The sequence below is a fragment of the Macrotis lagotis genome, chromosome 1 (genome assembly GCF_037893015.1).
Source record: "Macrotis lagotis isolate mMagLag1 chromosome 1, bilby.v1.9.chrom.fasta, whole genome shotgun sequence".
Classification (NCBI taxonomy): Eukaryota; Metazoa; Chordata; class Mammalia; order Peramelemorphia; family Peramelidae; genus Macrotis; species Macrotis lagotis.
In genome coordinates, this window is record NC_133658.1 from 245,114,873 (window position 1) to 245,236,768 (window position 121,896).

The 121,896-nt window shown below is 40.6% G+C and overlaps 5 protein-coding genes and 1 pseudogene across 6 annotated transcripts; 3 read left to right on the top strand and 3 right to left on the bottom strand.

Annotated features, from left to right (window-relative positions):
* The first annotated feature begins 1,273 nt into the window (after positions 1-1,273).
* On the top strand, positions 1,274-2,190 carry LOC141515582 (succinate--CoA ligase [ADP-forming] subunit beta, mitochondrial pseudogene; annotated as a pseudogene).
* A 10,994-nt stretch (positions 2,191-13,184) lies between these two features.
* On the top strand, positions 13,185-84,706 carry CNNM4 (cyclin and CBS domain divalent metal cation transport mediator 4). Of its 2 annotated transcripts, XM_074210035.1 has the most exons (8): positions 13,185-14,571; positions 40,629-40,772; positions 41,133-41,267; positions 42,463-42,632; positions 43,036-43,132; positions 55,140-55,235; positions 82,066-82,232; positions 82,517-84,706. In XM_074210035.1, exons 1-8 carry the CDS (start codon positions 13,185-13,187, stop codon positions 82,715-82,717), a joined length of 2,397 nt encoding a protein of 798 aa, XP_074066136.1. In that variant the 3' UTR covers positions 82,718-84,706. The 2 variants fall into 2 exon arrangements, with proteins under 2 accessions (XP_074066136.1, XP_074066137.1); XM_074210036.1 differs by lacking the exon at positions 55,140-55,235.
* Positions 66,311-66,822, bottom strand: LOC141504773 (small ribosomal subunit protein uS11-like). Its single transcript, XM_074210039.1, has one exon. It carries the CDS (start codon positions 66,802-66,804, stop codon positions 66,349-66,351), a length of 456 nt encoding a protein of 151 aa, XP_074066140.1. The 5' UTR covers positions 66,805-66,822; the 3' UTR covers positions 66,311-66,348.
* Positions 84,707-89,804: 5,098 nt separating the features above from the next.
* Positions 89,805-120,866, top strand: CNNM3 (cyclin and CBS domain divalent metal cation transport mediator 3). The gene is made up of 8 exons (XM_074188678.1): positions 89,805-91,173; positions 100,977-101,120; positions 102,191-102,343; positions 102,907-103,076; positions 103,478-103,574; positions 104,535-104,671; positions 105,184-105,322; positions 108,192-120,866. The coding sequence occupies exons 1-8, from the start codon at positions 89,805-89,807 to the stop codon at positions 108,254-108,256; spliced, it is 2,274 nt and encodes a 757-aa protein (XP_074044779.1). The 3' UTR covers positions 108,257-120,866.
* Positions 110,209-117,139, bottom strand: ANKRD23 (ankyrin repeat domain 23). Its single transcript, XM_074210037.1, has 9 exons — positions 115,553-117,139; positions 113,902-114,048; positions 113,587-113,715; positions 113,344-113,469; positions 113,106-113,204; positions 112,878-112,976; positions 112,596-112,694; positions 112,271-112,369; positions 110,209-112,171 (listed from the first exon to the last, which is right to left on the bottom strand). Exons 1-9 carry the CDS (start codon positions 115,577-115,579, stop codon positions 112,076-112,078), a joined length of 921 nt encoding a protein of 306 aa, XP_074066138.1. The 5' UTR covers positions 115,580-117,139; the 3' UTR covers positions 110,209-112,075.
* Positions 117,247-121,350, bottom strand: ANKRD39 (ankyrin repeat domain 39). The gene is made up of 4 exons (XM_074210038.1): positions 121,065-121,350; positions 119,855-119,958; positions 118,534-118,737; positions 117,247-118,061 (listed from the first exon to the last, which is right to left on the bottom strand). Exons 1-4 carry the CDS (start codon positions 121,162-121,164, stop codon positions 117,918-117,920), a joined length of 552 nt encoding a protein of 183 aa, XP_074066139.1. The 5' UTR covers positions 121,165-121,350; the 3' UTR covers positions 117,247-117,917.
* Between the last annotated feature and the right edge of the window lie 546 nt (positions 121,351-121,896).

Below are 121,896 nucleotides of genomic sequence, written 5' to 3' on the forward strand. Positions count from 1 at the left end.
CAGCCAGAAGGACACAATTCATATATTATGGAGCTGTAGTCAGGATCACACAGAACTTAGCAGCAACTACATTAAGGGCTCATAGGGCTTGGAATATAATATTCCAGAAGGCAAAAGAACTTGGATTACAACCAAGAATCAACTACCCAGCAAAACTGAACATACTCTTTCAGGGGAAAGATGGACAGTGAAATAGAAAACTTTCAAAGTTTCCTGATGAAATGACCAGAGTTGACCAGAAAGTTTGGTCTTCAAGTCCAGGTCTCAAGTGAAACATAGAGAAGGTGGACAGGAAGGACAAATTATGAGTGACTTAATGATATTGAAATGCTTGTTTTTCTGCATGGGAAGATAATACTGATAACTTATTTGAACCTTCTCTTTTATTAGGACAGTTAGACAGAGCACATATATATATATATATATATATATATATATATATATATATATATATAAATATATATATAGACCAAGCAGAGGAGGGAGTTGAATTTGAAGGTATAATATATTAAAAAGATGGAGTTAATGAGGGAAAAAGGAATGTACTTGGAGAAGGGGAAAGGAGACGTAGAATGGGCTGAGTTATTTACATAGAAGAGACAAGAAAAAGCTTTTGCAGTGGAGTAGAAGAGGGGGAAAATGAGGGGGAGTAAATGAGCCTTACTCTCATTGGAAGTGGTTCAAAGAGGGAATAACATACACACTCAATTAGGTATAGAAATCTTTCTAATAGGAGAGGAAAGGGATGGGAGGAAGGGGACAGGGAGAGGGAGGGTGTGATAGAAGAGAGGGAAGATGGTAGGAGAGGGTAGTCAGATACAACACACTTTTGATGAGGGACAGAGTGAAAGGAAAGAGAGAATAGAATAAAGGGGCAGGGTAGTGGGAGGGAATAGGATGGAGGAAATACAACTATCAATAGCAACTGTGGGGAAAAATATTGAAGGTATTTCTCTGATGGACTTATGAAAAAAATGCTATCCATCCCAAATAGAGAGCTGATGGTGTCTGAATACAGACTGAAACATACTTTTTTGTTTCTCACTTAAAAAAAAAGATAGTTTTTTCTTTACAATAAGGCTGTCCAACCTTACTTTTAAAAGTTTCTATTGAAACTATAGACAATATATTTTGATGTGCCATTTTAGTGAGAGCTCTGCAGTAGCTTGGCTTCATTTTCTAAAACATTTAATAAACTCGCAGGGGGCTGCATAAAACACAGGCCACATTTTGGACAGCCCTGCTTCAGTAGATGCAAAAGAGTTTCTACCCAATGATTGGGAAGAAGTTATTTAGCAAGCAAACAGAAGAAAAGGACAGGATATGTAGTAATGAGTTGTGAATACGAAAATATCTGGAGAAAATATTACTTTGCAATAACAATCAAAAGGACTTTTCAATGTCCTGTGATGATTAGAAGATCTCAAGGTGGTGTCAACATTGAGGATATTGCAACATAGAATCCTGAAGCAATATTTAAGGAACCTATTGATAATTTGGAAGGCATCAAAAAAGAAGAAGCCAATAGACTCGCATAGGATATGGAATTTCCTTCAAGTCTGGTGGATTTAGCAGTATATAAAATGAACAAGTTATATGAACTATTTTTGAAAAATGATGCAACCATGGCAGAAATAAATCCAATGTGAATGGAAATATAGTATATGGATTTGAAGAACAATTTTAATTCCAACCCATATTATTGTCAAAAAAATCTTTGACCTGCAAGACTAGACTTAGGAAGTTGAGAGAGACAGAAGCAGCTATAAGGCAAATTTCAGCCATATAGGGTTAGATGGAAACATTAGCATATTTAGTAAATGGTGTTGATTTGACTCCAGCCATTTTTCTTGATTTTGGAAGTGGTGCTACAATTAATCAAGTGACACAAGCATTTAAACATAACTTCAGATAAAAAGGGTACTGGCTATTCTAGTTAATATTTTTGGAGGAATCATGCAGTATTGTTCAAGGTATAGTCAAGGTATAGTTGAAATTAAAATACATATCGTGGTATGGTTACAATGTACATGAGTTTTTGATACCAAAGCATTACTAATAGATAGTGAACTTAAGATTGTTTCTTGTGATAACTTGGATAAAGCTGCTAAAATGATGGTAAAGCTCTCAGAAATAGTCACCTTAGCCAAACAATCACAGGTGGATAGAAAGTTTCAGTTGCCAGTTTGATCTGAAAGTGTTCAATGTTCTATATTCCTTGAAATACTGTGTTCTGTGGGGTTTTTTCCTCTTTTGTGCTTTGAAGACTTTGTCTTCTGGGCACACAAAATTTAAAATATCTTATCTATATTAATTTTACCATCCAGAATGGTCAGTTCATGTAAAGAAAGTATAACGTAGCAATCTGGTTTCTTTTGTTGCAGTCTCTTTCAGTTTCTGTTACAAAATATCACTTGCAATATGTCTGTTCCTTATCATACCATACAAAACTTTTCATTTGATAATAGAAGTTTCAACTATATCATACCATACAAAACTCACTGAAACCTGAAGATAAACTTTTATTTCTTCTAGTCTTAGTGATAAGTCCAAAATATAGTCCCCATTGATAGAAAAATGTACTGAAATAATGTTTTATATCAGAGGAATTTTCTTCAATATCTGTCAAAAAACCTATCAAACAATTTAGAAGCAGTGCTTTCAAATATATTTGGACCTTATATTTTAATCATTACAACATACTGTAGCACCAAATGCCTTGTAGTTTTGGATATGAACAAAAGGGAGGGAAGAGACCACTTACAAAGGGTGCCTCCTTTTTCTCTTCTATTGTGCTCTTCTTTTCCTCTTGATTTGGCTTCTGATCCTATTATTCTACTAAAACTGTTCTCCCAAAGTTAAATTCAAAGGCCTTTTTTCAACCCTTATTCTCTAAGACCTTTATGCAATCTTCAGCACTGTTGATTGATCTCTCCTTAATGGTCTCTTCTCTCCTTGTTGTTCTCCTTCCTATTTGAATAAACCTGCTCAGTCTCCTTTACCGGAGCCTTTTCCCAGATAATGCCTATAAACACAAGAGTCCCACAGGGTTCTGTCCTGGGCTCTATTCTCTTCTCCCTCTAAATTATTTCACATGGTGAACTCATCAACTCCCATAGATTTAATCATCAGCTCTATGTTGATAAGTCTCAGAGCCACGTATCTTCCCTTAATATCTCTATTGATTTCCAATCTCATGTATCCAACTACATTTCAGACATCTTGAACTGCATGTCCAGCAGATATTTTTAAACTCAATATTTTCTAAATGGAACTGATGATCTTTCCTCCCACTCCCTTTCCAATTGTTGTTCTGGTCTCTGAGGTTGATGCCATTCATTCTCAGCTTCTCATTATCCCTCACCTCCTATATATCCAAACTATTGCAGGCCTATTGATTTCACCATTGCAATATCCTTTCCTCTGCCACCACTGACCTAGCAATCACAGAACCATAGATCTAGAACTAGAAGGGACCTCAGAGACCATCTAGCTTAAAGTCTTTATTTTATAGGTAAACAGCTGAAACCTTGCAGACAAGTAGTTTTTTTGAAAGTCATAGAGTTTCCTTCACTAAGTCTGGTGCTCTTCCCATTTCACTCAGAAGATATAGCTGAGATGCTTGGTCCTAAGTTCTGGATCCTTGGGTTTGATCTGGGGTTGACTCTTTAAGGGATCAGAACTATGTACTGGACTATGACTATGATAAATATAGGATCGCTTTGAAGTAGAGGGGAAAGCAGGAGGTGAGGGTTTAGAGGCAGGGAGACTCACAAGGAGGTTATTGGAATAGTCTAGGTAAGAAACTGCAAAAATACATTGTCCTTCAGGAAGGATATAAGGAGATAAGCCAAGATCAAAGCAAAGATCTGGAATTTTTGTACCCAGGACAAGGTTCCAATAGATGCCTTGATCAACTATGATAATGAAGGTCCTTTCAGCAGTTCAGAGATCATGGACAACCCTGGGAGACCTGTTATGAATAATGACATCCACATCTAGAGGAAAAAAATATCATGGAATCTGATTGTATACTATGTTCACTTTTTAAAGTTTTTCCTTCTATGTCATAGCTTTCTTTCTTTCCCCTTAGTCCTAATTTCTCTTTTACAAAAATGACTAATATGAAAATATGTTAAACACAAATGTACATGTACAACTTTTACCAGACTGTTCAATACCATGGGGAGGAGGAAAGGGAGAATGAAAGAAGGGTTGTAGAAAAATGTGTAACTTATAAATTTGCAAATGTATGCATGTTGAAAAACTACCATAGTATGTAAATGGAAAAATAAAATATTGAATTGGGGAAAAGTCTGGTATTACCCTGTTGGAGGCTGAGGATAAGGGGGTAGGTAGAGTTCTGTCTCAGGCACAAAGTTATTTGAGAAATTTTGAGTTTATGAACTAGGGCATGACAAAGGAAGAATGCTTCTAGTTTGCTTCCTGGTACCTTATTTTAACTTATTGCTAGTGTTTCTTGGCTGTTGGAAAACTTCAAGTGCTGCCATTGATTTCTTTATTAAACCCACCATACCTCTAGTTCCTGTCAGCTGGCCATTGCTGGAGAGCATGCCATGGAGTAGCCTCAGTCTCCACTGTGGATGCTCAACAGATTGGAGCACAAGACAAAGCTCTAGTGCCAAACCCAGAAAAATCTCAGACACCAGGCCTAGCATAAAGCCATATACATGTCCTACATACACTCCAACAATCAGTGCTCTTCCTCCCCCCCTAAATTGTTGTTGTTTAGTTGATTTTCAGTTGAGTGTGACTCTTCATGATCCCATTAGTAGTTTTCTTGGCAAAGATATCAGAATGGTTTGCCATTTCTTTCTCCAGCTCATTTAACAGATGAGAAAAGTGAGGCAAACAGGGAAGTGATTTGGATTACATAGCTAGTAAATGTCTGAGGTCAGATGTGAGCTCAGGAAGAAAAGTTTTTTTGACTCCAGGTCCAACACTATACTACACTATCTAGCCATACTCTCCCTAAAGTATCTTATATTTATTTTATATTTGTTCTAGTTGTATCTAGATAGATACATGTTTTCTCCCCTAAATGAAAGCTAGTTCCTTGAGGACACTGGACTATTTAATTTTTTTCTTTGTACGCCTAGCACTGGGTACATAATAGACTCTTTTATTTATTTTTTTTTAGGATTTTTTTGCAAGGCAATGGGGTTAAGTGGCTTGCCCAAGGCCACACAACTAGGTAATTATTAAGTGTCTGAGGCTGAATTTGAACTCAGGTACTCCTGACTCCAGGGCTGGTGCTCTATCTGCTGTGCCACCTAGCCACCCCCATAATAGACCCTTAATAAAAACTTGTTACTGATGGGGACTCAGACCTCCATTTCAAGTCCAAGTTGTACCAATCAATTAATTAACAAACATATAATATGGATTTCTAAGACTTGTTTATGAAGTACCTATTATGTGTCAGTCACTAGGAGAATAAATACAAAAAACTCCTCAAGGAGTTTATATTCTACACTGGAGGATCCAACATGATATTCAGGAATTAAAGTGTGTGTGTGTGGAACAGGGGTATGCTTTTGCAAAGGGAATTCCCATTACCAATGCTGCCCTTTGTCTTTACAGGACTCTAAGCAAACAATATCTTCCCAAGACTCATGACTTGAAAACTCATACATCATGTTTTCTTTCTTCCTTTCATCACCAAAATCCTAAAAATAATCATTTACATTCAATACCTCTACCACTTCCTTACAATCTGATTTCTTATCTTACCATTCCATGGAAACTTTTTGCTCTAAGGTCACCAGGGATTTCTTAACTACTATATCCACTGGCCTTTTTGTAACCACTTTCTCCACTTCTCTGTAGTTTTTGATATTAATTCATCTTCTCTCCTCCCTTGTTTTTGTGGCAGCTTACCTGACTGACTATTGCTTCCTTCTTTCCTTTATAGGATAATCCATGTATCTCCCACTCTGTTATTCAGAATGTTCCCTAAGATTCTGAACTCAGTCCTCTTCTTTTTATCTTGGGGATCACATCTGCTGCTGTGGTTTCAGGTCTTAACTCTAAACTGATGATTTCCATATCTATATATCAGGCATCAATACAGCTCTTGTGCTCCAGTTTTACATTTTCAGCTTTACATAGGATATGTCCACATTGGATGTACTATAAATATCTCAAAGTCAACATGTCTGAAACTATTCATGTTCTTAAAGTCCTCCCCTCATCCAAACTTCCTTATCTCTGCTGAAGAGGCATCACCATTCCAATCATCTATGTTTTTCTTCTTAGAGTCAACTTTGCCTCTTGCCTCTTCCCCACCTACACTATGCACCTGAAGATGAATTCTGATTCCTTATTCAGTGTTGTCAGTTCTATCCCTGCTACCTTCTTGGTTTGGACTCTTAGCACCTCTCACCTGGATTATTGTAATATAAGACTCCTAAGTGCTCTCAGTGAATCTCAGCATGGGAAGGGATCTCAGTATCATCCTGTCCCCTCTTCTATCTCCCTGGTAAGTGGTCATTTAGCCAGTATGTGAGGACCTCTGGAGAGGGGAATATATTACTTCCCTAGCCAACCTATTCGATTTTTAAAAAGATCTGTTAGGAAGTCTTTCCTTATATCAACCCTAAATCTACCTCTTTTCAACTTCTGCCTATTGATCCTAGTCATTATGTCTTTTGTGGCCAAGCAGAAGAGGTCCAAATCCCTCTTCTAAATGACAATCTTTTAAAGAACTATTGTGTCTCTACTCTAAGCTAAACATTCCTGTTTCTTTGATAAATAGCATGCTTTCAAGTCTCTTCAACATCCTGATCACCTTCATGGGTTTGTAAACTATAGCCCAAAGGTCCATCCTCTGTTTTTGTATAGCCAGCTACCTTAGATTGGTTTTTTACATTTTAAAATATATCTATTAAAAATATAAAAACTATTCTTGGCTTCAATCTTACAAAAGTTTGCTGAACCTGCTGTATCTTGTACATCACTATCTTTCTTAAAATGCAAAATTGAACTTTATACTTCTGATGATGTCTGATGCTCCTCCTCACCCCCCCCAAATCTTCCTAAAGCAAAAATCTGAAAATGGCATTTGTCTGCTCAGAAATCTTCTTTGACTCTGATCTTACCTCTAAGATAAAATATGAACTCCTCAGTCTGCAATTTAAATTCTCCAGAGACTGTGATAATTCCATGACTCATAGTCATACAACATGCAGTGAAGAATCTTCATGTTGCAAAAAGATGGGTCTTTGTTTCAGTGAGAAGCAAAGCACTATTAAAAAAGCCCCCTACAATTTACCAAATGCAGTCTAGCCTTCTCTCCTGTCCTCCTGGGTCCAATTCTAAATCTAGCTGAGGATCATAGTGGACCGCCTCTCTGCTGATCACCCAAAGGACAATGGAGAGAGTGTGTGTGTGTGGTATGAGTAGACTTTAGGATAAAAAAAAAAACTGCTCAGGAGATGCTGAATAAAAGGATATGGTCAGAGTTACATTAGCATAGAAAGTCATGGATTACCTGAATGTATTGTGAGGAAAGAAATTAGGTGGCACAGGAGTACTGGGTACAGAATCAGGAATCAGAATTCAGCTTCAGATACTTGCCAGGTGAAGTCATTTAACCCTGTTTGCCTTGATTTCTTCACCTGTAAAATGAGCTGGAGAAGGAAATGACATTCTTGTATCTTTGCTAAGAAAACCCCAAATGGGATCATGAAAAGGTGGATGTGACTGAACAACATCAGGAGGATCAGAGGAATTTGTTTTTCATCTTAGAGTCAACCTTGCCTCTTGCCTCTTCCCCACCTGCACTATTCAGTCATTAAGTGTTATCCCTGCTACCTTCTTAGTTTGGGCTCTTAGCACGTCTCACCTGGATTATTGTAAAATTTACTGGAAGACATGAGCAAGAGTCATATAGGATGAAAAAGTGTATTCTGAATCAGGCCTCAATCTATACTGCTGTAGAAAATATCTGTATTATAGAACCATTGAAGATTCTAAAGATCCTTAGTCTGGCATTTAAAGCCCTCCACAAAGCAATATCTACGTGTTGTTTCTAGCCTTATTTCATTCTATTCCCCTTCATGAATTAAACATTTTAGTCATTTTGGACTGCTAGTTCTCCAAATTAGACATTCGCATTTCCCATTTTAGTGCATTTCCTCCTCACCTTTGCCTATCGAGATCCCTTTCTTTCTTTAAAAGATTGTTATCCCTATTATGTTAAAAAGAAAATTTAAAAGAAATTGTAGACCTTATGTGTTACATCCTTAACAATCCTCATAGGAGAAGGGAAGTTTTTGTAGGCAGGAATTATTGTAGTCTTTATTTTTGTATTCCTGGTGCCTGGAATGGCTTGCACATAATAAGTACTTAATAAACTTGTTAAGTAGAATGGAAACAATGTCTTTCTGTATTACTGACAGTCAGATGGAAAGTACCAAAAGTATACCAGGCCCTGTGATCTTTTTCTCTGAGACTCTTACAATGCTTATTATCTTTGATACCCTATTTGGTAATTACTCTATTCTAATGCTATTTATCTCTTTCAATTTATAGTTTCTCTTCAAACTGTATTATAAATACATAGAGGGAATGAAAGTCTTTACCCCAACAGTGCTTAGTGTAGTGCCTATCACATAGTATTGCTGAGTCCTTTTAGTCATGGCTGACTCTTTGTGACTTTATGTTGGAGTTTTCTTGGCAAAGATATTGGAATAGTTTGCCATGTCTTTCTCCAGCTCATTTAAGAGATGAGAAAACTGAGGCAAACAGGATTAAGTGACTTGCCCAGGCTCACATGGCTAAGTGTCTGAAGCCAGATATAATGAGTCTTCCTGTTTCCAAGCTCAGAGCTCTATCCACTGCACTGCCTAATTGTTGTACCTGCCTACTCTAGCTATTTCCATCTTATTTCTTCCGCCAGCAGGGTCTGCTCTGTGAGCATTCCTCAAGTTAGATATCAGCTTCTTGCTCAACAGAACAAGAACTGGGGCAAGTGCTGTCAGACCAACTTACTCAGGTCAGGCCCTCCCATTAAAGACAAACACATCTGTCAACCTATTTTCTGGGCCATCCAATAATACCCTACCAGATGCAGAGATGGGCATGGAACCTGAAGAGCTCCCAGTCCATCCATTGTTTTCTTCTTCTCTTCCTCCTTCCTAATCCAAGGACAATTATGAGAATGATGAGTAATTGCTCCTTCCTTATCAAAGATTGGTTTTAATGTCTAATTGAATAAGCAAAATAAACAGAAATGTTAGCATTTTGAGGGTGGGAGAGATAGAATAGATTTTGTGCCAATAGAGGCTGAAAAATACCTTTGGTATGGGGAGCCTTAAAACAAAGTCTGAGTGACTTCCTGAAATTAGTGCATTTATATGTTTTGGAGCTCTTCTGGACTGATTTTGTCAGGGTGGATTGGATTGGAATTCACATTTAAAGTACCTAGTGCTCAATAAATAATTGTACACTGACTGTGAGGGCAAAGGTTTAGACTGGGCAAGTTAGGGAAGTGACTTTCTGATCTAAACCACCACCTCTCATCCTTCATTCTGCCTGCCCACTCACTGTAAGGTGTCATAACTCTTGGAATTTGGGGGGGGGGAGAGAGAGAGAGAGAGAGAGAGAGAGAGAGAGAGAGAGAGAGAGAGAGAGAGAGAGAGAGAGAGAGAGAGGAGGAGGAAAAGGAGTAAGGGTATTAGGAAGGGGAAGAGGAAAGAGAAAAAAGAAGAATGAAGGTTAGGGTGCAGGCAATGACAGCCTACACTCCTTTCTTCTAAGCATTAGGAATAATATGAATAAATTCTATTGATGAAACATTTTGCAAATTACAAAATACCTTACAGTCAAAGTAATCTAGGAATAAAAGCCCCATTGCCCAGATGAATTGAACTGACTGCTTCTGGGCAGGAAACCTTTCTATGTAATCCCCACCTTAGCACTGTACATAATACCTAGTAAATTCTTTTATGAATGCTTGTTGACTGAGTTCACTAGGAGGCTTTGCCACAAATCACCTTGATACCTTTGTGACCTTGGTCAAATCAAACTCTAAATCTAAGTTTCCTCACTCTGTAGAATGGGGGTAGGGAGCAGTTTGGTCAAGATGGCTCTTTTGTCTCTTGATCTTTGATACCATGATCCTAATAGTAATAGAACATACCCATGTGGGAAACTAGTCTTGACTCTGGATTTACCTAGTGAAATGGACTTGGTTTTCCTAATTCTGATACTACTTGAGGTAAATCACTTCAGCTTTGCTATTCCAAAGACTCTCTGGTCTCAGTGTTGTGGCTAATCCCTCCGCTGAAGCAGGTGACCAACTTATCCATGCTTCTTGATTCTAAGAGAATTATCTTTGTTCTCCCATAAACTTGACACAGTGGGACCTTCCTGGAGTTTTCTTGACATAGGGAGGAAAAAAAAAAAAGTGGAAAATGGAAGCTTTTTGTAATTATTCCTCAAATATATGTATATTTTGATGGACATAAGCAACACAAATGTGAGCTATTAATCTTTTTTGTTTCTTTTTTCAATTTTTAAAAATTTAATGCAGAGGGGTTAAGTGACTTGCCCAAAGTCACACAGCTAGGTAATTATTAAGTGTCTGAGACCATATTTGAACTCAGCTACTCCTGAGGCCAATGCTCTACCTACTGCACCACTGAGCTGCCCCTTGTTTTTTATTCTTTAAAATATTTTTGTTTGTTTTTCCAACATCATGCAACAGTAGTTTTCACCAATCCTTTTTTTTGCAAAGTTTTGAGTTTTACATTTTTCTCCCTCCCTCCGTCTCTTCTCCCTTCCCCTGACAGAAAGCAATTTAATATAGGTTCAACATGTGTAATTACACTAAACATAGACCCATATTCATTATGTTGTAAAAGAAGAATCAAGTCCAAATGGAGGAAAAAAAACATTAGAGAGGAAAAAGGGACATAATTCATAAGACAACTTTTAAAAAATTGAAGAGAGTAAGCTTTGGTCAGCATTGTGTGTGTATGTATGTATGTGTGTGTGTGTGTGTGTGTGTGTGTGTGTGTATGTGTGTGGTTAGTTCTGATTTCAAGTTCTGTGCTCTATCCACTAAACCAACTAGCTGCCAGTGAACTATTAATCTTGAAAGAAAAGGGGATGGGGGTAGGTAAACTTCAACTGTGTGGAAATTTGACTAGTCTTAGAGAAGACTATAAGGGAACCTTTTCTAGAAGGACTTGTTCATATTAATGTCACAAGCATTTATTTTGTTGAAAAGGAAAACAAAATATATTGGAATTTTGGATAAACTGAGGGGAAAAAAGTCTAATCTCTTAAATTACTAAATTTTGTTCCTACCCCAGCTCCTAACATGAGTCTCTGTTCATAGTAGATGTGTAATAGTTGTTTGTTGAATGTAATGAAAAGAATGAGGAAGCTCAAAAGAAAACATTGCAATATCATGGAAAGAATGTTGGACTCTGAATGTCAGGAGAGCTGAATTTTAATCTATCTTTTCTCTTTTTTTAGCTATAAAAGGACTTTATAGGTTCTGTAGTTCATTTCCTCCATCTCTCCTAGAAAGGTAAAATGACTTATCCAAAGTCACTCAGGAGCTAAGTCACAGAACTGGGATTTGAAGCCAGCTGCTTTCCAGGTTCAATATATTTTCCCCTCCATCCAAACATCCACAGGAAGCAAAAGAGCCCTTTAAGATCATAAATCAGGGCAGCTAGGTGGCGTAGTGGATAAAGCACCGGCCTTGGAGTCAGGAGTACCTGGGTTCAAATCCGGTCTCAGGCAGACACTTACTAATTACCTAGCTGTGTGGCCTTGGGCAAGCCACTTAACCCCATTTGCCTTGCAAAAACCTAAAAAAAAATCATAAATCACCTCATTTTACAGATGAGGAAATGGAGGTCTGGCAAAAAGTCTTGTGAGATCATAGATTTAGAGGGGTCCCTTCTGGGATACAGGTAAGGTATTGGTAGTCAGAATCTGATTTCAAATTCTACTGCTTCTTAGGCATACTTGGGTCAAGTCTCTGGGTAGGCCTCACTTTCCTCATCTGTCAGCCAACTAGCATTTATAAAGCACCAAGGAGATAAAGAAAGGCAAAGAAGAGTTCTTGATCTTTTAATCAATAGGGAAATAACATGCAAATGCTGTTGCTATTCAGTCCTGTCTGCCTTTTTGTGACCCAATTTGAGTCACAGATACTGGAGTGATAGTGGAGGGCTTTGCCATTTCCTTCTCCAGCTTATTTCACTGATAAGGACTTGCTCAGGGTCTCACAGTAAGTGTCGGAGTTGAGATCTGAACACGCCAACGACTATCTAGAAACAAGACAGGTCTGGCTACACCGGAGATGGTAAATTTAGGGGGGGCACTGTAATGAAAGAGTATTAGGAAACGCATCCCGGAGGCAGCGAGGAAAAGGGAGAGAATGCGAGGGTCTGCGCGCAGGAGCTCCCAGGACTGGGAGGTCTGGGAGGGTGTGGCGGGTCCCGCAGACTGCACATCCAGGTGGGATCTTGGAGGTGGGGGGCGCTAGTTTTGGGGGAGCTGGTCAGTCTGGTGTTTGCAGAAGCTCCAATGCCATGGAGGGTGGCCGGGGGGGCGCGGCAGGCTGGCCCGGCGGTCCAGGATGGGCTGGGTACCTCCGGGGGGCTCCCCCAGTTCTAGTTCTGCGATCTCGGGAGGATTCTACGGAGCAAATTGGAAGACGGGGGGGGGGGGGTGGGGGGCGCCCGGCTGGCCTCGGTGCAGCGCTTCTCCCCGGGCCGCCCGCCCTTTCCTTGTCCGCCCGAGGAGCAGCCTCGGCCGGTGACCTTCCCCGGCCTGTCCCCTGCCGGCGCCCGGGACCCTGCGCTCCCGCCCCGGGTCCACCTTAAAAGGCCGGACCCCCTTAACCCGGCCCGAGGTGCCGGGGCCCGCCGAGGGAGGGGCGGCGCCGGAGGAAGGAGGAAGGGGGCCGGGGAGGCGGCGCCACGCAAATGAGGGGGCGTGGCCGCCGGCGGAGGGGGCGTGGGGCCGGCTCCGTGCCCGCGGCCCGGGTGACGGGCCGCCGGTGTGACGTCAGGCCCGCGGCCCGGGCAGTTGGCTCGGCGACGGCGGAGCAGCAGGAGCGGCGGCGCCGAGCGGGGCCGCGCGGCGGGGGGCCGGGGGCGCTGGGGCGCGGCGGCGGCGGCGGCGGCGGGAGCAACATGGCGCCGGCCGGCGGGGGCGGGGGCCCGGGCCGGGCGGGAGAGCGGGCCCGAGGGCGCCTCCTCCTGGCGGCGCTGGGGCTGCTGCTCTGGGTCCCGGGCGCCGGGGGCCAGGAGCGGCCCCGGATCCTGGGCATGCGGCTGCTGGGCTGCAACAAGACGTGCGGGACCAACCCGGAGGGCATCCTCTTCGTCTCGGAGGGCAGCCGGGTGAAGCTGAGGCTGTACGGCCTCCACCTGGAGGGCTTCGCCCAGGGCCACATCACCTTCACCGAGCTGGAGACCATGCAGGACGTCCACCAGTCCAACTTCTGCGCCGGCGTCTCCAAGGACCTGGTGGTCCACGAGCTGGCCAACCTGAGCAGCGACGGCTCCCACGCCCTGCTGCTGCTGGAGACCAGGTACCTGCGCAGGAGCGAGAAGTCGAGGCTCTACGCCCTGTGCACCTGGGGCGGGGGCCACTGGCTGCGGAGGCCCGGCAAGGACGCCCTGCTCTTCCTCCTGGAGGAAGAGCAGAACTTCCTGCCCCTCTGGCTGCACATCTTGCTCATCATGGTGCTGCTGGTGCTCTCCGGCATCTTCTCCGGCCTCAACCTGGGCCTCATGGCCCTGGACCCCATGGAGCTGAGGATCATACAGAACTGCGGCAAGGAGAAAGAGAGAAGGTACGCCCGCAAGATCGAGCCCATCCGCAGGAAGGGCAACTACCTCCTCTGCTCCCTGCTGCTGGGCAACGTCCTGGTCAACACCTCCCTCACCATCCTGCTGGACAACCTCCTCGGGTCCGGAGTGGTGGCCGTGGCCTCCTCCACCATCGGCATCGTCATCTTCGGGGAGATCGTCCCCCAGGCGCTGTGCTCCCGCCACGGCCTGGCCGTGGGCGCCAACACCATCAACGTCACCAAGTTGTTCATGCTCATCACCTTCCCCTTAAGTTTTCCCATCAGCAAGATTCTAGACTACGTCCTCGGCCAGGAGATCGGTACAGTCTACAACAGGGAAAAGCTGATGGAGATGCTGAAGGTGACCGAGCCCTACAACGACCTGGTGAAGGAGGAGCTCAATATGATCCAGGGGGCCCTGGAACTAAGGACCAAAACGGTGGAGGATATCATGACCCAGCTCCAAGACTGTTTCATGATCAGAAATGATGCCATCCTGGACTTTAACACCATGTCAGAGATCATGGAAAGCGGATACACCCGCATCCCGGTCTATGAGGAGGAGCAGTCCAATATTGTAGATATCCTCTACGTCAAGGATCTGGCCTTTGTGGACCCAGATGACAGCACTCCTCTGAAGACCATCACCCGCTTCTACAACCATCCCGTTCACTTTGTCTTCCATGACACCAAACTGGATGCCATGCTAGAGGAATTCAAGAAGGGTAAGGACTAGCAATCTATTAAGTCTTTTTTGTGGAATCTTGTCACTTCTAGACTGACAAGTTCTGTTTTTATCTAACTTGTGCTCTCTTCTCCATCACCTCCTTTTACTTTGAGAAAGTGGGTTGAACAAAAGCATATAAGAAAATCTTTCTCTTGTTTCATTACTTCAGGTAGTGGAATGGGGAAAGTTCCAAATAACATTTTGAGAGCTTTAAAAATTCAAATTATCCAATATTTGGAATAGTAGCGTCATAACTTTCCAGGCCACAGACATCAGCTTCTCTTCTTGGTCTTTTAGGCATGTTTAATGGGCCTCCTCCTCTTGCTCGGTACTTTTCCGACTCATCGCTTCTTGGCCACCTCTCAAGAGACTGACTAGAAAGGCAGTAGGAGAGTTTTACTCACCAGTCCCAAACCTAATGCACACACATGCCCTTCCTTCCATCAAAACTCATCCTGGCTCAAGTCACATTGTCAAGAAGTCATTTATAGACTAGACTGTATCTTAGGATTTCAGCAACAAGCAGGCTAAAAGGGAAGGAAATGGGCATTTTTGGAAAAGATGAAAACAATATTTTTGCCTAAACCGGGCAGACTTTTTCTGAGGCTTCCTTTTGCAAACCACAATTATCTCTTGTTCCAGGTCTCATTTCTGATAGTTAAGGACACCTCCTTTTGCACTCATTCCCTTTCTAACCAAGGTAGACATAGACAGATTGAATCGTACCCATTATCCTTGGAATGACTTATGAACCTTAGTTTGGACTGGGAGGGAGGTTGGACCCAGTAAGTTATTTCTGGAACATGGAGTGGAGTCAAGTTGGGGAACTGACTAGATTGCTGGTGCCTGGCAGAAAAGGGGACTAGCTGGAGCTGAAGATGATGAGGAAATACAGTTGGCTATTGGAAGCCTGAGTCAGAGAGATGGGTAGTTTTCAGGGTACATTACTGGAAGGTGAACCTCACCTCCTACCCCACAACTGTGATTTGGCTCTAAACTGATTAAGTGATTTCCTTACCCCCCCCCCCATCTTTCAGTCAACACACTTTTATTAATCAATTACTATTTATCTGTTTATCAAGCTGTCCATAAAGTCTAGGGATTCAAAAGATAGGACAAAACAATCCCTGCCCTTAAGGAACTTACATTCTAAAGGGCATCTCAGGAAAATAATAACTTATTAGCCTTGAGAGTTCATTCCAGTCAAGAAAAAGACATGGAGTGGGGAAGGAATTAGAATGTTTTGATAATTTTTTTTCCCCCAAGAACAGCAAGGAGACTGGTAACACTGGATCTTAGAGGATGTGGAGGAGATGGAAGAATAGGAAGATTAGAAAGGTAGGAAAAAGGCCAGTTTATGAAAGAACTTTAAAACCCAGACTGCATCTTAGGTAGGACTTGTATCCACCTAAGTTTTCCTAATTCTAAGAATGTTCTTTTATGTACTTAGATTAAATCCACATATTGGGTTAGAGGTCATGTACAGTAGAAAAAGCATTGAATTTGGAGTCAAAGGACCTAAGTTCAAATTCTGTCACTCACTATGTGACTTGGCCACTTTATTTTCATAAACTTTTTAAAAAATTTCTAGATTTGGCCCCTAGGCTGAGGTGTGCTGACCCCTGAACTAGATGACCTCTGTGGATCAATTATTTATAGTCTATAATATTATGTTTGGTTTGGCAGTTTAAAAGATGAGGCACTAAGGAAAAACTGGCTAGGCCCCACCTACTATGAAGTGAGACAGTTTATCTGTCTCCTAAGGAGGGGTGCCTAATCTTGATAACTCAGTCTTGCTCAGGTACACAAGCCTATCATAGGATTTAGAATCCATCTAGTACAGATTTATAGAGATGAAACCACCAGAGAGATCAATTAACTTTCCTGGTGTTCCCCAGCAAATTAGTAACAGAATCAGAACTGGAACCTAGGTCTTTTGTAGTCTGGTACTATTGGAGTTTAATCACCAAGCACCAAGTTACTTTTGTGAGAATAATCTCCCCATCCCAGATCCAACCAAATGCCATGTCAGACCAATTGCCTTAAACGTTTTGTGCTGGCATGTGTGAATTTCTTGTCTTTTTTGCTGATTTGACATTTACTTTTTTGACTGGACTTATGATTTCAGTAGTGTACAAACTCTCAATAAGGGAAATCCTTGGGGATACAATTGAGGACTTCATCCCTGAAGTCAAGAGGACCAAATTTGGCCCCAAACACTTACTAGCTCTGTGACCGTGGGCAAGTGACTTAACCCTGATTGTCTCAACCCAGGGCTATCTCCAGTCATCCAGATTCATACCTGGTCACTGGATTCAGATGACTCCAGAGAAAGTGAGGCTAATGACTTAGCACAACATCCCCTCACTCAAATCCAATTCATGTGCTTGTCATGGCATCACCTCCCTAATATCGTGGTCTTCTTTGAAAATGAAGGACAAACATTGAATATCCTGGGACCACCTGAAGTCATTCTCAAAACTTCCTTTTCTCCTCTTTATATTATAGATAATCCAGATAAAGATTAGACTGACTTTTGTCACATTCCCACTGACTGGAACTGGGAATCAGAATCAAAGGGACTGATTTTTGGAGTTAAACTCAAACCCTGCTTTTTTTTTTATGAGAAAAATAACAAATGACTTTAAGTTCTAATTTCCTAAGGAGAATCCAGTAACTCTTTCAGCCAGTGTTGTCCCTTTCCTCTCCCCCCAACCTGAGAAATAATCTCAGTAGCAATAAAACCAAAAATAAACCAGAATTGGGCTCTTCAGAGCACTGTCTTTCCCTATTCAAGATTCCTAATCCCTTCTTCCCTACAGTGATCCAGGCACAGCCTTGAAGGGTAGCATAGAACTGAAGTACGAAGAATGACAGGATCATACATAGCTCTGGAGCAAAAGCCTCTTTCTTGGAGGTGGTCCAGTTGAACCCATCCAGCCTTATCTCCAGTATAACCTGAGGCTGTCATGGAAACTGGGAAGGCAGGCACACCATCATGTTAGAAACTCTTCTAGCCCTTTGAAATTCTTTCAACCTAGGGAGGATATTGAGAGAGCTAAAACACCCAGGTTTTTCAGCAGCAGCCACAATAAGGAATGGGGGGAATTCTATGTATAACAAAGTGGCCCCAAATTAGAAAGATTCAAGAGAGCAGGGAAGGTAGGGAGAATGTGGCCCAAGGGAAAGGCTTGGGAGGTTACTCCCAAGTATTCTGGAAATTTATTGTCCTGAAGAAACTAATGGCACATTTTTATGTAACTGCCAGAGGTTAAAAATACCTAGCCAGGCTATAAAAGATCTATTAGGAAGAAATATATTGAGATATTTAGGACCAGGAATGGTCCTTGAATTTGTCCTCTTTATGCCTTAGTTTCTCTTAGTTGGAGTAAAAGAAGCCTCAGCGAGTAGAAGTTTTAAAAGGCTTTAGCAATGAGTAATGAAGGGGCTGAGATGTGGCTTGGGAGAGTAGTGTGAATTTTGAATACAGTGTCCTGGAAACTGTTTAGATTAGGCCGAAAGAGCCTCCATTCTCCTCAGTCATTTAGCCATCATTTATGTTTCCAGTACTGTACTAGATGATAGATACTATAAATATGTGAAATAAATGGAAAGCCAATTTCTGGTTGAGGCCCACAAAGCTGGGAGAAATAGAAGAAGACTTTAGGTAGGAGATGGCGCTTGGACTGTTTTGGAGGAAACTAGGGCTTGAATAAGAGACATGAGTGAGGAAGCCCATTCCAGGCAGTCTGGGCTAGAAGGGGTCCTCGGCAACAAACATCTATTAAGCACAAGACTGTTGGTTTCACCTTTGCAGCATCTCTCCAATATGTCCCCTTTTGTCCTGTGACATTCTCATCAGTCTAGTGCAGGCTCTCATCTCCTCACCCCTGGATTATTGGAACAGCATGCTGGTGGGTCTGCCTCCCTCAGATCTCTATCTACTCCAACCTGAGGCAGCTAGGTGGAGCAGTGGATAGAGCACTGGCCTTGGAGTCTGGAGGATGGTTGTTCAAATCCAGTCTCAGGCACTCGATATTTACTAGCTGTGTAACCTTGGGCCAGTCACCTGATAACCTAACTGATTTATATCTGGCCACTGGATCCATATGACTCTGAAGGAGCAGGTGAGGCTGGTGATTTAGCATAGCATCCCCTCTACTCAAATCCAATCATGTGCTTGTCATGGCATCACCTCACTAATGTGGTCTTCTTTGAAAATAAAGTACAGACATTAACACGCTTGCCTGATTGTCTGACCAACACTTAAAGGGCAAGATGTTGTTTCCAAGCAGCTTAATATACCCAAAAAAAGAGGACATATCTCTAGAACTTAGCTGAATTTGCAGGCACCAGTTTCTAGGGTTAGAAGTTGGGTTTGCCTGCAATGTTATAGATTAGGAAGATTAACCAACAGAGGCCAAATGTGTTTTTCTTTTTTTTTCCTGCTCTAGATAATACCTGTTTCAAGGGGGTCCCCAGTGGAATGAACCTCTCAGTTCTGCATAGATAAAGGTCTAAAGCCCTAGATTCTCTTTAAAATCCACATTCCAGCTTTTATCCAAACCTACTCTTCCTCTTCCAATTTACTCCTGCCCTTCTTTGACAATCTTATCGGCCTGGCCCTTCACCCACCCAGCAGCTGGTGCTGGTATAAACTTTGTGTCCCCTGCCCCGCTGAGCCACTTGACTCACAATGTGACCTTGGACTTGTCTTTGCTTCTCTAGCTCAGCCTCTCCTTCTATAAAAAAGTCAGACTAAGTCAGATGGAAAGAAATGCCTATAAATAATAGGATTACATACTCTTCAAAAAGCCATTTCACCTTGGTTTTCCCATTTACTTTGGACCTTGTCCCCAGACTTTTCTTATATTAGCTAGCTTTTTCTATAGAGGTATTTTGTCCAGACCTATACCAGAGCTGCCTGTAACATTTTTCCGTGGGCTGTGATTTAGTCTCTATGAGACATTGCTTTGAAGCAGATTTATCTCTTGGAACATAGGGCAGAGACTGTAGCTCTGATCGGCCAACATGTGTCCAGCAAATGTCCTCATTTTTAGGATAGTAGTGCCAGACAGGTATTTTGAAGTATGAAAGGGATATAGCAGCTTCACTTGATCACTAGGAATTAGAGGCAGAGTTAGTTTAACAGCATGTCCAGGGCAAGGAAAAACAGTTAGCAGATGTGTGTGTCTTTTATTTACATTTCTGACCCAAGCCATTATTTAAGTAAAAGATTTTGTCCTAGATTATGCACCTTTAGTACATATAGCACATAGTAAGTATAGAAATGCTGCCATTATTAATTTAATGACTGATTTATTTATATTTTGCAAGGATATTTGAATTTTATCAGAAAGCTAAGTTAAGCTATTTTTCAACTAAGAAATAATACTTCTGATTAAAATTAAATACCTTATATAATTATCTTTGAAATGATAAATTAAGATGCAATGGAAAGAATGCTGAATTTGAAGTCAGAAACCTGGAATCTAATCTCAGCTCTGCCGCTTATTACCTGTAAGATCTTGGTCTTGTTACTTCATCTCTGGGCTTCAGTTTCCTCAAGGAAGTAGTTGGAGATTCTTAAGGTTCTTTCCATACAAAATAACAATTTTGCTAATCATTCTTTTCTAGGAATATTAGCTCTGTGTGTGTGTTTGTGTGTGTGTGTGTGTGTGTGAATGATTCACACAGAATGGGTTTTGAACTCAGCTTTTTTAATTCTATGTCTAACTCCTTCCCAGGTGCCATAGTGCCTTTCATATTTGAAGATGATACTGTTTATTATAACTGACATCAGTATGTGAAGCTGTGAGAGACAGCCAAAGAGGCAGTGAGACCTGGCTAGTTCAGGCACCCCCCCCCAACCCATTCTAGTTAAGGGATTGTGGTACTCGGGCAACTTTTGAATACTAGCTAGAAACTACAGAATTGTTGTTATATTGGTGAAAGGAGTTTCTGCATGGTGATGGTGGTGGTGATGGTGTTAGTGATGCTGGTGCAGTAGCAGCGGTGCAGTAGCAGCAATCCAGTAATAATCTTAACTGTGGCACTACTGCTTAGAAAGAGGTAGCTTAGTTGGGTGCAGTGGATAGAGTGCTGAGTCAGGAAGACCCGAGCTCAGTCCAACCTCAATCATTTACTAGCTGAGTGACCTTGGGCGATTCATTTTACTTCTATCTGCCTCAGTTTTCTCAAATGTCAAATGGGAACAATAATAGCACCTCCTTTATTGAGGATCAAGTGAAACCCTATTTGTGAAGTACTTAGTGTAAGCACATAGTAAGTAGAGAAATGCTGCTATTATTAATTAACACATAAAATTTACTTTGGAACTCCTAAGGGCAGAAACTGTAGAAAATCTCCTATACTATATGTTTGCTATACTAGAACTTTATTGGGTTTAAGATTGGAAACTTCTATCTGAGGCCCACTCAGAGGCTCACCCATAGAATCATCTTGGTACCCTGGACTTGGGAGTATCCTAGTTTAAATTCTGCCTCTGATCCTTAACTTATCTATCTAACTTTGGACAAATCACCTCATTTCCCTGGATCTCAGTTTCTTCATTTGTAAAAAGAGAGGGTTGGGCTAGATGACTTCCAATAATGTCCCTTCTAGCTTTCTGTATGACCCTGAAAATTCATTTTTTCCATTATGAAATTGAATACATAAGGTTCTTTAGCAAATTCAAAATAAGAAATAAACCTGATACTTGCCTTGTAAAGAGCAGAATCCTTCCTATCCAGTTCCTCTTGGAGTCATGGGAAAAGCACTGTGCTTTTTTAAAGACCGATGCTTTGACATAGTAGTTCTTCAAGCATCCTAAAAATGATGGTGGTCCCAGAGACCCTTGTAGAGGTCTTATCAGGTGGAAACTGTTTTCCTAATATTACAAATGTGTTTTAATTTCTAATAAGTACAAAAAGAGGCAATTGATAATCTCTCCCCCAAGGAGCTTAATAATCTCATGAGCAAGATAACATGCAAAGAAATACAGGCAAATCAAGCTTTATGCAAAATGAATGGGAAATAATATACAGAAGGGAGCCACTAGAATTAAGGGAAGTTGGAAAAGGCTTCTTGTAGAAAATGGGTTGGTAGTGGTTGTTTTGTTGCTGTTCAGTGGTTTCTAACTCTTCATGATCCCATTTGGGGTTTTCAAGATAATTGATGTGGTTTGCCAGTTCTTTCTTCAGCTTATTTTGCACATGAGGAAACTGAGGCAAACAGGGTTAAGTGACTTGCTCAGGGCTACATAGCTTGTAAGCCTCTGAGGCCAAATTTGAACTCAGGAAAATGAATCTTTCTGATTCTAGATCTTGGCATTCTTAACTGTTATGTCACCCACTTGGGACTTAAGGAAGCCAGGGAAGTCAGTAAGTGGCATTGAGGGAGAACATTCTAGGCTTGAGGGACAGCTAGAGAAAGTGACTGAAGCTAGGAGATGGAGGGTCTTTTTCATGGAATCAGCCAGGAGTCCATTATGTCTCTGTATAGAAGAATATGTGTTGGAGAGTAAGGTGTAAAAAGACTGGAAAGGTAGGAAGGGAGTAGGTTATGAAAAACTTTAAATGTTCAATAAAGCATTTTTTATTTGATCCTGGAAGTGATAGGGAGTTACTAGAGTTTACTGAGTAAGGGAATGACATAGCTACAAATGACCTAAAAGAAAGTCATTATGATGACTGAATGTCTGATAGATTGGAGATAAAACCTCTTACTTATAGTAGGGTTATTGCTTCCTCAGGTACTTCTGTGTGTAAGGGTGGAGGTAAGAGAAAATTGCTGTATATTGATGTTTAAAGCCTCTCTTTCCTTTTCCCTCCATCATGCACACATTTGACATTTTCTCCTGACTAAGCCAGATTATATGAATATCAAGAAGATAAATCAAGAGAGAGATAAATAGCCTTCAGCACATGTCTATAAATGAAGAATGATAGTACAAACAAACCGGAGAAATGGGAGATTTCAATAGCAATAAGACATTAAGTGCCTATGTGGCAATAGTGAATAAGAGAATTCACTTCAAAGGGCTCCTGGCTCTGTGTCTTTGAGCCAGTCCCTTAGCCTCTCAGAGCTCTAGGGAACTCTCCTAAGACTAGGTGGAGGGAATTTCTTATTCTGAGAGGGACTTAACTTTTATGAAATTGCAGGTCTAGTCCCTGCTCTTATGTGTGAGGCATTGCACTAAGCACTGGAAATACAAAGAAAAAAAATCCTACCTGTCCTAGTGGAACTTAGATTATGCTGAGACTACTTGTATGGAGAGAATCCTAACAGCTGTGGAAAAGGTTACAGAAACCCTGAAGGCAGAGGATGATTCAGAGAATTCCTAATTGAATATGGAGAGTTCCTTCTGGCTATGGGGAGTTGGTTATGCAGATAGTCAGAGGGAGGAGGTAGAATCTCAAATTCTGGAGTTCGCCTGGTAGTCCAGCTGAATTTGAATGAGTAATGTTAACTAAGACTAGAAGAGGTGGTCAGAACCATTTTTGACTGGTCTTCAAAGCCAGACTCAGGACCTTGTCCTTGCTCTAGAGGTGATGGGATGCTCCTGGGTTTTGCTTAGAGGAGTTACAGATTTCTGTTTTAGCCATGTGCCTTTGGCACCCTTAAGATGGATTAAAGGGGAGAGCCCATGAAGAGGCTATTGTAAGAGTCTCAACTAGAGCTAATGAAGGGTGGTGGCTGTGTGAGTAGGAAACTGATATGAGATTTTGTGGAGCCAAGGATTTGGCAGTTGGTTGGTTTTAGGGGGGGAAATAAGAGAGAGGGAAGGATCTGCAGGAAGATTTATGGGCCAGTTGAATCTCAGGATTTGTTTGCTTTGGGAGGAAGGTGGTTTTTTTGAGTTGTCATAGTGCCAGTTGGCAGTCACTCCTACTAGGTTTCTTCTCATACACTACCTAAGAGGCCTTTCAGTTCAGTATTTATGCTAGGCATGGCTGTGCTGATTCTTCTTCATGAGCTATTGAAATCTGCTCCTCTCATTTCTTTTGGGGGCTTTCTGAATCTCTCCTTAAAAGAGCAATGAAACACAAGATATCTTTCAGGAATGATGATAATAATTGACAATAATAATAGGGCCTTTAAAGTATATTTACATCTATTGAAGTACTTGGACTTTATCACAACCCCATGAGGTAAACACTAAAAGGACCAATGTTCATGACTTATATCTTTAGTGGACTGAATTCATGTGGGAAAGAAATAAATAGCTAGAGATATAAACTTCATTTTAACAGACTTTTCTGTCTTTTTTTTTAAGGAGAGTGAGAATCCTCACCCATCACTATTTTCAGCCATGTATTTAGATTTATAAGATTCTTCCCATTCGTCTCATAAAACTTGATAGACACTCATCTCATGCTTCTGTTTTTGCTTTATGTGATATTCAAAGGTATCATTCCATTTGTAAAATATTTTTTGATTAGAGCAATCTAGTTTTTAAAGGAACCATGTTTTAGTAATCAACATGACCTAGTTGGTAGAACTCTGAGTTTCAGTCACATCTAAATATATCATGGATCCTCTGTGACCTTGATGGATTGATTTTACATTGGTTTTTCAAATTCCTACCCTGGGAAATAGACTCTTTCCAGCCTTCCAGCCTATAGGAAGTGTACATAGTTGTAGTACTGTCTCTCAAGATAGGTGCTATTCGCCTTCTGTGAATTATTACTATAGTCTATCTCATCTAAGAAGTGAGGCTAAAAAAATGTTGAAGTTTATAACTAGGTATACTATTTTGCTAGAGATTCAATTTACAATCAGACCATGACCTATGCAGACAGGTTACTTGTCAGATTCATTTGCCAATTCCTCTGGAAAGCCTGCTTATGGAGACTGTCAGGGCCTTGAGCATTGTATGGGAGAGAAGATGTAGAGTGGAATAGAAAGTCCTGACAAGGAGACTAGCAGTAATAATCCTAACTCTCAACCCAACCTCGACTGAGAGTGGCAGAACCTTGGGAAATTCTAAAAGAATACTTCAGACTTGGGGCTAAGATTTCTTTAAAAATATAATGTGATTTTATTGGCATAATGGACTCTCAGTGAGAAATCTCACCCTACAAGTTCAGATTTAGAACTGGTAGAATTTATAGTATCTGAAGGTTGCTTGCAGCATCTAAGGGTAAAGGTCTTTGCCCAGGGTCATTTGGTATATGTCAGGCAGCTCTTGAACTTAAGTTCTCCTGACTTCAGGGCTGACTGCTGATCCATTTCTTGTGAAATCGTGAAATATTGGAAGGTTAGAGAGACTTTATACCCTATAAGGAAAGACTAGAAATTGATGATAGTGCCTCCTCTACCTCTGTGATCTTCTTTTCCCACAATTTAATTTTTCCCTTATTAATATAGATTTAATATATATCAAGCATTTGTCACAAGTGAGCAACTCTGCATCACCAATAGCACATTATTAGCTGAGGACAAAAAATGAGGGTCCCACTTGAGCATAAAACCTTTCACCAAAGGATTGTTCAGTTCATTGATTTTAACCTTCTGTAGTGTCCAATGACTTGTGGTATATCATCTTGATTAGACTAGGGAAAGAGACCCGGACTGAATTTCTTTGCCATTAAGAAGGGTGGAATGGTAGTTTCAGAAGGGACTGGTTTCCCATGTAGTCTTATCATTTGAGTTAAAACAGTGGCTTAGAATTAGGAAGATGGTGTTAGTCCTTTTTTTTTCATGTTATGACATCATGGGTGATGCTTTGACCTATACATGAATTGGATTCAAGTTGAGGCAGAGTTGTACAAAATCATCAGACTCATTGTCTCTTCCAGAATTGTCAGAGTCCAGTGGCGAAGCAAAAGTCAGTTGAGTGGCCCAGGATGCAAATGGCTCTTGGATCATATTGTTCTCATCTATCTATTTCACAGGGGAAATCTTGACATGCTTGGGATAGACATTCCTCTAACTCACTGATGGATTTGAGGCCAGTTGGTTACCCCCAAGCGGGCTTAGCCAATCTGCCAAGATGGATTTACCAGGGTATGACCATTGTGCATGCTAGAGCTTCTTAGAGCCACTTGTGATAGTTGTTTGAAAGGTAGACACCAAAGTGAATGAGCAACCCTGAAAAGAGCTTGGTAAGCCTCTCTGACACTGTTTCCTCATCTATAAAAATGGAGATGCTATTTTACCTCCAGTAAGATCTTACTTGTCTACTTGCTTACAGTAAGTTTACTGATATTGAAAAGCCATGCCAATGAAACGTCATCTCTGTAGGAAGAATTCTAATATAGACCCAGGGGTTTATTGTATAGTTAAATTTGGAGAGTTTAATGAGGCCCTCTGGACTGGATATAAGGTGATTATTTTGCCTAACACAGTGACATTTGAAGACCATAGGCTGAGTCTTAGAGGGATTGTTACCTGGATTACTAGAGGTAGCACCAGTATTGAATTGCTAGAGTAGTTGTGAGGAGAATGCAAATGTGAGCTCTTACTATTTTTACTGTTATATCAGGGAGTGCCATGAATGTAACATCTAGAAGTCAGCAAAACATTTGTTCCTATGGTACTTTCTCAGACATGATGATAAAGTCTGGCTTACCTTCTAGTATTATTGGCAGAACTTTCCACTGGTCGTTGTACAACTTTGCCCTATAACTGCTTGTTGTCTAAAGGCAACAAGTATTAACTTGGGAGATCAAGTGGTCAAGTTCCACAGATAATTGTCAATGATTTGGATGATGATATAGAAGGCACAGTTAAATGTTCAGATAATATAAAGCTAGCTGAGGTATCTAACATAATGGATGATAGAAGCAAAATTCATGGTAATAGATTGGACTATGATCTAGGAATCCATGAACATTTATGATCCCAGTAAAATGAAATTTAGTAGGCAAAACTGACGGGTATTTAAACTTCAAAGATCAATTACACAAGTACAGGAAGGGCCTGCAGTTTATGTGAAAAAAAAGATGGGGTTATTAGTTGCTAGAAGCTTAATAGGAGCTATTGATAGACAATAATACTTTAAGGAGCTGTGATTTCATTAGCCAAGGATATTTTGTTCACCAGGGCAGATTGCAATTCCATTATAATTTAATAGCTTACCTTTAAGAATTACCTTTGAGACTCAGCCTATAATCTCTTTTTCCCTGGGTGGCTGAGGCTGGTGGACCTCTTGTGCTCAGGAATTTTCAACCATAGTGGGCTCTGTTGTTTGGGTGCCTGTACCAAGTTTGGCATTAATATAAAGAGCCTCCCAGAAGTGGGGGTGCCATCATATCTCTGCAGGGACAAACCAGTCCAGATCAGAAATATAGCAGGTCAAGATGGAATTGGGTCAGTAAATAGTCCCTTCCCTGGGCAAAATAAAATGATCTAGCCTTTTTTTAAAAAAAAAGGTGCTTTTGCTGAAATAATTCATGTCTGCTACCAAACTGGTCTTGAGCCATTGTAAAGTTGGTCCTTAGATCAGCAGATTTTTGGTCTCAGCTCTGCTGCTGATTTAGCTGTCAAGAACCCAGAGTCACCTTCCGGGATGATGAGTCAGGTATCATTGAAAAACATTAGTAGAGAAACAATGTTGTATAACAATAAAGAAAGGTGTAAGGTATAATATAATAATAAAAAGGTGAATGCTAGGCTGCATTATATTGTGTTGGAATATTATATTCAGTTCTGGCACCACCCTAAAGATCTGGTTAAAGTGTATTTAGAGTAAGGCAGCTAGTATGGTGAGGGACCAGGAAACTGTGTTGTTGGAGGAAAAAAAAAACACCGAAGGAATTGAGGATTTTTAGTATGGAAAAAAAGAATGTCATTGAGTTCTGGACCACAGTGCCATTTAACTAGCTAGCTCTTGGAGGACCATGCCTTGACCAGTTCATAGACTACTACATGAACATCTAGAAGGGCCCTTCAAGCTCATGTAGAAGTTAAATAACTAGAGAAGTTAAATAACTTGTGTAAGAACATTCAGTTTGTAAATCATATAGCCATCAGCAGTGATCCCAAGAATTCCCATTTGAATCTTTCCAGACAACCCTCAACTCTGTGTTTTCCATTTATCTCAAGTTTTTAATAGAGTAGTATATCTAGATGTCCCCTTCTCCTTTTCCTCCATCATATTCTGTATCATATTTAAATACATGTTCTTTTTCTCCATCATATTCTGTATCATATTTATCTATAAACATGTCTTCATCCCCCAGAAGAATATAAGTTCCTTAAAGGCAAGGACTGTCTCATTTGTTATCTGCAACACTTAGTTCATTCAGTTCCTTGTCTATCATAAGTATTTAATATGTGTTAAATTTAATCCACTAAATACATATTTGTGTCTTGGAGAATGATAACAACCTTGAAATACTTCATACTACACAAGAAAGGAACCTTAGCGTTTATCTTCCCCACCTGTTTATTCTACACAAGAAAACACCCTCAGAGCTATTGCCTTGAAGTAGACTTGTTCTGTAATTGCTTCAGTTGGCAAAACTAGAACCAATGAGTGGATGTTCATTGAGGCTGACTGAAAGGAAAAGCCCTCCTCCAGAGCTATTTTTCCAGTGATGACATGGGCTGCTTGAAGAAGTCATGAGTTCCCTATGGTTTTTTACTGTTACTTTGGGAATGGTCATGTTAGTAGGTGTACTTGAGGAATTTGAGTTGAAGCCAGAAACAAAAGGTAGTCAATGTGAGACTGGATGGGGCATCTGTTAGGAAAGCTAGAGATTTCTGTAAGTAGTGGAAGATTGAATTTGTGGCTTTCAAGAATGTTTCCAACTCTTAGATTGTGAGAAAAGACTAAAGAAACTAAAAGATTACCATAGAAAGAAGAGCCCAAAACCAACTGAAAAATGGTGACTGAAGTTTTTTAGGGTAACCACAAAAAGCAAATGATAATACTGGCTATATTCACAGTTTAGTATTTAGTATTATAATTTAGTATTTAATTTAAAAATTCATTTAGTATTTAGTATTATAAACTTAGAGAAGAGTTTGTGATACTATCTAGACCCATGACTATGTTCTCTTCAAACCCTGAGACTTGCTTCCCTCACTTTGGAGGTAGCAATTCCCTTTCTCCTTCTGAGGAAAATGCAATTTGAAGGTAATAGAAAGTACAAAGCAAGACACTAGCATCTTGTTCACTGTCTCCCTCCATATACTTTGGTGTTTGATGGATTTCATTGATTTTTTTCTTTGGTATGGGAAAAGTTGTCTCATTCCTCTGGTTTCTTTACAGCTTTATAGCCTGGACAAAATGGTTTTTAAAGTCCCTTCCAATTATACATTGATGATCCTCTGATCCTCTGTGAACAGTACTCCCTCCAGTAAGGTAACTTGTAACCTTTCTGGTCTGCTGGGTTTGTGCTCTTCTCCTGTTCCCTCATAACCCCACCACCACCACCACCAAGAATCCACCCCAACTGCAGGACACCTTCCTGGGAATGTTGGAATAAGGCTTGGGGACCTGAGGTGCTTGCTGACTGTCCACAGGTTTTCCCTTAACTTTCCCTGCATGCTGCCTCCTTCAGTTTTTCCTTCTGCATTAAAGAAGTTATTTTATTTAGGACATCAGTAATACCTTTTAACTCCTCTCAGGCTGGCAGCCACTTTACCAAACAACCCCCACTTGCTTGATTTTGTTCACTTCCTAAAATGTAAGAGGAGCCAGGAAGAACTTGCTTTTAGCAATACCCATTTTTCAGTCCAGGAACCTAACCAGAATTAGATTTAAAATCCAAGTGTTGGAAGTGGCAAGCTTCAAATGATTATAAATTAGCCTGCGATGCTGTTTTTAATTTATCAATCACCAGCAAATACCTGAGTGTCAACTTTCTTCTCCTTATATGCTTTAGGAAATGACGTTCTTCTCAGAAACCAGTGGAACCTCGGAGTTGTGGTTGTCAATTCTCCAGGCACTACTTTTTTGAGAGCTCTCCCCTGAGTTTTCTTTTCCTCCTTTCCTGGTAGATAGCTGGGAGTTGGGCCAGATGCCCCATTGGGGGGACAAGCAGAAGCAGAGACCTGTCTCAAAGTAGTAGTTTAAAGTAGCTGCAAGGGAGAACCATTTGAAGGGAATGACATCCTCCTTATTTCCTTTGGAGGGTGGAGAGGAGGAGAGGGAAGAGTGCTAGAGGGAAAGGGGTGTGACTCAGTCTTGCTTCAGTGCAAGGAATGGGTTGAAGCCTAGTGTAAATGAACTCTGGCCCTTAAGGGTTTCCTCCAGAGGAGTTAGTCTGGTTTTCCTTTCCCCTAAGGGTTTATTTACAGGTTACCAAAAAAGAAAAAAAGAAAAAAAAAGAAAGAAGGTCAGACTAGCTTCTGGAAAGCCCCAGGCTCTGGCTAGATTTCAATTAAAATAGTTCCCCACAGTACATATTATAAACCTTGTCCTTCACTAACCACTTTCCCCTATAATCAGAGTGCTTTTCTGAGGAACTGCCTCTTGGGCTCAGGGGGTTTCTGGGAGGAGTGCTCCTACCCCCAATCCCAAATTGCCTTAGTTTTCTTTGAAGGACTAACTTTCAGAATCAGGTCATGTTCCCATCCCTATATTCCCCCCAGACAGTCCAAAGCCTTATGGCCTCATATTACTTAAGATTTGCATTAATGGAAAATGTTTAGAGCTTACCCAAATAATCTCTTCCTTATCTAGGGCTTGGGTTTTGCTGTCTAAAGCAATTTTCTACCCTAAAGTCCCTCATACTTATTATAGTCACTATAAGTCCTTTCAAGAAAAGAAAATTTACTTTGAATAAGGCTCTGTAGAAGAATCTATTGTGAAACTAGGCAGGCTAATTCAGTTCCTTGTCTATCATAAGTTGGCCCCCATAATGATAGACTTGGGGCCATGAACCTGATCACCTTGAGATTTTGCCCTTGGCTTAATTTCCTTTGGACTTGGTATTTTGACTAAAATGCAGCTGAGATTTGAAAGCCTTTGGGGGTGGTAATTTACACTATTGTTAGGTTTACCAAACTTTTTGTGGCTACCAATCTTAGGTAGTACTAGTAATATTATTCTCCTTTATCCTAAGAGGAATCTGGGGTTTGGAGAATTCTCGGGACTAGTCCAAGATCACTCAGCCAATAAATATCCCAGGTGACCTTGGAAGCCAGGCCACCAAGTCTAGCATTCTCTCCATTAACATGTTGGCTAAAATCAAAGGTTCCAAGAAAGGAGACTTTACCTTGTGAAATTCAACTCAATTTAACAAATATTTTCTAGGTATCTATTGTGAGCTGGTCCTGTTCTAGAGATTCACAGACAAAAATAAAAGTCTACCTAAAGGGAATTTTCTGAATGAGGCTAACCAGTAGGTACATGTTAGGGACCGAATGGAGTAAGGAGGAAATTCAAGTATTCTGGGGAAAACCTGAAGAGGGAAAGAGAACCAACAACACAGATGATCAGAAAGGGTTTCACAAAGGATCCTGCCTGATCTAAGCAGGTATTGGGAGGGGGGAAGGGAGAGGGGAAGGGGAAGGTGGCCAGCTTCTGCTAAGTGCTCAGAGGTGATCAATACTGCATTGAATTCAGGTCAGAGGTCACTGGCCAGCTCGAGAAATAGGGGCATAGCTGGGTAATGGGGGAGCTCAGAGTTGGTTCTTTTATGTCCTGGAGACATTGAGGGAGCCCACGGAGAGTGACTACTCTGATCTGTGATTTAGGAAGCTGATTTTGGACAGATTAGAAATGATCTAGTCTAGTGTCTGCCACTTAATCTGAGTTTGGTTAATTGAGAGGGAGAAGCTTGGAGCCTGGGTGTCCAGTTAAGCCAGTAGATTTAGATTCTTCTCAGTTTTTCTGTATGTATCTATATGTTTGTATGTTTGTTTCTGTGTGATCTAGCATGATACCTTCTTGATGTTTGTTTCTCTAAGTGTGTCTGCATCTGACTCAGTTTGTCTTTCCCTTATCCTTATTTATGTCTTTCTCTCCTTCCCTTGGAATTTCTTGCCTTTCTCTCTTTCCATTCATTAACTATAACATAGGATCAAATATGTATATTATTTTAAAATTTTTCATTTTTTAAATATTTTTTCCAATTACATGCAAAGATAGCTTTCAACATACATCCTTTTGCAAGCTTTTGAGTTCCACAATTTTCTACCATCCACTTCTCTTTCCCTTTCTTATGACAGTGAGCATGTACATCGTGTTAAATATATTTCCATATTAGTCATGTTTTGAAAGAAGAATTAGAACTAATGGGAAAAACAGCCATGAGAAAGAAAGGGAAAACATAAGTTTTAAAAAGAATCTAGTATGCTTTGCCCCACATTCAGACTCCATATGTGGATGGCATTATCCTTGCATGTCTCTCAGGATCATCCTTAATCTATTTTTTTTAGAATTTTTTTTTGTTTTTTGTTTTTTGTTAAGTGACTTGCCCAAGGCCACACAACTAGGTAATTATTAAGTGTCTGAGGCTGGATTTGAACTCAGGTAGTCCTGATTTTAGGGCCAGTGCTCTATCCATTGCACCACCTAGCCGCCAGATCTCTGAACTTCAGAGAGGAACTTGGTCTATCACAGTTGATCTCACAATGTCGCTGTTAATGTGTACAATGTTCTCTTGGTTCTGCTTACTTCACTCAGTATCACTTCCAGTTAGTCCTTTTGTTGCTGGCTTCTCTAGGTTGGAATTAGGGTTGGTTTAGTGAAGAATTCATAGAACCATCTGACCCTGCAGTGGGTTACAACTAACAAATAGTAGACAAGTGATAGAGAAAATTAAGTATTTGATAGAGGGTTAAGAATTCTTTGGAACCTCATGGGGAAGAATTTGCAGTAGTTTCTGATCCAGTCTCATAGGAAAAAGGCAAAAGAGAGAAAACCAAGCACCAGACCCTCCTTAAATACCCCTCTGTGAAGGGTGGGACTAGGCTACATTCTAAGAAGTAGTTAACAACTGGTGTAGGAAGGGTTAATACCTGGTTTAAGGTAACATCTACTGCACAAGTGTGACTGACCTGCCCCATAAGTGAATGTGTGGGACCAAGGTCAAACATATAGCAATACATAATGATATAGTCTAGAGTATCTGTTGCCAGAAATGGGGTTTACGGGCATACAGAAGATAAAGAAACAGTTTAACGGTACAGAAAAAATTACAATATTTGTTTCTAGTACAAAAAGAATACAATATTTATGTGTCCAGAGATCCCCTGCTTCATTTTCAGGCTGTTCCAAAGTCCAGCTGCTCATTTTTCAACAGTACAATAGTACTCCATTGCATTCATATACTGTAATTTATTCATTTCCCAATTGATGGTCATCCCCTCAATTTCCAGTTCTTTGCTACCACAAAAAGAGCTGCTATAAATATTTTTAAACATGTGTGTCCAGTTTTATATTTTAAAATACAGATTATTTTATGGAAAAATTTAAATAATATTTAATTTGTTAGAGTATAGCCCCTGTTCTCTCCCTAACCTTTGATTACAGGTCTCAGGACCATCAATAGACACTTGGCTATTGGAACGCTGGGCTAACTTGGAAGTTCAGAGCTTCTGGGCTGCCCCTGAGCCTGCTGTAATCATTCTCTGCATCAGTCTTTGTGTTTTTCTTGTATTGGGAATCCTGTATATCCAAGTGATGGCATGGGTTGAGGCCTACCCCAAAGTGGTATTCCTGAGCTTTGGGAGGAGGTAGACTTGAGGAAGAGGAGCTTCTTTGTCAACAAATCTTTATTAAACACTCTTTTCACTCTTGATCATTGCTTCTTTCACTTAGCAAGAGAACTCTTTCCAGAGAGCTGAGCAGAATATGGTTTGGGCCTTGTTTGCAGACTTAACACATTAAAAACCAACCTGAGGAGCTGTTCTAGAGAGCCAGGGAGTGGCCAGAAAGTAAAGAAACTGAGCTGTTAAAAAGAGGGAGAGCAAAGGTTCTCCTTGGGCCCCCCCCCCCCACACCCTCTAGGTCGCCTCTGTCTCCTTGTGTAGTGCTGGCTGCCTTCAGGTTTTTTACTGAGATGGGCTTCTGGGCCTCGCCCTCCCTTGCGGGCCTGTCCTCCTGCTGGTTGAGGTCAACTCCTATTAATAGCCCTGGAGTTAGCCAGTTTAATCCTCCCCAGGGCTGGAGAGAAGGTAGGGAAAAGGAGGGGAAAGTCCTGGCAAAGCCGAATGATCACTCCCTCTGCTTGAGCTTGTGCTCCAGAGTTGTTGCCATGTCTTCATTCCATAGGGACTAATAACCTTTGGTTCATCATTTCTTATGGGATTGGGAATTAAAGCACTCATATCTGGTCCAGCCCCTCTAGGGATTGGTTTGGAATCATCTGTGAGGTTACAGGGTGTGCCCAGGCACAACATAATGTCTTCAAAAAAGAAATATTTTATGTCATTTAAAAGTTCCAATTAAAAAAAAAACTTTAGTCAATTTTAAAATCAACTTTAGTTTTTAAAGTTTCTTTAGTTTGACAAAAATAATCTTTGTAAACATTCAATAAATGTTCAACTTTGATGAAAATTTAAAAAAAATACAATTCTCTGAGTACACACCCCAATGAAATATACTAGAGGTTGGAATCATTTCCCCTTCCCTCTATCTTCCTTACTCTGATAATCAAAGAGTACTTGCTCTGATATCCTAGTTTGGCAGGACAAAGTCAGAAATGAACAAAGGAATCTGAGATCAGCTAATGGTGAAGAAAGGTCTAGTCTAGTGATATTGGTACCATTGAAGTTTGTGTATCCTTTCTGATCAGGGCCAGGCAGGGATATGCCAGGGAAATTGAGAGCATGATAAGGGTTGAGACAACTCCTTTCATGCCCAGGAAAGATCTACAGCAGTGGGCAGGGCCCTCCCAGAGATGTTGTGGACTTTGAAACCCAATATCTGATCATTCTTCTCTACCTTTTGACCATTTGTAAAGGATTTTATGGGAAAAAGGGCTGGACTCCAGCTAACCAGGAAATAGGGATCATCAAGACTGATTCTCCATACCCTTTCCTTCTAAGGTATCTAAGGTTATAGGTATCTAGAGGTTATAGAATTTTATTTTTATGGACTAAGAGGGAGGCTGGGATATCTCAAACCATTATTTGCCCAGATCAGGTAAACCTACTGTTTTGTCCCCAGTTCTTATTTTTTAATATTCCCTTCATTCTAGCAAGAAAAGGAAGATTGGCAGACTGGGTCACTGCCTAAGTGGGCACTGGGTTGAAGAGAGTGGGGTAAGAACAGCAGACCAAGCTTGGGCAGAGGATCAGCCTAGCAAAATTCAAGCCTCTGATGCTTAATACCCTTGGATGACCTTGGAAAAGTGAATTCACCTCCCTGGGTTTCATATTTTCTTATTTCCTCATTTCCTGCAAAATGAGAGAATAGGACTAATGGCTTTGAGCTCCTTTCCAGCACTGTTGCTAATACTAGTAAAAGAAAAGCTGGGTGAAAAAACTGCAAGACAATAATAAAGTATTTGATGTCCTCTGGTTTCTGAAGTCATCATTTAACTTCTTCAAAGGTATTTTAATTTAAGGACTGGGGGAGAACTGGATTTCCACTCCTTTGACCTGTGTACCTGGGGCAAGTCCCCTCACTGAGCCTAGGTTAGATAAATGACTTCTAGTTTCCAGGTCTTAAGCCTATGAATAAATACTTTTCCCAGGCAGCTTATGGGGAAGAAATATTCTCCTAGCTCTGTGGGGTTACCTGTCTCAGAGTAATTATTGAATCAGTATTTGTCAAATTGAGAATATATGAGTTAATACATAAAGATTTGCTTCATTTCTCTTCTGAGATCCATTACCAGTTAGTTAATGGTCTGCTCCTAAAAGTTGTTTAGTGAAAGCTCACTTTGGGTTAAAAAAAAGGTAGGAGAGGTCTCCTCTCCAAGTTTTGTAGGAAATCTAAAATAGGAAATATTTTTTAAAACTATTCTTTTTTTCGGGGCCGCTAGGTGGCGCAGTGGATAAAGCACCGGCCCTGGAGTCAGGAGTACCTGGGTTCAAATCCGGTCTCAGACACTTAATAATTACCTAGCTGTGTGGCCTTGGGCAAGCCACTTAACCCCATTTGCCTTGCAAAAACCTAAAAACAAACAAACAAAAAAAAAACCTATTCTTTTTTTCAGTACTAAGATACAAAACACTATTAATAAAAATGGGCTAAGCTCATTAAAATTGCCATTCTTATTAATTTTAACAATTGTTTCATGTTAATGTATCATTAACATTAAAGCCCTAATTAATGCTATATATTTTATTCTTTTGCTGAACAATATTTGCCGGTGTCAGAATTAGTAGTCTGAGTTGGCACAGTTATATTTTATTAATCATTTTTCTCCCCCTAGAGAAAACCAGATGTTTGTAATAGCATGTGAAGGAGCCATAGCAGAAAGAGATAGGTTCAGATAATCCATGTCCTTTCTGCTGCTTCTGCTGCTTCTGCTGCTTCTGCTGCTTCTGCTGCTTCTGCTGCTTTTGACTTTGGGCCTTAGAGGCAATGTAGTATACACACTGTCTGCTGTGTGACTCTGGGAAAATTACCTTACCTCTCTGAGCTTCAGGTGATTGTTGTTGTCATCTTTGAATCATTTCAATCCTGTCTTGACTCTCTTGAGACTCCCATTTTGAGACACTGGAGTGGTTTGCCATTTTCTTCTCCATTTCATTTTACAGATTAGGAAACTGAGATAAGCAGAAGTTAAGTGACCTGTGGAGGGTCACACAACCAGTCAGTGAGTGTCTGAGGCCAGTCAGACCTCCTGACTCCAGGACCAGGGCTCTATCTACCCCATCAACTAGCTATGTCACCTGCAAAATGGGCTAATAATACCTCTAATGCCCACATCACAGTTGTGAGGCTTACATGGAATGATGTCTATAAAATGCATTGTAAGAGTGGCATGCCAATAGCAGGTATTTCCATTGTTATTAATATGAGGAGACTGAATTACATGACTTGTTTCCCTTCCCTAAGGTTCTTTGATACTAAATGTAATGAGATCTGATGGCATATAGCAGGCCTAAGGGAGTTCTTTGGGTGTGAGTATTGGGGTGGGGGGAGAAAAAGAAATATAAAGAGACAGAGGAGAGAGAACTGACACACGTGCTCCCCTTTGGCTCATTGATACATTAGCCTTACCAGGTGTTATGGAATTTAAATGTGAGACTTTGTGAAAATGGGGAGTCAGTGTACAAGAGTGAATCCAACTAAATTGAAGTGACCCTCCAGGGGATGTATAGGGTCATAGATTTAGAAATGAAAGGGACCTCCAAGGTTTTCTAGGGCAACCACCTTATTTAACAGTTGAGAAAACTGAGGCCCAGAGAGATAAAGGGACTTGGAAGGTCACATAGCCAATAAGTGTCACAGAGAGGATTTGAACTCAAGTCTTCTGATTCTAGCATTCCACCAATATATTCCATGGACCAAAGAGAAGGCAGTATGGCTGAAGACAGCAAAATGATACCACAAAAGGAATTAGCTCATTTCAACTGCATGAGGTATAATTATTGTCATTAAAGCTGAAATCATAGCTTTAGCCAGAGAGACCCAATTCAACTTTTAAATTATTTGTTTGTCCTGATGTGTGTCTCCCCAAGAGCCTGTGGGATGGGTTTGTGGGGATGGAGGGTTTTGTGGGTGGGATGAAGTATTCTCCAATTATCCAGGCCCTGGGATCAAGCTTTTCCTTGAGAAAAAGAATCACTCCCTCCCCTAAAGAGACATGTGACTGATTAGGAAGCCCCCTTTCCCAGGGAGAAGAGTGAGTTTGGGAGGGGGAAAATGCATTAAGGTCAAAACCAAGAATAAAAGGAAAGATTCCATTATTGTCTAGAAGAAAAAAATAGCAGACCAAGGATCTGGAAACCTGGGTTTTAATCACCCAGGGCTACCATTTAACTATTTTGTAGGCCCTTGGGAAAGCATTTCATTTCTCTGGGACCCAGTTTCTTCATGTGTTAAATTACTAGATAGCCTCTGAAGTTCCTCACAGTTGTAAAATATACATGAAAAAAAGAATAAACTTGAGCTATAAAACTGAACTATACTGGGATCCTTAGATAGATCTATCTGTTGGGTTGAGGGACTTCTCACACACCTTTGCAGTCCCTACATCCCATCCCCTACTTCCCCATTCTCTTTACTTTCAATGGATTGGCTTAATTTAGATGACTTTAAGAGAAATTATCTGCTCCTCCATTCTCTATCCTATCTAACTTCTTAGGCCCTGAGTTTTTCTGGCCATCAGGTCAACTCTTGACTTGCTTAGAATTTTTCTTGATATTTGTCTCTATTTGGGGGGAGCTAAGGATAATGCCAGATTGAGAAAGATGATACCCTCCCCTCATTTTTAAATTAAATTTTAGAGTTTTTTCAGTTAATATCTATGTTCTTTCCACATCACCTAGTCCAAAAACTATAAATCTCTTTTTGCACCCTTTATCATCTTTCTGTCAGGAGACTGCTTCACCATCAGTCTTTTTTTTTTTTTAAGATTTTTGCAAAGCAAATGGGGTTAAGTGGCTTGCCCAAGGCCACACAGCTAGGCAATTATTAAGTGTCTGAGACCGGATTTGAACCCAGGTACTCCTGACTCCAGAGCTGGTGCTTTATCCACTGCGCCACCTAGCCGCCCCTTCACCATCAGTCTTTTGAAAAAAATGTTATTTATTTGAGCAGAGTTTATGTAACTTTGTTGTTTTTGTATCAATTGATCTCTTGCTTCTTCTGCTCATTTAACTCTGCATTAATTCAGCAAGCCTTCCCAGGGCTCACTATGCCACGTTCCTCATGGCACAATGGCATTCAAATGCCATAATTGGTTCAGCTAGGCATGTCCTGAGAGGCAGCCCCTTACTTTCTTGGTCTTTGCAGCCCTTCATTGTTGCTACCTTGCTGGATGACCTTATGTACAATAAAAGTGAGTTAGAGAATTTCTGCCAATTAATCAATCAGTAAACATTTATCAAGCAGATACTATGTGCACAGCATTGGGAACACAAAGCTCAAACAAATATAGCAATCTTTATTCTCAAGGAGCTTGCATTCTGTTGTGGAACACATGTGTCAATCAGTCATTAAGTATTAAACTTGTGTTATAAATTTATTCAAATAAATATGAAGTGCAGTATGGTGCAAGGTAGTTATTGAGGAAAGAGAGCAGGTGAGGAGATCAGAAAAGTACTTTATAGAAGGTAGTGTTGTGTTGCATTTTGAAAGAACAGAGGGAAGGAGCTCATGGGTGTGGGGCCCAGTTGGGGGAAAGGCATGAAGTTGGGCGATGGACAGCTGTGTAGCAGTCTACTTGGATGTTAATGTGTGACTGTGTAATGAAACAGAATCTAGCAGAAGAGAACATTAAGGTCAGATTGTTGAAAGGGAATATGGTCAGCTATGCATCCTGTAAGCAAACAGTGATTTTGGTAACCGTGTGGAGAATGGCTTAGAGAAGGAAGAGACAGAGCCAGGCAGACCAGCTGGAAGAGAGGATGTGAACTGGGTGAGTGAAGAGAAAGGTTATGACTTGAGATGTTGTACAAGTAGAAAATAGCAAGATAAGGCGATCATTTGTGAAGTGAGGGTTAAGTATCCTGCTGAGGTTATCAACCCAGGAGACTGGAAGAATAGAGGATAGTTGGTTAGAGGGCAGAACAGTCTTAGGGAAATGATAGCAAGTATGTCTAAGACATTTGTCCTATTCGTTGCAGGGAGTGATTTCTGGTTGTGCTTGGTTGACCTGGGAAACTTAGACAAGTCCATAATGAGCGTAATTAGTTTGCTGTCATCAAATTGTCTTCACCATAGACTTGACAGGCATCTTCCTGACATCAGCACTAATTTTTTAGTTGCACTCCCAAGGCAAACTTAAGGGGAAGACAGACATTGTCACTGCATGGACAGGCATGGACAGGTTATGACCCAGTGGCGAATCACAGAGCCTTTTGAATTGATTATTTGCTGGTAATTTGGGGGAAGGGGAGTGGGAAGCAGAGCAGACTGAGTTTGTGGTTGCTGTTTTAAGATTTACAAACATAGCATTCTGCCAGATATATTTAGCAAGAGATAGGCAAAATTGACATACTCTTCACAAGTCCTTTCGTCTTTGTGATGTTTCCATAAGTCTGTTCATGTGTGGGGTTTAACACAGTCCCATTTATGGATTAGGTCAATCCTTATCAGATGTTTTCCCTCCCCAGAGTTCTAGGACAGTCAGAGAAATGAACTTTCCCTGCCTTGTAGATGAAGAAATCCTTCAAAAACAAGCCTCTGCCTGCTCTCAGGAGCCCAAGCTGGGAAGCTCCTTAGCTCTGGTCATTTGTGGACTCTCCTAGTTCATACTCTTCTCTTTTGTGTGAAGTGGACAGCCCCCTCCCTAATTGGGGCCCTTGAATGGTGTAATCACAGCCTTGGCTAATTTGTTAATAGCTTGGGATCTAAGAAAATGTGCCCTGGGCTATCTCATGGGCCAGCTGTGTGCATGTCATGGCTAACTTAGGTTTATGGAGATGTTAAGGCAGGAATATTTGGAGCTGTGTATCACACTTAGACCCTGTTTGTGGGCATCCAGCCCAGCAGAATGAAAACTCCTTGAGGGAACTCTTACATTCTAGCACCCAGCAAGCACAGTGGCTGACAGTTGTTGCTTAATAAATTTCTATTGAATGAATGTCTGCACTTTATGTTCATATACAAAGTAAATACGGCCTTCAACAGAATACCTACTTTTCATCAGGAGCTCTCAGTCAAGCATTTACAGCTTCAAATCCCCTGACCTTTGAGGACCTATAATATATCTCCCTACTGGAGTGTCAGATCTTGGACGACAGAAATTGTCTCACTTTTGTATTTGTATTCCTAGTACCAAGCATAGTATCTGGTGGTATCTAAGTAGGCACCAAATGACTACTTATTGATTATTTAATTGATTGATTCTTCAGGACAGAAACTTTTCTTCTAAGTTGACTATATCTGTTCTGGCTAAACATATATGTTCTTCTAAAAAATTAATATTCCTTCAAAGGAGAAATATTCCTCCAAAGCTTCTTTTGGAGGGAAACCTGTGATCTTTGTCCTTGTTGTTTCATTCTCCTCTGATTCACTTTCTTGTTCCCTAGGGAAGTCACATCTGGCCATTGTGCAGAAAGTTAACAACGAGGGTGAGGGTGACCCTTTTTATGAAGTCTTGGGATTGGTGACCTTGGAGGATGTCATTGAGGAGATCATCAAATCAGAGATCCTGGATGAATCCGATATGTACAGTAAGGCTCACCCTTTCCCTTTTTGCCCACCTCATAGTGGATCACCAAAAGTTCTTCTCTTCCCTTCCCCCCCCTTTTTAAGAATCTATTAAACCTGACTAAGAGCACGACCACGAGGGAGCCATCCTTCCAAGAAGATGTGGAGGCCCTGCCAACAGCCTGATGCCCAACTAGCTGAAGGCATCATTATACATTTCCTCTTATTTTCACACATCAGCCACAGCCTTGGAACTAGGAATTAACCTAGAGTTCATTATGCTTGGGTGGTGAGGGGTCAGAACCTGGGAGAAACAAATGCAAGGGTAATTCAAGGTGACAAAACCATCAGGCTAAACTGAACCCAAACCCTTTCTCTTTTAGCTGACAACCGAAGCCGAAAACGGGTAAGCAATCAAAAGAACAAGCGAGATTTCTCGGCTTTCAAGGATGCTGATGAGTTGAGGGTAAAAATCTCACCCCAGCTGCTTCTGGCAGCTCACCGATTCCTGGCAACTGGTAAGCCCATGAGGAAGGAGTGAAATATTTGTATAGTTATATATTTGTGAAATATAATATATGGTTTTCAAGTTTAATTGCCAGAGATGGTGATTAAAAGAAAACAACATTTAGCCTCTAGCCAACTCTGTGGTATGGAGTAGCACAAGGTAAAGAGTGTGTGTGAAGGAGGGGGCAGCTAGGTGGCACAGTAGATAGAATATTGGCCCTGGAATCAGGAGGACCTGAGTTCAAATCCGGCCTCAGATATTTAATAATTGCCTAGTAGTGTGACCTTGGGCAAGTCACTCTTAACCCCATTGCTTTAAATAAATTTTAAAAAAGAGTGTATGAAGGGTTAAGGACAGTATATCTGCCTCTGGAGAGGATAAAGCTTTATTTTCCCCCTGTGATTGTAGATTGTGCATTATAGGTGAGTATCTGTTCCACACTCAAAGTAAGAATATAGAGTTAGGGGCTAAAAATCATAAGAGACAATCATGAAAACAGTGCCTGTGTGAGATCACTGGAGAGGAGATAAAGTTGGCATCAGTCAGGGGATGATCTATGTAAGTCTATTGGTTACAAATGACTTTGGGTGACCCTATATAAAGGCATTTGAAAGGGAAGAGGAAATGTTTATGTAACTCTAGTGCCTGTGTATACAAGATACATGGTCTCACACTCATGTAACAGAGTCATGCTTGCAATACTTTTGCCCCCTGTGACTGGGCCCATGGTCCTCACTTAAATTTTGTAAGGGTTCCTTTTCATTTTGTTTGCTTTAACATTTCTTCCATCTTATAGCTTCCTTAGAAAAGAGCTGACAAAAGAAGCTCCTGACTTCTTTATCTCAGGGAGAACTTGAAGGCTTATGTGGCATACCTTCCCTTATGCTCCTCTTCCTCTCCCATTCCTCCTCCCATTTACAATTACCCTGCCTCCAAACTGAATCCCTCATTATTCCTTCAATAATAGTTTTCATGACAGAATCCTTTGAGGTTAGGAGTATATGTATTTCCCCTTATTAGTGATCAGGGGGTCTGAATGGGGATCTAAAACAATGATGAGACAAGATTCAGATCTTTGCCCTTTCTTCTAAATGTTTTACAGGAAACTGTTAACTAGCTGCCTCATTCTGAAGATTCCTATAAACTACTGCCAGGGGAAGGGGAATCCACACCCTTATAACAGCATTATCTCCTTTCTTCCATAGAATTGCCCCTATTCAATTCCTCAATCATATCTGAGAAGATCCTCCTTCGTCTGCTCAAGTACCCAGATGTCATTCAAGAGCTAAAGTTTGATGACCACAATAAATTTGGTGCCCGGCATTTCCTGTATACTCGAAATAAACCTGCTGACTATTTCATCCTCATATTACAGGTAAACTACTCCTTTCATTTCCCCAGCAGTTTTATGAGAGCTGGTCCCATTCCTTCTTGCCGTCTCTCTGTGCTTTACCACCTGAACTGATTTCACTCCCCAACCTCCCATTACATACTGATCTATCATTATAACACTTGTGTGCATAACTCAGAACACTGTCCTACCATTTGAGCTTTTTCATCTTGATCACAAAAAGCTTCCAGGCACAATAATAGAGAAGCCCTTCTTTAAGAGAGCTACCTACTCCCAGTCCTTGACTCTTTAAGGTTGTAAAAATATTCTTCTTTATCTCAGCTATATGAAACCAAATTACCCCTACCTTCTTTCTGCCTTTCCTTTTTTTTCTGTTCTTGTTTTCTTCTTTCCTTTATTTGTAATCCTTATACCCATATCCTTTCAGGGAAAAGTGGAAGTGGAAGCTGGGAAGGAGAACATGAAGTTTGAGACAGGTGCATTCTCCTACTATGGGATCATGGCACTTACCTCTTTTAGCGTGGGTGAGTTTTCACATTGTAGTTGATACTCAATTTGAGTCTAATATGGATAGGAATGTCAAAGCTAAGCCACCATAAGTTTTTATGTGTATGCAGAAAAAAATATGAGAATTGGATCCTTCCCTCAAGGAGTTTTCATTCTATTAGGCCAGAGACAAAAGCAACACATGAAGCAATAGCATAGAATACAAAGTAGGTTATAATTAAATGCTAAACTGGTTGGTATAAACCATAAGTAATAATAGGAATCCAGAAGAAGAGGAAGATTATTGAAGTTGAGAGTAGGCAAGGACACTTTCATGAAGTTAGTGGGATTCTGAATAGTGGGCATGACAGTCAAAATTGAAAAGGTTGGATAGGCAGAGAGGGGCCAGAATGTGATGGAGACATTCGAAAGATAGGAAATGGGGTTTAAATTAGATTTAATGTGCTAGGAAGGAGTAAGAGGGAGCCAATAATAGTTTTTTTGAATTGAAAAAAATGACATAAGAAAGGCAGTGTTTAAGGAGCATTGATTTAATATCAATTTGCAAGATGACTGAGAGAGTGGGAAAGGTTCAACAACTCAGGAAGGTGAGCTTTTGGAACAACCTAGTTGTAAGCAGATGAGAGCTTGTTGCTTGTCCTTCATTCTGGAAGAAGACTGATATCAGGGAGGTGATGTCTTGACATGCACTTGATGGGAGGGGGGTACTAAGTCATCAGACTCACTTTCTCCTTGGCTATAAGCAGATGAGGACTTACTAAATGTTGATTGATTGATGTGGATTGAAGGGGGAAACCAAGGAAATTACAGGGTTTCAAGTCCCGGGGGTCTAGGAAAATGGTAATGATGGAAACAGGTCTGGGAGCAGGAGCTTGGTAATATGATTCAGGGTGGACAAGAAGATGAGTAAGTCCCAACTTCCAGTAGACTTGGATGTTTCCTTTGGCTAAAATTTTATTCTAATGGTGTAAAGAAACTCAGAAGAGGAAATCAGGGAGATTCATAGTAAAAAACAAAGCTAAGGATTTAGAAAGGCCCAGTGCCATTGCATAGATACAATGGGTCAAGGATTAAAGAATAAAGAAGGGACAAGACATGAGAAAAGGAGTTGAATACCTAGGTAATATTGTGACAGGTTAAATTTGGAAGCAAGACAAAGTCCTCAGGCTTCCTCCCTATCTCTCTTAATAGTCCATGGGAACTAGTCTAGGACAACCTATGAAAAGAGCTAGTTAGGGTGATTTACTTAACTCTTGTAACTTTGGACAAACCACTTAACTTTTCTTAGCTGATTATTGAGGAAGTTAAACTAGATGACCTCCAAGGCTAACAGGATGCCTCATTTTCTGGTTTCTTTGAGAATATGGAATATATAACCTTTTTTGACTTTTTTTTTTTTGGAGGGTTAAGGTACCAGTGAATCCATTTCTGTGGTTTGATGCTCAAAAGCACTCTCTGCTGGTAGGAATAGCACACTGCAATGTTTTCAGGATTTATTTTGTCAATCACCACCTGAATGTGAGGATCACTGTACTAAAGGAAGAGCCAGGTGGTAAAGAAAGACACAAAGATAAAAATTAAGCAGTCTTTGCCCTCAAGGAATTTAAATGTTAGGTGCTGAGTTCTTTCACTTCCTTTTGGAGACAACCTTCCTTTGACCATACCCCTTCCATCTTCTGCTGTTTGTCCCCTGAAAGAAGGCTGCTAGGCAAAATCAGAGTGATTTTCATCTGTGCCAGCACACAAATTTTACCTTCCTCTGTCAGCCCCATGTTATAGAACCTTTGATGCAAAAAAAGTATGCAGGCCTTCCATTTCCTCCCATATCCTTTCCTTGAGGGAAAACAAAGAGGAAAGTCAATGGGGGACTGATATTTCCATCTTTTACTGTGTAGATTCAATGTCTGTCTTTTGCTGAACAGTTTACTGCTGATTCTCTAACCTTCAGAGGGAAGAGGAGTAGTGAAATAGGGCTTCCCATCTGAGTATCTACTTTTCATCTTGTGTTCCACTTGTGTCCAGCTCCCCTCTCTGGCCTCTTCTGAAAAGAACACCACCACTTTCCACTCAATGGTGAGCATTCTCATACTTGTTTTTACTCTACTAATTTCAGTTATTCTGAAGATCAACATCCATGCTCCCATCCCCAGTTTACTTCTTTATTCCCATCCTTCTCAACTCTCCCTTCCAAAGGTCCAAATGCTACCCTTCCACTATGCCTTCTCTCCCATAGGCAAAGTTCTCTTTATCCTAAATATTTTCATGTCTCACTCCTCCCATCTTCTAGCTGTTAGTGAAATCTGGCTCCTCCCTGATGACACAGCCTTTGTAAAGAATAAGTCACTCCTTCATGTGAGACAGGTAAAGAGGAGAGAGTGGAAGAAGGCATCTGAGTGAAATGAGATGAGGAAGAAGAGAGAATAGGGAGCATTCAGAGAATGATCTCACACGAAGAAGAGACTTATTCTTTACAAAGGCTAACCCCTCTACCTGTCTCCAACATATTGCCCCTCTGTCATCCCTCATTCTATCACTTTCTTTTTTCTTTTTTTTAATTGAGAATTATTTTTCCAATTATATGCAATGGTAATTTTTCAACATTCATCCATTTGCAAATTTTTGAGTTCCACATTTTTCTAACACCCTCCAATTCCCTCCCCCTTCCATGGTGGCAAACAGTCTGGTAAAAGTTGTATATGTACATTTGTGTTTAACATATTTGCATATTAGTCATTTTGTATCCCTTACTTTCTTTTTTTTATTTTAATTTTATTTTTTTTAGGGTTTTTTGGCAAGGCAAATGGGGCTAAGTGGCTTGCCCAAGGCCACACAGCTAGGTGATTATTAAGTGTCTGAGGCCAGATTTGAACTCAGGTACTCCTGACTCCAGGGCCGGTGCTCTATCCACTGCACCACCTAGCCACCCCCATGTATCCCTTACTTTCAATCTATCTCTGTCTCCTGACTTTTTCCTGCCTATCTATAAATATGTCCATGTCTTGTTTATCCTCTAAAAATGCTCACTTGATCCTTCCATCCCCATCATTCTATATCTTTTCTGCCTTTGTGGCAAAAGGCCTTGAAAAGATCATCTACAATAATGGCTTTCACTTCTCTCTTCTCGCTCTTATCTTAACTCCTTACAATTGAGTTTCTGACCTCATCATCCTACCCAACTTCTTTCTCTAAATTTACCAGTTATTTCTTAATTGTCAAATCCACTAGTCTTCTCAAACTGTTGATCATTGACTTCTTGATATTCTCTTGAGATTTTCAGGATACTTGTTCTGCTCTCCTCCTACCTATCTGACTGCTCCTTCTCATTCTCCTTTGGATCCTCTTTCAGATCATGCCCTCTAACCATAGGTGTCTCTTGGGGTTCTGTCTTGGACCCTCTTCTCATTTCCCACTATTCCTCTTCACTGGAAGTCCCCCCAAAAGGGAAGAGTAGATCTCATCTACTCCCACTGATTTAGTTACTATTTCTATGCTAGTGATTCTTATATCTATCCTGCATTTGTTGTTATATCTGTCCTGCATTTTGTTGACCTCCAATCTTGCATCCCCAACTATCTGTCAGATATCTCAAATTGTATATCCAGTAGCATCTTAAATGCCACATGTCCATAACAGAACTCAATATCTTTCCGCCTGAACTCTTCCTCTTCCTGAACCTTCCTTTTCGCTGTAGAGTACAGCACCATCTTCCTAGTTCCTTAAGCTGATGTCATCCTCTAGTCCTCACTGAATTTCACCTCCAATATTCAATATGTCATCAAGGTCTGTTGACTTCATCTTGATCTCATTCTCTGACCTAGGCCCCTTCTCTCCTCTGACCTTGCCTCTACTCTGATGCAGTCCCTCTGATGACTGCCCCAGCCTGCTGGTGGTCCGTCTGTTCATTCAGCCACTAAAGTGATTTGGCTGAGCATGTCCCTCCACTCCACCCCCCCCACCCCCCAGTAAATTCCATTCTCACTCCATGCTCTTTTTGGCATTCAAAGCCCATCATAACCTATCCCCTTTCTTTCCTGCCCGTGTACTTTTGATCCAGAACACTATCTTCCTAACTGTTCCAGAAACAAAACTGTCTTCTGGCTTTGGACATTTCCACTACCTTTCTTCCTTAGAAATGTTCTCTTCTCATTTCTGCCTCGTTTCATTTAAATCTTGTCATCTTCTATGAGGGGCCTTTCCCAAACCCTTTGTGCTCTTTATTATTTTACATTTGCCCTGTCTGTAGCTTGTTTGTATAATTCTGTTTTCTCCCTCTTTAGAATGTAACCTCCTTGAAGACAGACTGTCTTTTGCCTCTTTTTGTATCTCCATTGCTTATAGATGCTTAAATGTTTAACTGACTAAGACCATGGTAGATAATAGGTTCTCTCAGAAGATATTAAGAAGTTGAAAAAAATCAACTACACTAATTTAAGATAGTGAAGGAAGGTTTCAACTGGATTGTCTAAAAGATATTAGGGATTATTAGTGAACATCAAAATAAGTATGAGTCAGTCTGGCAGTTGAAAAAGTTAGTGTGATTTTTGACTAAATTTAGAGGTATAGTGTCCAGAACACAGGAGGGTGTAGTCTCCCTGGATTCTATTCTGGTCAGACTGTAACTAAAGTTTTGTGCACAGTGCCCTAGTTTTGCCAGTACTGTATAGGATTGTCTTCTCAGTTTCCTCACCTCTAAAATGGGAAGAGTAAGTAAATACCTATGGGCTCCACCCTAGCAGGATTGACATTAGGCATCAAATGAGACAATCTTCAATTTGTAAATTTTTAAATGCCTTATAAATATCAACTACTGTTACTATTTTCTAGCCCTAATTGCTCATTGCCTTGGTTTTCCAACCTGATAAGATGTTTGTTACTAGGTGTTTCTGGATCAGATACTTTCCTGTGCAAAGCTCTCTCCTGAGTTTCCTTTTTCTGTTGACCTTAGTCTGTAGACCATTCTGTCTACCTCTTAGTTCATTCTAGTAACTCTAGCCTTTGGACCTAGACTTTCCTCTTGTAAACCAGTGTCTCCAATTTAGCTTGGCATCCAACCTGCTAGGCTGAACTCCCTGATTTTCCTGCTTTCATCTCAGTTAATACCTCTTAAAAATGCACAGCTAACAGAGTCCTTCTTTTTGCTCTGCCCCCCCCCCCCAAATCACTTCTCCCTTAGGCAACAATGTGGTACACTGGATAAAGAGTGGGACCTGGAGCCAGAAAAATCTGAGTTCTACTGCTACCCCCAGATTCTTCCTGGTAGTACAACCCTGGCAAAGTTGTTTAACCTTATCTGCCTGTTTCTTCATTGAAATGAAGCTAATGATAGCAACCTACCTCGCAGGGTTGTTGCCAGGATCACATGAGATAGCATTTGTGGCACAATAGTGGGTGCTTCTTATTTATTTCCTTCCTGTCTGAACTCATACTGCTCCTGGTTAATTATTCTGAGAGAGTTTTTTTTTTTCTATCACCTAATATTCCCTCATCACACAGGGAGCCATCTATTGTAACAAAGAATTAAAAAGAAAAAAAGGTCACAGAGTTGCTAGGTGGCACAATGGATTGAGCACCAGCCCTGGAGTCAGGAGTACCTGAGTTCAAATCCAGCCTCAGACACTTAATAATTATCTAGCTGTGTGTCCTTGGGCAAGCTACTTAACTCCATTGCCTTGCAAAAAAAAAAAGAAAAGAAAAGAAAAAAGAGAAAAAAAAGTATTTCAACAAAATGAACCAGTACATCAGCCAAATCGAAAGTTAAATGCAGTTTTCCACAATTGTAGTCCTCTACCTCTGCAAAAAAGGAGATACAATTTCTTTTCTCTTTAGTACCAAGTTTTGTTATCATAATCATACAGTTTAGTTTTTGTTCTTTCCATTTTTGTTGCTGTCATTGCATATATTCTTTTTCTGGTTTTGCTTATTTCATTTTGTATCAGTCCATATAAATTTTTATATAGTTCTCTTTATTTGCATCATTTCTTATAGCACAATATTTCATTCCATTCATGTAGCACAATGTGTTTAGTCATTCCCCAATCATTGAGCACCTATGTTATTTCTACTTTGCTACAAAAAAAATGCTGCTATAAAAATTTTGTTGTGTCTATGACCTTTATTTTGATCTTTTAATATCTTTGGAGTTATACAAGTCACACTATGATCTCTGCGTCAGAGGGGCTTTTAGTCACTATTTTAGCATAATTCCAAATAGCATTCCAGAATGGTTGGACTAATTCACAGCTTCACCAATAATTTCTTACTTAACATGCCTTTCTTTCCACAATCCCTTCAATTTTGATTATTTCCATATTTTGTTATTTTTACTAATTTGCCGGATATGAGATAAAACAGAATTGATTTGATTTACATTTATCTTTTTATTAATGATTGAAGAAGTAGTTCTCATATGTTTGTTAGTAGTTTTTAATTCTTAGAAGTATATATATCCATATTCTTGACTACTTGTTCATTGGGCAATGGCTCATGATCATATACATATATGTATATGTGTATATATACACACACACACATACACACACATATATATTAGTTCTCTATATATCTCTTGCAAAGCAGACCTTTATCAGATATTTTGAAATTTTTTTTTCTCAATAGATAGCTTTTCTTTCCTATCTTATTTGCATCAATTTTGTTTCTGGAAAAGCTTTTATATAATCAAAATTATCTGGTTTATCTTTTTGTGATTACTTCTATACCTTGTTTTTATAGGAATTTTCTCCCATCCATATCCCTGAAAGGTAACTGATCTGGTTAGCATAATTATTTTTAAAATTACACTTTATTAATGCCTTTGCCTTTATATCACAATCATTTCCTACCTCATCTTCCAAGTTGAACCCTCTCTTAAAACAAAGAAAGCAAAAATATCCTGTACAGAAACTGTAGCTGACATTGTAGGTGATTTTATTTCTCCATTCCTGTGGTAAAGGAAGAGGTGAACTTAATTATTCATTGTCTGGGATCTTCGTCATTATTGCTTAGCTGTTTCTGCTGATAATTTGTGGTTAAAGAATATTGCCCTCTTTCTGTTGACCCTGCCCTGTTCAGGCCACTCCATATTCTCTGCCAAGACAAATCCAGGCAGACATGCTAATTGTGCCTTCTCTCCCCTTACTGATTTTGGTTCCTGGCTTTACCCTTTCTAGGGAAGGAAGGCTCATATTCCTCATCACTATGTTGAAGCTGCTGGTGTTTGTGTAGGTTTGCTTTTGTTTGCCTCTAAGGGAGATAGTGAACAACTACTTGGCATCTTCTTAACCCTGTAGACATTTGGATACAGTTTCTTAATCACTCATTAACCTTTTCTGAAATTTATACTTCCCTCCAATTTTTTTCATAGACTTGCTTTTCCATTTCATTCTGTAAATTCTATTTGCTAGCTTTTCTCAGGATTCCTTCCACTTTATCTACATCACTCTTAAAACATGGAATTTAGAATTGGAAACAGTCATTCAGGGCTAAGACCACAGACTTATCACTTTATCTACTGGATCTTTTTAAAAACATAACATATAATGTCAACAAGTTGTTAAATTATATGTACCTTGAGTTTCACAGGAAGACCAAATGATAGAATAGGAAGTTGTCTCAACTAACCTAGTTCAATTGAAACTGAAAAAGAATCCCAAAAAATCCCGAGTTTCCTATGCTGGCAGACTCCAGTGATGAGATGCTCACCACCTTTCCAAGCAGCTCATTCTGCTTCTGGACCCCAGATCCTAGTCTGGCCCCAGTCCTAGATCTGCCAAGTGGTACGTTTTGGCTCCTGCTCCTGGTTCTGCCTTGGAAGTGAACAGAATACCTTGGATACCTTCAGATACCTGAGATGGTTATCCTGCTCCCTCCACACTCAATATCCCAAGCTCTTTCAGCTGACCCTTATGGGACACACACTCAAAGGCTTTCCTCAGTATTTTGGTTGCCCTTTTCTGGGCAGTTTCTGGCTTGTCATTGCATTCAATTATAAATGTCTTCTTTTAGGAAAGACAGTGTCTTAGATGTAATCCTACCAGGGCAGATGGCCCCTCTTTATTCCTGGAACTGTCTCAGAAGCATAGAAAAGAGCTTTGGATCTGGAGTTAGGCAGACCTGAATTCAAATCCAGCCTCATTTCTTTAATATATGCTAATCTATTTGCTAGTAATTTTCAAAATTCACAGATAATGCTTTTTGCTAACAACTTCCTCCATTTCTTAAGTAGCTGAAATGTATCTTATAGGTCATCAAGTCCAACCCTCTTATTTTAAGGCAAGGAAACTGAGGCCCAGAAAGATGGCATAGACAGTATTCAAAACCATGCTTTCTGACTTGAGAGTTATTTTCACCACCAGTCATTTATCCTAAATCTTAGTGTGTTCATCTGTAGGTGATATTATGATATTTGTGCTACATGACTCATAGGGATGTTGGGAGGAAAAGGATTTGTAATTCACAACAAATATCTAGGTTAACTTCCCATCACAGGTTAGACATCTAAAGCTAAGGCATCAGGAGAGAATGGGTCTCTGCTGCTCTCTAGTGCCCAAGAGTGGGACAGCTTAGGGCAAAGAGAAATTGATAGACTTGATGTAAAGTAACAAATATGGAATTATGTTTTACATGATTTTGTACATATAAATATATATCCTATTATTCAAATTGCTTACCATCTCATGGAGGGGAAAGGAAGGGAGGTAAGAGATTTTTAAACTCAAAATTTTAAAAAATGAAAGTTAAAATATTGATGCAAGGAAAAACTTGCTAACAGAGCTAGCTGTCTAAAGAGGGAGTGAATTGCCTTTAGAAGAGAGTGGATTACACTCCCTTTCCATCAGAGGTTTTTCAGTAAAGACTGAATGACCAATTATCAGATATATTGTATTAAGAATTCCTCTTCTAGAATCAGGTCAGTTGATCACTGAAAAGATTCTCATCTCTGAAATTCTCTGATCTATAATTCTATCTTCCTACCTTTCTAGTTCATTGTTCAACCCATAGAATCACAGAGTCTTAGATCTGAACCATAGAAATTACTTAATCTAATCTAAATTTTTTTGGGGGGTGATTAGATAGAGAAACTAGCCTTAGAATAATGAAATAACTCTTAGATCATATAGCTAACTAGAGGGAAATACTGGGACAAACAGGAATTTAGTTATCTTTCCACTACACCATTTTGTCTAATTTTTAGATAAGGAAACTGGAAAATTAAGAGATAAAGTTATTTGAGTCATCTTGTGATCCAGGAACAAGAGTTTGGAACATCATATTCTGATATAGCAATAATGACAAATAAATGACTAAGGATCTTGCTTTCTGGAAAGTGTGGAGAGCAGAGATAGTTCTGCGGCGAATTACTTATAATGCATAATGTTAGTCTTTTTGAAATGATTAAGTGATTGCTATTTATGTCCAAAGTGCAGGTTTGTCTTCTTCCTAGAAAAGAGGGCCCAGGGCTTGAAGAATGGCCCACCGTTCTCTAGGTTATCAGGAAGAATGTAATGTTCTTTAAAAAATAGATGAAGAGTTGGAGTTTAAAAATAAAGAAGAAAAAATAACTAAAGAGGCAGATGGAAGATGTAAGATAACTCAAAGGATGATAAAATCATAGGTTTTGAACTGGAAAGGACCTTAGAGGTCATGCAGTTCCAAATGCACTTTTATCTAAGAATCAGATATGAGCCTTTTCTCAAAAAAGGACTGTTTGAAACTTTGAGGAGAAAAGAACTCCTTCCTTGTCCTCCATTGAATGGTGCTGCAGATCCACAAGTTTCATCAGGTAAGAGATTATTCAAAAATGAGGGTCTGCTAGGGCAGATTTTTGTTGAATTAGTATTAACAAAAGAAAGGTCCACTGACATTTATCCAAGACTTGATGGAGAACTTCTCTAAGACTTATCACGCCTGATGGCTACTATGTCTAGTGATTCTTAGGGCCACAAGCAAGACTACCAGAAAGAATCTGATAAATATTGCTAAGGAATATAAAATGTCAGACAAAGAATTGAAGATTTTAAGAATACAGATTGCCTAAAGAAGATAAAGACAGATTTGGGAAGTAAGCAGTTATTTAAGAAGGTGGTATCCAAGAATGAGATGTGAATTTCTGGACCAGTTTAAAAATAGAGATGATGAACTCTTGGACAGAGATGGAGTGCACTTAACAAGGGCTAGTAAAGAGTTTAATTAAGAGTTTATAAACCAAAAAGGAAATGGAAGAGATAAATGCATATGTATAATTACCAAATTAGATACTAGAGCCACACTGCTAACCTCTAATGCTCAAGAGTGGGGCAACTAGGTCAGAGAGGGAAATTGACTCAGAGTTGTTGTAAGAAAACATTTGCTAAAAATTAAGGCTGTCTTAAAGGGGAATAAGTACCTTTGAAGATAATGGATATACCCCTTTATTGGAGGTTTTTGGATAAAGACTGGATGTCCAGATATCAAATGTGTTATATTAAGGAGACCCAGAAATGAGGGCCAGTGGTTCAGATAAAAGCTCTGTATTCTCTAAGCTATGAGGAAGAAAGAAATGTTCCTTATAACAGTAGAGATATCCAGATAACTTTGGGAAACAAAATGCAAGAAATAGTGGCAATAAAACCAATATTGTCAGATATTTATATACAAATGAACAAAGAATATATGACAAAAAAGGTGAACTAGAGATCCTCATGTGAAAAGAAATTGATATTATGGATGACATTTAAATTGGTTAGAAGAGGGATTCTGCCTAGAATTTGACCTAGGAAAAGGGGTGTGTGTGTGTGTGTGTGTGTGTGTGTGTATGTGTCTGTGTGTCTGTGTCTGTGTGTCTGTGTCTGTGTGTCTGTGTAATTGAATTAATTAAACATGTAGGAAGCAATTACTATATGGAACACATATAGTGCTAAGGGCTGAGGATATGAATGTTAAAGTAAAACTGCCTGCTCTAAAAGAGTTCACATTCTAATGTGATAGAAAGAGATCATGGTCCCTAGGATTCAGGGGCAAAACAGGTGGTAGAACTCTTTCTTTAATGTAATTTCCACTGAAAGAAATTATATCAGTTCCTGATGCTGAACCACCTGAAAGTGTCTTAGGGTAATAGGAATCTCTTTTCTGGGTCTTTGACATATATGGCTGTAGCATAAAGAGAACTGTTACTTCTGTTCAGGTGACTTTCTGGGATGATAGTTGCAGGTCTGAGCTAGAAACCTTGCTATTCCCAAGACCCTTGGGTTCAGGGTCCTGGTCTATTTCCATTAGGGTCTTACTAGAAATGGTGGTCCACATGTTCGTGATGATTTGACTTCCTGGTACATACTGCCTTATATCCCTTGTGTCAGGATGCCTTATTGCTTCACCCAGGCTGACTTACCTGACATGTGAGTGACAGAAGAGCCACCTTCCCAGATGATGGCTGTGGGGAAGTGGCTGGAAGCAGGACTGTTAGTTGGAGGTGCTGCCACTCCCAAGACCTTTGTGCCTGTTTGTCTACTGGCAGAAGTTGTTACTGGTGGTGATAAGGAAGATGGGACTCTCTCTTCCCTCTGTGATGCAGGAGCTGGACTAGAAGCAGAGCTGGCATTTTGGGGAACATCACTATTTCCTCTTTTGTTCAGGATTCTGGGCTGTTCACTATCAGGGTCTTAGGGGAGATGGTAGTCAAAGTTTTAGTGATACAGATTAACATTCTATATAAGAAGATATACTTAGATGAGGAAATCTAGGAACCAAAGTGGGGGAAATTATGGTAGAGAGCATTTGGATGAAGATGAGAAACAGAGCAGAAGTGATGTCACTGAAGTATTTATCTCTCTAAGACTTATCACACCTGATGGCTTACCTACAGTTTACCTGAATAGCAAAAGGAAAACTGATGAGGAATCAATATACAGATCACAAGCTTGTCATAGTGGCATGATATAATAGTGATGGGGGACTTTAGTTATCCAGACATCTGTTGGAACTCTCCTGCCAAAAACTGAGCAAATAATAATTTTCTTGACTTGCCTAAATGATACTTTCATCCTTCAAAAGGTGGAGAAACCAACAAGGGAAACTTCTATTCTGGACCTGATTCAGACCAACAAGAAAGAGCTGGTTGCTTGGGTGGAAATGATGGGAACCTTGGGGGTAAGTGACTACTCTATCTTAAGAGTTTGTGATACAGAAGAAGAGGAAAAATTGGGCAGTCTGACATGAACCCTAGATTTTGGAAGAGTGGATTACAAAGGACCCAGAGTTAGTTTAATTTCCTCACCCTAAAATTCTACGGGGAAAGTCAGTTCAGAAAGGATGGAAAATTCTCAAGAATGAAATTCTGAAGACACAGAAAGAAACAATTCTGAAATGGAAGAAAAGGAATTTTTGGTCTAAAGAGACTGATATAAATACAAAAGAACTCATCAACCAACTTAGATGTATAATCAAGGATGAATTCAAAAGCCTACCATGGTCTTATTAAAATTTCAGGAGTGCTAAAATACAAGATGAGCTGAGATTGGAAAGGAAATCTGAGACAAATAGATTTTTTTTAAAGTTACAGAGTTTTGGTAGATTAAAAAGGGATAGGACAACTTTTTGAAGTAGATGGCTGATTGCAGGTAGAGCTGCTCAGCCAGGAGAAGACAAATAAAATGGCTCATGAAGAGTTGATAGCCATGATAGCTAAGAAAATAGAGAGGACACAGCTGCCCTTAGTGAGTTTAGCTAGTCTATATCTGGATGTATTTCCTTGAGTCTTGAAAGAACATATGTGCTTGTTAAGCCGTTCCCTATGATATTTTCAGAAATCACCAAGGACAATGATCTTTAAAAATTAAGAACTGATCATGACAGATTAACCTCATTTTTTGACAGGTTTGTTATATTACTAAATATTTAGCTTACCTAGATTTTAGCAAAACATTTGACAAAGTCATTCATGTAATTATGTGGCAAAAAAATAGTATTATGGACAAGGAAATAGTATAATGTGGTGAATTTAGGACAGGCTGAATGACCATATCCAAAAAGCAATTATTAATGCTTGATTGTCAACTTAGAGAGAGTTGTTATATGTAGTGATGCTACCACAGGGATCCATGCTATGTGATTTTTTTTTTTTTTAGTAACTGGACGAAAGCAAGCATAAGTGATAAACTTTTCAAATTTAAAGGTCACTCAGTTGATTACAACATCCAATAAGTACTGTGCATTGTGCTAGGTGATGGAATAAAAGACACAAATGAAATAGCCTTTATCCTCAAGAATTTCTTTTCTTTTTTTCTTTTTTAACATATCTTTTTAAAATTTTTCTTTAATTTATTTACATGTTACTAAAATATTCTTGTTCAAGAGTAAACATAGTACCCCCTTCCCCACAAAAATATAAAACCTCATAAGAAATAAAGTAAAAGAAAGAGAAAAAAAAAAACGTGTTTCAGTCTGTGTTCTGATACCATCAGGTCTGTCTCAGGTGGGTCACTTTCTTTAGCATAAGTCTATCATAGAAGATACTTCCAGCAACTTTCCACAGTTGCTGTTACTGATTGTAATTCCCTCTATCCATTCCTCCCCACTACCATATATTATATTTTCTCTTTCCTTTCACCCTGCTCCTCTTCAAAAATGTGCTGTGGGGCAGCTGAGTGGTTCAGTGGACAGAGCACCGGCCCTAGGGCCAAGAAGCTCCAAACCTAGACCCACCCCAGAGACCGAGCAACTACCTGGCCCTGTGATCCCGGACAGACCACCCAATCCCAGCACCTTGCGAAAATATGTTAAATCTGACTATCCTCTCCCATGATCTACACTCTCCTCTATAACCCACACCCTGCCTCCCCTCCCCTGTCCCCCTTCTCTCCCTTTTCTTCTAGATCTTGATACTCTATTGAGTGTGTGTGTGGTCTTTCCTCTCTCAGCCATTTTTTTTTCAGGTTTTTGCAAGGCAAATGGGGTTAAGTGGCTTGCCCAAGGCCACACAGCTAGGTAATTATTAAGTGAGACCGGATTTGAACCCAGGTACTCCTGACTCCAGGACCCATGCTTTATCCACTGGGCCACCTAGCCGCCCCTTCTCTGCCATTTCTGATGAGAAGGAAGGCTCCCTCATTCCCCCTTGCCTTCCCCACTTCCATACTATTGCAAAAGGTAAATGAAATATATTAGCCTGTCAAACCTCTCCTTTCTCTTACTCCAAGTACATTTCCTTTTCACCCATTGACTCCATTTTTACAATATTATATCTTCAACATCAGCTCTCCTGTGCCTCATCTTAAAAAAGCTCCTTCTACCTGCTCTATTAAATGTGAACGTTCATATGAATATTATTTGTATCATCTTTACATGCAGGAATACAGGCAGTTCATCATCATTAAGTCCCTCATAATTTACCCTTCTCCTCTACTCTCTATGCTCCACCTGAGTCCTGTATTTGAAGGTCAAACTTTCTGTTCAGCTCTGGTCATTTCAACGGAACATTTGAAATTCCCATTTCACTGGAAGTCCATCTTTTCCACTGGAAAAGGATGTTCAATTTTGCTGGGTAATTGATTCTTGGTTTGCATTCCAAGCTCTTTTGCCTTCTGGAATATTATATTCCAAGCTCTATGAGCCCTCAACGTAGTTGCTGCTAAGTCCTGTGTGATCTTAATGACAGCCCCATATTTGAATTGTTTCCTTCTGGCTGCTTGTAATATTTTCTCTTTGACTTGAGTGTTCTGGAGCCTGGCTATAATATTCCTGGAGGTTGTTTTTTTTGGATCTCTTTCTGGGGGAGATGGGTAGATTCTCTCAATTTCTATTTTGCCTTCTTCTTCTAGGATATCTGGGCAATTTTCCTGTATAAATTCTTTAAAAATGAAGTCAAGGCTCTTTTCCTGATCATGACTTTCAGGTAGCTCAATAATTTTTAAATTATCTTTCCTGGATCTCTTTTCCAGATCAGTTGTTTTTTCAGTGATATATTTCACATTTTCTTCTAATTTTTCATTCTTTTGGTGTTGAATTATCATGTCTTCATTTCTTGCAAAAGTCATTAGCTTCTTTTAGCGCCATTTAGCTTCATTCACATGAAGGATTTGTTTTCCTGAGAGAGCTTTCTTCTTTTCCTTCTGGCTAATTCTGTTTTTATTAAAGATTTTACTTGAGTTTTACAATTTTTCCCCAATCTTATTTTCCTCCCCCCACCCCACCCCCATGGAAAGAAATCTGTCAGTCTTTACTTTGTTTCCATGTTGTAGAGTGATCCAAATTGAATGTGATGAGAGAGATATTATATCCTTAAGAAAGAAACAAAAAGTATATGAGATAACAAGGTCAGCCAATAAGATATCTGGTTTTTTTTCCCTAAATTAAAGGAAATAGTCCTTGAACTTTGTTCAAACTCCACAGCTCTTTATCTGGATACAGATGGTATTCTCCATTGCAGACAGCCCCAAATTGTCCCTGATTGTTGCACTGATGGAATGAGCAAGTCCATCAGGGTTGATCATCACCCTCATGTTGCTGTTAGGGTGTACAGTGTTTTTCTGCTTCTGCTCATCTCATTCAGCAACAGTTCATGCAAATCTCTCTGGGATTCCCTGAATTCCCATCCCTCCTGGTTTCTAATAGAACAATAGTGTTCCATGACATACATATACCACAGTTTGCTAAGCCATTCCCCAATTGAAGGACATTTACTTGATTTCCAATTCTTTGCCACCACAAACAGGGCTGCTATGAATATTTTTGTACAAGTGATGTTTTTACCCTTTTTCCTCATCTCTTCAGGGTATAGACCTAGTAGTGGTATTGTTAGGTCAAAGGGTATGCTCATTTATGTTGCCCTTTGGGCGTAGTTCCAAATTTCTCTCCAGAAAGGTTGGATGAGTTCACAGCTCCACCAACAGTGTAATAGTGTCCCAGGTTTCCCACAACCCTTCCAACAATGATCATTATCCTTTCTAGGTCATATTGGCCAGTCTGAGAGGTGTGAGGTGGTACCTCAGAGAAGCTTCAATTTGCATTTCTCTAATAATTAATGATTTAGGGCAGTTTTTCATATGACTATGGATTGCTTTGATCTCCTCATCTGTAAATTGCCTTTGCATATCCTTTGACTATTTGTCAATTGGGGAATGGCTTTTTGTTTTAAAAATATGACTCAGTTCTCTGTATATTTTAGAAATGAGTCCTTTGTCAGAATCATTAGTTGTAAAGATTGTTTCCCGATTTACTACATTTCTTTTAATTTTGGTTAAAGTGGTTTTATCTGTGCAAAAGCTTTTTAATTTAATGTAATCGAAATCATCTAGTTTGTTTTTGGTGATGTTCTCCATCTCTTGCTTAGTCATAAACTGCTCCCCTTTCCATAGATCTGACAAGTAAACTAGTCCTTGATCTTCTAATTTGCTTATAGTGTTGTTTTTTATGCCTAAATCCTGTAACTATTTGGATCTTATCTTGGTAAAGGGTGTGAGGTGTTGGTCTAATCTAAGTTTCTTCCATACTAACTTCCAATTTCTCACAGTTTTTATCAAAGAGAGAGTTTTTATCCCAATAGCTGGACTCTTTGGGTTTATCACACAGCAGATAACTATAATCATTTCCTGCTATTCCACTGGTTCATCACTCTCTTTCTTAGCTGATACCAAACAGTTTTGATGACTGATGCTTTATAATATAATTTTAGATCAGGTAGGGCTAAGTCCCCTTCTTTTGCAGTTTTTTTTTCATTAAATTTCTGGAAATTCTTGACTTCTTATTTTTCCATATGAATTTATTTACAATTTTTTCTAACTCATTAAAGTACTCTTTTTGGAATTTTGATTGGTAGGGCACTAAACAAATAGTTTAGTTTTGGTAGAATTGTCATTTTTATTATCCATGAGCAGTTGATATTTGCCCAGTTATTTAAATATGATTTAATTTGTGTGAGAAGTGTTTTATAATTGTTTTCAAAAAGTTTCTGAGTCTGTCTTGGCAAATAGACTCCCAGGTATTTTATATTACCTGAGGTTACTTTGGATGGGATTTCTCTTTCTAGCTCTTCCTGCTGTATCTTGCTAGACATATATAGAAAAAGTGAGGATTTATAAGGTCTTATTTAAATCTTGCAACTATGCTAAAATTGCTAATTGTTTCCAGTAGTTTTTTTGGATGATTTCTTGGGATTCTCTAGGTATACCATCATGTCATCTGCAAAGAGTGAGAGTTTTGTCTCTTCCTTATTTATTCTAATTCCTTCAATTTCTTTTTCTTCTCTAATTGCTGAAGCTAACATTTCTAATATGATATTGAAGAGTAGTGGTAATAATGGACACCCTTGTTTCACCCCTGATCTTATTGGGAATGCCTCTAGCCTCACCCCATTGAATATAATGCTTGTTGATGGTTTCAGATAGATACTGCTAATTATTCTAAGGAACAGTCCATTTATTCCTACACTCTGTAATGTTTTTAACAGGAATGGGTGCTGTATTTTGTCAAAAGCTTTTTCAGCATCTATTAATATGATCATATAATGTCTTATAGGTTTGTTGTTGATATAATTGAGTATACTAACAGTTTTCCTAATATTGAACCAACCCTGCATTCCTGGGATAAATCGTACTTGATCATAATGTATTATCTTAGTGATAACTTGTTGTAATCATTTTGCTAAGATTTTATTTAAGATTTTTGCATCTATAGTCATTAGGGAGATATTTCTATAATTTTCCTTCTTTGTTTTAACTCTTTCTGATTTAGGTAACAGCACCATATTGGTTTTCATAGAAAGAGTTAGGCAGAGTTCCATCTTTCCCTATTTTTCTGAAGAGTTTATATAGAATTGGAACCAATTGTTCCTTAAATGTTTGGTAGAATTCACTTGTGAATCCATCAGGTGCTGGAGATTTCTTCTTAGGGAGTTCAATGATGGCTTGTTGAATTTCTTTTTCTGAGATAGGGTTGTTTAGGTATTTAATCTCCTCTTCATTTAACCTGGACAACTTATATTTTTGTAAATATTCATCCATTTCACTCAGATTATCAAATTTATTGGCATAGAGTTGGGCAAAATAATTTTGAATTATTACTTTAATTTCCTCCTCATTGGTGGTGAGTTCACCTTTTTCATTTATGATACTAGCAATTTGGTTTTCTTCTTTTTTTTAAATCAAATTGACCAGAGGTTTATCAATTTTATTGGTTTTTTCATAATACCAACTTTTGGCTTTATTAATTCAATCTTTTTTTGCTTTTGCTTTTATTAATTTCTCCTTTAATTTTTAGAATTTCTAATTTGGTATTTAATTGGGGATTTTTAATTTGTTCTTTCTCTAATTTTTTTAGTTCCATGTTTAGTTCATTGATTTCCTCTTTTTCTAATTTATTCATGTAAGCATTTAAAGATATAATATGTCCCCTGAGAGCTGCTTTGAGTGAATCCGATAGGTTTTGGTATGTTGTTTCATTATTATCATTATCTAGGATAAAATGATTAATTCTTTCTATAATTTGTTTTTTGGTCCACTCATTCTTTAAAATGAGGTTGGTTCTGGGTCTATATCTCCTTGGCCCAATATTGCATATGAATTTTATTGCATTGTAATCTGAGAAAGATGTATTCACTATTTCTGCCTTTCTGCAGTTGATCATTAGGTTTTTATGTCCTAGTACATGGTCAGTTTTTGTATAAGTTCCATGTACTGCAGAGAAAAGGGTATATTCCTTTCTATCATCATTCAGTTTCCTTCATAAGTCTACCATATCTAGTTTTTGTAACAATCTATTTACCTTCTTAACTTCTTTCTTGTTTATTTTATGATTCGATTTATCTAGATCTGAGAGAGGAAGGTTGAGGTCTCCCACTAGTAGAGTTTTGCTCTCTATGTTTTCCTGTAGTTCTTTCAGCATCTCCTCTAAGAATCTGGATGCTATCCCATTGTTTGCATATATATTCAGTATTGAAATAACTTTATTGTCTATGGTACTTTTAGGAGGATAAAGTTTCCTTCCTTATCTCTTTTAACACTATCTGTTTTTGCAGCTGCTTTGTCTGAGATAAGGATTGCTACCCCTGCTTTTTTCACTTCAACTGAAGCAAAATATATTTTGCTCTAACCTTTTACCTTTACTCTATATGTATCTCTCTGCTTCAAATGAGTTTCTTGTAGGCATCATATTGTAGCCAATTCTGATTTTTAAAGCATTCTCTTCCTCAATAACTTTTTGAGTTGTTTTATCCATTTGATCTAAACTGGTTTTTAACGTTATTTTCTTCAGCATATTTTTGGATCTCCTCGACTAAGCTGCTGACTTCTTTTTCATGTTTTCCCTGCATCTTTCTCATTTCTTTTCCCAACTTTCCTTCTATCTCCCTCACTTGATTTTCAAAATCTTTTTGAGCTCTGTCATAGCCTGAGCCCAACTTCTGTATTTCTTGGAGTCTTTAGATGCAGAAGCTCGAACTTTCTCATCTTTTGGTTGTGTGGTTTGGTCCTCCATGGGACCAAAGTAATTGTCTATGGTTAGGTTCCTTTTTTTTCTGTTTACTTATTTCACCAACCTGTGCCTGGTTTTGGGGTGCTTCCTGAACTTCTGAGTATTATTTGCCCCCCCCAGGCTCTGACTGCTCTCCTGGTCTTTGAATGACCACAAGCTCACCCCTCTGCCCTAAGGCTGTGAAAGGGGGCTCCCTCCTGTATGGGAAGGCCTAGACTGATGTCAAAGCCCCAGAGTCCTGTCCCAGGGACAGAGGATAGACCTCAGCAGTCTCCCTCCACTCCCTTACCTTCCGTGGGCTGAGCACTCAGGGTGCAGCTGTCTGGAGGCTCCTGCTGGGCAGCTCCACAGGCCTGCTTCCATTTCCTGGGATCTGGGTTGGCCATGCTGAGGGCCTGAGCTTCATGCTTGTTCTGGCAGAGGTCTCCCAGATGATCTTCCAAGTTGTGCTTGGTGCTTCCTGTGATGCAGGTCAGGAAACTGCTTCTGCTGCTGGGAGCCAGTGCTCCCAAGTGTCCTGGGGCTGTTCCCTGGAGGCCGAAGTTCCTTCAGCAGGGTGCTGCCCCTCCATCCCCGTGGAACAGAGCCTTCCCACTATTTTCCAGGTTACCTTGGGCTGGAGAATTGCCTCATTGTATCTCTCTATCTGTTCTGTCTCTTGATAATTTAGTTAGAGTCATAATTTTATGGTTTTTGAAATATTTTGAAGAGAGTACCTAAGACAGGCTCTTCTCCTGCTGCTATCTTGGCTCTGCTGGAATTTATATTCTTTAGGGAGAGACAAAATATACAAACATGTCTGTACAAAGTAAGTGGAGATGTGTTATGGTGTAGCAGCTAGAGAGCTATCCTTGAACCCTGGAAGACCTGGCTTCAAATATTCTCTTTGACTCTGGGCCAGTTATTCAAACTCATTGTTGCTCATAATCATTGGTAGGAGTCTCCTCAACCAAGAGATCCCTCTGCCAGTGAAATCGCAAATCTAGTTCCTATATAAAAGGAATAATACATCACGAAAGGTGGAGATGGATAAGCTAATACCTACAGGCAGGGAACAAGAAAGACTTCATCTAGGAAAGGTTTAAAGGAAGCTTTCAAGAAAAGTACAAATTATGCTTTCCAAATTTGCAGATGACACAAAACTTAGAGCAAAAGGTAAACAGAGGACATAGGTTCAAAAGTAATCTCAGATATCCACAGATCCCTCTTTTATCCTGGCTCTCTTCCCATCCTCTAAGGGATTCAGACATCTGGTGCTTCCTTCTTGAATTAACTAGAGAATCTAAATATTTCAAATTTGAAGTTTGATTTAGGTTGAAAAGTCTTAATGTCAGAGTTAAAGTGATTATTCATAGAATGCTTTTGTTGAAGATGTGGTTCATTTTAGAAAATGATCTGTAAGAAGTTTGTTCCTTTTTCATTCTTTCATCAAGGATATCTTCAATATGTGCCTAGACCAATGAGATGAGAAAGTAGTCATGGGTTAGTATTTGCTAATATCACAGATAATTCTATACTTTGCTTATTCTTTTCTTTGAGAATTGATTAATCCCTGAAGACTTTCAAAATTGTGTCATTTCTAGCATGCATCATAGTTAATATCATTATGCAGTGATTATTTTTTTCATTTTTAACATTTTAATTTGGTATTGATTTTGACCTTTCTGTTCTGACTAATCATGGATAAGTGACATGGAAATGACTCCCATATATGTGAACAATCACTTCCTTTCTGTTAAGCCACTGCAAATGCAAGACCTCCCATATGGTTATAATTTCTTTGGTAGTCTTCTGATTGCAAATAAATATTCCTTAGGATATAAGACAGAGTATGAAAAAGTGCTCACCAATGCTATGGTAATGGATCATGTTCTGGGCAAAGACTTTGAATGGAAGAGAGATTCTTGCGGTATTCCTCAAGGGTCAGGTATTCCATTTACTCAAATTTGCAAATGATATTGTATTGATTTTATCAAACCATGGAATACTATGCAGGAAATCTATGCAGGAAAGATCAAGTCATTAAGGAACCCATATTGCTCAGATTCTTATATATAGTTGACTATATAATCATCAAATTGACTATATAATCATCAAATTGGTCCATTAGTTCCTGCTTCATGACTAGGCCCTGCCAACTGTCAGTGAATTGGGTCTTGGAGTCATTAGGAAGAGGATGATATAGATTACCTTAAGAAAGTACACAGCTGCTCCAGACCCAGACTCAAGAGCAAAGGACATCCTCCCCCTCCACTCCCTTCCAATCTACCAGGCAGGATGCCTCCCCGCAGCTTCCCCAAGATGTCTGGGAAGAAGGCAGCCGAACCTCTCCCAGAGGGGGATTCCAGTCCCAACACTGTTCAGTCCACAGATCCAGAAGTCAATCAAGGCATTATTGAATTGGCCAGACTAATACAGGAAATTGGAGACAAGTTGTATTTTGAATACCTTGTTTACAATTTATTGTCCAGAGTTGATGCTGAACTGTGAAGATCCTCAGAATGTTCAGATATAGGCCAGTTTGAGGAAGGAAATGAAGAGATGAAGAAATTTCATGGCCCTTTAAAAGGTGTTCACTGAATATCCATACCCAGGAAAAAAAGTTGCCTTGGAGGTTTATTAGAAGCCTTTCTTAATCAGGGAAAATCATCTGAAGCAAGATACATTAAAAGCAAAAGTGCTTGAAACCTGGAGTTTTTTTGCTCCATTTCAACAAGGTTGCACATGGAAAGCTAATATGAATGTTACCTGTCACTGGACATAACGCCGACCTTAATGTATTGTGAATTGGATTGATTTGGTTTCTTTTAGGTCATTGGTACTACATGTATTTGAAAGAAAATGTGGTTTTTTTGTTTTTTGTGGAAAGGGATTAAAAGATTAAACTGTGGATTAAAGAAACAGTATGAATTTGGGAAATTTGATAAGATTTCTGTATTTGGACTTTTTGTTTTCTCTAACAACTAGGAATTTTAAATGTACCTTCCATTTGGTTCTGAATTTTCAAAGGCCTTATTTATTTAATTTATGATTTAGAAAGTTCTGTGATCCATTTTTTGTATCTATGAGGTGATGTATGACATTGTGGCTGACTTGTTATTGCATTAAAAGTTCTCAAAACCTGCATTAAAAATAACCATGTTTAAAAAAAAAGAGAAAGTACACAGCTTCTCTGGTGGTGCCACCAAACAACTTTTTTTTTTAAGCTTCATGAGTTTGCATTTTATAACTGAAAGGATCTTAGAATCTAACATTTCTTGTGTGGTTCAAGGATTAAGAATGATTCCATTTTATCCCTGTAACAAACTTTGATATTGTTTTTGAGACCTTATGGATCATTTAATCCAATCCTTATTTAGAGATGGTCCAGTTGAGGCCAAGAAAAAACAAGTTATCACAGTGACAATACATCTTTATAGAGCCTATACTGATTTGATGGGGTATAACATACAGTGCATTTTAAGCATATAAGAAGCATAAAAACATTAGGCAACATTAAAATTACAATAGTCAACCATGTAGAATATAATTTAGGTATTAACAAACTAACAGGCATAAAGTAGTACTAAAGTACTGATTTCAGTCAAGCAATATTGACTGATCGGTTCCTTTTTTGAACTTATATTAATGATACCATTGCTAAGTCTCTTTGGGTCCTAAGCTACAAAACAGAATCCTTGAGGGACAAAAAAGGGTTCCCAGACAGCATCAAGCAAACTATGTCACTGGAGAACACCAGAGACAAACAAACCATTGTGATACTTTTATTGTCAAAAAAATAATACAGCAACGAAATTCACAGACAGCGACCTCGGCAACCACCCTTTCTGTGAGTGCTGTCAGAAGGAATTGGAGTGACATCCTCACTCCGCCCAATCTTCATTCCAGAACGTGCCAGAGCTCTCAGGGCTGACTGCGCACCAGGGCCAGGTGTCTTAGTCCTGTTGCCCCCTGTTGCCCAAAGTTTGATGTGAAGGGCAGTGATGCCTAATTCTTTACATCTCTGGGCAACATCTTGAGCAGCCAACATAGCAGCATAGGGAGAAGATTCATCTCTGTCAGCCTTGACCTTCATTCCACCAGTTACTGTGCAGATGGTTTCTTTGCCAGAGAGATCAGTCACATGAACAAAGGTGTCTTTGAAGGAAGCAAAGATATGGCAGACACCAAACACATTTTCTCCCCCTGCAACCTGAGGTCCAAGGCTGATGACCTGCTCTTCCTTCTTTTCCTTCCCCTTGCAAGGTGCCATTTCTGCTCCTCTGCTTGGGCTGCCAACACCGGGAAAAAGCCACCAAACAACTTCTAAACAAAAGTCATCTTCTGAGTAGCAATGTCTTTTTGATTCTACTATGTGGTTACAAATAATGGAACACCATAACCTTTTAGAAAGAATTAAATTTGTAGTGATCCAAGGGGTGTGATCTCTTTTGGTCTTGGATTACCTACATAGATTAGAGATTTATAGAAGAATCAAAAAGTGGACTTCTGTAATCTAGCTTTGGTTTTGTTAGCTTTATACATATTGTCATTCTGTGAAATACAGTGCTAGAAAAAGAAATGAGATTCTAATGTTTTTAAGAACTTGTAACAGTCAGATTTTAGAGTTAGCAAAGACTTAAAAGAAATGTCATAGCATTTCAGAATTGAAAGAGACCTCAGAGGTCACCTAGTACAACCTGTACTTGAAGGAGGAGTATCCCTTTCCTCTACAGCTCTCCCAATAAGGAATCATTCAGACTATGTTTGCAAACCTCAAGTATAGGGAAGCTTCTTCCCTCATGAGACAGTTCATTTCACAATGGCAGAATTCTTAATTGTTACATTAATATAATAATTCTTTATTTCATTAAGCCTAAATCAATCCCTCTGAAAACCCATGGTCTCTATGTTGACCCTGGGGACTAGAAAGTCAGAGATTACTTACAGGAGTCCAGCCACTGCATCCACCAGTTCTGTCAGTATCCTGGAATGTAGTTCAATTGGACCTTGGAATTTGAACTATCAAGACTAGCTAGTTGCTTTTGTTCTATCCTTTTAAATTTTATGCTCCTTTTTAGAGAAAACAGAAATAAGTTGATAGTTGAGTAGTTGAGCTTCTCATCATCATAAGTTACTAGCTATGTGGCCTTGCAAAAACCTAAAAAAAAAAATGTCTATTGTATGCTAGGCACTGTCCTAGACATCAGGGATACAAGACAGATAAAATAGCCCCTCCCTTCAAGGTACTTACATTTTATTTTCATTGACCCATTCACTCTAAGTAGTATTCTATTTTATATTCATCCTGTATTACCTTCCTTTTCTTCCATCTTATATTCCAAAGCTTTTGCAATCCTGAATTGAAGTGTTTCCAAATCAGTCTCTTCCTTTTTTCCTTCTCATGAGCTATTAGATGCAAAGATTGTTTTTTTCTATTTGACAGTTTTCTTATTCTATTGATTTTGTTTATGCAAAAGGTTTGTAATACAAGACGGAAACAAAAGAAGGTAATACAGGATGAATACAAAATAGGATACTGCTTTGTAATAATAACCTAATCAAAAATATTTTATCTTTTGTGGTTGTCTTAGTCTCTTGTTTGATTATATACTCCTAGTTACAACCATGAAAGGCTTGTTTTTGTTTTTTCTAAGTTCTATCTCCTAGCTTTACTATTTTCTTTACTCTCTTTACTATCCCTCTTGTTTTGTGACTGTTTATCTTTCTATTTTGCTATTTAGATATAAGCATCTAACTTCCTTTCCTTCTTTTTCAGTTTAAAACTCTCTTAATTGTATTTTCTAGACTCCAGGCAAATATATTTTTATCAACTCCTATTATGCTCTTATATACACTTTTGTCTCCAATATTTTTAAGCTGTGGTCCAAAAATTCAAATCCTGTTTTCATCTTTGTTTTTATATGAATAAATTTTATTTCATTTTAACATTGCAGATAGACATTAAGCACACAAACAAAAAGACATTTCCCCTCTCCCAAAATCAGTGAAAAATTTTTTTACTTGACAATATTGCTGTTATATGCCACTGTTCACTTTTATAATTAACAATTTTTTAAAAGAAAGCAACTTTCACATGGTAGTATCAAAATTATCCAATGTGAGTTAGTTGAATTTTATTGTTTTTTAACAGTCTTCCTTTTCATAGTTGTAATTAGTGTTTATATTGTTCTTTTTCATCTTTTCTAGTCATTTGTTCTCCCTTAATGTCTTTTCTTATTTCTTTTTTTTTTAAGTTTTTTCAAAGCAAATGGGGTGGGGTGGGGTGGGGGTTAAGTGACTTGCCCAAGGTCACACAGCTAGGTAATTATTAAGTGTCTGAGGCTGGATTTGAACTCAGGTCCTCCCTACTCCAGGACTGGTGCTCTAGTCACTGTACTACCTAGCTGTCCCTATCTTTTCATATTTCTTGGAATTCTTAATAGTTTGCAATTCCTTATGGCACAATATTCCTATGTGGCCTCATACCATAATTTTCTTATCCTTGTCATATTTGTTGATCATATAGTTTCCAGATCTTAGATACCATCCTCTTAACCAGCCTTCATTTTCCCAAATCTGCCTTTCTCTTTAGAAATATTTAACTTCAGTTGGTAGCAGTTAAACTTCCTCTTGTGCCTTATATAGTATTCAGTTTCTTCCAAGTTTAATAATCCCAAATGATGCTTTCTGGGATACTTCTGTCAATGTGATTTGTTGTCAGGTGAAGCATCAGATATGTATGGTAGTCATCAGATTTGATAAGCATTGAAAGTGCTCTTACCTATCAGATACATGACTAGAAAGAGAGCAGACTTCTTTGTTATTAATGTCAGTTCTATAGATAGCTGCCCTTATCAGATATTATAACAGCAAAGGGAAGAAATCCACAAAGCTACTGCAGGGAAGATTGGATAGAGAGTTAATCAGCAAAGAATAAAAAGATTGTTGCATAGAAGTGAGGACCTCTTCGAGATTAGATGATATGAATTTTATAAAAGGTCCATTTGGCATGGTTGCTTAACTTTGTACAACTTTGTTTTTTAGCTTTCCACTAAGAACAGAGAAGGATGATGATGGGAATAACTCAAAGTTTGGTTTAGTAATGCATGGTAGCTGCTGGGACAAGGAGTACAAGGATAGAGAATTGTATGTAATTTAGTATTTCCAGTTAAGTTTAACTGATCTTGAATTGAGAAATTCAATGCTACTTGCTTCCCATTACTCTTTCCATACTTTCCCTCTGATTCCATCATTCAGCAATTTCTCATCTGAGGTTCACTCTATCTAAATATGTCATCTAGTCCAGATCCAGATGGCAGTCATATTTTGACTCTTAGATCATTTTGTTTCCTTTCTTACTATCATTATCTGGCTGAATTTTTTCCTCCACCAAATTTTGTCCTGATTCTAGGAGACTACAATATATTTGTTGCTATTCCCTTGAATACCCTTGCCTCCCAGTTCTTCAGTCTCCTTACCTCCCATGACCTACTTCTGGAAACCTCACCAGTTACCACATAGAAACAATCTCACCCTTGATGTCACAGTCAACCAAGTTCAACTTTCCCACGATCAAGAATTATGAAATTCTTCTATCTAACCGTAACTTCCCATTCTTCCATTTCTCCCTATGCTTCATTCTTTTGCCTCCATATCAGTTGTGGGATAAGAATGTCTCATTTTGTATCTCTGCTTTCATTGACTCCAATCTCTCCATCCTTCATTTCTCTTTCAAATCATTATTACCATGCTCTTGTTTCTCTTTCCTCCCTTCTTTGTCTTGACCTCACAGTTTGATAGTTCAACATTATACTATTTTCTACCCTTGGATCACCTGCTCCCTTGTCCTTATGATGATCAATATGCCTTGACAAAATCCAAACAAAAAAATTGGATATTCTATAAATGATTGTTAGTGAGGCTGACTGTACTCTCACTGCAGCAAGGCCATTCCTTTACTCTTCCTCATTTGATTATCTATCACAAAAGTCTCCAAACTTTTTTGATCACACACCCTTCATTAGCATAAAAGTTTGAACTTTCACCTACTATATATCTTTATGAAATTTATGCATATACATTTGTACCACCCAGAATGGTTCACTGAATAGAGTGCTAGACCTAGAGTAAGGGGACTTGAATTCAAATTTGGCCTCAGACTCTTACTAGCTGTATGACCTTGGGTAAGTCACTTGACCTTAATTGCCTCAGTTTCCTCATCTGTAAAATGAGCTGGAGAAGAAAATGACAAAACACCCCAGAATTTTTGCCAAGAAAACCCCAAATATGGTCAGAAAGAGTCAGACACAACTGAACAACAAGAACAACAACAAAAAATAATTGCACAATTATCTATTATAAAACATAAAAATAGAAACTTTTTTTTTAGATTTTTGCAAAGCAATGGGGTTAATTGGCTTGCCCAAGGCCACTCAGCTAGGTAATTTAAGTGTCTGAGGCCAAATTTGAACTCAGGTACTCCTGACTCTAGGGCTGGTGCTCTTATCTACTGCACCACCTAGCCACCCCTAAAATAGGAATTTTTAAAGGAACCAGTATTGATTATTTTTAAAATAATATTTTATTAATGGGATGAAGACTTATGCTATTAATAAAATCATTCTTGATAACTGGTAGAGGGAAGATCATATTTTTAGTGAGAGCAGTGTGATTGAATATGCATCATTATGTTAATATTATATATATGTTCTGGGGGAACTTGGTAGGCTTGTAAATAATAATTGTTAGTTATCAGTCATTCACTTAGTTAAATCAATATGTTTAGTCAGGCAGGTGAATTTCAATTCTTTTTTTTTATTTAGGCAATGGGGTTAAGTGACTTGCCCAAGGTCACACAACTAGGTAATTATTAAGTGTCTGAGACTGGATTTGAACTCAGGTACTCCTGACTCCAGGGCCAGTGCTCTATCCATTGTGCCACCTAGCTGCCCCTGTGAATTTCAATTCTGAAAGATCATTCCTTCCCATTATAAAAAATCTGAGCTGCCAAAGTTCTTTCTGTAGATGTGTGGCTGCTGCTCTGGCATATACAGCCAACTGAGGGAGTTACTGATGTTGTTATGATAACCTGTGAATTAGTGTGTGCTTACCCTCAGAAATTGAAAAGGGGAGTTTTTCCAAAAGGTGTTCTAAGGACATGCATGCCCAGGGTCTTGGTCATAACTGTCCTGAACAGCTGGGGCAGGCCATTGAGAGGCAAAGTTGAGAGTTATAGAACAAAGAAAGGAATTGGTTCAGGTCAGAGTATATTGGACTTATAATGTGTGAAGGGGGTGGAAGAGTTTTGCTTGGGACACACTTGTGAGTTGGCTAGCACTAAAAAGATGAGAGACAGCAGCCTATCTTCTGATTGGGTAGGGCTATACACTGTTCCATCAAACTTCCATAGCTATTGTTCCAAGTACTCTCTTCTGGCCATCCACAACTCCCTTTCCCCTGACATCCTTTCATTATTGTTGTTGATCATGTCATATTTTATATCTGACCCTGCCTTATAACTTGACTAAAAAACTAGGGGCTATTACCACAAGCTTCCCCTCACCCTACATGTCAAAGCCCTTTGACATTCATTGTGAAAGAAAATTCTCTGCATTTGGGGCACAAGCCTGTCAGAAACAGTTCATTTTAATTTAAATTATTATACTCTAAGTACCTTCTGCTTAGAGTGGAGGTTCCAAAAATGGGCAATTTTCCTTTGACTTTAAAAATCTCTTAAAAATAGCTATTTTTGAATTGACATTTTTAATAGTCTGAAATAGAGTTTAAGCAACAGTTCATTTAACAATCTTTTTCACCAAACACAACAATAGTCACTTAACTTTTGGCCTAGAGAATAATTTTCTGAAAACAGTCCTATCTTCTCTGAGCTTGCTCTCTCTCTCTCTCTCTCTCTCTCTCTCTCTCTCTCTCTCCTTAAGGATTCTCTTTTTTAAGTTGGTCACAGGTAACTTTTAGAGATACTTCCCATTATGTCACGTAATGAAAGACTTCTTCCTTTATATTGCTCATTACTACAGGGTACTGCTTTTAATTGGATCAATCCAGGGCTTATTCTAATTCTGTTCTCTGGGAGATTAGAATTCTTCCCTGAATTTGTGTTTCAGTTTCCTCAAAGTGGTATTCTCCTTGGTAGGGGAGGGGAAGAGCTGTATAGGGATTAGTATAAGACTTTATTTCAGAATTGAAAGTTAAGGAAAATCTGGTATCTAGTATAACCAAGGACTTTAAACTAAAGGTTTTATTATTTTGGAAGTTTTTTTAGTTATTTTATTTAGTAATATGGATGCTAAAGCTGGAAAACATGTGCTTCTAGGCCATCATCCCCCTTTCTCTGCTTCTTTACTGGTATTTCTTACCAAGTTTGTCCCCTCTGAAAGATTGTCCCCAGAATCATCCACCCTCTCTCTATTATGTAATTTCTTCCTTATTATTAGCTCATTTTGCCACCTAGTAACAGAAATAGGTCTATCTTCTTCTTAAAAAACAAACAAATTCAAATCACTTCTCTTGACCCTACCATTCTATATTCTTCCTTTGTTTTCCTGCCTTTCACAGCCAAATGATGTAACTACTCATTCTTCTTGATCTCTCTGCAGCATTTGACGCTATCTACAACCTTTTCTGGATCCTCTTTCTTCTTTTGTGCCTCCTGGTTCTCCTATCTTGGTATCTTTTCTCTCCTATTTGATCCCTTCTTCTTAGTCTCCTTTGCTGAATCATCATTTACATTGTTTCCCTAGACTTTGATACACCCCAAGGCTCTGCTCTGGGCTCTCTTCTGTACTCTCTTGGTGACTCCATCAGCTCCCAGATCTGTTTTTAAAGCTCAAGTCTGTCTCCCAGATTCCAGTCCTGTATCAGACTGAATCAATCGATCATTCAGTGAGCACCAATTAATTGATAGTTGTGTGCTAAGCCCTATGCTAGGTTTTGGAGTTTAAAATGCTATGAGTGAAACAATTTGCTCCCAAGGAGCTCAAATTCAAATAGAGGAGAAAGCAAAAGTATGAATATATGTGGAAGAAAAAAGAAATATTTCAAACAGGTAAAGAAGGTTTACATTCTAGATATGGAGGACAACACAGAGAGAGGGGGTGGAGTGTTATGGATGAAGAACAGAAAGAAAGTCAGTTTGGATAAATAGATGAGTACAAGAGGGAGAATAGGGGCAACTAGGTGGTGCAGTGGATAGAGCACTGGCCCTGGAGTCAGGAGGGACATGAGTTCAAATCTGGTCTCAGACACTTAATAATTACCTAGCTGTGTGGCCTTGGACAAGTTACCAATACCTTGCAATAAAAAAAAAAAGGAAGAATACTATGTAAAAGATAAGTTGGAACCAGATTGGAAAGGGCTTTAATACTCAAATAGGAATATATGTTTGATTCTAAAGGCAATAGGGAGACACTGACTACTTTTAAGGAAAATTACTTTGGCAGCAGTGTGCAGGACAGATTGGAGTGGGGTGAAATGTTGGGGCTAGAAGGCCAGTTAGGAAACTGTTCCAATAATTTAGTCAAAAAGTGATGAGACTTGGTAGTTGTGTGAGATAGAGAGGAAAAATCAGATGTAAGATACAATAGAGGTCAAAATGTTGTGGAAGTAGTATCATCAAGTTTTGGCAGATTATGTGGAATGAAGAAGAGCGGGGAAAAAATAAATAAAATCTTTCTTTTAAAAAAGGGAAGAGCAGAGGAATTAATTTTTGGCAGGATTGTGAACCTTGTACCTTTGATATTTTGTTATCATCTAAGTCTCTCAGGCTGAAGAGGTTCAAATCTGAACCTTCTACCAAAATTTCCAAGTTTCTGCCAAGGATACCACCACTTATCCTTCTAGTCATTCAGCTTTACAACAGAAGGTCCTCCTTATTTACCACTCTCCCTCATTCATCCCCTAAAATCCTTCACTTGTCAAGTATTATTAATTCTACTTCTACAGCATCTTTTGTATCCACACCCTTCTTTCCATTCACATGTTCACTACCCTAAGAAAAGTCCTCATCCCTTCTCACTTGTACTACAATAGCCTTGGAAATGCCTAAAGTATGTCAGTCTACCTTCCACACAACTACCAAAGTAAACTACTGAAGCAAGGAAAGGGATATTGAAGCAAGTATGTTCCTTGGACAGGGAGGGCTGTGTAGACTAGATGCCATGGTGAGTTTAAGAATACTTTTTTTTTTTAGGTTTTTGCAAGTGGCCACAATAATTAAGTGGCTTGCCCAAGGCCACACAGCTAGGTAATTTTTAAGTGTCTGAGGCCAGATTTGTGTTGTTCCATATTCAAATCCAAAGCCAGATTTGAACTCAGATACTCCTGACTCCAGAGCTGGTACTCTATCCACTGCACCACCTAGCCACCCCATGAAGAATACATTTTGAAAAGAGATGGAATGATAAGATATGACCAGAGAGATGAATTTCAGAACTCAGGATAGTCACTGAAGAAAATAAATTTGCTCATGATAATGAGATTTAATGTTTGGCCATCTCTGTGAGTAGCTGTGGTCATATGAGTTGAGAAAGTTGATGAGGTAGGAGGTCAGAATGTTTTCAAGAGAATGCATGTATATGTTAAACTCCCTCAATATTAGGGCAGAGGTTAGGATAATAACCAGGATTTGAATGTTGGTGATGTTGGATAGTTAGATAGCAAGGTGATCTGGTGGGTAGGAGACACAGTAGCAGTAAGCACTGGAGAGGGTAGGCAAGTATACAGTCTGGAGAGAATCTGGGTGATGGAAAATGCTGGGTGATGGGAAAAAAAATGAAAGGAAGATAGAAGGAGGTTTTTATTTTGTTTAATGACAGCAGACATTCCAGAAGTCACCAATGGAAGGACTGAAAACGAGCAGAGTTGAACTTGTTGGTGATACTAGCTCACTGAGAGGAATCTGAGGAAGTGTTTTCACCAGTGGTGTGGGGAGGGGATTAGAATGTCAGTCAGGAAGAACAAAATAGTTACCAGGCAGAATTAAGTGCCTAGTTGAGATTTGATAACATGAATTTGTAGGGGATCTTAGCATTATGATGGTGCTCATTGATGTGACTTCCTCCAATGGGGTTCAGGAGCTCAGAAATTGAATTAGAGCATGGAAGGTAAATAATGATCCTGGGTTAAGGATCCTTAGCATGTGGGTAGAGTAAGTCAAGGGACATGACATTGATTAATTAATTTTTTTTAAATATAAGGTCAGGAGGGAGGAGCCAAGATGGCAACAGGAGAAGAGCCTCTCTTAGGTGCTCTGTGTCAAAACTTATAAAACTTATAAAATAAGGACTCTAACTAAATTTTTAAGAGACAGAACCCAAAGAGGCATCCAGTGAGGAAATTCTCTAGCCCAAGGTAACCTGGAAAATAGCAGAAAGGTTCCGCTCCACGGGTTAGAGGGGCAGCCCACCAAAGCAAAGGAATTTCAGCTTCCCAGAGGCAGCCCCGGGACACCTGGGAGCCACGGCTCACCACAGTGGGGGCATTTTCCTGATCTATACTCCAGGGAGCACCAGGCACAACTTGGAAGATCAGCAGAGGAGGGTCTCTGCCAGAGCAAGCATGAAGCCCAGTCCTCAGGGCACTCAGCAAGCAACATGGCTGCTGCAGCCCAGATCCAGGAAATGGAAGCAGGTGAAGCCAGTAAGCAGGAGCCCCCAGGCAACTAAGCCCTGACTGCTGAGCATATCAAGGGTAGGGGAGTGGAGAGAGACTTCTAAGGTCTGTCCTCTGTACCTGGAACAGGACTCTGGGTCTCTGACCACATTCAGATACTGATCACAGTCTAGGCCCCCCATAGAACAGCAGGGCCCCCCCCACCTCAGCCCCATGGCAGAGGGGTGTGCTTCTGGTCATTCACAGACCAGGAGGGAAGACAGAACTTCACACACTGAGAGCCTTGTGTGTGGGGGTGTCTCAATAATACTCAAAAGCTCAGGAAGCACCCCAAAACCAGGCACAGACTGGGTAAATGAGTAAACAGAGAAAAAAGAGGAACATCATTGAGAAATACATTGTCTGTGATCCCAAGAAGGATCAAAATACTCAATCTGAAAATGAGTAAGTACAAGCTCCCATATCTAAAGACTCCAAGAAAAACAGAAATTGGGCTCAGGCTATGACATTTCAAAAAAGATTTTGAAAATCAAGTGGGGAAGATAGAAGAAAAATTGGGAAAAGAAATGAGAGAGATGCAGGAAAAACATGAAAAAGAAGTCAGCAGCTTAGTTAGGGAGATCCAAAAAAATGCTGAAGAAAATAGCATGTTAAAAACCAGCATAGGTCAAATGGATAAAACAGTTCAAAAAGTTATTGAGGAGAAGAATGCTTTAAAAAGCAGAATTGGCCAGATGGAGAAAGGAGATAAGAAAGCTCCCTGAGGGAAGCTGCTGACTTTACAAGAAATCAAGACACAGTACTTCAACACCAAAAGAATGAAAAATTAGAAGAAAATGTGAAACATCTCATTGAAAAAACTACTGATCTGGAAAACAGATTCAGGAAAGATAATTTAAAAATTATTGGGATACCTGAAAGTCATGATCAGGAAAAGAACCTTGACATCATTTTTAAAGAATTCTTACAGGAAAATTGCCCAGATATCCTAGAAGCAGAGGGAAAAATAGAAATTGAGAGAATCCACTGATCTCTCTGAGAAAGAGATCCAAAAAAAAAAAAAACCACAACCCCCAGGAATATTATAGCCAAGTTCCAGAACTCCCAAAGTCAAAGAGAAAATATTATAAGCAGCCAGAAAGACACAATTCAAATATCATGGAGTTGCAGTCAGGATCACACAGGACTTAGCAGCAACTACATTAAGGGCTCATAGGGCTTGGAATATAATATTCCAGAAGGCAAAAGAGCTCGGAATGCAACCAAGAATCAACTACCCAGCAAAACTGAACATCCTCTTCCAGGGAAAAAGATGGACTTTCAGTGAACCAGGGGAATTTCAAATGTTCCTGTTGAAATGGCCAAAGCTGAACAGAAAGTTTGATTTTCAAATACAGGACCAGGTGAAGCATAGAGAGTGGAGGAGAAGGGTAAAATATGAGGGACTTAATGATGATGTACTACATGTATTCCTGCATAGAAAAATGATACTATTAATACTCATGAGAAATTTCTCATTTAATAAAGCAGGTAGAAGGAGCTTTTATAGATGAAGCACAGGAGAGAGCTGAATTTGAAGATATAATATAATATATTATAAAAATGGAATCAGGGGCGGCTAGGTGGCGCAGTGGATAAAGCACCGGCCCTGGAGTCAGGAGTACCTGGGTTCAAATCCGGTCTCAGATATTTAATAATTACCTAGCCATGTGGCCTTGGGCAAGCCACTTAACCCCATTTGCCTCGCAAAAAAAAAAAACCCACTAAAAAAAACACTAAAAAATTGGAATCAATGGCTAAAAGGGAAATGTAATGGGAGTAAGTGAAAGGAGAGGTGGAATAGGCTGAGATGTATAATAAGATTTTTTTATTACAATGTGCTATTGCAGTGATATGGAAGGGGGGAAGGCGAGGGGGAATGAGGGAACCTTCACTCTCATCAGAGGTGGCTAGGAGAGGAAACAGCATATATACTCAATAGGGTTTAGATATCTAGAATAAGGGGACAGGGGGAAGCGAGTGTGAATGTGAGTGATGGAGGAGAGGGTAGACTATGGGGGAGAGTGGTCAGATAGAACACATTTTCTTTTTAACTTCTTGCAAGGGGCTGAAATTGGATGGCCTTTCCAGGACCATGGAGCCAGGTGGTTGCTGGGCATGAGGGGTGGTATGTGGGCTTGGGACCTCTTGGCCCCAGGGCCTGTGATCTGTCTGCTGCACCACTCATCTACCTACAGCACATTTAAGAAGAGGGATGGAGTGAAAGAGAGAATATAGTGTATGGTAGTGGGAAAGTATGAATGGAGGGAGTTGCAATCAGCAATGGCAATGGTGGAAAAATATGGAAGTAACTTTTGTGATGGACTTATCATAAAGAATGTGATCCACCCACAACAGAGCTGGTGGTGTTGGAACACAGACTGAAGCATATTTTTCATCATCATCATCATCATCATCATCATCATCATCATCATCATCATTATTATTATTATTATCATTACCATTATTTTATTTTATTTTATTTTATTTTATTTTATTTTATTTTATTTTATTTTATTTTGGGGTTGTTGTTGTTGTTTTTGCAGGACAATGGGGTTGGGGTGGTTTGCCCAGGGTCACACAGCTGGGTGATTGTTGGGTTTCTGGTGCTGGATTTGAGCTCAGTGCTCCATCCACTGCGCCACCTGACTGCCTCTATTATTATTATTATTTTTATTAGTTTAAATTTTAATTTTTTTCTCTTTATTGCTCATGAGGGTCTATAATTTTGGGAGAGTTCTATTATGTTTACTCTTAAATAAGAATATTTTAGTAATGTATGAAAAACATCATTTGTACAAGAATAAAAATTAATCAATTAATTAATTAAAAAGAAAAAGTATATAAGGTCAAAACTGAAGGAAAGTAAGGTCAAGAGAATCAGTGATGGACTGGGAGAACAGGTGCAGTGGAAGGATTGTAGGTTCCATGAGATAAAAGAATTGTTTTAGGAAGGGTGAAGTAAAGAGAGAAAGATGGAAAATACAGGAGACTATGAACAGAGAATAGTTATGGGAAATGTGAAATTAAGTTGTGCCTGTCTTTGGGTGACTAAGGTTGAGTCTTTTTTTTTTCTTTTTTAATTAATATTTTACTTGTTTTCCAGTTATATACAGTAGTAATTTTTTGCAATATTTTGAATTTTACAATTTTTCCCCCCACTCTCCCTTCCCTTCCCCATCCCCCCAGAGAAGGCAGTCTGATAATCTTTACATTGTTTCCATGCCATACATTGATCAAAATTGAATGTATTGAGAGAGAAATCATATCCTTGAGGAGAAAATAAAATATTAGAGATAGCAAAATTATGTAGTACATAAGACACTTTAAAAAAAATGAAGGTAATAGACTTTGGTCTTTGTTTAAACTCCACAGTTTTTTCTCTGGATACAGTTGGTATTCTCTATCACAGGTACTCTAAAATTGTTACTGATTTTTGCATTGATGGAATGAAGCAAGTACATTAAGATTGATCATCACCCCACGTTGCTGTTAGGGTGTACAATGTTCTTCTGGTTCTGTTCATCTTACTCAGCATCAGTTCATGCTAGTCTTTCCAAAATTCTCTGAAATCTCATTCCTCTTGGTTTCTAATAGAACAACATTGTTCCATAACATGCATATACCACAATTTGTTCAGCCATTCCCCATTTGATGGATATTCACTTGATTTCCAATTTTTGCTACCACAAACAGGACTGCTATGAATATTTTTGTACAAGTGATGTCTTTACCCTTTTGCATGATCTCTTCAGGGTATAGACCCAGGAGTGGTATTGCTGGATCAAAGAGTATACACATGTTTATTGCCCTTTGAGCATAATACCAAATTGCTCTCCAGAAAGATTGGATCAGTTCACAGCTCCACCAAGAATGCATTAGTGTCCCAGATTTCCCATACCCCTTCCAACATTGAACATTGTCCTTTCTGATCATATTGGCCAATCTGATAGGTGTGAGATGGTATAAGGTTTAGTCTTTACTCAAGTATATGTTTGGGGCTGAAGGGGATGATGAACTTGAAGACCAAGATGTTGGAGAGGCAATCAGTGTTTATACTGTTAAATATATAATTTTTTCATATTGAGCACCTTGAGAAAGGAGGAATGGTACCCTGGAAATTCACTAGGTGACAACAAAGATTTGGCTAGGGTATGTAGATTGATGGAATGGACCTCAAAGAAAAAGTTCTTAAGAGATGGTAGTTGAGGGGAAGATTATAGGATCACATATTTAGAGTTAGAAGGGACCTTAGGAGCTATTGAGTCTTAATTATCTTATTTTACAGAGAAGGGAACTGAGGCACAGAGAGGTTAAGTGATTTATCCAGAGTCAAGTAACTCATAAGAGCTTTCTGACTCCCACATCCAGCACCCTGTTTTAGGATCTAGGCCTGATGTCTCTGGGGCCATGAGAGCCTCTAGCTTTGTACTGGAGAGGAGAGCCAGGGATAGCCATCAAATATTTGGTGCCTTTAGAAAAAGACAGGTGTACCTGATCTCAAGATAGAAAAGATACAGGAGGAAGATATCTAGGAGGAAGGTGAGTTCCAAAGAAAACACTGAAAGTTATGGCAGAGGAGATTAGTTTCTGAGTAAGAGAATAATAGAGAATGAATTGTTGTGATTTCAGGTGTGTCTGACTCTTTGTGATCCTATTTGGGGTTTTCTTGAAAAAAATGATTTGCCATTTTCTTCTCCTGCTTAGTTGAGGAAACTAAGGCAAAACAGGGTTAAATGACAAGGCCCAGAGTCACAGATTAGTGAGTGTCTGAGGTCAGATTGGAACTCAGGCTTTCCTGGCTCCAGACCCAGCACTTTATCCCCAGTGCCACCTCATTGGGAAAGAATAGGACTGGGAAAGTGGTGGGGGAATTAAGCTGGATAGGTGGGGATAGTTAGTAGGAAAAGCAGTTGTTACTTTTTCATAACAGAGACTAGAAAGTTGAAAGTTCTGGTCATTCCTCTCTAGACATCCATCTTAACTTCTAAAGAATCATATCTTAAACTTCTAAACCAGAACTCTGAGCTTGTTTATAATACATGTAAAACAAAGGCCTGTCCTTTTAGGAGTGTTCTTGTGAAATTCAATGAGCAAAAATAAACTCTGTCTCTATATATAATATGACTGTTTTTCTTTCTTATCTAAGTTATGAATACCAAAGATCTAGATAGGTTTTGACCCTGTTGCTGCCATTTGTTAGTTGTGTGATTTTGGTTAAACCACTAAAGCTTTATGAGTCTCTTTTTCAAAATGAGGGGGTTAGACCAGATAATTTCTGAAGCTTCTTTTGTTCATCCATAACATTGTGTTTTGCTGAAATTATGATCTCCCCCAGCGGTTTTATTAGCTGAGACCACACAAATCTGAGATGAATATTTCCACTTCGTAGATCCTTACCAATACCACTATGAACTGATAGTCAAAAAACACATAACTGGACCATAGAAAAGCACATAACTTGACCATATTGTTGAAGTGATTCATTCCTCTGAATTCTTTCAGTGTGACTTCAGAGGGGCTGTAGATTCACCCTTAGGCCAATTTTTGTAGTCTGTCTTTAGAGATTTGTGTTCAAAGGAAAGTGGGCTTTCTGTACTTATCATGAGGTCAGAATGCAGACCATGAAATAAACAGATAATCCAGTCCCGCCTTGAGGACATTCTGCAGAGGTAGACCTTCCAGATACTTTCTATCAGGCTAGAGAACTCTGTCATTTTGGGAAAATGAATGTATATGATAATTATGGGAAGAGTTGAATTCCTTGAGGTAGGCAAAGTTGACATTGCCCACTTGCCTGCTAAGAGTAAGATTGGGAGGTAAGGGAAGATCCTTATATTGATGCCTCTAACTCTGCTTACAGACCATTCCTCATCCTATCCATCTAGCCTCAGTCATTCACCTTCCTTTGCCGGTCAAGAACGCACAGAGAGCTTCATTTCTCCTATGTCCCCCACTTCGACTAGCACAGTAAATCAGTACTTCTCAGACTTCAGTGTCCGGGCTCTCACGGATCTGCAGTTCATTAAGGTGAGGACTATGCACTATCTAGCACCCCTTGTGCTTCCTCCTATCCCTGCCTAATTAGATCTGACTACATGGATTTCTTTGTCTTTCTTGGAAACAAGGATTTTACCTGATTCTAGTCTCATGTTAAATTCTTCCTTTTATCTGCTGCCTGCTCTGTTTGACTTTAAATGAATGTACTTCATTTTTGTCAAGCCTATTCATCCCTTATTTTCCCTTGGAATCTACCCATTGGTCTATTAGTTGAGATCTCTGCTTTCCATGACTATGTCCCTTTCCCCTTACAGATCACCCGTCAGCAATACCAGAATGGATTGATGGCTACAAGAATGGAGAGCTGCCCCCAGTCTCCAGTAGACAACTTCACTTGTGAAATCTTGTCAGAGAAGACGGAGCTACAGATGACTGATGAGACTACAAGCCTTCTCAATGAGCGAAATACTCTCCTGAACAAGACCAACCACAACTCCCATGAATGCCCCATGTGACAGGGGGGCCCGGGGCCCCCTACCAATCCCTTGGGGGCCTCCCTAGTGGGCCCACATCCACAGAGGGAGCAGAGCAGACAGGGGAGTGTGGCCCTGGCCATCCCCTTGATAACTTGTCTGGCTCTCCAAGCAGATGTTCCCATGCCTGTCAAAGGCAGGGAGGAGATATTGCCCTTCCACAGGGAGCCTTAGTGGAGCTTCCAGGGAAGAGTACTTTCCTGGAATTTCTACAGGATTGCCTGGGATAGTACTACCCAGGGGCAGATCCCGGGGAACAGTTGAGAAGGGGCAGGGATTTTTTTTTTTTAAACTTGAGTGGATTTCTAAAAAAAGCTCATTGCTGCTCTTTCTAAACTTCACTTTGGGGAAAGGGTGGGATGAGGTTGGGATTATGGGGTTAGGAGTTTTTATTAAATTTTTTTTAATGAAAAAGTTGGGGTACTGCCTCATCTGAGGTTTCTTCCCCAGGAAACAATAGCCATAATCCCCTCCCCCTTTAGCCTTGAGCTTCTAGCTTATTTTTCCCTGACTCAGGGATCTCCAGATCCTAGCTACCTCCTCTCCAGGCCTTCCTAATGATCACATCCTAGGGGTTTGCTGGAGGAAGGGGATCATACCCTATGCATCAAACCAGGAACCTAAGATCTTTAGACATAATTATCTAGGTATGTGACTGAGGAATTATTCCTGAGAACTGGGGAAGATTAGTGCTTCTGAATGGTCATCATTCAGCATCTGAAATCCCTTGATCAAGGATACAATAAATGGAACTATGGAAGGGAGCTTCTGCAAAACCAGGGGCCAGAATCTTCCCAAATGGCTCTTATGGTGTATTTGGTGGACCTGGGCCATAACTCTTTCATTCCTTTTGATAACATGGTTCCTCCTGTACCTTCCCCTTGCTCCAGCCCCTTTCTGATGAGAACTGAAAGTGTTAGGGTCCAGAGTCATTAACATCAGCCCCTGCCCTTTCTTGAACCAAAGTCCTGACCCAAATGGAAAGAACATCCAAACTGAAGGAGTCCTGTCTAGGAATAACTCCTTCAGGAATGAGATTGTTCAGGGGCATTTGTGTTGCTGATGAGTTCTTTAGAAGCCAAGTCAGACTCCTCGCCCAGGAGCCACCCCAGATCTCACTATTCCCTATTTTCAATCCAAAACTACCTTCACCTCCCAAAGGTTGATGAAATGAGAGCTGTGAGATAAATGAGGTCCCCTTGTTCCTTACACTGCAGCACAAGGCAGGATACTCTTTCTCTATTGACAGCTTCTGCATTCCCCCCAGGGATGTTGTCCCATCTACAAAGCTTCCTGCCCTGTTCTGAGACAACCATCCTGAATTCTATGGATGTCATTAATGGTACTGTAGGCCTGGAAACCCAAGTCTTTCCCAGAAGGTCTCTGAATGTCTCTTCTTTTTGGCCCCATCCTAAAACTGGAGATCTCCTTATTGAGGATGCATTGGGACCAAGTTGCTCATTGCCTATTGTTCAGAAGGAAAGAAGAGCTGGGGGCTGAGAACCACATGGAGAATAGGAACAGTTTCTTTGAGATATTTATTTATTCCTTTATCCAACCAATTCTATTCTCAAATGCCTAAAGAATCCCATCTCTTGGGACCAAGACATATCTTGTTTCAAGGATGCCTCCCCACCACGTTGATCGTCTGAAAACAAAGGGGCATAATTTTCTCCATTGAGTACCCTTCACTCCTCCCCTGCCTAGGGTAAATTAACCTCCATGGATTTTCAATCACAAGGCCCTTCATGGGGGAAATTCCACCTTAATTCTCCAGGAACACCTGTGACTGTACTCAGTATGGAGGTGATAAAGCTTGAATTCTTTTGAAGCCTGTTAAGAAGGCAAGGGAATCCTCTGGTCTAACCAGGGTAAGCAAATTTCATTGGTCTGAACCAAATGGATGTGTGTTAAAAAAAAAAAAAAAAAAACGAGGCAGATCACACACACACACACACACACACACACACACACTTCTACACCTACCTCTTTTTAAACATATGGTTACTGCCAACAAATGCTCCTTTCTCCCAACTTCTGGATAATAATAGTTCTGCTGATGGTCAGGCAGCATTTCCAAATGTTTCTGGTCCAAAAACTTCCCCCTTCCAGTGGAGGAAGGGGGAACTTTCCAGTTTCCCTCTGACCTGGCCTTACCTTTTCTCCTCTATGCTTTATTCCTGGGTCTGAATTACATACTGGAATTGTCCTATCTCTGCTTCTTCCCAAAACTGAAAGCAACCTTCATAGACAACAGTCAAATACAAAAGCCAGGTCATATCCAATATTGCAAATAACTCCTATTTATTTTGTGCGAGGTTTTAATTTGTATATTTTTGTGATTTTTTTTGGCCATATATTGTTATAAGTTTGACTCTTGGGGAGTTTTGCTGTTTCATTTTGAGTCTGTGTCTTGTCACAAAACTGATATTTGCTAAATGAGATATGGAATTTATTTTTGATTGGTAATAAAAATGAAATGTCTGCATAAATCTTAGTGAGTTTGAAATCCTTCTGAACTGCCTGAAAGTTCAGGGGACAAACAATCTCAGAAGAGCAGACTGATTCTTTTAGTAATTCTCTTCCAAGTGACAGTTCAGGTATTCTGGATCTGTTGAATAATTATTAACACAATCTTTGGAAATAGGACTACAATCAAGATGGAGAAGAAACCTATGTTCTATCTGGCATGAACTTGGAGTCAAAAGATCTGATTTCAAGTCCTCATTCTGCTACATACTAGCTCAATGACTGATCTTCCCAAGTTAAAATCTGACCTCAGACACTTAAGAGCTGTGTGACCTTGGGCAAGTCATTTAACTCTCTTTGCTTCAGTTTCCTCATCTGTCAAATAATCTGGAGAAAGAAATGGCAAACTACTCGTAGTATCTCTGTCAAGAAAAACCCCAAATGGGGTCACATTGATTCAGACACCATCAAAACAACTGAATGACAACAGATGATCTCTAAAGTTCTTTGTACTTCTCACATTCCACCAAGATCTTTTTAATGGTCTGGTCTTTTGGCAAAGGAGTTTAAAAAACAGCAGATGCTGGCACATGAAACTAAGCTCAAGGTAGCAATGGTTCTGAATTTGGAATTAAAGGATCTGGGTTTTAACTCTGCTTTTGACATTGATTCTGCTTGGCCTTGGCTAAGTCATTTCTTATCTTTGTTTCTCAGTTTCCTCACCTATAAAGTGTGGGGGCTTGATTTTCCAGCTCTAAATATGATTCCATAACTACCACATCTCTTTGGATAATGAATTGTAGTAGAAGGAAACTATCCTGGAGTCAGCAGAAAGTCCTGCTTTTGAATCCTTCCTAAGATAATTTACAAGTTATCTACTTTGAAGCAAGTCATTTAATTTCCTCTGGGCCTCCATTTCCTCATCCATACAATAAGGATAACAATGCCCATAGTGCCTTATATAAGGTTGAGCCTAAATGTAAATATAAATGTCCACAATTATTAAGTTGCTTCCAAGAAGGGATGGAGATTATAATGAAATTAAGAAGGAAACAAATGTGTAACAGTCCAGATATAAGGGATTTGTTAATGTCTGGCTTAGGACTGGGGTCACAGAAAGTGGACAAGGAGGCAGGTTTGAAAGGTGGTACAAGAAGGAAAACTTCATGATGGACCAAATGTGTCACCAATGCCAAAATGCTGGATTCTTTAAAGTCTTTGAGTAATGATACATTTCAGATGTTTCCCAGGTTTGTTAATTTCTAGTCATATTAGATAATCTTAACAGATCAATAGATAAGTATTTATTAAGTACTTAATATTCTTTTATAGCTCCTCTTCTAGGTGAATTAGACTAGGAAGAAAATGACTTCTCTAACAATAAGAGACTACTTTTATGTTCACAGAAGCTGGTGTCCTTTCCCCATTCTCTTTTTACACTATGGCATCCCTATACCATGCACCTCTGATCTGGATCAAGTTCAGTCCTGGGAGAACCCAATCTCCCAATTAGAGGTGTGGGGGGGTACTCTACCTTTTCTCACACTTTTCAGGTCCAACCTTAACCCTAATAATAATCCAGGACAGTTTAGTTTAGATTTTGGCTCATGTCTGATGTTTCTCCAAAAAGGGTCAGTGGAAAGGTATCCAGTGTGTATTATGAATCAAGGGTGTAGGTATGCCCACCAACAAAATAAACACAAAAGGCCCCTCACATTGATAGAGTAACTGAGAATAGCATTTTACAATAAATGACTGCTGATAGGTTGATACTTAAGCCTCCTCAGAACATAAAGTAGTTTGCTGATCTGGTTGCATATTAGACATTTTATATTTATATTTATATTTCACTCAAAACAATTCCCAGTATAACATCTGGTAAAATGGAACCAATAGTGGGCTTGTCATATGTGATGAAGAAACTCCCTTTGAGGCCTGGCAGCTTCCCTCAATGAACTAGGTCCCTTAGGATACATTGGACTCAAGGTAGACTCGAGTCCATGACACCTCCACCTTGAGGTTGATAATTAGCTGTTGAGTGAGAAAAGCAAACACAAGTCAGTCATAGTTCCAAATGCAAGGTCTCCAAATTGAGTCCATTGTCCATGTGGGAATAGGGGGAAAGCACACATCTCTTAGCATTGTGTGAGAATCATGGCAAAGAGGTCTAGTAGGAAGCAGTCTCTTTGATTGAGCATCTTATGTCTTTGCTGTCATGAGATGGAAAGGAGGACTACAAGTCCATTCAGGATATTTCAAGAGTCCCTTTCAATGCTGGTCCCAGAGATCTCATTTGTTTGACCAGGATCTGGAAGGATAACTGAAAATGTCCTGTTATACACACACACACACACACATATAGCAGTAAGTAAAAACCCAAGAGCCTGTGTCCAGTCACAAAAGTTCTTTTTGGCCTGCAGATTTTGCTGTCTTCTCCAGCTTGGTTATATTTTTTAAAAAATATTTTAACATTTAACAAACATTTCACAAGAAAATGAAACAACCTTTTCTCCCCAAAGTGATGATATTTCTCCTTTATTTTCAAAGACCATGGCATCAGGGAAGTGATGCCATGACAAGCAAATGAACTGGATTTTAGGAGGGGCGGCATGCCAAGTCAAAACTACCTGTATCCAGTGGCCAGATATGGATCAGGATGGCCTTACATGCTGGGCAATCAGTCTCACAGCTACCGGGTCAAATCTGAGGATTTGAATTCAGGTTCTCCTGACTCCAGGGTTGGTGCTCTATCCACTTTGCTATCTATCTCCCCAAAGTACATTCCGATAAAACAGATATCCAGCTTGTGTTTCCTCCTATACCCAGGATTTCTAATTTTATTTTTTTTAATTTTTATTAAAGATATTTGAGTTTTACTCAGTTTTTCCCCAATCTTGCTTCCCTCCCCCCACCCCCACCCCACAGATAGCACTCCATCAGTCTTTACTTTGTTTCCATGTTGTACCTTGATCCAAATTGGGTGTGATGAGAGAGAAATCATATCCTTAAAGAGAACAGAATTCTCAGAGGTAACCAGATCAAACAATAAGACATCTGGGTTTGTTTGGTTTTTTTCCTGAATTAAAGGGAATAGTCCTTGTACTTTGTTCAAACTCCACAGCTCCTTATCTGGATACAGATGGTACTCTCCTTTGCAGACAGCCTAAAATTGTTCCCAATTATTGCGCTGATGGAATGAGCAAGTCCTTCAAGGTTGAACATCACTCCCATGTTGCTGTTAGGGTGTACAGTGTTTTTCTGGTTCTGCTCATCTCACTCAGCATCAGTTCATGCAGATCCCTCCAGGTTTCCCTGAAATCCCGTCCTTCCTGGTTTCTAATAGAACAATAGTGTTCCATGACATACATATACCACAGTTTGCTAAACCATTCCCCAATTGAAGGACATTTACTGGATTTCCAATTCTTTGCCACCACAAAGTATTTCTAATTTTAAATGGTCATCCTGCTCAGAATACACATGCTAACCCATCGGCCATTTCAGCAACATTACCAGTGCAGTTTCATCATTATCATTCACATTAATATGGAATTTTACTCTTAGAAAATTCATACTGCCTACCTACCAATCCTGGGAAGGAGATAGTAAAGTCATTAACCGTGTCTTATAAAGGAGACTAAGTGATTTGTCTAGAGTCATATTAAGGAACAGAGCTGGGAATTCCAACCTAGGTTTCCTGGCTCCAAATCCAGGATTCTTTACGCTGGGCTGCCTTGTGTCCCATGATTCCTAACTAGTAAATGCCAAGCAACTTAGGAAAAAATGGAAGTATACCATTTGCCTCTGGGACTGCAGTGTGCCAAGGTAGAACCCAGGAGGTCTCGAGCAAGGGAAGCTGGTCTTGTTTCGAGTCTTAATTTTTCAGGGTCTTTTCCTGGAATGGCTTTTTCCTAAGATTGCAATTTAAAACAAAAACAAAACAAAAGACTCCTAGGTTTGTTAGAAGTAGAAGAGACCCCGGAGCCCATCTGGTCCAATCTCACTTCACAGCTAAGGAAACCAAAGACCAAAGAGGGTAAGGATACTTTGGAAGGGAGACTGTAGGCATCCTAGAGATCATCAATGTAGCTTTGTTGATCCGGAGTCCTGTCTCTTACACTTAATGACGCTGACAGCCGGGCCGGGCAGACCGCCGGGTCGGTCTTCGTTTCCTCATCTGTGAAAGGATTGGGTTGGGCTCGGGAGCCCCTTGCTGCAGACCCCAGCCGCGCTGCCCCTCGGTGCGCTCAGCGGCATGGGACGCCGCGGTGCCCCTGGAGGCTCAGACTCATCCTTTAAATGCCCACTGGACTACCCGGAGCGGAATAAGGCGGCGCCGTGCCCGCGCCCGTGACCCGGCCCCGGAGGTCAGGGCCAGGCTGTCACCTCTTCCAAACCCGGCTCGGCCGGCGCCCCGCCCCCTCGCGCCCCCCGCCCCCATCTTGTTTACAACGCGGCGCAGCCTAGTCCTGCTCCCGACGCCCCGCCCTCCCCCGCCCCTCATTGGCCAGCGGGGCGCAGCCGGGCGCGTTAACTGGCCGGCGGGAGGCGGGGCCCCCGGAGTAGGTTGCGCGGGCGAGCCGGAGGGGGGTGGCTGGTGATGGCGGCGGCGGCGGCGGCGGCGGCGGCGGCGGCGGCGGCGGCGGCGGCGGCGGGAGGCGGCCTACGCTGGGTGCTGGCCGCGCTCTGCCTCGGCTGCGCCGCGGGGGGGGACGCGTCGGGCCCGCGGGTGCTGGGCTTCTGCCTGGAAGAGGACGGGGACGCGGCCGAAGGGCCCGTGTGGGCCCGGGGCCGGGTGGTCCGGGCCGCGCCCGGGGCCGCCTTCCGCCTGCGGCTCTTCGGCTCGGGCTTCGCCAACCGCTCGTGGCCCTGGGTGGCCTTCGCTCCCGCGGGCGCGGGCTGCCCGGAGGGGGGAGGGGAGCCGCCGGCCGGGGGCGCCGGCGCGCCCCTGAGCGTCCAGCCCGAGGCCGTGCGGCCTCACTCGGCGCTGCTCACCGTGCGCGTGGACCCCGGCGGGCCCGCGGGGGGCGCGCGCTACCGCCTGTGCAGCCGCGGGGGGCCCGGGGGGCGCTGGGCGCCCGCGGCCGAAGGGGACGCGCTGGCCGTGGAGGAGGGGCCCCCGCTGCCCTGGGCGCTGGGCCCGCTGGCCGCCGCGCTGCTGGGGCTGGCGGCGCTGGCCCGCGGGCTGCAGCTGAGCGCCCTGGCCCTGGACCCCGCCGAGGTGCAGGTGCTGCGCGAGAGCGGCTCGGAGGCGGAGCGGGCGGCCGCGCGGCGCCTGGAGCCGCTGCGCCGCTGGGGCAGCTTCGCCCTGTGCGCGCTGCTGCTGCTCGCCAGCCTGGCCCAGGCCGCGCTCGCCGTGCTCCTCTACCGCGCCGTGGGCCAGAGGGCCGTGCCCGCCGTGCTGGGCAGCGCCGGCCTGGTGTACCTGGTGGGCGAGGTGGCGCCCGCCGCCGTCAGCGGCCGCTGGGGCCTGGGCCTGGCCCCGCGCGCCCTGGGCCTCACCCGCCTGGCCGTCCTGCTCACCTTCCCCGTGGCCTTGCCGGTGGGCAAGCTGCTGGAGCTGGCCCTGCGGCCGGAGGGCGGGCGGCTGCGCGAGCGCGTGGTGGACCTGGCCCGGGGCGCCGACCCCTACAACGAGTTCGTGCGGGAGGAGTTCAGCAAGGGCGCGCTGCGCTGCAAGACGGTGGAGGACGTGCTGACCCCGCTGAAGGACTGCTTCATGCTGGACGCCTCGGCCGTGCTGGACTTCGGCGTCATGTCCACCATCATGCAGAGCGGCTACACGCGCATCCCCGTGTACGAGGACGAGCGCTCCAACATCGTGGACATGCTCTACCTCAAGGACCTGGCCTTCGTGGACCCGGAGGACTGCACCCCGCTCAGCACCATCATCCGCTTCTACAACCACCCGCTCCACTTCGTCTTCAACGACACCAAACTGGACGCCGTCCTGGAGGAGTTCAAGCGAGGTAAGCGGCCCTCGCCCTCCCGGAGGGGGGTGCCGCTCGCTGGCCCGGAGTGGGGCGGAGCCCGGGAACTGGGAAGGATGGGCCGGGCCGGGCCGGGCCCGGGGTGCTCGCGTGTGTGCCTAGGACCCGAGAAGTAAGCCACCTGCTCCGGCCGCCTCCCTCCCTTACAAACGCGGAATCCCGACCGGACCGGCGGCCTAGCTGGGATTGGAACCCAAATTCTCTGCCTCCAGAGCTGGAGTTCCTTCTCCCCCCCCCCCCCCCCCAAGCTGTCCCACCGCCTCGTTCCTTTTGAAAAAAAAAATGCAATGAGCTAATCCTGCTGAAGGCAGGGAAGCACTTCAACAAGAGAAGAGACCTAGTCAGAAGCTCAGCTGGGGGGGGGCAAGGTGCTTGGGCAAGTCCGGGTTTGAGGAGGGTCTTGTAGGGCCACCAGATCCTAGGTGTCAAAAGAACCCACTGAAACAGAAACAGAAGGGATCCAATAGTCATAGATTTGGGTTGGAGATGAAAGAATCTGAGGTCCAGAAGAGGTGAAGAGATTTACCCAAAGTGACATAGTTAATAAATAACAAAGCTGGTATTTGAACTTGAGCCTCCTGACTGCAAATCCAGTGCTCTTGGACACTCATCTTAATTCAGTCCACTTTGTTAAATTCTTGGTTGCTTTATGATTCCAATGTTCCTCTTCCTCCCTCCTTTTCCTGTTGATCAGCTTGGGGGGGGAGGTCTTGTTTTTTTTCCAGGATCCTTTGCAGAATTTCTAAGAATTTCTTAACTAACTGAGAGTAGAACAAAGCTACTTTGAATTTAAAGTTCTAGTCACCTTTGAGAGAGGGAGCCCACTTATCTGTGTATCTTTAAGCTGGCCCTTTTCAGACTCTGGGGGAACTTTGGACACAGGTCAAGGCATATAAAAATAAACATAGCAAAGGTTTACAAAGCTTTTAGATTATTTTTTGTCATTTGTTGGTCTCTACCACCCTGGAAGATGGGGTGCTGTTATTATTATCCCCTTTTTATTGGAGAGAAAATGGTGGCACAAAGAAGTAAAATGACTTGCCCTGGGTCACAAGCTAGGTCAGGCTGCTAAGTCTTATTTAATCAGTTCAACCCTCTGTGTTCTGTGCCACTTGGCTTACCACTTCTTTCTCTGCTACCTTACTTATAAAGAATAGAGCAGGGGCGGCTAGGTGGCATAGTGGATAAAGCACCAGCCCTGGAGTCAGGAGTACCTGGGTTCAAATCTGGTCTCAGACACTTAATTACCTAGCTGTGTGGCCTTGGGCAAGCCACTTAACCCATTTGCCTTGCAAAAAAAAAAAACCTAAAAAAAGAATAGAGCAACAATACTTAAGGTTTTCTAAAGAATAAAAAAAACTTTTACTTTTCTTTATCTTAAAGCAGCTTTATCACTATAGCTTTTGTCTTTCTTCTTCTAATCTTAGTTATGTTGCATGTGGCTCCACTGCAGCACCTTCCCTTCCCTCTAGACTACTGTCCTGACTTGCCTGTGCTTTTCTTTGAAAGTTGTGAATAAACTTGTCAGAATCCCTGGGAAATAAATACAGGGTGCATGATGTCCTATATTTCCTCATCAGACTGCCTACATATCTTACAGGCTTTATCAGCAAGTCACATCAGGGTTAAAAGGGTAAGACAAGGTAGTAGAAAGATCCCTGGCTCTGGAGGTTGAGGACCTGGGTTCAAATGTCACCCGACACTACCTGAGTTTCATGGGCAAGTCATTTAATCTCTTGACTATAGTTTCTTCATCTTCAAAATTAGGGAGAAGGATTATTTGGCCTCTGTGTCCCTTTCCAACTCTAGATCTAGGATCCTAGGATCTGATATGGATTCAATAGGGCTTCTGGCTCATTTTGGGGTGTTGTTGTTATTACCTAGAAAAGGTAACTGGTACTATTGAGATATAGAATGGGAATTCAGCCTCAGGACACAGAATGAGCTAAAACCTTAAGGACTGGGGTAAGGAAGATCAAGCCATAAACTAACTGAATAAACTTGGAGGGAGTAAAGACTCCAGGTTATGAGAATCAGAAAGGTGTTCTTATCCCCATATATACAGTAAAATGCTGATTTACTATATTGACGTAGATATGTCCCCTAATCTCATTGTTCTTATTCATCAAGTACCTTGACATTTCACTTTAAAACAGAAAAGTTTATAGTGTTTATGCTAGTAGGGAGTCTGGGGCTCACCAGTTTTTTTGGAGATCTTTTGTGGGAGAATTCTGATCAAACTGATAAGAATCATTGATTTATCTTGAGAAATTCTTGATGCTTTCTTACCTGGCAAACTATAGTTGTTGAAAGCAGGCTCTGGGAGAAGTCTGTGAGGTACATTAAGCAGCCTACCTTCAATTTCATGCAAAATATGGTAGTTGTGGATAGATTGAGTTGTCTGCCATCCTGGTAAATGAAATTCCAACCAATATAATGGCAGAAGTGTTCTCTTGCTCATAAGCAAGATGATAAGAATTCTCCATCCTTCTGATTCTCCTGAATGTTTTATCTTTGGGGATATATTCTTTCCCCTCAAATTACCTGTCGTTTTATTACTTTTTAAAAACCTGATTTAGCACTAATGGTATGAAGAATTTTTCTTCTCTTATGTTTCTTATCTCTTTCAAAGGTTAGACAGGATGTGGAGGGAGAGATCAGCTAATTTTAATGTGTGCCCATAGGTTATTCCTATATCAACACCTCTAGGTAGTTAAGCCTCCCAGTGTACCTGCCACAAGCAACAAGCTTGGTAGATGAAATCGAATAGAGACTAATTGTCTGCTGTAGGGCCCTAGGGTCGAGGAGCTAAAATGTACAGGGTAATGACAGAACAGCTCCAGGGGAGCCAGCCCCACCCTCACAGTTGTAAGAATTTTCAGTGGGCTAGAGGACATTATTGTTTCCAAAAGGGAGACACAGCAGAATTGAGGAAGATAGGGAAATAGAAAAGATAGAAACAGAAAAATTAAAAAAATAGCAAGATAGGGAGGCTGGAGGATTTTGTTATATCTATCTGGCATTTCTTGCAGATTTAAAACTGGGCTAATTTTTAAAAAAAATTTTTGTTTTGTTTTGAGTTTTTGCAAGGCAATGGGGGTTATCCTTTGTTGTAGTTCCCCTTGATAAATCTCTGCTACATTTATCTATTTATTTATTTATTTGTTCATTTGTTTTTTTTTTGTTTTGCCTCAGCTGAAATTCTACTCTTATGTCTAATTCTGGTGAGGAAGTGATCATGATTTCTCAGACTATTCCAATAAAATGTAAGTCATGGAAAGATCTCATCAAGTACCCACTATTTTCTCTGAGCCAGTCACCAGAATGACTATAAGAATTGTGCTCTCTGTTTTGTTTTTTTGTTTTTGCAAAGCAGTGGGGTTCAGTGACTTGCCCAAGATCACACAGCTAGGTAATTGTTAAGTGTCTGAGGCTGGATGTGAACTCAGGCCCTCCTGATTCCAGGGCCAGTACTCTATCCATTTGGCCACCTTGCTGCCCAGTGGATTGTGCTCTCCAATAGAAGAAATACTCACACTGCTGAATTGAGTTAAAGATTTTTAAAGCTTTGAGGTGTGGGGTTTTGTTTTTAACTTTGGGTTTGGGTTTTTGGGGATTTTTTAAGTGATATAGCACAAAAGAAGTAGCGTGGTATAGAAAGAACTTGCCACTAGAATTGAGAAGACCTGAGTTCAAATTCCACCTTTGACATAGACTGGTTTTGTGACCCTGGTAGAGGGAGTACCTACATTAATTAAGATACAGAGTCCTCAAATTTTGAAAAAAAAATTTTTTTTAAAGATTAACTACTGGGTGGCTAAGTGGTGCAGTGGATAGAGCACTGGCCCTGGAATCAGGAATATCTGAATTCAAATCCAGCCCCAAACACCTAATAATTACTTAGCTGTGTGGCCTTGGACAAGTCACTTAACCCCATTGCCTAGCAAAAAAAAACTAAAAAAAACCCAACTAAATACAGCATTACATAAGCACTTTAGTGCTCCAACCAAAAATTTGCCTATAACAAAGCTGTAAATTGTAGAGCAGTTGCCAGTCTGTTACCGGTAAAGGGAATTCCTCCTGGAAAGTCCCTCTACTGGAAAAATCACAGATCAAGTTGAAAAAAACTGTGACAACAGTTATTTGGTTGTCATTATTTATTATCTCCAAAGTGTGGTTTTGATGGTGCAAAGGAATCCCTCCCTCTTTTCAATTTTCACATGCATTCAATCTACTCTTCATACTCCAGTAAACCCTTTTATAAAGGTGCCTGTCTCTTTCCAAGGGGGTAGACCAAGTGTTTAGGAGATATTTCAAATTAAGAAAATTTCCCAAAGTCCGGTCCTGAAAAAAGTGAGAAATCAGGAATTCAGTGGGGCAACTTTCCCTATGGTACCAACCAAGCTGCCCTCAAGCTTCAAGAGCATCAGCTTATTAGACACTTGGGAAATGAGATTCTGTAATGGCAACCTCAAAAGTTATTCAGAAGACTTAAAATTTGCTTCCTTTCCACATAGGGAAGGTATGTGTCTTTGTGTGCCTACATGTGTACAGATACTTGAGTTCCCTACTGAAAAATTTTTCTCTTTATGTGGTAAACTGACGGGTTTTTTGCTGCAAGCACACCATCTTCATACTTGAAAGGCTATCTTAGGGAAGCTGATCTTTGTCTTCCACTTGATATCCTTGCAGCCTTCCTCTCATCACCACCTCTTCCACTCTACTCTTAGCAAATATAATCTACTGGGTAGATATCAGTCTTCATTTTTATTCTTGTCCTTCTTCCTCTTTTTCCCCTTTTGTTTCATTTAATCTTAAACCTGTTTTTTAGAATGTTCTTAATCAGTGGGCCTATTAATATTATTCCTGCAGCATTCTGATGAGATTCTAAAAAATAACCTGTTCTAGATCTTTTAAGTTGGGAGCATCTCTAAAAAGAATATGAATAAAAATACCCTGAGCCAGACTCAACATGTGCTCATTTCTTCCTAGAACATTGCCTGTTTCTTTCTTTCTTTTTTTTCTTTTTGTTTTTTTGCAAGGCAAATGGGGTTAAGTGGCTTGGCCAAGGCCACGCAGCTAGGTCATTATTAAGTGTCTGAGGCTGGATTTGAACTCAGGTACTCCTGACTCCAGGGCTGGTGCTCTATCCGTTGTGCCACCTAGCAGCCCCACCTGTTTCTTTTTTTCTTGTTGAGGGAAAAAAACCCTTTTCTGGACTCAGAACCACAATTTACTTTGTATGAATCTGACCAGAAAGAATGAATACTTTGTGGAGCTCTTCTGCAAAGGCACCCTACTTTCTTCAAAACAGCAATGCTTGGCTTGTTGCCATCAAGATGAAATTTTTCAAGGATATCCAGATGGAGGACAGATTAGGGCTCAACAACCTGCGCCAGATTTCTAATTGAGAACCTGGATTTTAGTGTGATTTTTGGTTTTTGCTTGCTGTCTCTTGAATAATTACAATACTTACAATCTTTACATCAAAAAGTTGCTTAACAGTTGAAACCAGTCAGGTCTGCCTCAATAGCTATTAAGAATGTTAATAAGTTAAATCTTCCCACCCCCGCCCCCCTCAGGAAATACAGTTACATGGTTCTTAGAGCATCTTAGAAACTCTTAATGTTCCTTAGAGGATCTCTAGTATCTGTCTGGATTTTTCCTTAGCTCTTGATCCTGAAAATCTTTTTTTGAAACAGAACTATGTTTTCTGTTTGTTTTTTTTCCAATAGCATCATAGTTTTTTAAAACAGCAAGATATGTCACAAAAAAAAATTGAGTTTTGGCACTTATGCATAGTTCAGAAATACATTTTCTAATGCAATGAGTTACTCTGGCTGACAGACTAAAATTTTCATTAGTTATAATCCAATTTATGCAGAGAAAGAATCAAAGTTCATTCAAGCTGAACTTTTTACCTATTCAAACTGAGTTCCTTTTAATAATATTCCTACTTCTGTATTGGGTTATGACCACCTTGAACATTTAGGTTTCTTAGGTAAAAAATTTTTATTTTTTCTTAATATCGGTATTTTGTTTGTTTAAAAAGCTCTTTATTCATCATAGTTTACTCTTGGTTTTGTGGGGTAGCTGGCTGACTGGCACTTTTGTAAAAACAGAAAATGAAGGACCTTGTGTAAAAGTTACTGCTTTGGTTTCTTGTAGCTGGTTGATATGCTGAGGTGACTTGACTTGGAGTGGGCTCTTTTTCCTTTGGCAACAGTCTGTGTAAATCTCCCTTCATCTTTGAGCTTTGATCCATTTGAATATTCCCAAAATTCACTGAGGATGTTGCTCAAAAATCACATGCTAGAGTTTTCCATCTTCCCAAATAGGTTTCGCTTTGTGTGGTAGAGCCATTTTGAAGTTCTGACTTGGAATGGCACTTTTATAGATACATAGGGCAGGAATGTAAGAGCTACAAGGTTCATTGTGTATCTCTTCCACTAGCAGGTACTTGGAAGAAGGGGTTTGTCTCAAAAGTGACAGAACCATAACCGGTGTGCTCCTTTGCATCTCCCATTCCACTTCTCCAGAAGGATATCAGAACATTCTGCAAAATGTCACTTTGAATTTTTAAATAATTCCACATAGTTGGTAAGGTACAAAGGGAGCAATGTGACCAGGTAAATCCATCATATATAGGAATAGTTTTCTAAGCAATAATCAAGCATTGTGAACCATCTTTTTTTTTAAATAATATTTTTTTCCCAATTACATGTAAAAACGATTTTTAACATTCATTTTTTTTAGATTTCGAGTTCAAAGTTCTCTCTCTCCCTTCTCTTTCCACTCTGAGATTTAATATAGATTATACATTGCCATATGTGAAACCTATTTCCATTTTTGTCATGTTGTGAAAGAAAACAGACTTAAAAAACCCAACACAAAACCATGAAGAAAAAAAATGAGAAACAGTGTGCTTCAATCTGCATTCAGACTCCTTTAGTTCTTTCTCTGAAGGTGGATAGCATTTTTCATCGAATCTTGGAATTGTCTTGGAATTGAATTGCTGAGACCAGCTAAGTCATTCACAGTTGATCATCTTACAGTAATGCTATTATTGTGTAAAGTTGTCTCCTGGTTCTGCTCACTGAACTCTACATCAATTCATCTAAGTCATTATAGATTTTTTTAAAGCATTCTGTTTATATTCCATTACAATCCTACCAAACTAGTTCAGCCATTCCCTCAATTTCCATTTCTTTGCTACCATTAAAAAAGAGAACTGCTTTAAATATTTTGTACAAATAGGTCTTTTTCCTTTTTTAAAAATCTCTTTGGATACAGACCTAGTTGAAGTATTTTTAATTAAAAGATATGCACATTTGTATAGCCCTTTGGGCATAGTTCCAAATTGCTCTAGGATCAGTCCCATTGTGAACTATCTTAATCTCCCCCTACTAAACTAGAGGGCCACCCTTAAGCAAACTTAATCTGGGGGGGTGGGGGACAGAAAAGATTCACAATGGTAAGAGTAGAGAGAAAATCCTACTGTGGCCAAGCTCTACTTTCTACCGTTCTACCATCTGTAGAGAACACTGCCATCTTGCCAGTTTCCTAGGTTTTAACTGGACTCCACTCACTCTTCCTCTATTCCCACAGCTAATCTGTTGTCTAGTCCCTTGGATTCTGTCTCCACTCAAGAAGTGTAATACTTAACACTTCTCCTGATTCAAGCCCTAAGATCATACATGTGAATTTGAAAAGATCAGAAGTCATCTAGTTCAACTTATTATAGATGAGGAAATTGAAGCCAGGTTAAAGTAACTTGCCTAGTAAACTCAGGTTTAGTAAATGTTTGAATCTAGACTCAAACTCTCAGGTACAGTGATTGCAAGATCAGCATTTTTTCTATTGTCTCACGCTAGGTACCCCTATTGCCTCTAGACTAGACTATTGAATCAGTCTTCCAATTGATCTGTTTGCTTCGGATTTCTCCCCTTTCTCATCTATCTTCAGCACAGTTGCCAAATAATATTCGTAAAGTACCAATCTGATCTCACCATTCCATTGCTTAAAAAGCTTGAGTGGCTCCGCTTCTCTTGTCACTAGGATAAAATACAAATTCTTTGGTTTTTATTCAAAATTCAAAATCTGACCCTGTGTTTCCTCACACAGAACATTCTATCTCCCATCTCTTATGACATTGCATCTAGTTTGTATCTCGTTCTTTTGTTCTGAAGGCTGAGAAATGCTACCAAAGTGCTGTTGCTACAAAATACATTGCTAAGACTAGAAGAGATTACAAAATATATGATCAGTCACCACCCTCAGGTATTGGTGGTCATAGATATGAGTTGGTGTGGTCTTTAGAGTTTATCTAGTCATTATCTTCTTCCTTTTCCCCCATCCCATATCTGTAAAGCATTGACTCCTGGCCCTCTTAGAAAGCTTGAGTTCCTTTGAGGCTTAATTTAAACATGAGTCTTCCCTGATTTCTACCAACAATACATTTACAAACTTCTAATGTCCCTCCTCCAAAATTACTTTGTTTTTACTTTGTATATATTTTGTATTACCTATTACTATTTCTTCAGAGAGAGTGTTAACCTCTTTAATAAGGGGGGATTGTTAAATTTTTATTTTTGTATTCCTGATACTCAGAAGAATGCCTGGTAGATAGTTAGTCCTTATTAATAAATGTTTATCAATATATATATATATATATATATATATATATATATATATGCAAATGTGATTGTTTCAGTTTAACAGAAAATACTAATTTAAAGAACTATTCCATTCCTCATTGGCACATCATTTTGTACTACAAATTGAATTTGTGTCTATGAAGCATTGCATTTGTGGCATTTTTCAGCTTTTCTTGTTCTTTGCAAACAATGCTGCAGGCTTCTATTACCTGTAAACATCCTGTAGTCCTAGCTTCTCATACTGCAACTTCCTAAAGCGAACTGAGAATAATAATGATTTTTCATAGTCTCAAACATATTGGGAGCAAATCAATAAAGCCATCAATTTAATATATGTCAGTTCCCTTGTCATTTTGTTATTTTAATAAATTTTTTAAATTGATACAAGACACAGTGCTAGAAATTATAAAGGGATTACAAAGTATTTGACATTTCTTTCTCTCAGGGATCATTGGGTCATAGCCAAATGTTTGGCTTCTGATGAAAAATATCCACTTACAGAGAAAAAACTGATGACATCTCAGTACAGATTGAAGCATACTGTTTATCACTTTCTGTGTGTGTGTGTGTGTGTGTGTGTGTGTGTGTGTGTGTGTGTGTGTACATTTTTTTTCATGGGGGGGTTCTTTCATAGCATGACTAATATGGAAACGTTTGACATGATTACACACATATAACCTATATAAAATTGTTTGTCATCAAAGAGAAGGGGGAGGGAGGGATAGAATTTGGAACTCAGTATTTTTAAAAAAAGCGAATGTTAAAAATTGTTTTTTACATGTAATGGGCGGGGAGAAATCAAAATAAAATAGATATCCAGTGAGAGATATTTTCTTTTGATAAGAGACAGTTTAGAAAATAGAGCTTAAAAATTTAGAGCTGGAAAGGCCCTAAAAGACTTTGAAGCCATCAAATTGAGATCCCAGAATTAAAATGATTTGCCCTGGGTCACATAGCTAGTGAGTATCTTGAGTCAGGATTCAAACCCAGTTTATGCTTTCCTACTATCCTTTCATTCCTGAGAGTCTTCTATAGCTATTAAGTCCCATACTTGTATCCCAGAATTTTGTATGATCGAGGCTTCCTTTCTGTTTGCCACTATGACAACAGCATGTTGTTCCACAGGAAAGTCACATCTTGCCATTGTACAGAAGGTGAACAATGAAGGTGAGGGAGATCCATTCTATGAGGTTATGGGTCTTGTCACACTGGAGGATGTCATTGAGGAGATAATTAAGTCAGAGATCTTGGATGAATCTGATGACTATGGTGAGTTAATTCCTTTCTGAATTTGCTTTGTTTTTCTCATCCAGTTTCTCTCAAGTTATGGAGTTATTCAAGCATCTTAGAAACAAATGAACTTAAATTCCTCTTTTGTTGACAAAGTTATTTTCAAATATCCTGGTAAACAGATTTCTTCAACCCTGTTTCCCTATGATTATGACCAGAATTTTCAAGTTTCCAAGATGACATTGTATCTGATATCGTCATGCTTGAACTCAACATTATACCTCCCATCCCTTAGTAATCTTAAGTTTTTTTAGAACTTTTTTCCCCCCTAATAATCATCATGATGGTAGATGTAGATATCTTTTCTGAGCCTTTTTTGTTTTCCTGCATTTGAGTTTGTGTTATCATTACAAATTAGTTCTTTTACAACCCAAATCTAGATTTGTCGCTGCAGAGAATCAGTGTTCTTTGCCTTTGGCCTAATTCTAGAATGACTGTTAAAAAATGCTTTTGGTATATCCTGACTCAGCAGTCTGATCTTAAGGCTTTTTATCATTTTATAAATTTACCTGACAGAATTGGAACTTCAAATCTGACCTTGGGGCATTGAACAATGACGATTGTCTTGAATTAATATTTTGCTTCATGTTCTTTCTCTGTTTTGGAGTCTGAGTCTAACATGGTCCCTGTGTTACCAGAACAAATGATGTCAGTGTTTCTAAGTGTTAATATTTACACCTATTGATAGTTAAGTAAGCCTTTCACTACATGTACAATAATAATGGCCTACAATTCCTGAGTTGATACCCTAGCCTGCTTTGTTATATAAGTTATTATCCTGAATCAGTTCCAAATAGGGAGTTCTATCTTTTGGCATATCCTTTGTGCCTATTTCTTTGCCTTATTTATCAGGTAATTAGAACAGTAGCTGTATCCAGCACAAAGGGCAGCTGTTCTGCAGTGGTCAGTGAAGTAGCCACCTCCTTTGTAACTTGAAGCTGTCAAACCTCTCTATATCATAGGCTCTTCATAGGAAGAGAAATACAGTAATGAAGTCACTTGAATATATTGGCGGAACTAGTTGCTAATGATCTTTAATCCTGTTTCAGGAGAAAACAAGGTGAAGAAGAAACCTACTTCTCTGAACACTCCGATAGAGCGAAAGAAGGAGGAGTTCTCCTTGTTCAAAGGGTCTGACAATGAGCACAAAGTGAAGATTTCTCCCCAGCTGCTCCTGGCCACCCAACGTTTCCTCTCCCGAGGTGAGGGGAAGAGGACCCTCGCCTCCTTCTTACTCACCATCCCTGGGCTCTCCCCTGATCAAGGGCATGAAGAGGCACTGCCTTTTGGGGTATCTGACCAGATATGGAACCTCTTACCTTCTGTTTTCTGAGGCATAAAGACTTTAAAGGAGAGGTACTGGGACTCTCCCACTACAACCCCATTCACAATTCACAGGGAAATCCTTGTGTTCTGAGCAAATAAACCATCAAGGCCTAGGAAGCCTAGAGGTAAAGACATATTTTCTTTTTCCTGTTACCTGCAGTGGAACTTTTCTTTGTATCAGCTCAGAGAAGGGGCAGACCAGCTGATGGGGGGGCCCAAGGCTTGTGACCAGCAAGGCTAGTGGAATTGTAGTTGGGTGGCCCATTTCCAGTATCACGGATTCTATGGGCTTGGAGCCAGTTTTCTCATTCTGTAGCACTTCCAGCTTGCTGATTTGGTATGGGGGTACCTCAGGTAGGCCTGGGGGCAGTTGGGAGTAGAAGCTTGAGTGACTCTGGCCCCTCATGGACACTTGTCACTTTTTCCCACCATGGGGCAGAGGTGGACTTATTTAGCCCACTACGAATCTCAGAGAAGGTCCTGCTACACCTGCTGAAGCATCCCAGTGTCAACCAGGAAGTGAAGTTTGATGAATGCAACAGACTGGCTGCAGACCATTACCTTTACCAGCGCAATCAGCCAGTTAACTACTTCATTCTCATCCTGCAGGTAACTCAACGGGTTCTGGCTCATCCTATCATCAGGCCTTGGACCTGGATCCCTTTCCACAATAAAATCAAGAGAAGGGACAGTAGTTGGGAAATAAGAATGTTCCAAATCAGAGGGTACAGTGGAGAACACCAGGCCTACTTTAGGAAGGCCAGAGTTCAGACCTGACCTCTGGTTGCCTCAGTATCCTCAGTTGAAAAATGGGGGTGATAAGGATCATATGAGATGATCATTGTAAAGCAGAGGCATGGTGTCTACCCACAGCAGGTGTTTCCTCTCCTGTTCACAAATATGTTTGTTTAGATTTCAATCTGCTCTCTTCATGTCCAACTGAAAGCAGTCATTCTTCTGTGATTAGTCCCCTTGTACAAAAGTCATTCCTGTCTTCTTTTTCCCTTCAGGGCAGGGTTGAGGTGGAGATTGGGAAGGAGGGCCTCAAGTTTGAGAATGGAGCCTTCACTTACTATGGGGTGTCTGCCCTGTCAGCACCATCCTCAGGTAAGAGCACCAGGACATTTGGCCTTTGATCTTCCTTCTCATTGCTTTTCTAGTGAAGTCTCAGAAAAGAAGAACATCCTGTCCTTGCGTTACTATTAGTAGGAAGTCTTTCACACTTGCCTGACTGCTAGTCCTTTCTCCTGGTTCTCTCCTCTGTTCTTTGTGGGTGTCTGTTTATTGATGTGCTGTTTCCACTATTAGATTTGTTAGTTATCTGAGAGCTGCCATTTCCAGGACTTCACACAGTGCCTGGCACATAGTAGGTCCTAAAGAAGTGCAGTGGATTGGGGTTTGCTCTGGTGTCTGGCATGTGTGGGGTGGTGAAGGAGAAATGCTTCTTTTCATAGGGTCATGTGGTTCATGGGCCCTCAGAGACCTGAACACACATTGATGTGCTGGTTTCTACTCTTTTCTTCCCACTTTCTCTGCAAACTGAATAGTCTATTATACAGAATCAAAAAGAAACAGTTTTGGGGAGTGGGGAGAAGTAGGGAGTGAGGAGCTCCTGCCATCGTGACTATCCAAATAGAAGAAATTTTGGAACGTAGATACCTGTAAGAATTGTGCTAGGCAGCATGATGCCTGTGGTCCTTATTGGCTGTGTGGCCACAGGTAAGTTTCTCTTAACCTCTTAGGGCCTGAGTTTCCTCCTTTGCAGAACTGATGATAATATTTATGTATCTACCTCCCAGAACTATTGTGAAGGAATGTATGCTGAAGATGAGACAACCTGGAACACTGAGAAGGCTAGAGTCCTTTCCTATCTGCCCTCCTCATCTGTACCATGTCCCGGGGGGGGGGGGGGGAATCTATTTCTTTTTCATCTCTTCAAAATTTGTGTCAGTCTTTTCTCTAGTATTCTTTTTAATGGAATAGTTTTTGAAAACTTCAAGGTAATGCCCTTCCCCAAGGTGGATGAAGTTTACTGATTGGACACTACTGATTGTTGCCTTTCGATAGTTCATCAGTCCCCAGTGTCTTCAATTCGACCCAGCCGACGTGACCTGCAGTCCGAGCCAGCAGAGAGTACCCACTACTCTTCTACTTACTGTCCTGACTACACCGTGAGGGCCCTCTCTGACCTGCAGTTCATTAAGGTGAAGGTCCATATAACTCATCAGTGCTGGTTTTAATGAGTTTTGTGTTCCTAATATGGCTAGGCCAAGCTGGTCACATTTCTCTATGGGATCTAGGTAAAATTCTAATTTTATCTATCTTTTCGATAATGAGCCTTTGTTTCCAGAATGATTCCTCTTGGTTACTCACAGAAGCACTCTAGTTCCAGTTTTGGGAAGTATTAGCATGATGATTTTGTCCTGTCTCTAATTATCCTGTTCTTTTTCCCTTTTCCTTATCATATCTTCCTCATCCCATTTGTGGCCCCTGAGGGCCCTAAAATAGCATTTCTTTGAATAGTTCCTTTCTATTTTTCAAAATTCCTCCTGTCAGTCTTAAGGAGAGCTTTTCTAGGGTTTTTTCCTATCTAGATTCTTTTTTCCTTTCTCTCCAGTATATCATATTTAAACAGATGACAGATGATAAGTTAAATAAGGCAGAGCTCTGGCCAGAAGTACATTTTTGAAGCTAAGTATCCCTTTCTTTTCCCCAGGTAACTCGACTGCAGTACCTCAATGCACTCATGGCATCACGTGCCCAGAATTCCCCACAGTCTCCTGAGAGCCTGGACCTCCGAATTGTCCCAAACAGCCAAACCAAGCTACTCAATAACAAGATTGCTGCAGCAGCAGGTAACCCATCCTGCAGCAGGCACTGGCAGTCAAGTTCTTGGCCTTTGGCCAAACTCAATCACTTCCTTCCTGTTGGGTATATCTGGAGCCAGTTAACTGGTGTTCTTTGTCCCAATTCCTTTCCCTCCTTCCTCTTTTTTACTTCCCCCTTCCTCATCAACTGACATTTAATTAGCTATGTCCTCTTGTTAGATGAATTTCCATTAGCTTTAACTAGCAAGTAAAACTGGCAGTTTTTTAATTTCTTTTTGTTTTGGTTTATTAGGTTAGGATTTAGCCTCTAAACTCAGGCTTTTGGATTTTAATCATTCTATAGTATATTTCAGTTCTAATCTATCTCAAAAATACTTAATCACAAATGAGACTAGGTGAAGATGTGAATGGGTTAATACAACACAAATAACTATTAGGAAAACAACTAATGACAACAGTTTGGAATACCCTATCTCTTGGTAAAATATAGAGTGCCCCACTGGTACAGATCAGTGGTAAAAAGGGAAGTAGTCAAGGAAAAAGAAAGGATAAGGATAACATGATATGAGAGAGTATGGTAAAAGGCATGAAAAATTAAACATTTCCAGAAATCTAGGTTTTTTAAAGAAGAATAATCAAAACTGAATAATTGTGTTATTTTTGATGAGCTTCGAAGTTGGAACCAAAAACATAACTTGAAGATCTTCGTAGATCTTCCTGGGTGCTCCCTGGGAATGTTGAGGGAAAGTAGCTGCTGCTTCAAATACTGTCAGGTACTATCTTTACTCATATTCTCCCACACAATTGTCAAGACTGTAGCTTTTTTTATACCCTTTGCATCAGTCACTCTTAATTGTTGAAAGTAAAAGTATATTTAAACATCAGAGAAATGTCTTGACCAATTCTTGTGTGTTCAGTCTTTTGATATTTGTCAAGAAGGGACATTTTGTGAAAGATTAGGCATGTTATCAACATATACTAGTTTCTTTTAATTCATTATGTATTATCATTGAACTTTGAACCAAAGTTTTATTACATTTATTTTATACTTTGTGTCACTGGTATCTCAGGGCCTTTATTAAGTAACAATCACCTTTTTTTTTTCTCCTTAAATCTTCATCCTTTGAGTATCAAGAGTGTCCCTAATTGAAGCAGATTGGAATTTCAACAAATCTGAATTTACTTTGAGTATACCCTTCAGGAACTCAAAAACTTGAAACATATACTTTCTGAATGTTTTTTTAGCCCCAGGCTGAAGAGTCCTAGTCGACCTAGGTAAAATTTTCTCATCTTCTCTTTAAGTTTCCCTTTGATTCTGTTTCATCTTCTTGGAAAGTTGACAACCAGAACCATACATAAGATATTTTTCCAAATGTGGACGAATCAAGTTACCCGGAATTTTGTGGCCTTTCTGGTTATAACAGAGCACCTTTGGGACAGTCCTGATTTGAGAATAATCTGGTTTCACTCTTAATTCCTTTCCCTATCCAAAGGGTTTATTTTTTTTTAAGAGTTCTTCCTGATTACTAACTAATGCCACAGCGAAGCTCAGCAGCCATTTTTTTCATTAATGCAGATTTGTGAGGCCTTCCTTTAGATTTCCCATTAACTTGGTATTTTTCTGTGCAGAATTTAGTGTCACCTGCTAACTTGGAGATTTTGCTATCTATGACTTCTTTATAAAAAGTAAATAATACTCATTTTAGAAACATTTCCAGTGGGAGTCTGCTTATTCATTCGGATTAAGGTGCCTTTAATCTACTTATTTCCTATTAAAGCTAGAAGAGTGGTACTCATTTTTAAACTGGAAGGATTATCTGATATCTTTATATCTTTGTTTTTAAAAGCCATCAATATGGAATTTTGTCATATAGTTTTTCAAAGTGAAAAATACCTAATCCATACTATTCATTACCAAGTAAATTCAGAAACTCCTCTCACTTATGCTCCAGATTTCTTGGTTACTTCTAAGACAGAAGAAAACAATTTATCTCCAAAATTCTATCTCATTTTTAAACCTTTGCCATAAATTGTGTGGGAATTATATGAGTAAATATGGTTATCTCCTGGTCTAGTCCTCAACGATATGTACTGACTGACCTGTCATTTTAGCTAAATATTTTGTATCTTCCTCTCTCCTTTCTCTCCTCTTCCCCATCCCCCCTTTCTCTCCAGCCTTCCCAGTAAACATTTCCCTCTTTGGCACAGTTGGAAACTGCAGTTGATAGATGACTGTGGACTAGTGAGAATTTTTGTTTTTTAGAAAACACCCAAGGTAAATATCTTCCCTTCCATTTTTATCCCCTTTTTGCTTTAATGGGCCTTTGATGTTTGGAGGAGTGCCCTGCCTAGCATTTCAGTCCATTGACAGAAACTGGCAGTACAGCCTGCCTCTGTTTCCAAGAAGTCCCGTCCTGCAAAGGCTGGTGTTGTGCAGATTTACCCCCCCCCCTTTCTGGGAAGGAGTGGTGTTTGAACTTTTCTGTCCTTAGTACTGCTTTTCATTCTCTTGAGAGGCAAAAGTACCTGTGAAATCCCTATTGAACTGTGGAAAATCAACCCTTTTTAGCCACAACTGCTTCTTTGTCAAGGGCTAGGTTCTTTTTTCTCCAGATATACCTTCCTAGCCTACTTCAGTTTCAACTTACTTCCATGGGAAGAACCATTCACTGTTTCCATAGACCTAGATGCTGATGCCTGACTCTATGGATTGCTTTCTATGAAGAGAAATCTATTTCCTAATCCCAGCCCTTCACTAGATTGAAATCTTCAAGGTACCTTGAGGTGACCTCTTTCTGCTCTATGTTACCCAAGCAGTTTGCTGTATTTGTTGCTGCCTCAGCTTGTTCATTTTCAGGAGATAGACTATGATCTTTTTTCTTAACATCTCTTTCAGGGACAGCCAACAGCAGACCGAACTCCCCAACAGAAGAGAGTCTTGGGAGGAACACAAGAGTTTAACTTCTTGCCATGCAGCCCCAGAACTGGGGATGGACAAGCAAGTGGGGAACTTGAGTGAGCCCAGGAGTAGCTTCATGCCAACCTATCCCCTCCCCTTCTGGCCACGTTTTAGGTGGCTTTTAGAGACATGGGCTCTGGGCCTAATGCCAGTGTTAGGAGTCTGCTGCAGATAAGAAACCTGCCTTTTGTGGGGATGGGAATCAGTTGTAGCATCATTCTTCATACCCTGCTTCTGGGACAGGAATCAATATAGAGAATTAAAGAAAAGCCCATCATCTCGGAATCCCAAGGTGCCCTTTCCCTCTTTACCTCCCCCCTTTAATGGGGATGCTTCATAGCCTTAAGGCTGTGATAGTGGAGTATTATTTACTATAAGAATGCAGAAATTATATTCTTTTAACATGTGGCTGTGACCTGCATTCACCTCTTTTTTAATTTGCCAAGTACCTGCTGTTGGCAGCACTTTGAGAGTGAGCCAAGAACATTGCAGCCTCTGTCCAAGGCTCTAATCCAGAGACTGTCTGTGGCAGTAAACTCTGGCCTTTTAGGCAGTTCCCTTCTTCACAGTGCCACATTTTTATCTTTCCCTTTTATGTCTTTAATGTGCCAAACCCTAAGTACTATAGTGGCAGGTACACAGCCTGTCTATTCCCCAAACTCCTCCTGTGGAGGGCTGTTGTTTGCCCAAATAAAGAGCAAGCTGTTGCCACTTCTAGCTCTCTCTGAACTAAGGGGCTCAGGTCACTCCTGCCTCTGTCCACACAAGCTACATGTATTTTCTTTCCTGTCTTAGCCTTGCTGCTTTAAATTATTAGAGGTGGTCTCATACTACCCAGGTGAAGGGCCCAGTTTTCTCTCTTCCCTTAACCCCAGGGCTAGTTGCTACTCATAGTTTTGTGGGGTTTTTTTTTTGAGGTCACATATGGAGTGAAGGGAGATGTGATACTATTTGAATCTCTTGTGATCCCAGGTCATTGTTTATAACAACCTGTTGGCTCTTGTCATACCCACTCTTACATCTTCTTTTGTTCCTAATGTTCCTATATACAGTGTAATAATCAACTAGTGTGATTGACATCCTTGGGAAGCAGGCATATGGAATTATAGGTTTGCTCTTAATTCCTGATCTTTGGTATAGGATTTAGGAGAAGGGAGAGTCATTTCTCTCCACGCTGGAGCTTCCATTAAACCAGGGGTAGAGAACCTTTTATCTGCCACAGGTCATTTGGATATTTATAACATCATTCTTGGGCTACATTTTGTCAAACATTTATTTAGTTCACTCCTAAAAATTACTAAATTTATTGATATTTGAGTCTTCACCTGTGGTTGCCTTGGCAATGCCAGACCATTATAGTGGACTGGTGGTTCCCCACCCCTGCATTATATCAACTGTTTGCCATTACATGAGTAATGGAAGCTTTGAGACCAGAGATCACTGCCTAAAAGGCAAAGTTGTAGGCCTAGTTCAGAAGAAGCTGGAATCCCTTTCTATACTGTCAAGGGAATCTGAGGTTCTTTAACTGACTTGCCTTCCCATCTGGAATGATATAACAAAAAGGTAGGACTGCATGGGTAATTAACTCTCATTTGAACAAGTAAAAGATAAAAAAGGCACTTAATCTTTCCTAAGAAGGATTAACAGTCACTTATGCACAAATAAGTCCAGAGTCTTAAACCTGGAGCAGGAGTATCCTGCTCCGTTTAATATCATCCTCTCCCTCTACCACTAAATGCTCCTGGTAAATGGTGAAATTCTAAGCTTGGGCTTTACTGAAGCACTACATAGGTTGAAATCCAGGACAAGGTAGTTTATGATTTGAAGATGTCACACTCCTTATAGATGTTTGAAGCCTAGGCACCAAAAGTGAAAAATGGATTGCTGTAAACAGTTTTTCCTCCATCTTTTTTCTTTCCCCTTCCTCTTTCACACCACATAGAACATAACCAGGTTACAAAAGAGAATCAATTTTAATGAATAACAACAAAAATGGATCCATATAAAAATGTTTCATTTGCTCTTATTGCATTTTTCCATTTTCAAATTTTGGAGTAGTCACTTCCATAATCATGTGACACAACTTATTCCTGCTGGCACCAGCCCCTAGAAGGCAGGCCCAGGCAGCTGGTGTATAGAAGAAGGTTCTATGGCCTCAACCCACAGGGCTGGGTTTTGTCTTGTTGCTCCCATTCTACATGGAAGACACCCTGGCCTTAAAGCTCAAGGGGAGCAGGAGACTAAGACAGAGTATTAGCAGCCACTGTGGCACATATGTTAAGAATATATAATGCAGGCCCTAATCTAGGCCTGGTCCAGAAAACTTGCTTGAGCCCAGAGAACTAACAGATTAAGGGAGGGTCTGCCCTTCTCCAGGCTTCCATCTTCCCTTGTTTTCTGTCAGTGGGGCTGAAGCAAAGTTTTTGAAGCTGAAGTCTCTGGTGATGCTAAGATTGCTCAGTCTGACCAGCAGTACTGAGCCAGAAGTCAAAACCTTAGACTAGGTAAAGATAGTCGAAACTTGCCTTTGGAATCCATTTGCTAGAATCCACTAAGAAAGGTAGTACAAAAAAGAAAAGGTCTCAGTTAACCATTTTCAGTATATAAAAAATATATGGAGAAAGTTTCCAGAATGTATTCTACACTCAGTTCCACTATCCTCTCTGTAAGCCATCCTTTTCTCCTATGCCGCAGCACAAGGAACTCTGAGAATCCAAGTCTTGCTATATATGTGTAAGACAGTAGGCATATTTCCTTTTGTGACAATCAGGGAAGAAAGGTGGTACCACAACCATAGGAATCTCTCAGGACTGAAATCCTACTTTCCATGTTATAGGGCACTACCCCAAGTATTGGGTGAGCCACAAATAATCACAGAGCAAGAGACAAGGCCCTAGAAGGCCCCGGCAAGGACAGAAAATAGACCAAATCATAGAAGTTCGGACCAAAGCCCATGGCTAGAGAGAAATAACTTCCTGGGGCGGAGGGATGAGGGTGTAGGGAAGTAGACACAATCTGGAACAACCAGGTTGGTTATGGGCCTAGGGTTTAGGAACAAGCTAAAGTTCTGCAAAAGTTACAATAACCAACTCAAGAGTCCTTAAGACTGAAACTTTCTAAAAAGCTACACCATACCCCAACAGGGTTGCTACTTATGAGAATGGGTCCCTGGAGAAGTTATAACATGGTTTAGGTCAGCCTCACAAGCTGGAGTACGAAAGATGGTTCTGAATAGTTTTTGTGGGACTATGGTTGATATACACCAGACAGTTCCCATCTCCCCAATCTTCACTATCACAAATATCTCAAACCTCAGTTTCACTTCATTGCTATCACAACAAAACTCAAGTTTCCTCTCTGACAAACTGACATCTTTACAAATTAGTCCTTTTTCTTTACTGACCTGAACTGTTTATCTCTGGCCAGCTCAAACCAAATAAGACACCTCCTTAGTTTATATATGTACTTCACATTACTTCTATCCTGAATCTTGACCTTGCTTTCTCTAACAGGATTTTTTTCTTCATCTTTGAGGTAGCTACCAGGGAAGGTGAACGGTTGAATTCAAGGACAAAGTAAATATCTGGACCAGAATTCCCTGTTACATAATAGATCACTAGGAATGGAAGGGAAGAGAGGGAGAAGAGGCAGAAGGCCAGGGAATTAACCTTGCCAAGGCAGAACCCAGATACACATACAATGGCACAAAGGAATAGACTTGGGAAAATTCCAAAGCTTGACCACCTAAATTATCCCATAATTTAGACAAGAAGGGACAAGGGAAGGGGATGGAATGGTGGTAGCACCTACAAGGTCTGTCATCAGCAACGAGTTCGGGGATGCCCAACATAGGCACGTAGTGTTTCCTGGATGCCTCTCTGCCAATCTCGTGCTAGTTGTACTGGTGTCTTTGCCTCCTATGAGCAAAAGATAGTCATAAATACATTTCATTCCCCTCCAAAAGCCAACCCCCACATCAGAGTGAAAACCAAGTTGGCCCATCCTCTTATACTCACAGCATTACAAACTCCCAGCTTGGCCCCATAAAGCAGCAAAATCTTCATGGCCTTGTAACGACCATGCCGTACTGCCTCATGTAAGGCTGTGTCTCCCTCCTATAGGAACAGTTTATTAAGAACTGGGTCCTCCCTTTATTACATATCCTAATTTTACCTTTCCCCAAATATGAATAATGAGCAAATTGAGGTGGTGAAAAGAAACCGCTCATAATTGTAGAACTCCATGAAAGCAAGAGGTACTACCATCATTAGCTCCTTGGATAATTCTTTTCCAATCCTGATGCCCTCAGATCACCCTTATTACTGAGACAATTTTCCTTACCTTATCCTGTGTATCAATTTGGGCTCCACAAGCAATAAGGTGTTCAAGGCAGTCACAGTGTCCTGTTCGAACAGCCACGTGTAAGGGTGTACTCCAAATCTAGATAGGTGCAAGTCCGAGATTAGGGGTTTATTTGTTCATTCTAGCCAGAAACCTTATATTAAACCCAATAAAAGGAATGAACCCTCCCCCTTTTCACTGAAGGACTCAGAATATCAGCTCTCCTGCTCCATCAGTCCTAAGTTAGTACTGCCCCTATATATACCCTGCCAGAACCTTTACCTTATCCCGGACATTGACTTTAGCCCCCTGGTTAAGCAGTTGTTGAAGTACATTTAGGTGCCCTCCACGGCAGGCCCAGAACAAAGGTGTCCGGTCCAACTGTAAAAGAAAGTCTTGAGGTTCTCAGAAGGCACATCCTTAGGATCAACTTTCCTAATTCAGCCCCACTGGAAGAAAAGGGATCCCCAATCTTCTAGTCTTGACTGTTAGCTCTTCCTCCCAACTTACCATGTCTCGAGCATCAATTGTGGCACCTGCCTCCAACAGTTTGTCCACAATCTGGTTGTGACCTTTTAAACTAGCCCAGTGTAAGGCTGTCCGGTGGAACTGGGTATGGAGAGAGGAAATGAGAGATATGGATGGTACCTTTCCAGAGAATTAGAACTAAGTAATTATGTCTCCCTCTATAGCTAGAGGAAATATATAGAAATCTGTCAAAAATGATTATGTTCTCTTATTTCTCTACCATGTCATGAGCATCAGGGTCACCACCATCTGCCAGGTACTTGTTAATCAGGAGCTCTTGGTTTTCCACAGCTGCCTTCAGAAACATCTCCGGGGTCACAGGCTGTAGCTGGGACAGGGGCTGCATCTGAGACAGACAATAAAATCACAGGTCATTCAAAAAGGCAAAGAGTTGTAGCCCAGATTGAAATGCTTCATTAGGTGCTTTTCCTATCATTCTTTGTTTGGTCTTCCCCCCACTCACTTGAACTGGGGGATCAGGTGCCTTGGGGGGGACCCTCCGTTTCAGGCGCTTTTCTTTCCGCTGCCGCACCAAGTTCTCTAAGTCAGTTAGACTCTCAAGCCTGAGCCTGGAATTGTTGAAAGTCTCAAGCTGAAATAGAAAAAAAAAAAAAATCACACACATAGGATGAGGATGTAGAAATTAAACATGCTGAAAACATGAGATCATCTGGTATAACATTTTCATTATACCCTTCACTTGGAAGGCTCAAGATTATTCACAGGCATAGATTTTCCAAGGTTCCACTAACATCCACCACCCACCCCACACTCTCACTTTCTTCCTTTTTTCTTCTAATAACTTTTGCCTCTCTAGGGCCACAGTCTCCTGGGGACCCAGTCCAGGGTCATTTCTCCAACTTCCAGGATCAAGGACTCCAGGTCTGATTCCCAGAACTTTGCCCTCAGCTCTCTCACCACTTATCTGTGAGGAAAAAGAAGAGTGTCAGGAAGTTTCTAAAAGCCTTCTTTAGAATTGCTTCTATAATTTCTCAGTGGTATCTGTATTTGAATCTGGTGGATAAGGGAGCCAGGATTCCTCTGTATTTGTAGCTAAGCACAGCTAAGGGAAAAGTTCTTGCCAACTGCAGTGCCTCCTGAGGATTTGGGGAGTGGCTGACAACCATCTGCACTTGCACCTGTCCCTGCAGGGGGTCATAATCCTAGCTCTATTTATACTACATTTGTTCCTGCTGTTGGATAGGGTCACTTAAGGGGAGAAAAAGACTTCCAACTAGCTGAACAGACCATCCATCACCACCTAATCCCCTGCTTGCTATCAGGGGCAGTCTGCCCCAGGGGCAGAAGTCCAGATTTCTAAACTATTCTAAAAGACAAACTCATTCTTGTTTACTCATTGCTAACAGATTGGGAAGGAAGGGATATAATGAAGAAACTTGAGGTAGGGGTGAAATCCAGCCTTTTTAACACAAGGTAGGGTGGCATTTAACTCTGGATCAGACACCCTCCACTTTGTTCCTGGCAGTCTGGTAAAGTTTATGAACCCCTTCATATTTTAAAATGCATAAAATACAGAGGATTGCAAAGTAAACTTATGCTGGGAAGAAGTTCATGGGCTTCAGGTTAAGAACCCCAACTTTAGAAACTTAAGATACAGGTCCAACTTCTGGGCCAAAGTTGTATTGACTATGTTCAGCCTTGGCCAAGGAAAAAGAAGACTGGTACTGATAACACTGCTCACCTTGCCCCAGCCTAGGTTCTTTGCCCTGCTCCCAGTACACAGTAGGCTCAGAGCAGGCACTGGACTAGGGGACAATCCGTTTTACTAATCTAAAAATGCCCTTCCCTACAATCTAGGTTAGAGTCATTACCATTTGTACAAAAATTAGGAAATCTTGCTCTAGACAGGAGGCCACTGGTTTGTCACATTTGCCAGAAGGCTAAGGGATGCCCGACCCTCCTCTCAATCTAAATGATGCAGGGCAGAATTCTCCCAAAACCGAAAGGGGTTGTACACAGGATACCATACTAACTCTATCCTTATAAACAACACATTCTGTTTTTCAGGTGCTAAAACTAAGTTTGGAGAAGAGGATAGACTTGAGCAATTTATGGTTCCTGAAGTCCTTACTTCCTCACCAACAAAAGAATAGGTTTCTTTGGAATTTTATATAGCTGTTTCCACACTGTCAAGAGAACTAGTTATAAGACAGTACACAAGAATATCTCTCTGAAGACTTTGGAACACACGAAACATCAGGAAAAATGGCAAGGTACAAAATATGTGCCAGCTTACTTAGTATTCTAAAATATTTTCCTCTTCCTGCTACCTAAATTCTAGTTAAACATCAAAACTGCTCTGAGACAGAAGTACAAACAGTAAGCTTTGGGATTCTCTACATGTGACTACCACTTTAAGATGTAAAAAATATTTGAGAATTTCCCACTATCCATAGCCCCTGGCTTACCAATTGCTGAATACTGATGAAATCCATGGTCCCCCCCTGCTCTTCACTCCTCCACTATGGCTAACTGAGAAGGCAGTTTGCTTTTTATATCAGCACTGCTGCCAAAGATGGAGGGCACAGGAAGGACCCAGTTTGGAGCCAGGGATGAAGCCAAGGCCTTTAGGGTCAGAGATAGTTCAGTGGTTCTGCAACTCTAACCAAAATACCAGCTTTGAAACAGGGCTCTGCTGAGGGTAGGATATTGTGGTGTGATGAGCTGAGTCAGTCCCTTTTATTTGGCCTCCAAATACTGGCAAATAAATCTTAGCAGAGATGACCCAGGGGAGCCTAGCCCCAAGTGTATGAGTACAGCAAGACCATAATTTCAAATGATTATCCAGCCAGTCTGGATTGAAATGGGGAGGTCAGACGGTCAAAACTAATTGCCCCCATGCTACTCTACAGCTGCATCAATGCATAAAAAAGCAGGAAAGTAGCACCATATTTGTCAAGAAAGAGGGGCAGGATTCTGGGCCTTTGAGGATATGATAGTGTTCAGCAGAAATCTTGGTAAACCCAGAAGTTTCAGGGAAGACCAACTCCATCTGATGACTGACCAAGGTTCTTTAATCCCCATTATAACTAATATTCCCAATATAACTCTTTTCCTATTTCCCTACTTTTTTTTTTAAAGTTTTTGCAAGGTAAATGGGGTTAAGTGGCTTGCCCAAGGCCACACGGCTAGGTAATTATTGTCTTGAGAGCGGATGTGAAGCCAGGTATTCCTGACTCCAGGGCCAGTGCTTTACCTACTGCGCTACCTAGCCACCCCTTATTTCCCTTTCTTCTGTAAATCATGAATTTTTAATTTCCTAAACTAAATGTTTGACAAGTCAAGCTTAATCTGTCACCAACAAAAAGACACAAACTCTAGACACAGCATGCTGTCAATCTCTAAATCAGTAGATCATAAGCATTGTTTTCCTTTATTAAAAATGTTAAATCTATATTCCTAGCAATAGGAAATAAGAATCAAAGCTCCCCAACCAATTCTTTGTCCATGAATAAGAACCTTTTTTTCTTATAATTAGACTGACTCCTTTTCCAAGTCCCAGAGCAAAGCTCAATGAACCCAGTCCTTTTCCCTCTTCCCAATCGCAAAATTCAATTCTATAATTTTCCCTGATTCTCCTGAAGTAAGCTGAATGTATTTTACTTAGGAATAGTCTTACTCTTTATCCAAATAGTTAAAATCTTGACCTTCAATGGAAAATTAGATGCTAATGAAAGATGATTCCATAAGCAGAACAGAGGATGGGTTTTTAAAAGTTCCTAAAGATTCAGTGGGAGCAACAAATTACTCTCCTAGACTCAGATCGAGTTCAAAAGGGCTACATTCACTGAGCAAGGAGTTAAAAGATGGATTTGGAACTGGAAGAGATCTTTAGTATCTTGTCTAACCAGCTTATCTACAAATGACAAATAGGGAATGGGGTTGGGATTTAAATCCAGATTCTGACTCCAAATCCAGCACTCTCTCCACTATACCAAATCACTTCTTGAATTTTCACCTAAGTCAAATAGTCCAAAATGAGCAACACGACCAGAACTATTTTCCTTGTAAGTGCTTTAATGCTTTGTGGGAATGGCCAAGTAGCCCATGCCCTGGAATTCTCTAATCTAGTAACACTTTGCTTCCTAGTAGTTTTGACAGATTTTAGATGATTTTTTTGCCTTCAGTTTTTTTTGTTTTGTTTTTTTAGATTTTTCAAGGCAATGGGGTTAAATGGCTTGCCCAAAGGCCACATGGCTAGGTAATTATCAAGTGTCTGAGGTCTGATTTGAACTCAGGTACTCCTGACTCCAAAGTCGATGCTCTAGCCACTGCACCACCTAGCTGCCCCTGCCTTCAGTTTTAAGAGCCCTTAAGAGTTATTTATGACTCAGCAAAACACTAATGTAAAAATAAGTCTGACCCTAATTTTCATTATCTGCCCCATAAAAATGAGATTAGTTCATGGTTATCAGAGTATCAGGGGAAGAGAATATTTTACTTCAAAAAAAAAGGTTCTTTAGGGATGCAGGCCAAAATAAGCTGTTTTCCCCCCTTTAAGAATTATCTGGTCATTGGTATTGACTCTGAACTAGGGAAATAGTCTGGACAGGCAACTCTTTATGTGCTCATTTAGAATAGGATCGCCTTTCAGGTTCGAGTGCCTACACCAAGTTCCCTTCTTGGCCTAGGTAGTGACCCCCCTTAACGGTCCTCTCTTGTTCAGTCTCACAAGCCCTGAGTTTGTTTCCCCACTCTGTGGAATGCAGGAGTAGAAGAAGGTACTTGAAGACCCAGATTCCAGAACACTTGCTGAGCCAGAAATCTGGTTATTCAGCTTGCAAGAAGGTCTCGAAGGTCACTGTTGCAGGGCAGTAAATCACATGCTAACCGAGCCTTTCGGTCTCGAACAGCTTTCAAAGCTGGGCTATGTTGCAGGAGGAGGCAACACAAATCCAAGTGACCTCTCTCAGCAGCCTGCAAAGGAAATAACCAACAGAAAAAGATGGAATCAAAGTTCTCCTAAGATATACTAAGTCAACTCTGACATTTTTTCTCTGAGGTTTCTCACTGCTGTGCTCTGAAACATCATCTTAACTCCTAAAAAAACTCCTATTCTCTATCTCTGTGTGTGTGTGTGTGTGTGTGTGTGTGTGTGTATATATATATATATATATAGTCACTATTCTATATAAATAAATGTTCCAGTTTGATCCATCAAAGAGCCAGGATCACAGGCAAATTGTGACAATGGTATAGACAGATTTGGATTACTACCTGTCTTGGTTCTAAAATAATTTCACCTCTCCTACTTTGTCATTATCTCAAAGGGAGAACTGTTGAAAAAAGACAATTTCTAGTTACTGGTTAGTCTCCCTATCTGATTTAACAATTGCCACCTTCCCTCATTCCAATTCATTAGAAAGGTTATTTGAAAATTGGTATATACCTTATGTAGGCTGGTCATTCCATCATCATCTGCCACACCTGGATTAGCTCCATGGGAAAGCAGTAGTCGAACCACTTCAGTATGCCCACAATAGCTGGCTCGGTGCAAAGCCGTTGCACCCCCATGTGTCTGAGCATCACACTTGGCTCCACTCTCCAAGAGGAACTGGCATACGGCATAGTGCCCATTTCGACTGGCATAGTGCTGTAGGAAATCAGAACTGGGAATTAACCTAAGAACCAACTCAGAAGAAAGAGAAAGATAGGAAGAAAGTAATAAAAGGCCATATATTTGAATTCTTTTCTTAATTCAGTTTTTATTTTCAGTTCCAAATTCTCTCCTTCTGCCCCCTCATAAAACTCATAACAAATGTGTTTGGTGATGCTAAACAAATACTTGAATCATGCATATCCAAAAAGAAAAAGAAAAAATATCCTTCATTTTATATTCAAGTCTATCACTTCTCTATTTGGAGGTGGAAAGCATATTTCATCACAAGTCCTTTGGAACAGTGGTTGGTCATTATATGGATCAGTTATTAAGTCTTTCGGAGATGATAGTCTTTATGATATTGTTAGTGTGTAAATTGTTCCCCTGAATCTGCTCACTTTTCTTTGTATCAATTCATGAAAATATGCATGCTACAATTTCTTACAGTACAATGGTATTTCATCAAATTCTAATACTTGTACAGCTACTCCCCAACTTATAGGCATCCCCTCAATTAACAGTTCTTTCTGAAACAGGACTTCTGTATTTTTGTACATGAATCCTTTTCTTCTTTCTCTGAACTTTTTTGAGTATACTTCTCATAACTCCTATGTTTACATTTCAGATTTTTTTATTCAGCTCTAATCCTTTCATCAAGAATGGTTTGAAGACCTCTATTTTGCTAAAGAGCTGTCCTTCCCCTCCCCCTACACCTTGAGTAGAATTATACTCAGTTTTGCTGGATATGTTACTCTTAGTAAGCCTATTGTCTCCTTTAATTATTTTTAAACAATTCCCTTCCATGTAGTGTCTTTCTGTTCTGAATTAATATTCCTTCCCTAGACTTGCTTTTCTTCCTTCAATCCAAGGCTTTCAGGGCAGCTAAGTGGTGCAGTGGATAGAGCACCGGGCCTGGAATTAGGAGGACCTGGGTTCAAATGTGTCCACAGACACTTAATAATTGCCTAGCTGTATGACCTTGGGCAAGTCACTTAATCCCATTGCCTTAAATAAAAAAAAAAAGAATTCAAGACTTTCCTCTTGCTTTGTCCAGCTCATAAATTTAAAGCCTAAAGGGATTATTTCTCTTCAACTCTTTACAGTCTCATACCAGGGCAGTGTATCCAGAAGGGTCAGGTTGACTAGGGTCTGTTTCCTTCTGAATGAAATGTTTCACCCGTCCTAGGTCTCCATTCAGTGCTGCTGACCAGATCCCTGTGAAAAGAGCATGAGGCATATGAATTTTATTCTTGCCACTCCAAGACCAGTTATCTTTTGACCTTCAAGTTCCAGATTTAATGCCTAAGGCCTGGATTTTGTTTATTATATTTTGGGGGGAGAGGGGAGACTGGACATACCGGAAGTGTGGAGAAGTAGCTCCAGTTCTTTGCTCAATGATTTTAATTCTACTCTTTAATATCTGGGTAGTCAAATTTAATTTAAATCAGTAAGACAAAAGCTTATCAACACTAATTATGTGTAGGAATTTAGATATGACAAGCGCTTGTGAAACTTACAGTCTAGTTAAGGGAAAAGGCCCAGTTGTATTCCCACACCCCTCCGGATCGCTGTCCTGTCCAGGCGAGAGGGCTTGCATAGCTCAATGAAAACCATGAGCTAAACTAGGCGGGGTTACCCAAGATGGACAGGTCACAGCGGAGAATTCTGACAAAAGGTGACCCACTAGAAAAGGAAATGGTAAACCATTGCAATATCTTTGCCAAGAAAACCCAACGGGCAGTCTATAGTCCAAGGGGTCGTGAAGAGTCAGTCAGAACTGAACTATACTTTTGTTATCCCTTCCGATGAGATCCAAAGGCGAAACTGGGATCTGATTAGGGGAATTCACAGGTGTCACGGCAGGGTAAAACTAAAAGGAGCCTAAACAATACGTGGTCCCGTTTCCCCCAACCTAGTCGCCTCATTTTAAAAAGGAGGACACAGGTCTAGAAAAGTGACTCGTTCCAGTTCCCAGAGGAAGGAGTCAAAAAAAGTTCGTGAATCTCCTGGGTCCATCAAACTGGGGTACCTTTCCCACCAAGGCCCACAGGGAAGGGACGGTCGCCCCCTTCCAGTTCTCTCCAACTCGCCCCAAAAACACAACACTGCGGTAGAAGAAACTGCTCCGGACCCATAGCCACGCGTAGTCACGGAACCGGCTCCGCGGTGCATGGGGCGCGCGCGTGCGCGGTGTCTCCTCGGAGCTACGCCCGCCCCCCAGGGCCCCTGGGAGGCAGAGCCCGGGCCGGGCCGGGCCCCGCGGGCGGAGCCGCAGGGCTCAGCCGCCCGCCCCGCGGCCCCGGGCCTCGCTCCCCGCCCACCTCTCTCGAAGTCCATCTCGTCCAGCGTCTGCTGCACGCCGGGCGCGGCGCTCTGGTGCGAGCAGCAGCCCGAGTCCCCGCAGCTGCGGGGCGCCGCCATCTCCTCCGCGCGCGGGCGGCGCCGGGAAGGCAGGCCGGGAGGCGGGCGCGTCACGCGGCGGGGCGACGCTCGTCACGACGCGTCATGGCGGGGCGCTCCCGCGGCGCAGCCTTCAGCCCGCCGGCAGTGGCCGGGCGGCGGCGCGGGCGGCCGGAGGGAGCGCCGGCTTGCTAAAGGCAAGGCCCGGCCGTGCTTCCCGTCCCCCGGCCGAGCCCCGCGCCGGCTGCCATCTTGTCCGACGCCGGCTCAGGACGCGCGATGGGAAGGCGCAGGCCTGGCCCCGCGAGCCAATCAGCGCCGGGGGCGTGGCCGGAGGGGGCGTGGCCGGAGTCCCCGGCGCTGCGCCCGCCGGAGGGCGCGCGAGGATCGGCGGTGGCGGCGGGGCCCGGGCACGCGGCCGGCAGGATGCCCGGGGCGCACCCCGCCTCCGGGCGCCTCCTCCCCGGGCAGGGCCCGGCGGCGGGAGGACCCGAGCTGAGGCCCGCCCTCGCCCCCTCTCCAGCGCCCGCCGCCGGTGCTGCCAGGCCCCCCCCCCGCTCGGCGCTTCTGCCGGGGCCGGGACAGGCGCCGCCCCTTACCCTCCCCCAGAGCCCGGGGCTTACCGCCAAGGGGTAAACGAGATCGCTTGTCCGGCGTGACAGTCTTTTCTCAGATAATGGTGTTCTTTAGCTAAAGCTGAAGTTTGGGGAGCCCCTAGATCCTCTCACGCCAGACTCACCGCTCTGCCCCTAC

Bases quoted from the DNA above. Each gene is read 5' to 3' on its own strand.
- CNNM4 (XM_074210035.1), top strand. From the start codon at position 13,185: ATGGCGCCGGCCGGCGGGGGCGGGGGCCCGGGCCGGGCGGGAGAGCGG. The intron at 40,773-41,132 runs GTAAGGCTCACC...TTTCTCTTTTAG, and splicing joins GGATGAATCCGATATGTACA to CTGACAACCGAAGCCGAAAA. The intron at 55,236-82,065 runs GTAAGTGACTAC...CTCTGCTTACAG, and splicing joins AAATGATGGGAACCTTGGGG to ACCATTCCTCATCCTATCCA.
- LOC141504773 (XM_074210039.1), bottom strand. From the start codon at position 66,804: ATGGCACCTTGCAAGGGGAAGGAAAAGAAGGAAGAGCAGGTCATCAGC.
- CNNM3 (XM_074188678.1), top strand. From the start codon at position 89,805: ATGGCGGCGGCGGCGGCGGCGGCGGCGGCGGCGGCGGCGGCGGCGGCG. The intron at 103,575-104,534 runs GTAAGAGCACCA...GCCTTTCGATAG, and splicing joins CCTGTCAGCACCATCCTCAG to TTCATCAGTCCCCAGTGTCT. The intron at 105,323-108,191 runs GTAACCCATCCT...CATCTCTTTCAG, and splicing joins CAAGATTGCTGCAGCAGCAG to GGACAGCCAACAGCAGACCG.
- ANKRD23 (XM_074210037.1), bottom strand. From the start codon at position 115,579: ATGGATTTCATCAGTATTCAGCAATTG. The intron at 112,977-113,105 runs GTAAGTTGGGAG...TTTCTTTTACAG, and splicing joins CAATTGATGCTCGAGACATG to TTGGACCGGACACCTTTGTT. The intron at 112,172-112,270 runs GTGAGTATAAGA...TTTTGCTCATAG, and splicing joins AGCTGGGAGTTTGTAATGCT to GAGGCAAAGACACCAGTACA.
- ANKRD39 (XM_074210038.1), bottom strand. From the start codon at position 121,164: ATGGCGGCGCCCCGCAGCTGCGGGGACTCGGGCTGCTGCTCGCACCAG. The intron at 119,959-121,064 runs GTGGGCGGGGAG...CTCTTTTCACAG, and splicing joins CGAGATGGACTTCGAGAGAG to GGATCTGGTCAGCAGCACTG. The intron at 118,062-118,533 runs GTATATACCAAT...TTTCCTTTGCAG, and splicing joins GAATGACCAGCCTACATAAG to GCTGCTGAGAGAGGTCACTT.